The sequence below is a fragment of the Cydia amplana genome, chromosome 18 (genome assembly GCF_948474715.1).
Source record: "Cydia amplana chromosome 18, ilCydAmpl1.1, whole genome shotgun sequence".
Taxonomy (NCBI): Eukaryota; Metazoa; Arthropoda; class Insecta; order Lepidoptera; family Tortricidae; genus Cydia; species Cydia amplana.
The window spans coordinates 11,756,110-11,900,288 of record NC_086086.1 but is presented as its reverse complement, the minus strand read 5'-3'; the positions used below and the strand labels follow the sequence as shown (position 1 = coordinate 11,900,288).

At 36.5% G+C, this 144,179-nt stretch overlaps 2 protein-coding genes across 2 annotated transcripts in view; one reads left to right on the top strand and one right to left on the bottom strand.

Moving 5' to 3' along the window:
• Positions 1-28,547: 28,547 nt before the first annotated feature.
• LOC134656438 (limbic system-associated membrane protein-like) lies at positions 28,548-126,066 on the bottom strand. The gene is made up of 7 exons (XM_063511971.1): positions 125,755-126,066; positions 108,737-108,834; positions 67,832-68,010; positions 48,163-48,373; positions 45,820-45,919; positions 42,165-42,322; positions 28,548-28,996 (listed from the first exon to the last, which is right to left on the bottom strand). Exons 2-7 carry the CDS (start codon positions 108,777-108,779, stop codon positions 28,773-28,775), a joined length of 915 nt encoding a protein of 304 aa, XP_063368041.1. The 5' UTR covers positions 108,780-108,834; positions 125,755-126,066; the 3' UTR covers positions 28,548-28,772.
• A 6,442-nt stretch (positions 126,067-132,508) lies between these two features.
• Positions 132,509-144,179, top strand: part of LOC134656612 (odorant receptor 30a-like) — a 21,092-nt gene continuing 9,421 nt past the window's right edge. The window contains exons 1-5 of the mRNA XM_063512168.1: positions 132,509-132,770; positions 133,529-133,746; positions 134,087-134,202; positions 136,363-136,438; positions 137,015-137,159. Coding sequence (XP_063368238.1) covers positions 132,526-132,770; positions 133,529-133,746; positions 134,087-134,202; positions 136,363-136,438; positions 137,015-137,159 — 800 coding nt within the window. The 5' untranslated portion in view covers positions 132,509-132,525. The remainder of the gene's footprint in view (positions 132,771-133,528; positions 133,747-134,086; positions 134,203-136,362; positions 136,439-137,014; positions 137,160-144,179) is intronic.

The following is a 144,179-nucleotide window of genomic DNA, read 5'->3' as shown; positions in this document are numbered from 1 at the left end:
GCATTATAGTGTATGTGCACTCAGAACCGTAAACTCTCTCTGGACATACCTTAAAATGAACCTAGTAGCATTTTACTGTATTTCACTTACATCAAAATGTTTCCCAGAGGGTTATACACTTACAGTAAAATGCATTTGAAAAACTTCGAATTGGTAGTATTATCGATAAATATAGTTTTATGGATCGATGGAGCATCAGAAATTATGTACGATACTGTAAAAAACCGAAAATCACAAAAAATTGACTTACAGTGTTATGCCTCTCAGGTACGGATATTTTCATTTTTTATTTTCGCCTATATTTAGGAAACCGAAAATCTTAAACCATTTAATCTTTAGTTATAAATCCGGAGGAAATACATCCAAAAATCCCCTTAAAAACTGTTATCACGAAAACAGAAAGGATTGGGAAACCTTTTGAAGGGCAATTTTTCTCTCAGACAGTTTTTCACAAGTAACCTAGTTTTTGGCTGGAATCAATGTGCGTGATCATAAAAGTCCTCAGCACAGATATAATGCTCTGAGGTCCTCAGTCATTAATCGTAAAAGATGATCCTAAATCCAGTATGGGTTTGATAGGTCACTTACACACACGCAAACACACACACACCAATACACGCGCGCTAGAACGCACGCATTCAAACACACAAACACACGCACACACAAACACACACACACTTCGTACATGCTTATTTTTAGATATTGTTTTCAATTTGTGAAGCATAAACAATATAACAATATATCCAATTTTCATTCCACTATCTTGGTCTACCAATTCTCGGATGTTATTGTTATGATGATTTTTATTTTTACCATTTAACTCATATTTATTTACCAAGAATACAAAATAATTAACAGAATATTATTGTTTCAAACAGCAGCCAGCAGTTTACTCCATATGATTCTAAATAATAGCATCTGTCTGATGAAAAAGTGATCATTCATGCCTGCTAAATTGCTGGCTTATGTTAGGTTAGGTTTATTTATTACAAAATTAGTGCCTAGTTATTCTTCTGAATGAGATTGAAGATTTAAAATAGGTTTTGATTATTTTATTTATACAATTTGTTGTATTAAATTTCCCTTTATTTTTATTTCAAAAGGTTATTTTTGATCAAAGTAATACGGTTTTTAGAACTAGTTTAATACGCCCACGTTTAATACGATTTCTGCGTACTATAAATACGTACTACTTTAATAAGCACTGGTCCCAGTGGTCATTGTTACTTATTTTAGTTATTTTCATAAATTTATTTATGATTAATAACTTAAGCCTTCACGGAGCCATGAGGATTCAGATACAAATTATTACGGTCTTATTTTCTTAATCTTAGTTTGATATAACCTTGGTAATCGCTTACACTGATTGGTGCATGTGAAATAAAATAAAAGCCGTGCGTGATATACATTTCTGACATGCTCGCTGTATTTAATAAACATTTTTAATTTAAGTATTAATATATTTAGAAACAGTGTAATTAAATTATCACATACCTAGTTGAGTACATGATCTCACCTTCCCTTCGGGTGGCAGCACCTCCGGTTGAACGGTAGGAGAAATGGCGCGGCCATTTTTTAAAATATGCCTCTGCGTGGCAGAGGCCGCGACGCGGACACTCCCCTAATTGGCGGCGGTCGCAAGAAGGTTCGGTCATAACAAGCCCGTAATTGGCAGAGACCGTCTCGCGGCCTTTGTGCGACGCTGCATTTCGCGCCTAAAATAAAACCGTTGAAACTATGCCTAGCTTGCTCACTCTTGCAAGATACATTCTTCAATAAACAAGGATGGTATTCCCTAACGGTCGAATTCCCGCATAAAACAAAGTTTGTTAGAAATGGCGTGATGTTATCGCCCCACCTCGCCCACCTTACGCGCCGATTGTCGAGCCGCGAACATTCAAACGGAATACGCAGTGATAAAAAGTGAAATAAACTGTGTGAATCGTGTTAAATGTATTATTTAGTCATAAATACTGCTTTTTCTACAATCAATTGTTTTATTTCGTAATTATAAGTATTTTTATACATGAAAGTAGAAAAAAATTGGTAATATGAGATTAGAACAAGTCTAGCATAATTCACATAAATAGAATGGAATTCATTGGTATACAATCAAATTAGCCATTTTATGCTGAATTCAGTGATATATAGTTTATATATATCATTCATAATTTTTTTTTTGAAAATGGTCATATTTCTAACATGCGCCAAATTCGCGATGATCACCCGTTAAGGCCCCGCCACTTGACGTATATTTTTCCAAAATGGCGCCACTCAACTCATCGTTCAATCTGAGGTGCCGCCATTCAACGACTTGTTATAGTCTGTCCGTCTCGCGGCCACCGCCACGTAGCGTAGAGACCTCGAGGCGGACAATGCCACTCGAAGGGTTATAAGATTACAAATTAATTATTAACTAAATATTATAATTTCTAACGAATGTTGTGCTTGGTAGGTAATAATTATATCCTCCAGTCCCAGTGCATAGACTAGGAATCCTCTAGACGGAGTTTAGAGCAATTATTTCATGAATGAAAAATACTGGGGTGCGGGGGACGAGGTGAGCTAGTCCCCGTGCCGTGATTGGTCCGTTCAAAGACACTGACGTCACACAAAGACACTTTGACTCGAAGATGGAGTAAAAAAACATAAATTTGTGGCAGAGGGGGTAGTGCTACAATTAACTATGGAGGATGTCTTGTCTGTGCTCCAGTGGAATTGACCTATCCGCACCCGCCGTACCGGGCTAACTACTAATGGCAGAATTAAACTCACGCTCGGTTAGTGCTAATTGCATTGTTTGCTGAAGCTCATTTGGCTTGTATGGACATGGGAGACAAATACAGAGCAATTTATACATCGTTTCACCATAGATGGTGAAATGATTTATTATAAAATATTTCAAGATATGTTATAGGCGTTACAAAATTGAAGCGCTTACCTTGTGACAAATAAAACTGTACAAGTTAGTGGTTAGTGGGTATTAAGCGAGAAATGTGCACGTGCTAACGAGCTCTCGCTCACCGAAAGAGAAAGAGACAAGCTTATAATTACAACGAGTGTGACCAAGATGAAGGGAATGCGAAAATAAATAAAAAAATAGCAGACTTCTTCGAGGTACCTATAGAAAAAAATATAGAAGTATTTTTTGTGCTCCTTATGTATGAGTATAACCTATTTATAGTTATATAATATCATTGAGCTGGTGTAATAAAATTAAACGAGTAGGTAAATACCACGGTGGTACTTGATGAAATGCGTACAGGTAAACCTCCAAAGTTTTTTTAAAGAATATGGCGACAGTGTACGCTGAATGGGCAACATACCACTGAATTATTAAACAGAATGACCCTTCTTCTCAGAATGACTTCAGTTCGTGTCTGTTCTAGTTAGGTAATCTAGTGGTAATAGGTAACGAAAAGTTTTCTTTTAGTACCTGTTTACCTTGAAAGGTTGCATCCTTGATGGATGAATCCTGGTTTATTTATCAGGGAGCGGTTTTTTTAGTCATTTTCTTTAACACATTCACTGTCAGCAACTCGCCCCGCCCGGTGGGTTCTCTGTTTGAAGGCGCTGTTCCATAGGTACATACATATAGTTATTCAAACCAATTTGGCAGTAAATGGGAACCAAAAAAACTATACTCATCCTTCGTGCTAGTAGGTACTAGTGTAAGACATAGATGTTATGATTCTCTCTGTCTATGTTTGAAATGAGACAGTCCTTTGACAAACTGTAGGTACGGGTTTTCCCGTGTTATTGGCTACGCTCGTAGTGCGTAGCTCACGCTATTTCAAAAACAGTTTTTTAACGTCGGTCCCAAAAGGTTTTGGCTCCGTAAAGGTCCCAGGTTGAAATGATAGTAGGTATTACTTATTTATGGGCATTATTTGTGTTTTTATAATATATTTTTTTCTGAGGTTTTGATGTTTTATGTATTTAAGCATTTATTTTGTCTGTATGTATCAATCACAACACAAACTTTATTGGGCTTACTGTGGGACTTGGTTGATTTGTGTAACATTGCTCCATAATATTTATTATCATCTTTAAAATAATTATTTTACAGTCTGGCCGACGTACTGTATTCTGCGTTACCATTAATTCCAAAATTGGCGACTAAGCGTTACCAGTAGTTGCGGCAGAGCGTCGCTGATAATGATCACGAAGTCATTAGCGTTTAGTTCAAGGTTAATGAATCGGCGCTTCGCCGCTGGCTAGGTTTTATATGTATATTGTGCTAACTAAATGAGATAATGAAAGACAGATCTGCGAGTTCAAAACCTGAAGTCACGGCCCCTTAAAGGCTTGCCAAACTTATTATTTCCACATCTCAATTCTATATTAACCTAATAGCATGTTTTTAATTCTCTCTTGCATGTCTGTATTTTCTATTTAACAGATTTTTAAAGAAACCCGCATTACTTACTTAGGTACGTTGGCAACAAAAACGATGTCCTACAATAAATCGTATTAAAAAACTTTCCGCTGATAATTCAATAGAGGCTCGTTACATTTTCAGGGAAAAGTCACGGTTACATGGAATCTGCGGTCTTTGTGAGAGAATTCCCGGTAATTTTGCGGCTTTTCTAGGGCTGCCACACACTAAAGTAGTTTTCAAGTCTCGCGCCCGCGAGATTCCTGCAAATTGTTTTGAATTCGTGGCGTTGCTGTGTAGAATAAAAGGGGTGGTAATGGATTTTTAATATGTGTTGTCTGGGAGGCGGTCGGGGATGGATTTATCCGTCGGATTGAGGGCAGATGACAGCCCTAAAGTGGGCATAAACGGAGGGAAAGCGGCAAATCTCCGGCGCACCGCAATTCGTCCGCTCCACGTAGACCATTTCGCGGGCTCACGAGCAATTGTGTCTGGTTTTTATGATTCGAAGCTATTGTTCGTTAGAATTTTTCAAAACCCTGGTACGGAGCCAAATGTAGGTTTCAGCTGAATATAAAACGCATTAACACTGTTTGCGATTTAAATGTTAATCACTGGGAGCGTTAATGTGGCAATGTTTTCTGCATTTGCTAAAGCGACGATTAATGTTGTTGTTGTGTTACCTACGACAAAATTGTTCTAATTTGGTACGCAACGCTGTACAACTGTTCCACTGCTTTATATAAGTAAAAAATATTAGGGTAGGTCGCAGAGAACGCTGAAATTACCATTTGAAAACATTGTTCACAGCTGTACACTATTGTTATACGAGTATGTATAACAATTTCATTACTCTCATCACAAAGATGATGCCTGCCTATTGGTCTGCTAAAAGTTACTGTTTGTACGTTTTGCTATACTAAAAACCACAAGGTAAAAAGAAATAGGTACCTACGCAATATATTTTAGTGTGGGTATCTTTTTTATGTGTTAAATATCATTATTCCCATTCGTCAATTTTCCAAGAGCTTGTGGCGGAATATTTATTTTATTAACTTTTGCCAATACCTATTTACACTGGCATAACAGTTGTGGATATTGGAGGAAAATGCGGATGGTTTTTATGTATTTTGGATTTAAGATGGATAATTTTATTGATATTTACTGTTACCTGCCTTAAATAGAATGTAAACGTAGGTAGTGCCGACCACCGTGTAATTAATGATAAGCATGATTGAAAATACGACGATTATGAAGAAAAGAGAACCCACCAATGAAACAAAAAAAAGGCTGAGAAATAAGCAGGTAATTAAGTACTGTGACATACTTATTACTTACGTATTCTATGGCTGATACTATGTATAAACAAAAATCGTCTATCTACCGTAAAATGAGTGAGTCTGCTAAACTGATATTCAAACCTCGATAACATTTTATTTTTACATATGCAAACTGAATGGTGTATGTATATATTAAGTGTAGTGATTATATTCTCTTTGATAAGTGTTCCGGACGTTTGTACCTATTTTAGTTTTTATTTTATTTTGGGTAGTTCCATTTCATAATTTTGACGATATACAGGAAAACCCACCTCACCCCGTAGTCCCTCGTATTTGGGGTGAGTTGGGTTTTCATACAAAGGTGATTTTGGAAGATTGTTGGATCGATTTTTTTTTATTATGAGTATTACTATAGCTCCATTTTATTGGAATACATTATTTTTGTAGCAGTAGCCTTAAAATTCCATCTCACCCCCTTTCATCCCTTCTCTCCCCATTCATAACCCAACTCTCCCCGCGAACCCTACTCACCCCATTTTACGGTAAATTTTGAGGTAAAGGCGTAAAATAAATAACCCGAAATGCAAAAACCGTGTAAATTTTCGAATGTAAAATGTCAGTTTTTAAAATAACGGCAATGTCGTCGCATATTTATTACTCTTAATCTCGTTCGGAGATTTATGAGTATATTTACGTAAGCCTAAGGCACGCCATTCATCCATAAAGTTCAGGCAGATACATGAAGCTTATAAAAACGTTGGATTTTGTAAGAAATTCAAAAATATGATGCTATAGATAAAAATGCATCAAAGGAATGTTTAAAAATTGTAAATTTTTCATGGAATGTTCTCGCTATTTTTTCTGCATGTTTATTGCCAATCATTCTGACGGATAGTCAGGATTTGGATGACGTTAATGTCAGATGAAACATACATTAAGGGCTCGATTCTGATTTTGAACTAGATATCTATTAGACATCACCAAGATATGTCAGTGTCAAACAACTATCTAAAGTAACGTTTTTGTTTGAAGAAATGTCGCTTTTGACACTTGTTTGACAATGATATATCTTGATGATGTCTAATAGATATCTAATATTTGACGTATCTTAAAGTTCGAATATGGCTGTGAGTAATAGTACTACCGGTGAGTAAGGTTGTCAGAGCTCAAAGAGGGTGCGGGATGTTAGGGTCGGCAACGCGCATGTAACACCTCCGGAGTTGCAGGCGTCCATAAGCTGCGGTGACCGCTTACCATCAGGTGGGCCGTATGCTTGTTTGTTACCGACGTAGTTTTCAAAAAAATAACCCCTAATCTAAAAGAAAATTTTCTATGTGGAAACTTGCATAAAAACTTTCTCATGAAGGTTTCTAGGAATTTTCGGCAATTTCGAGAAGGAACTGCAACTTACACCGGAAATGTGATCTCGAATTTCAGAACGCACTTATACCCTTCTTCGGGATGATTCTTTTGAAGGTACCTCTATTCTAATGGCTAATTAATTGCTTGCTCGTTCATTTCAAAAGAATTAAATACCCTGAAGAAAGAGACCCACATTCACAAAAGCGGCATTTAACTTTAAAAAACGCCATCCAAAATTTGATAAATGTTGTTTTATTTTGCAAACAGTGACAGTCAACGTGACAACTGTCATCTCAATAAATTTTGTAAGATTTTGCGTTTTAAGGTTTTAAGGTATCTGGGAGACCGAGCTTTGCTCGGGAAACATATAAAAGCTCAAAAATGCGCGTTTTCCCAGAGATAAGACCTAACTAGATCGATTTATCGCCCCCGAAAACCCCCATATAGCAAATTTCATCGAAATCGTTAGAGTCGTTTCCGAGATCCCCGAAATATATATATATTAATAAATATACATATACATAAATAAACAAGAATTGCTCGTTTAAAGGTATTAGATTAGATAGATAGAATATAGATAGATTAGATAGATAAATTGTATGGAATTGGCATATATCACCGTACCCATGCTGTTTGAAAAATAGTATAATAACATCACTAGGATAATAACGCGCACTTCAGTATATTTTAAAAGGGATCAAATTGGCATGAATATATTACGTACGAGTAAGTTCGAATCATCCTCCCGTGCAACCTCCATTGTTCTTATAAGCTTCTTGGACCGTAACATGTTCAGTCGTAAAACGCGATGACGAGCCTGATAAATTTATTTTACGGAACTCTTCTTTTACGGATGGTGCGCACAATTTGTCTGCATCGGTTCGAGAACAAGGTTGGTGGAATAAAACCTGCGGGATTGTTGCGTGAGGGTTTGAGAATGAATCAAATCCTTGTTTCTAGTAGAGGGGAATTTAAATAAAAACTGTGCTCGATTGCCCGATGAATAATATATAAAAGTATTTTTGTGTGTTGTCATAATATATTTGTGTGCTAATGCCATATGTACAACAAGGGAACGCGGCCAGTGTCCTTGGAACAATTCCTGAAGCTAATTTAGGTTTTGACTTGTGATCTTTTGTTATTTAATATCTGTTTTACAATATTATTTTTCGTTTTTGATAGCTAATAATAACTTTTTACGACCGGTAGGTTACCTAATTGTATTAGAACTTCATTAAATCATAAGCTTGTAAATTTTCAGATGAAATGTACTCTGTTAACGATTACGCGTATTAAATCATATCGTAGGTAATGTAATGATATACCTGCCAGCCTATTATGGATAGCTTTATCCATCTTTATCCACGTGATAAAATAACTGTCACTGATTAACACCGTGGGAAAGAAAGTGACGGACACCGTTTTATCACGCTGTCACGTAGACAAGAACGACCATCATATCCGTACTGTTTTCCATGAAAATATTATTAGGTAAACGTTTATTTCTGTATAACCTTGGAACCACTTAAAACAGCCGACCCGTGAAGAACCCTCTACTTGTTGATCGAGAAAAGTGCCTCTATCGTCTTCTATGAAAAAATAGGCCGGGTTAATGGGAACTCATATAATATATGAACAATTTTATACCGCGTGTGGCCTGTAATAGGAGCAAAAAATTTAACTGTAGAATACATCCTCAACCTGACCAGCATTTGTCCAGCAACTTTTAAAAATAATTTGCGTTTTGATTTTTAGTGCACTTTAAAGTTCATTCTAAGACGCAATGTATTGCGAATTTTGTTATGTTTAAGGCGTGACAAGCAACATGAATCACGATGATAATGGCGTACAATGAAGGTAATATTGAATTTGTTTGAAATATATATTTATTTAAAGTCGCTGAATAAATGTTGGTCAGGTTGAGGAGTACAGCCCACAGTTTAATTTTTCGCTCATATTACAGGCCACACCTAAACAAAACAAACTAACAACCTTAGAAGTCTTGGAACAAACCAAACTATCAATGATCCATTAGGATACTAGTTCGCGTAACTAAATTAGAGCGGTAGTAGATAGATTATTTAACAGACTAGATAGTTACTTTGATAATATTATTACTTCAACGTAATTAGGAGAAAGTTTGCTTTCATGTGTGTTTAATATAATATTCCTTGTGTAATGGATTGTCGTCGACTGGACAGTAACGGCTGTGGACAGAGTAGGATGACGGTCTTTGGTATCGGAGGCCAAGATCCACTTCAGGCCATTGCGCCACAGCAGAAAGAAGGTAAGTAAGTAAAACAAAGTCCACCGTCTCGTGCTGTTTGTGTGTATGTATGTTCGCCATAAACTCATAAACTACTGAACGGATTTACACGCGGTGTTCACACGGTAATCAGTGATTCTTGAGGAAGGTTTAAGTTTATTTTGTTCTTTGTACTTAACCCGTGCGAAGCCGTGCGGGTTGCTAGTATAAAGCTAAAACTGCTCCACATTTCGAGTTTTTACTAACAAAAGCGCGCAATGAAGAATGTCTTATAAAGAATATCTTACAAAGGCAAGTACAAAACGTAACATTTAAGTAGAAATAATACGAATGAACGCAGTAAATTAGAAAAGGGGAAACAGTTCCCGTAGTCTTTCATTTTTCGTACCCATTAGAACACGGTAAATGTTCTGGAAGGGATTTTTTCAGAAATTACATTATATTTGATCGGCCCATTTTCTTTGAGTTTTCCCGCATTTGTTAAAAGTAAACCTTTATTTCCTTGTTTATACAGGGAGCGACCGTTATGGGGGTTATAACTTCCTGACTGATGATTCCTTGGAATATCTCAGCCTCTTTGTAATAATGGGATGAATGTGGGGACCATCAATGGGGTGTACAAATATAAGATACGATGCATACCTATAATGTATAAATGTCTCGTATTTTACTATCATTAACCTTCGATCAACACGGGCTTCCGACACGTCGGAAGGGATAGGCCCAAGCGATATCTTGACATTCAAATAATTCTGCCATTTTTCGCGGGGGGGAACGTGCACACAGTCGCACTTCTCACACACTTACATACAAAATCCAATCTGTAATGACGACACAAATACATAGAAAATGACACCCTACACAGACAAATCTTGCACACCTCGATCTGTTTTTGTGTACGGACGAATCACAAGTGTCACAACACGCACAGTAACACATTTTCGTCAAAGAATTTTATTGTTTTCTGAGAGATGAGAAGTCGGATTTGTCGCTCGACCGATCCGCAATTTGTATTGGGCGAGCAAAATCGATAAATCCAGCAATTACATGAGACTAAAATATAATAATTGTGTTTAAATGTAATTAAACGTATGACATGTAAAACAATATTACATGTGAAATGTAACACCTTCTTTTTGTAAATTTGATGTCCCCGACCTCTTTTTACAACAAAAAACCGAGCAATTAGGCATTTTTTCTGCTGCTGTGTTCACTCGCGCGTCTGGACTCGGTCTAGTTAAAACTCCGAGCGCAACTAGTTTTATTACCCGCGCTAGATCAGTTGATCTTGTACCTAGGCAGAGGGAAAATAGTGCGAATGCCGCATCCCTTCCGTGTTGATCGAAATCATTAACATCTTCCTCGGGTTATCAAAACTTTTTGTCACATGACTGATTGAAGTTTGACTCATGGAAGATAGGGTCCCAACTCGACTCGGCAACGAATCCCAAGAACTAGTGAAAGCTACTGCCATTTAGCCTTCCGGTTAGAAGGCTACATTACTAGCTGGTTGACAGAGAAAACTAATAGGACTTAAATTTTAGTAACAAATGTAATCTTGTTTACAACAATTATAACTTATGTGTTTGGATGGGTATTTACAGTCTGCAAGAACTGGTAACTACACCTACTTTGAAGTTCCAAAACTACGAATCACATTAAGAGGGTCAAAATTGCCTTCCAAGATTTGACCTAAACAAGCACACGAGGTAACTACACATTACGAAGTCAAACAAGAGTTTGTAATTAAATAAGAGACCTTGAACTGAACCTTAAAAAGATTTTCGTAGCGAATTCAGGACAATCGAAGAGGGGTTTATAAAGGTCACTTAGACGATTCGTCAGGATGTGACAGACCCCCAATTTATTCTGATCGACGGGCCGTATTTGACTTTCGTAACTTGGACGCGATTTTGAGTTAATATTTTAAATAAAGTAGGAATAATAATGGAACCTCGACAATAGGAAACATTTTGTTTGGTATTAACAAGTTTTCATCTTATTGAATTGTTTTTGATTTTATATTAAAGTTACTTCCAGGTACAAATTATTAAAATTTCTATAGGGAATAATGGTAAATTTAAATGTACACAGGTATTAGATAGTTATTGCACCAGTTTAATTATGTACCTACTAATTTTTTTGCAGAGGTATATGAGCAGAGGGCAAACATAATTATTTATTTATAAAAGTTATGAATGGATAAATGCTAAATAATAAAATAACGTACACAATTTATGATAGGTATTAGGTACATAAATATATCGTTCGTTTATTGAAATAATAAGGGCCCAAAGGGCCCGAAACATGTCGCCAATAGCGACTAAAAATTTAAGTGAGTGAAACCGTTGTCGTATAAACAGTTTAATATAAGATGATTTAGCGATTTACATAGGCGTGTATGATTAGACGCTCGAAATCAAAAATCACAATTCAAACCACGTCGGTAACAAACAAGCACACGGCCCACCTAATAGTAAGCATTTACTATAGCCTATGGACGCCTGCAACTCCGAGGTGTTACATGCGCGTTGCATACCCTTTAAAAACTTATACATTCCTTTTTTGAAGAACGGAGAATCCCATGCTAAAAAGAAGAGGAAAAAAAAGACAAAGAGCTAGAGGATAAAGAGAATTTCGTTTTATCGAGGTTCCACTAATATGAATGCCATCCATCATGCGATTTGAGCGGACTCCGACCCCTCGAGAGTGTTTCGCGAATCTCGAGAGTAACAACGATTTTCCGATAAATTTCTATTTTAACCGAACTCGCTACAGTGGCAGTGATGTTCGCGGCTGATTGGATTTAGTAGATAAATGTGATGGTTTCGAAAATCCATTTGTCAACTTAGTTATAGTAAAACCCAAATATGATCAACAATTTCATAACTATGATTCAAAACTAACTAGTATCTTGGTTCAAGAGCAATAGGTACATTACGATACAAGTGCGGAAAGTAATTCGCAACGAGTGGTGATAAATTAAAACACTCCCTTCGGTCGTATCGACACGAGTTGCGAATTACCTTATCACACGTGTATTGTACAACGTTTTACAGTACATAAATGGCCCTTTTATATTTTCGACATGCGCATGTATAGTGCTAATAGTTACCGCGCTAGGGCGGTAAACTAGTGCCATATGGACTGTAATAATTATTGCAACAAAATCAAAAAACGCGATTTAGACAGCTGATTTACTCGTAGATGAAGGCCCTAAGTCGGTTTACGTTTTGTCGTAACTCCACGGCTGCCATCATATTACTACGTACCTAGGTGCTTACCTATCTTAAATTCAAATTTAAAAAAGTGTAGAATAAAATTTCTACATGCTCATGTTACAATGTTTTCATTATCAAGATCCCGCGCGACTACATTTTTCATTGAAACGCTCCAAATATGGAGCATTGCTTAAACCGCCCGGCAAAGTTTCAAATCCAAGTGGCTGCAAAGAGCGACCATTTTTGGTATTTCATAAAAATTGCTCTCCACGATTGCCCGTTCAAATTCGCAAGTTCAAATGCGTTCTAAATAGTTCATACTATCCCTATCCTCTATAGAATAGAGTTCAAATTGTAAGCATTTACTTAATATGCAAGTTTAGTTCGAGTGAGCTCATGTTTACTCCGAGTTGGACAAGTGCAACGACTCCAAAACTATCGCACACACAAAAAAGGGAGTATCTGACTATGACAGCAGCAAATCATACGGCGCTAAGGTTCTGTTTAGCGTGGCAGAACAGCGTATTGCAAGTCGCAAGTCGCACGAGCGGGTCCAAAGCCGGTTCAAACAATTCTGAGCTGAAAGCACTTTGTGATATTTGCATTTACACTAGCTAAGACGCTGAAATGTCAGCGGTTATGAAATCAGTTTCTATTTTAGGTGTAGGTACATAGTTTCGTTGCGACGTTGCTTTGAGAACTATATAGAAACTAGGGGTGAACTGCTAAGGACATGATTAAAATTTTCACGATTACCATTTTAGTAGGTACTTACCTACCATTCAAGAAATAGGTACGTACAGTAAGTACGTATATTTATTTATCTTGCAAGAAAATGACAATTATCCTCCCTGGACATCACTATTCAAATTTCCTGGAGCAATGCAGCGCCGATAAGCTGCAAACTGAATTCCTGTGTAAACCCAAGATTACATTTTGCTGCGTTGCAGTGCTATTATTATTTCTTAAATATTTACTTGTATTTTTCATTATCACTACGAGTATTAACAATAACATCTACCCCTAGTGTAACTTTGATTCGATAGCGTGACGTTACGTATGCATTAATTGTGTTCAGTCTCATTATGTACCTATGGGACTTTGAGTTTCCAGAACGTCCCGATTGGCGCGCTGTTCAAAATCCCATACAAAATGAGACTTTACACTAAGGACGACTAAGTGTAAGGCCTGAGTGGACGCTCGAGTTGGGCGTGCAGCGGGGCGGGGCGTGCGGCGTGCATGTTAAACAAATGCAAACGTACAGGAGCGGCCTTAGTGCATGTTGCTCAAATCCCTTGGGAGCTCGACGCCACGCTGCACGCCCCTCCGAACGCTCCGCTTCGAGCGTCCACTCAGGTCTTACACTTATACGGACGGACACCAATGTACTGAGAAACGTAGGACGCATTGACTAGCTAGATGGGCTTATAGTGTCAAGGAACAGAATGTATAGGGTTTGGCTACGAGATAGTCCCAAATGTCCATTGCCCGTCTTGCCAACTAAAGCCAATCTTGCTTGTCTCGTTAAAATTTGCGGTGACGCAACGGTTAATTGAAAACTATAAATGCTCAATTCTAGTCTTCCATCAAAAACTATGTTTAATAATCTTTTGAATCGGAAATTTAGTTTTAACAAGCGTTCGTATATAAAAAAAATTTACTGAATTCATTTCATTTCATTTCATACACATATAGTCGATTTTGCCAATGTCCAAACAGAAAGCTACGTCAAGTGTAAAAATGATTATACTCAAAAATATGTCCCATAGCTCTTATGTCAGCGAATTAAGAATTATGGGACATATTTTTGAGGAAGTTATATGCACCCATATTTTTACACTTGACTGTAAGTACAACGAGTTTCAGCCATCATATAAAGGTAACGATTTTCGTATGTGATCATATTGTTTTCCTTTAGCCGTAACGTTTACTTAGCTGTATTATTAATAATTACAGTTACAAAGGAATTCCGCATTAACAGATTATTCATCATTGCTCATTGTATTGTTCACTGACTGTTAGCTTACATAATTTAGGATACCTCAGGGAAATACTGAAGACAACAATGCCGCATGAATCTGCAATATGCATGCAAATTGCATGCATGCGTTGTAGCCGTACGTAACGTGATTGAGGCATACGGCATGTTTCCTAATTGACTACGGACTAAATTAGCGGATCACAACTGCAATTGTTGTAAATCTTAGTAATGACAGAGGAATCTTGCGTTATGCCCCGTTCACGTCTATTCCAGTAGCATTCCAGTCCAGTAATCGACTCCAGGGTTTGAACTGAATCGCAAAGTGACGGAGCTATGCGACTTATATGTATAGCTCTGTCCTTTAGCGATTCAGATGCCCAGAAGCACTAACTAACAAACATTGGAACGATTCAATCCTGTTCAGTGCTGGGGCCTTACCATGATGTCGAATCGCAAAGTGACGGATCTATGCGACTTATATAGATCCGTCCTTTTGCGATTCACTTTAGGTCATAAACAGAACCGCAATAAGGACATCATGGTAAGGCCCCAGCACTGAACAAGATCGAATCGTTCCAATGTTAGTTAGTGCTAGAAACGGGCGTGGTGTTCAAAATTACCTTGACACTCTCTTATTCTCTTAAAAATAAATACAAGTAAAGATAATTTAGAACACCTCGCCCGCTTAGCAATTTCTGCTGCTGACTGTATCATCAAATAATTGATCATACTTCAACTCGAAATTTATTTAAGCGTATGGCGTAACATTGTAGCCTAGTGTCGGCCACTGGACATATGTATTTTTAATAAGGTTTTTTCTTTTAAATAAATATTATTCTTATTTCTTATTCTAATTATAACTAAAATAACTTATTATAAGTCTACATCCAGGCCACGCAACCAACTGATCGCGTCAGGTGTCAGATTAGATAAAGATAAAAGATAGTTTATTCAAGTAGGCATAATTACAATGCGCTTATGAACGTCAAATAAAGCTAGGTAGACCGGCTCCAACCCTACACCTCTGCCCCGAGAAGATTTAAATCCCCCCTCAATTGGAGGAGGGTATCCCAATATGGGACCGGCAACAAACTCGGCGGGACACATCTTTTCAATAATAATTACATCTTATAATTAACATGCATTACGAGAAAATAAGGAAAAAAAATAAAATTTAAATTACTATAGAATTCATGCAATTATACACATAAGGTGTAATAGAAATTTTATTTAGAAAATATACATATGTACATGGAATCATACAAATTCGTAGCTCTTTCAGAAAACATATCAAATTCTTACAAAAGGGAAAGAAAATAAAGTTATTAAAAGAAATGGGAAAACATATTATATAAATCTGATTGATTATTATGAATTACCAACATATAATATTTGATGTGCTTTCCTGCTTACCTGAGCTGTGTCACCTATAACTCTATAACATAATACAATGTTTTTAATTGCTACTACTTTTTATTAGTTTCTGGTTTGGACCATGCATGTTTGTCTGTCAGGTAGTCCTCGACTCTGTAATAAGCTTTTAACATCAATGACTTTTTAAGTAATTCTTAAGAGCTGGAAAGGTAGGTATAGAGGTCCTCCGGATCGCCTTGGAAACGTCTTGGGCATCTCAGCAACTCGAAATAATTTATATATAGAAAATCCAAATGATGATTGCGGGAATGAGGAAAAGTTGGAAAATTTCGGGAAACTCGTTAAGATCTAAATTGTAATGCTCGTTCAAGATGGATTTAATGAGTTTTACGAATATACTCGCTTTAAATTGTTCGAAAAGTAAATAATAATAAAATTGTTGTCTACACAATTTTCCTGGCTCCGTTATTTTTTGCTGGTGTTCAGTTAAATGCTTCCTTTATTAGGATTTCTATGCTTATAACTTTTGGCTTTATGAGATATCTTAAAAGCCTACCTCAAAATTACTTCATTTCGGAAATCAAGTTTCGAAGAATCATCACCGGCTGGTTATTGTCGAAAAGACGAATTTCTAGTAAAATTTTTATGTCGAATCTTGCTCAGCCAACCAAACCAAATATTTCCAGGCTTGAAATAGCAGTGATTCTCTACCAAACTAGGGAACAAATAAAAATTATTTTATAAAAAAAATATTATATATTTTTTATATAATTATTAAGTAGTCACACTACTATATTTAAATTATAAACTGAATGAAATAGCTTATTAGCCGCGTAAGCTGAAGACGCGGGTTCGATTCCCGCCTCGGCCACCAGTGTATTTCGTCTAATTTTCTCTACAAAAATTAAAATTTGCTAGAATAAAATTGAACCCCTTGAATGACCCTAACCCAAACCGGACTTATAAATACTTTCAAAGCGTTAAGTCGGCCTTAAAAAATGTTTATCGTGTTTAATCCTATTGTTTGAGCGCTCAGTAATCTTTACATATCCGGAACGATGGACGTAGGTAGATACATAATATAATATAGATAATATTATACCACTCAAAGAAAATTGTATGAATTGGAATTTTTACTACTTCTTTACGCCCACGAATTTAGACCACTTAAGGCAAATGAAATTTTGACTTGTAAGAGATTTATGCTATATGCAAAATGCAATGGAATGAAAGGCCGGAGGCCGGCTAGAAAAAAACCGGCCAAGTGCGAGTCGGACTCGCGCACGGAGGGTTCCGCCGCACCATCAACTAAAAATAGAGCAAAACAAGCAAAAAAACGGTCACCCATCCAAGTACTGACCCCGCCCGACGTTGCTTAACTTCGGTCAAAAATCACGTTTGTTGTATGGGAGCCCCACTTAAATCTTTATTTTATTCTGTTTTTAGTATTTGTTGTTATAGCGGCAACAGAAATACATCATCTGTGAAAATTTCAACTGTCTAGCTATCACGGTTCGTGAGATACAGCCTGGTGACAGACGGACGGACGGACGGACGGACAGCGGAGTCTTAGTAATAGGGTTCCGTTTTTAACCATTTGGGTACGGAACCCTAAAAAGAATAATTATGGGAGGAAAGAGCAAACAAAAATCATTGTTACATATTAACGGCCAAATAATGAAATGTATGGGTCAACCGCAATTTTATATTGTAGGACCCATTCCCGGTGACCAATTCTTAAACGTATTCTCTTCGAGATACTTAAGTTCGTACATGTATTTCCGCGAGACGCACGGGCGACTAATAAGAAAATAACATAATGTTTACATCAAAATGTACATTAGAATTTTCCTCCTAATCTGTTCCATTCTAAAGTGCTAAATCAGTACATAACTAACAGACAAATTCGAACGTAAACTGACATCAAAATGACATCTACATACAAGATGTCGTTCAGTTATCGTGCATTTCGACCGTAATTGATTGTAGATGTATTGGCGCGAGCGAGACGTAAGATAACTAAATGCCATCATTCAGATATAATTCTGATGTCAGTGTTCATTTCGAATTGGCCTATGTTACACACTACACAGTTCATTCATAATATTTCGATATCACGTTTTTCGACAGTCACGTTCTTGCTACGTAAATAATCTATGGCTCGGGTGGACCTATTTTTCGTTAAAAATGCTGCTTAAACAATTGTTTTTTCGAAATGCTCTAAGCTCAAAGCTTGAGATTTTACTCTTTTGTAGAAACTTTTAGTATTTCAATTTCTGAAATTTTATTAACTGTCAGAACTTTGCGTAATGATGTAAAGTTTTGCGCTGAAACTGTTTAAGTTCAGATTATTCATTTTGTATTCTTGGATTTTAATGGAATATACAAAGATTTTCTGATGTTTTCCTTCTTAAAATACGTAGGTACTGTAAAGATGGACGAACTAATAGGGAGGATGTAGAAGAATATTGAATGGGTTTAAGATGAACTTCGGTATATTCTTTTAATAGATTTTAGCTAATTTACATCAATAACATTCGACCATTCTGAATGCCTGTCTCTTTAGGAATGCCCATCAGCACGTGTACCCGTTCTAACTGACAGCGAGATCGATTCCAAATTTAAAAGTGGCTTAGTTGCCAGCCACTGACCAAAGGTTGCAAACCTTTACAGTACTAACCAGGGATGTTACGGAGCTCCGTTTCCGCTTCCGTTAAGGCGGAACTTCCGTTTGGTATTCTGGTTCCGTTTCTGTTCCGGTTCCGTTACTTTTGAAACGGAAGTATATCGGATGTCAATGCTTAGCGCGGCGGCGGGACATGAGCGGCGTACATCAAAAACAAACAGGTTTATACCAGTCATTCGCTCATCGCCCCGCTTGCCACGACGTGCTGCACTAATTTGTTTGTATTATTCGTGTTATTGAAATTAAAACTACCTATTCGTTTGTGTTGTGTAATGTATACCTACGGACAGTACACTACAGACTAGGGCTTCCAAATACCGGACTTCTCACAATACCGGTATTAATACCGAAACTGTCTTCATCAATACCGGGATCCCGGGATTCCGGTATTGGATATGAATCGCTTAAAAATATATAGTTTTATTAAAAAGGGGAATTAGAAAGGCTCACCAGATATGTCCTAAAAGCTATTACAACAATAAACAATCAAAGCCGCCATCTGCAATAATTTTATTTCACACTTCAGTTTGGCAATAATTTTATCCAATTTGTTGACTTCACCTCACCAGTCACATTTTGTAGTCCAACTAAACCAACCAGACAACATTTTTTTCAAATTTCCGTCAAAATTGGTTTGCCATTATTACAGTTATCCTTGGCTCTTTCGTTTTATTTTTTGATAAAATTATAAGAAATAATTATGTTAATGCTAATGTCACTATCATCATATTCATCACTCACATATCTTCAGGATTCATCCACCACCAACCACCAAATATTTATCTGACGCATTAGGCAACGATCTTGTTTCAATAATAAAATGCGGGCTAGAGACCAGCCCTAGTAGCACGGTCGCATTTTTATCGTTTATCACCATGTCTGTCACGTTCTAACAAGTATGTAAGTGCGAAAGTGATGGGCATAGTGATAGTCGATAAAAATGAAACCATGCTGAGCCCGCTGTTAGAGTTAGACCAAGTAAAGTCTGCAACGATTTTGATAGCATACGCAGTACGCAGTGCAAGTGTTATTTGTACGTCATAATTTACTCACTGCGCGTGCTATCAAAATCGTTGCAGACTTTTCTTGGCCTAACTCTAGATGCGTCTGACGTTTAGTAAGCTTTTTGATACAGCCGAATATAATGGATTTAAAGGGTTTATACTGCGCATTTCCCTCATTTTTTAAAATACCGGGATCCCGGTATTGCCTTTAAAAATACCGGTATTGAAAAATGCGTTTAAAAAGACGGGATCCCGGTATTGGAAGCCCTACTACAGACTACTAGACTGTGTGTGGTGAATGTTAGTGAGTAAAAAACGAACAATGAAATCAAAATCAAGTTCTATTTTGAATTTTGTTTTTAATAGACCTACCCTTAACATCTCGTCCACCTATCTATCACTCAGACACTGGTCCCATCAAGAACGATGAGCGAGAAGCGATTAGAGCTAGAAACTAGAAACGAGTTGGCGAGCAGCGAGAAGCGAGTGTAGTTCTGATAGATATGTCGCTCGGCTATAAAGCGAGTGTTCGAATGTGACGGGCGATTACTCGCCCTATGAGAGTTTGACGTTTTAAATCACCGTATTTAAGGTTAATAAGGACTACTCTCCTTAATATTTTGTATGATATTACAAGCAAATATCAGCCTTCGAGAATTAAGTATTGTAACCTTAATCACAGAAAAAAAGTACAGTGAAACCTCGATAGCACGAATCTCAAGGGAAACGCCAAAAACTTCGTGGTAACGTTAACGAGGTTTCGTCTTATAGAGGGCATCGACTTAGAGAGGTTCTTGTTGTAGAGCTCAAATTTTATTTTCCGAGTTATAGAGGTAAAAAATGTAGTGAATAGTCGTGAAGGGAATCGCTGGTTACTTCATCTTAGCAGGCGTGTCTCACTCACCGATTTCGTCGCTTTGCTACAGGTAGCTAAAAGTACATCCGTTCCGGCCCCAATTTTGGGGAAAGCCATAAGCCGCGCGTGGCGCTGTCGCCACCTAGCGGCTATATCTGTGCTGATCGTAACAGACGCGTTTTGTTAGAGAGTGAGTCTTCTGTACTTAGTACTATTATTTATTCTGTGATCTTAGTGTGGTTAAATATTTCGAGTTATGGAGGATTTTGGCTTTGAAGGTAAGGGAATGGCATTTTATTTCATTTCGTGTTAACGAGGATTTCGCCTTATTTAGATCGACGCAACTAGGAACCAAAAAAACTTTTGTTGCTCTGAAATCCACGCTGCATGTACTGTAGAACGATCGCTAGTTGCATGGTCTCTCCGACCGCCAAGCGAGTACCGCTGAGCGATTTTATCGTTGATAGTTTTTATCGCTGCGAGTAGAGTGTAAAGAGAGTCCTCGCCGGCAGTGTGAACAGCCAGGGGTCAACTATTAATATAGGTACCTCTCTCTTTTACCGACACGGAATCTCTATCTTTTGTTTGTTTCTTGAGCGAAAAAATAGTCGATAGCTTATCGCTTACTCGCCCTTGGTGGACTAGTGCCTCAGGTTCCGATTCAGGGGGCCTACCCTACCGCTAAAACCGAAATCCGCAAATTGCGGGGATCTTTCTCATTTACTCTCATTAAGACGTAATTAAAGTGACAGAGAAAAATGCCCGCAGTAGATGGACTTCGATTTTCACGGTTATAGCTCTGGTTCCGGTTCCGTTTTCGGTTCCGGTTCCGTTTTCGGTTCCGTTTCCGGTTCCGCTTCCGATTCCGTTAAACTAAATTGAAAACATCTGTTTCCGTTTTCGGTTCCGATAAAACCACATCCGTTACATCCCTGGTACTAACCTAAATTTTTCAAAATTATTTACATATTAAGGTGAATTTCAGATGTCAACTGAAGATAAATAAAAGAAGAAGAAAGAGAACTTCAATAAAAATGTGAACTTTGATATGAAAACTTTAAGGTGCATCCACACCGCAACGCATGCGTTAACACTGTTAACTACAATTAACAGTGTTAACGTGGTGTTAACACATTCACTGGCAGCGCGAGCTACGCGCTACGACCATAGCGGATAACATGGAAAAACCCGAACGTAGCGAATAGCGCCAGCTATGAACAGAGAACGCGCCTACCGAGTCACTGGCAGAGAATGAGAACTTTTGTGGAGCAACAATACAACACGGTAACATTAGGTAACTGACGTATTTACTTACTGATGTTGCTCTATAGTTGCTCCACAAAAGTTAACTGGGGTGTAGATACATTTTCACAGACATCAATGAGCTGAGGGTTTACTGCGAACACCGAAGTCGCGACATCTTTCTCTTTTACCCCAATTAAGGCGTAATTAAAGCGACAGAGAAAGATGCCCGCAATTTGCGAATTTCGGTTTTCGCGGTAAACCCTCAGCTAAGTGTGTCCACTTACTATATTATAATAATATATAATATAAATTTACCAAATCTCTAAGGTACTACTCGTACCATCGCAGACCTATTTATAACTTACCTACCAGTGCCTACTAGGCATATGTTCGACCCATACCCAAACTGATAGTAATTGATGAAAGGGCTGTAACCGAATCACTTGGGAATAGCCCTTTAGGTTACTGTTCAATGATGAAATTAGAACATTGCCTGATGTATTCAGTAATCAACTAATCAGGGTTGAAATGGGTCAAGAAGTATGAGTTAAGGTTCTGCGCCTTTCCTGTGAACATAATAAAATAAATGCACACTCTAAATAAATTAAATTAATTTCAATGGAAATATTTTAATCTGTGTTTTACAAGTAGACACACTATACTATTTATTTACTTTCCGAACATATAAAGGCATGTTGAAACTTTTTACTTCTTAAAACCTATATGATTTAAACCCCACCCATGGGTACATTTTGGTGGGGTTTAAATCTTATAAGTCTTAAATCACATAAGTAGTTAATTATTATATTGTCCACGGAAGAGACTCTAGTTTTTCCATACATTTTAGACAGGAGGAGCAAATAAATTTAAGTTTGGTAATTCCGTAAGCCAAAAAATTTAAGATTATTGTTGAAATACCTAAAGTAGGATTTTGTAGTGATTAGGACTAATCCGGTCCCCGCAGACTTTCTGAAATACTTACTAAAATTTGCCGCGCTGGATTTACTTCGGGGATGTCGACAGTAGAGATGCCACGAATATTCGGCAATTATTCGGTATTCGGCCACTTTGCCGAATATTCGGTATTCGGCCGAATGTTGCCTACTATTCGGCCGAATACCGAATATCTGTGGCCCCTACCTAAAAAGAAAAATTACACACACAATAAAAAACAAAAGTTAGGTATATTTCAAATTTAAAATGTATTATTGGAAAGTTGTTAAATAGGAAGACCCTTTTTTAAGCATTTGTTCATTATGAAATATTTTATTTTTATCATGGGTCTGATTTAATTGACTCTAACTACATTCATTAATTATGTTTTACAAAAAATATATCTTAGCAAACGTTGTGTTTTGTTCGCGAACAGCTTTATATAATAATGATGACTCACAATGTTCGCATCTCATGCCGAATATTCGGTCGCCGAGAGAGTGGCCGAATATTCGGTATTCAGCCAAAACCACTATTCTGGGCATCTCTAGTCGACAGCATTACCAACTTTGAAATGTTTTTTTTTCAACACATTTGCTCGTGTTGTGGAACTTATTCAACCACATTCAGGCTCATAATCCTAGGTAGCTTTTTTCAATATAATTAACGAACTTGTGCGGTAATGTTATAATTATTGAACTAGTGCGGTAATGTATGCTGCCAATTTTTTTTATTGTACTTTTACTAACTGTTATCGGCTGTCTCATTGCGCGCTCGCTTCCTGCTAGCGGGCGTAATAGCGTCTCCAATATAATGACCAATGTAGCTCACTTGTATTACTTTTATGTTTTTAGTATCTCGAGCAGTTTTTAAATGAACACATCGTGCTGTAACAATAATAAATCATCTTTATAATCATAACTCCTGCATCACATATACCTATATAAATATTGATACGTATTAGGTACTGTATTCCCTCTCGGTAGTCTCGGTACTGTTACTACTCAATTAATTTGAAAGGGTCTTTTATAACTTCTGTAGCTATTTATAGTCCATGAAATTTAGACGTTTGAAGCCTTAAAATTAGCTGAAATTTAATTTTAGCATATATCAGAAATATAATATTGTCAGGAAAGTCTAGAATTAATAGCGAAATATATATCAAAGGCCCTAAATCGGATTACTTAATTAAGCGATTGAATAATAAATTTTCTTTCTCAGTTTTAGATACTTACCATAAAAGAAAATCTGTACAAATACACTTTAACTTACCTGAGAGTTTGAAGTGTGGTCACTGAACTTTTAATGCAGACAGCCAACTCTTGTTCTCATCTAAAAATATATTTAAGGTCAACCGAGGTACCTAAATGTATGCTTTTCTTTCACTGAAATTCAGTCAAATTTCGGTTAAATATTCACCGTGGGGTGAAGTACTAGGTATTTCATTTCCGGGCGGGATGAAGCGTGGCCGATTAAGAGAATATTTTAATAGGGTTAGGAAACAACCTTAGATTAAGTTTTTCACAAATATTATTAAAACTAAGAAAATAGGCTGAAAACGAAACGCAAGTTTTTAGAGTACGTGCGGAGAGAGAAGAGTCGTGAAATGTATGGGATCCAATACATTCCACGACTCTTCTCTTTCCGCACAAACTCTAATTATTTTTACAGCAAAAAATCACTAGACGGTGGTGACTTCATATTTTGTGACATCATCTTCGTTTCTCATATCCACTTCAGGCGGTCTAGCATGAGTTGCGTTCTCGCGCGCGACTTCACACTTGAAGTCGCGCAAGATATATGGTGCCGCGCGAGAACCCAACTCATGCTAGACCGCCAGGTTTCGAGTTTAGCAGGATTTGATTGGCAGTACCTACGTACAAAACAAGCAACAACGGTTGCACTCCGGGAGTGCCGATTGAAGTGAAAACTCACCTCACTATGTTACCGACGCCCGGTAACACGATACATACGTTTAGCGGAGGTATATATTCTATTTATTTATTATATATTATTATCATTCTCAAATAAGATCACACTGTTTCATTGACATGTTTATTTACATACTGCCATGACAACGTCAAATTATTTGAAGAGTCTGAAAAGGAGTCCGCAACATAAATGTCAAATAACATTGAGTTTTTCTTTATTGATTTAAATGCCATTTAAATTATGAGTGGCCACCTTACGGGGCTTACGGTCACGTGATCGCCTTACGCTGTCTCGAGTTTATCATTTTTTCCCCACCTCAAAAAGTGCCCAGCGCCGCTAAAGAAGTTTTCACTTCAAAAATCGTTACCTACTCTTCGTTAAGATTATGTTATAGGTAGGTACAAACACCAAAACCCAAGTCTTAACACGTTCAAAGCCTCCACGTGCCTTAAAGTCCGGTATCGGCTAACCCTTGCCGTAATTTCATTAGACCAGTTTCCTTACTTTGATCCCGTCGTTGGCACGCAGGACGCGTCACGCACATTAACATTCATCACCTAACTGCGCCTTTGGGACGTCAAGTCGTGAATTTACGTCAAACGTTACGTCAATCGGTGACGTTGCGCGTTGATTGAGGATTTTGGGACAATAGATGTTTATTGCAAAATAGGCAGCATGACAAATGAAGGGTCCACGGAAAGAACATGTCTAGTCACATTTTTCGGAAAATGAGATTTTTATCTCAAAATGAAGAGCTCTTAATGAACTATTAGTTATATATTTTGCTACCACTGTATAATAAATGTAACACAACTTCATTTTTAGTTAAATAATACCTGGTCACGGAATTACCATACGTTTTGACATTGTTCCAAATTTTAAAATCGCGGTTACTCAAAATGAAACTAGTGTGACATAGACATGAGACATGTACGATGTAAAAGATTATGCACTACATCTGAACGAGGCTTCCCTTTCTTAGACATTATTTCTTTCATGTTATTTTAGATCTGTGGTTTAAATACAGATATGTTGTTTCTATACTCTGGCAAGCCTACTTGTCCGTGTCGGATAGCTTAAAGTGGTCATACTTGGTATCATGAATTGGACTAAATATGGGGTAAAGTTGTTGCGCCAAGGAAGGCCCGGTTTATAAGCTTACCTACCTATTTACTTCCAACTTTCACACTTTTATAAAAAATAAAAATATCGATTTGCCTTCTTTGACGCTGGTACCATACTCGTATATGACGAGTTAAATATTTTGACATGAACTGATGAGTTTCAAAAGTGACGTAATACGAAAAGCTGTATCCTGCTGTATTTAAGGAAAATGCTCCCCTAATCCGCAACCCACACCGCAATGCGTCCGCGAAGTGCCATTACTGTTGATGTGGCGTTATATTACGCAAACGGCGTTAACAATGATTTGTGCTGTGATGCGTGGTTTACGATTGCTTAGATTACAGGGCTGAATCACTACAGCCGATGACTTGTGTTGTTGCCATTTGTGTAATTTTGTGATCGATTGTCTTATTTTTAGCCGAATGGCAAGACGAGGATTTTCAGAGTTTTGTACCTAAACTATAGCTGTGAAATCTGCAGATCCAATTTGTAATCTGACATTTCCCGCATCATACTTAGCCTTCTCTATATCCAAATCACCCTGTTTTCAAATAATCCGACGCGTCGGTATTTAATATTAATGCGACATTTTCCAAACAACATCCTTGGCTCAACTCGTTATTAAAGTCGTACATACGCATCCAGGTTGGAAATTATTATGTTGTAATTCTAATTATATTCATGGCCTCGTATAATGCAATAAGGGCCACAGACAAAAGCGCAATCACAAAGGACGAGCAAAATAATGACGAAAATTTTTGGCACAATTTTAATTAAAGGCTAATTTGTGACATTTGCGAGCGAGAAAATTGCCCTTTCACGGTTTTTTCACTTCAAAGGCACATAATTATAGTGCGTCAAGCAAATCTTGTCAGTAGCAATGTACTGCAAATTAAAGTAGGGTAACACCATGTAACACTCAAAGAGCAGAATTGCGCTAAGAAAAGCAGCAATGTACATCGAACCAAAACGTGTTTATTTTTCCGCCCTTCAGACGTCAGTTCGAGTGATTTATCATAACCTCCAATTTTTGTAATGTTTACCGTCAACGAGCATGATTGTACATTGTAGGCACCTTAGCTTTGCTTGAGGTCATGCATAATCTTGGTATTTAATGGTGACAGCAGAAATTTCTCTTGAAATAGAAACGATTCAGAATGTTTTAATCGACAATGTTGAGATTCAGGTACGATCCCTGACCTGTAGAAAAGTAGGGCGTTTTACGGTAAATTCGTTTTCAAATGATCATGATTATAACATAAAACGCTGCGGGCCCAATGGAACCTGTGTTACTTAATAACGGAGACGACATAAAGCTTCATTTTTTAAAATTTGCCGTTGCCCTTTATCTTGTAAAAACAAAGTTGCATAATTTGTACAGTCACAATTATATTATCGAAGCGCGCACATATATTGAACCCAACGTATTAGTAGTGCCATAAAAGAGTACCACATATTTTTGCGTGCTATTATGTGCGAGACAACATGGTTGCAAGTGAAGTGACTTACATTTAATATCATTTGCCAACGAATAAGTATTGCACAAATATAAAGACAGAAAATATTCTCCATGTAGGACATAAACCTACATACAGAACATTTTCTGCTTTCAATATCATTTTATGGGAATTTATGGACACGTGACGGCTGCCATTTGCCTTATAAAAATCTTTATGACACATAAAACTGTTTTATTTACAAAATATTTACAACGGCACTTAACCAATACATAAAGAATTTTATTACATTTAATACAGATTAATGAACAGTCATTCCGTTTGTAAACATTCATTACGTATTTGATAAACAATTTAATTAACACTGATCTAGATTTATGTTATGAGAAACAACTTAAAAAAGTAATTTATTTACAAGTTACTTAGCTTATATTCTTTACAATTTGAGTGTTTAAGGAAAAAGCGTAGGGAAATTTCCGAATAATTCAGAATAATGTAAAATCATTTATTCTCCTTCGGCCATTGTTTGAATCTTACAGTCGTTCAAGATACTTCGTGGATAATTAAATGAGTTTTATTAAAACTTTTTCCTTTGAGCAAATAAATTTGTAAAAGTTATGAATTAACCATGGCGAAATTATAATGTGACAATGTGATGAGGAATTATTCAATCTGAAATAAATCCAATTTTTTGGTGAACTTATTCCACAAAATATATTGCTTATATTTTTGGACTATTTTTATTGTACTTGTTTAATCAATTGTACAACATTATCTTTATAGACTGTGTTCAAAATAAAATAGGTAAGAGAAAATATTCCTGGGCAGCTTTTATTTATTTAATTCAAACACAAATGAAAAGACCTGTACCTATGTAAGTTTAATGAAGCGAAATCATTTGATTTGATACAATAATGTGACTGATAGAAACGTTATTTTATTCATTCTTTTCACATCGAGAAATAAAAGCAATGACAGCCTACGTCGTTCAATATAATGTTGATTGTGTGATAATTGTCAGCTGTGTGAGTTACAATACATTGTACAGCCGACACCACAATGCTTTTGAAATTAACAATTTAGAAGCATAGATAAAATATAATTACACAAACGGGTCTACGGGTGTAATTAAATATGTGTACAAAACGCGAGAGTTTAAAGTGTTATAGATAAAACATAGGTATAATTAAGTCATTAGTCGAAGTGCTGTGTATTTATCTATGGGCCAATAGTTGCTTAAAAATAAAGATTTTCATTCATTCATTCATCATTCGATAAAAGAGTAAACAAAACATGGTATTTGTAAGCGAAACTATTTTGTTTTTAACTTTCTTGCTTCTATGCAATCGAAATTAAATCTAGGTACCTTCGGTTCATCAGGCTTGAGACGATCTTGCGCATTAGGGTATAAGGTCAAGTAACATTACCTAAGTATGTACCAATTCATTTTTGTGTCTTCGTAATTACGAAAACTAACCTACGAATTTAACCAGTTTTCTCTTATTAGATGTTGCGAAGGTATTTCTATTTTACGGTAACTCAGCTGTACATAGTAACAATACTATAAGTAATCTACTGAAACCTACTTGATACTTACAGTAATTCGTTTCTTTAATATCAGTTTCTCGTAATTCCTAGGATTTTAAAATGCTGAACGGTTCTAGATAGCTGGTCATCTTACAACGCATTTTCTAGGGAAATTGTATAGGAAAACTACTTTTAAGAATATAACAAATGTTTTTAGGTTATCGTATAGTGTTGTGATGGCAAAGGTGTTCGTGTTAAATGCGAATAATAGGAGAAAGATGGGATAGTGTGGGAGAAGCTTTGTGGCGTGACTTTGCATGGCCGCTGGACGTTCGCCGCTCACCACGTGGACCACCACTGAGGCTGAATCTGTTGACAAAAAAACTCGATTTAATAAGAAATAATAAAATGTATGTGTTCTAAGACACTAACTCCCACGGTATGAAAATATCGTAGAAATATGGTAAGATTACACTAAAGCTAGAGGTTCGGTAAGGCGCGTCTACCTAATGTTAAAGCGTTACCGGCTTGATTATTTTTCGAATATTACAAATTAAGTTCGCAAGAAAATAAAAAAATAAAATTTATAAGTAATTTTTAACAAACTTTTCTCTATTAATTTATCGGAAACTTTTATTAAGATCCTAACAAGCCATGTTACGTATATGTTATTTAAATACGATTACAAAAAATCCGTTTCATAGCAAATCGAACTGAAAATACCACAAATCTGCCTAGCCACATTTCGATCACAAAATAGTGGTTATTATTTTATTACCCATTAAGGATAACCTTGATATAGGATTAATAACGCAAAAACCTCCATTATCATGAATCTTTTGAGATCACAGGGTCTCGTGAAAGTAATACTGATGTTTCCAGTGATCAACAAAAGAGAATTGATCAGAGAAACCCGAACTTACGGCTCAAGTAATACAATAAAGTCGGTCGTGTGGAAAACCATCGCTTCCGCGGTAAGTTTTGGTACCTAGTTTCGGTAAAATAACGATTTAGTTCACAGATGTTTACAAGAATTATTAAACAAATAGTTCAGAGATCGCAGCTACTAAATCTCGTGCCATTAAAGGACGACTCACGCTGTAAAAGAAACCATCACGTGATCAACTGATCACCGATCACTCATTTAATAGAAACCGAAGTTTGTGACGCCTCAGTCTGGACCCGGATCGGTTCTAGCGTGTAATTTGTAGTAATTCGGTTCTATATTAGTCTCATTTAAATATGTTATATTACCTTTATTGTTTTTTAGATATTCAAAACTGTCAATCTCTCCTCCATAGGAGGACAGGCATTGCCTAGTGTGGAGGTCAGTAAAAACAGAGGGCCTACCGCGAACCACGTTCGACGTGTTGCCTCTCTGTCGCACGTGTAAATTCGTAAGTAAGTGTGACAGGGAGGCAGCATTTCGAACGTGGTTCGCGGTAGGCCCTCTGTACCCATGTGAATATTCATTTGAAATAAACATATTTCATTTTATTTTTTTATTTTTGGCTTTTTCATCATCTTCCTCGCGTTGTCCCGGCATTTTGCCACGGCTCATGGGAGCCTGGGGTCCGCTTGGCAACTAATCCCAGTAATTGGCGTGGGCACTAGTTTTTACGAAAGCGACTGCCATCTGACCTTCCAACCCAGAGGGTAAACTAGGCCCGTATTGGGATTAGTCCGGTTTCCTCACGATGTTTTCCTTCACCGAAAAGCGACTGGTAAATATCAAATGATATTTCGTACATAAGTTCCGAAAAACTCATTGGTACGAGCCGGGGTTCGAACCCGCGACCTCCGGATTGCAAGTCGCACGCTCTTACCGCTAGGCCACCAGCGCTTTTTTTATTTTTGGCTTTTTGATCTTAGAAAATCAGCATTGGCAGATTTTTGGGTTCAATCAATTTTAACAAGAAGATATAATTTCAGTTAAAAAACATTGTTTATTGATGACATAATTCTACAGATGAACTTACTTGTGCAAATGCTCCTTAGTTAATGCTCTGTTTTACCTGCATTTAAGATTTTACGAATTCATAGTTCAAATAAAACTTTAAAGCAATGATTTGGAACTGAATCCAACTGGCTAATTTATTTAAAAGATTTTTTTCTTATTTCATTATCGAAAAAACTAAGAATCAATCCTCAGGATAGTCCTATGAGAAACATCTCTATGTTATATGCTTATCAATAAACTACTACACGGTACAAAACATCTTTCTAAGCTTTACATCTGTGATTTAACTGATTTACTCGTACAAGTATAACAAATAGGTAATTCAAACATTTAGGGACCAAGAAGGGACTCGAGCGGGGTGCGAAAAAGACAAATGGTTTTCCCGCAATTATGGACAGAGATTAGTGAAGGGCTCAAAAGAAAAATAACTTGCAGCTGAAAAAGCGACCACTCTTTTATAAACAAATGAAATACGGCCGGTGTTTCTCACGAAATATGTACTATAGATGTAAGAGCAGTGACAGTAATTACTCGAGGGGCACAAAAACACAACAACCAACAACCTTTTTCGAGGCCTAGGCATTAGCGGCCCAGGGGGAAATACCAAAAACGCAAATGGTTGTAACATTCAAACTGGTATGAAATATTGCATAAACTACGGCATTTAGCGTACTCTTTAATGATAAGTATTATTAATAAAGAAAATTAAAACATGATTAGAAGTGTTGTTCTAATCATGTTTCTCCCCTCCCCCTCCCTCCCTCTTCTTTTCTGTATTCTTTGTATTGTTTTCTGTAATAAGGTGTGCAATAAAGAGTATTTGTATTCGATATTAAACTTTCGTGGGACATAATTATTTTAAACTGTTTATACGACAACGGTTTCACTCACTTGAATGTTTAGTCGCTATTGGCGACATGTTTCGGGCCCTTCCTCAGGGGGTCCTTCCTCAGGCTCGAGTGCGAGCGACGAGGCGGGCGGCGCGATCAGTGCACGAGTTGCAGTCGCCGCGAGCACTCGAGCCTGAGGAAGGACCCCCGAAGGGCACGAAACATGTCGCCAATAGCGACTAAACATTCAAGTGAGTGAAACCGTTGTCGTATAAACAGTATTTGTATTGTTGTTGCTTGTTATGTTCCGCATTGCTACTGTCGCGGTTGGCACGCTTAACAGCATGATTTTGTTTCCTTATACGTTCAATCGGTGATTTTGTTACAAAATAGAACACGTTTGTTGGTATACAGTTTTTCTTGTTATTAAAATCGATAACATGGTTCCTAAGAACAGATCTTCGTATGTCTTATAGTTTCAGACTTTCCCATACTGACCGATCTAAATGGGCCACCCTGTATACTATAATACTTATTATATAATGCCTCGTAAGATGTTTGACATAAATAATTTTATTTAGGCCAATCAAAATGTTTAGTGACCAATAACTTTTTTTAATAGCGGGGAATTTTGTAGGGTAATATTCAAAGCTAAAGCAGGGCATAGTTAACACAGGGAAGGGATAACTTAACTGTCAGTGATACGTGTCAGATAGTACCTAAGTTAGTAAATAGCAGTCACGTGGAAAGTTTTATGAAGTAAAAATGTAAGAGTTTCGTCTATGTATTTTTTTTTTTGAAAAGGTGTATCCCGCCGAGTTTGTTGCCGGTCCCATATTGGGATACCCTCCTCCAATTGAGGGGGGATTTAAATCTTCTCGGGGCAGAGGTGTAGGGTTGGAGCCGGTGTAGCTTTATTTGACGTTTATAAGCGCATTGTAATTATGCCTAATCGAATACACTATCTTTTATCTTTATCTTATATTTTTTCCGTCGCTGGCAAACGTTACCACTTGCGCTCCGCAACGTCCGTGTGTTTGCAACCTTAATCCTCTTTTAGGGAAAACTCACTGTCACCGTTTCATAGAATTCATATTATTTTGTATTTTTATTAGGGCACCCACGCGCGGTGGATTTGCCACTGCTTTTATTGGCTTAATTTCACTTGACCGGCTTAAGCTTTATACCGACAACATTTTGGGATTATTTTTCTTTGAAAATAGCTACCTAATAATATAGGCAGCTTCCTGTAAATAAACATTTTGAACAAGTACATAAATAAAAAACGTATTTTTCAAAAACAAGTTACTTAACTCATATTATTTCGTTTACTCTTCGATAAATCTATAAGATTTATGAGACATTACCTACGTAAATCTCATTGGAAGTCTAATAGTTCGTTGAAAAAGTCTTTGTCTCTAGTTAATACATAAAAACTAATTGTTGGCACCTCATCTATTTTAAATATAACGAACGATAAAAACATACGGAGATTACTAAAATGATGGAGGGCCAAACCAGACTAGGTCAATGTGAAAACCGTCACTTAGGCCAATAACTCACGTAGACAGTAAGAAATATAGTGCTTCTGCTTTACAGCCTGTCTCGAATCTGCAAGTGAGTACTTATGGGTATAAATTCAAGAGTTATAAGGGACCACAAGAGCTTGTAGATGGTCTTTTCCATATTAATATTTCTACAATTCTACATGTACCGTAACTTGGAATGATTCGGATACTAAGATGTATAATATATTATTATGAGCAGTATGTAAATCTTCTGTAATAAACGCATAACCAATTATTATTAACTTAGTGACCCGCCCCGGCTTCGCACGGGTTAACAAATTATACATAATCCTTCCTCTTGAATCATTCTATCTATAAAAAAACACGCATCAAAATCCGTTGCGTAGTTTTAAAGATCTAAGCATACATACAGACAGACAGACAGCGGGAAGCGACTTTGTTTTATCTACTAATATGTAGTGATTATTATGATAATATACTTAAATATAGTTATCTGGGGGCACGCCTGTTCCCCCGCCAAGTCGAGCAAATTAAAGAGGCACGGCCGTACCATCCTTTTCTCGAAGCGATTCAGGCCATTTTCGACGTCCTGTAATTTTGTGCTGGCTGAAGCTAGAACCCTGAATTTTCAGTGACATATAGGGCTTAAAATGCTTTAGATATATTCTCAAAAACATTAAATCTGAACTTGTAGTTTAACAATTATTGTACGTCAAAGTTCCTTAGTTTCGACACTGACACACTCATTCACTCATTCACTCACCTACGATCATCATAATTCTAAGGCACTTCTAGCATACCCACAAGCTTCAAATGTTAAACAAAAGTAGTTTTCAGCTTATCAAGCCATAGAAAACCTAAAAATATTGCAATATCAGTCACGTTTTAAAGATCTAAGAACTGCATAAGTCAGTTTGTAATCCCATACTAATAATACTACTAATATACTATTACAAAGTTACTGTTGCAGTTCCTACAAATAGTAGGTAAAGTAAAGGTATACTACGATGTACGATGTGAGTATGAATAAAGATGTGTTTAGTTATGATATGATTGTGTATACATAGTATGGGTATGGGTACCCGAAACAAAGGACTGTCTACAAAAAGAGATGAGATCCCATCAAAAACATTACATGTAAAAAGATGCAAGTAGTACTAGATCTTAGATCCCGTTTTCTAAGGGGACCTTGCATTTTGGAGACAAAGCAAACCGCTTGGAACAGTTGTTCCTGGGGGTGATCTGAGCTAATTTCGCCCGGTTGCCGAGAGGTCCCCCCCAGCAGGTGGGCAGGGGAGGGGGGGGAAAAGTGCCTCCGGCGCGCCTCACTCTAAATTTTATATCTGCATACATCTAGCAACTATATCAAGTTTGGTGTCTTTTTCGTATAATTTGAGGATGGAGAATTCATTTCTATGACTAAACTTTCACTCACCCATACAAAAAAATCGAGAAATTCAAAATTAAAAAAAAATCTTTACACTTTTTTTTTTTAAATCCTCTACAAAATTAAAACTATGAGGATCTGCTCTAAAAAAAAATACATGTGAATAGCCCAGTTATTCTACTATATAGAATAATAAACTTATCAACCATTTTTGACTAATAATTGTATTTAAAAAAATGTTTTGTGTCGCACGGCGGACCGTGCTGAAGTAGGCATACCTACACGCATTTAGTTTAGACACGCATTCACTTCAAAACATTATTCAGCATAACGCAGGTAGGTACAGAAAGTAAATATTTAAAACAATAAAGGAATTTACAATAAGTACGATATAACTGAATATTGGATTATCCTATGCAGAATGAGTTGTCTACCTACTGGATAGTTTCACGACAGATCAATTTTTTATTTAGTTATTGTGACCTTATATCTTCTACGTCTTTTGAGATACTTATCTATGTATACATAAAAATTATACTAAATTTGCGTGTAGTGTAGGTATCTAAACGGAGGTGAATGCGGTGCAGTGCAGCGGCGCTCGCGCTCAGGGACCGTTGGTATTAGTTCCCAACATCTCTATTTAACTTCCGTTAACTTGAATCTTTTCCGCCGTCTCACTATCTGAAGGTTGTCTGGAAGAGATCGCTATTTAGCGATAAGTCCGCCTGTTGTTACCTACATTTTTGTACCTGTTCATACTTTTGTAACATTTCTTTTGTAGTGTGCAATAAAGCATTTTATTATTATTCACTTTATTTATCTTTCATCTTAAGTTAGGTTTTTTTATAATATGAATATAAAAGTAAAATATAAAAACACTGACAAAACAATAAAAAATACATATAAACACATTATAAAAAACCTAACCTAGGGTGCCGCCAGCAGCGGGGCAAGGCCCAAGCTCTCGGTGGTCAGGGCCGCAGAGAGAGGAACTGGCGGACTATCCGCGCCGTTTCCAAGATCACCGCCTTCTGCATCTGGCGCCTTCTGGCCCTTGATCCAACCACCTAGCGAGAGTCTCTCAAGATGTTGGTCGAGACTCTTCGCTATTAGACCGTTCACTGAAACGACTATCGGGACAATGATCGTCGAATCAACATCCCACATGGCGGTTATCTCGTGAGCCAAGTACTTACTGGACTTGTCCTTCTCGGCCTTCACGAGATTATCATCATGGGGGATGGTGATGTCAACGAGCACGGCCTGACGTTGCGATCGATCTATTATCACAATGTCAGGCTTATTGGCTACAATAGTCCTGTCAGTGATGATAGATCGATCCCAATAGAGCGTGGCACGACCATTCTCCAGAACAGGCGCAGGTAAATACTTGTAGTACGGTACTTCGCGGTCCACAAGACAGAAGCTGTTTATATGTATAGAAGAGCAAGTTGCTGATGAATAATCCTGGCTACGAGATTATGTCTGTGCAAGTACTCGCCGTTAGCAAGATGAGAACAACCGGAAATGATATGCCTGAGTGACTCTCCGGGACGGCGGCATGCCCCACAAATGTAGACCGTACCGTCCTTCAGGATATATTTCCGATAGTTGTTCGTCATCATTACTTCGTCCGCAATTGCACAGGCAAAACTCTCGGTTTCTCCGAAGAGGTCCCCGAATCGTAACCAGTTCACCGACCCGAGCAGGTCCACATCGGGTCCCGTGAGGGCCTTGTAGAACCGCCCGTGCAGCACCTTACTCTCCCATGCCGCCTTGCGATCCGCAGTACTTAGTACCACAGGTTTGGGCCAGTTCTCGTTTGCCAAGGAGAGCGGCGTGAGGTTCCTGTCTACTGCCACCACATCACAATGCATCCCACACTCGTTGTTAAGGAAATAATTCCTGAGATTGTACACCTGGCGGTTGTGGAGATCCTTAGCGTTTAGGAAGCCTCGGCCTCCACACTTCCGTGAGATGTACAATCTCATAACTGACGAGCGTGGGTGTAGCATGCGATGCATGGTGAGCAGTGATCGGACCCTCCGATCTAGGGCGTCCAGTTCGGTCTGAGTCCACCTTAGTATGCCAAAGGAGTATGTGAGTAGGGGCATTACCCAGGCGTTGAAGGCACGCACTTTGTTGCCTCCTGACAAAAGACTGTTAAGGACTTTTGTGAGCCGACTGAAAAAGCGCTCCTTCACCGACCGTCTAATACCCTCGTCCTCAATACCCAGCGACTGTGACATACCAAGGTATTTATAGGTTTCTGATTCAGAGATAGATCTGAAAGCCATTGTCTCAGAGAGTTGTAAATTTGTTGAATTTACAACCCTCCCCCGCTCTACATGTATAACCGCACTTTTATCGACACCAAACTCCATGTTGATGGCACTACTGAAGACTTCGGTAGTTTTCAGTAGGTCCAACAAGTCTTGGCTATTTTGTGCATATAATTTGAGGTCATCCATGTACAAAAGGTGAGAAATGACTTCACCCTCTCTCCGAAGCCGGCAACCTAGTCCCAAATCTTTCAGCAGGGTGAGGTTCATGAGGGGATTCAGAGCTAGGCAGAACCACAGGGGACTCAGACTGTCACCCTGAAAGATTCCTCGCTCAATCCTTATAAAATCCTGCGGGCCAGAGCGGTCATCCCCGTTTCCTGGTTGACGAAGGACTGTGGTACACGCGCTTAGGAAGGCTCTCAAAGCTGCATCATCTTTATACAGCTCTAAGTCCCTCCCCAGCCATGAATGAGGCACTGAATCATAGGCCTTCTTATAGTCAATCCAAGCGGCTGAGAGGGCCCCCTTGTTCCGCCGGATTTGTTGGCATATGGTCATGTCTATGAGGAGGAGCTCTTTAGTACCACGGGACCCAACCCTACATCCATTTTGAGCGGAAGCCAAAATATTGTTTGCGACAATGTGCGCATTGATTTTTGCTCTCAAAATGGATGTAAGGAGCTTGTAGAGTGTAGGCAAGCATGTGATGGGTCTGTAGTTTTTTGCTTCCGTGGTACTACCGGACTTGAAGAGCAGGAAGGTGACACCAGTTGTTAAGGAAGGTGGGAGATAACCAAGCTCGAGGGCTTGTTGGAATTGTGCTGCCACTTATTATTATTATTTATATATTTCATTTATATTTGCATATATATCACGTCCAGAAGTAATATATTAATGTAATCTACAAAAAGAAGCATAATAACTTATAAGAAACCATCAAAACATACTTAAAAATCCTAAAAGCTGCATACTGCTCTTACAATGCAGGTACGCCGCGCGACATAAATAATTTTTTTTACAGAGTTATAAAAGAAAAATGATTGAGAAGTTTACTATTCTATATATAAGGATAACTAGGCTATTGACAGGTATTTTTTTTGTAGAGAAAATCCTCGTAGTTTTAGTTTTGTAGAGGATTTTCGAAAAAAAAAGTGTAAAGATTTTTTTGGAATTTTGAATTTCTCGATTTTTTTGTATGGGTGAGTGAAAGTTTAGTCACAGAAATGAATTCTCCATCCTCGAATTATACGAAAAAGACACCAAACTTGATATAGTTGCTAGATGTATGCAGATATAAAATTTAGAGTGAGGCGCGCCGGAGGCACTTTTCCCCCCCCTCCCCTGCCCACCTGCTGGGAGGGACCTCTCGGCAACCGGGCTAAATCAGCTCAGATCATCCCCAGGAACACCTGTTCCAAGCAGTTTGCTTTGTCTCCAAAATGCAAGGTGGTGAACCTTAGATCTCTTGCTAAAGTTTCGCAACGCTTCTACTACAAAAAAGTTTTGAGATGTAATGTGAAACAAGTCGGTTATTTTAATCAGTGCCAGGGGGTGTTAAAACCGTATAATATCTTTAATTTGTAATTGCTTGGCTTGGCAATTAGCGCTATACTAGCGTTATGTTCAATTAGAATTATTTTTAATAGGTGACGATGATCCTTATGTCATTATGCAGCCGTGCGATGGCCAAGTCATTTTACGTATTACAAATTAAATATATCTTATTGATACGGTTTTAACACCCCCTGGCACTGATTAAAATAACCGACTTGGTTTCAGATTACATCTCAAAACTTTTTTGTAGTAGAAGCGTTGCGAGACTTGCACCTTTTTATTTTACATGTAATGTTTTTGATGGGTACCTATTTCCTTAGACGCACCATGTGTAATATTCAAATAGTTGATACCTAACATCCCATTCCTCTACGAATATAACATTCAATTTCCGTTATCGTAGGATCGCATTATGTCGTTACCATGTCGTACGATAAGTTAAGTAATTAAGCAACTTTCTCTTTCCCTCCGTGAATAGCTGACCTTTCCCATTCATACTTTATTACCACTATTTGGCGTTTCAGATGTTTTATAACCCCGTCCAAATTAGGTATATGACGCACGACTACGGCAGAAATGACTCGGCTTATCTTAGAGTAGGTCTGGTACGCGTCCATTCTTTATAAGAAGTAATATTTATTAGGTCGCGCTCTAGTTTATAAATATTTGGGTTGTATTACGTTGAAGCCTGAAAACAATTTTCTATTTCTGTACATTAGGTTTGATTTGTTATGTGTACATATCTTTTTAAAAGGGACAACATCAGGGTTCAGCGCTTATATTCTTGTAGTTTTGTTGAAATAACCTACAGCTATAACTGTGCTATGGCAGGCGTGGCTCACTCCGCGATTTCGTCGCTTTGCTACAGGTAGCTAAAACACCGTTCCGCCCCAATTTTGGGAAAAGCCATAAGCCGCGCGTGGCGCTGTCGCCGCCTAGCGGCCATATCTGTGCTGATCGTAACAGACGCGTTTTGTTAGAGAGTGAGTCTTCTGTACTTAGTACTATTATTTATTCTGTGGCTATGGTAATAAATGCAAAGCTGAAAGCCCAGAGGGGAGATTAACGCAAAAAGTTAACGCTTCGCATTCAAATTGTTACAGAAAAAAGCTGACTCGCAGTACCCGGAAATCTCGAAATCCGGGACAAATTACGACCAGTGCAGGCCGTATGTTCCCTTTTTCTCGCCGAGCTTGGGCGAATCGAGCCTTCGGGACAACCAGTATAAACTAAAATAAAAGAAACTAGGACGTTGGCTTGCGATACCAGAGAATACCACTTTTCTGTTTTGCCACTTCAAGCCAAGTTTTAGGCAGGGCTCGGAACCGGTTTTTTTGTAAAACCCAAAATAGCCCAGTATTTTTAATTATTTTACGCTCTTTACGTAGGCAGGAATCATGTATGTATTTAGGTAACACCTTCGTATTATTAGATTGTCCCATTAAAAATGAAATAATAAACCAATGAACGAAAAAGAACGAAATAATACCGGTATTTTTTGTATGAAGAAAAAACCGGTTCCGAGCCTTGGTTTTAGGAAAGTTTTGTTCAGTAGAAAATTAACGTCTGCATGGTCGTCCTAGTTTTACCCAGCGTAGTAATGTAGTCATTGTATGTAACTATGACGTCTATTCACAAAGTAATTTCTTATATATCTAAATACGATCTATCAGTAGTCAACTATGAAATACAAATATGAAAAATATGTCACTGTTGACTACTGATAGATGGTATTTGTCAAGGAAGTCTATTCAGTATAATGAATAGACTTCCTTGACAATTTCTGAAATAAAGAAAAAATTTTAAAAATCATACTCAGGTTTTTTAGGGTGCCGTACCCAAAGGGTAAAAACGGGACCCTATTACGTACTAAGACTCCGCTGTCCGTCCATCCGTCCGTCTGTCACCAGGCTGTATCTCACGAACCGTGATAGCTAGACAGTTGAAATTTTCACAGATGATGTATTTCTGTTGCCGCTATGACAACAAATACTAAAAACAGAATAAAATAAAGATTTAAGTGGGGCTCCCATACAACAAACATGATTTTTGACCGAAGTTAAGCAACGTCGGGCGGGGTCAGTACTTGGATAGGTGACCGTTTTTTTGCTTGTTTTTTTTTGCTTGTTTTGATCTATTTTTTGTTGATGGTGCGGAACCCTCCGTGCGCGAGTCCGACTCGCACTTGGCCGGTTTTTTCTATTATGTTTCATTTTGAAACTTGTAGTAGCTTTAGAAGATAACTCTGCTGATGAGAGTACAAAAATCAAGAAGTAAATTCAGTGTACTATGACCACAAAGAAAATAACAATGGATCATTTAAGAACGTTCTTATACTGGAAAACCTAAAATATTTGCATAAGTTAAGCAATTGAAATAACACTCAAGAAAGTCAATGAAAATGTTTTATAATTCCTGGGTTAATTTTACGATTATAAGGTACCTAACAATTCCGTTCCGCCTTGATAAAGATTCCGTTTCATCTTTATTAACTGCTATTACAACAGTCCAGCTACTTTTGAAGTATTTAACAATTATTAATAATGATTTTAAGTACTAGGGAGGAAAGGAAATGTTTTACTTAGGCAATCGAATTTGTGTTAACGTTGAAACGATATTTTAATTTGAGCAAAAGGTCGTGAAGTCCTGAACGCCCGAATATAAAAGGCATATTGAAATTTATTTTTAAGCTTTTCAAAAATATCGAACATAAGGCTTAAATTCTAACGAGATTTTAAGGTATTATAAAACTGAAAGGCTGTTAGCAAAATGGTTGGAGATAAAATAAAATAAAATTTTGAATGTTTAAGCAATAGGCATTCAAACCCTTATAATATATAAGCGAATTAGTTTTAGGACTAGGTCTTAAAGTTAATTTGCCAGTTCTCGAGCAAGAGATGGGGGTTTTAGGGGTAGATGGGAGGAGGTGACAGAAACTGCTTGGGAACGTGGCTATTGGAATCAGATATTTTTTAATAAAGGGGGCAAAGTTGTTGTTTAACCCTTGTGCTGGTATAGATAACACGAGCGTAGCAAGCGGTTCGAAAAGTGGAATCTTGATTGTTGCAAAGATTGAAACCTGTCAGGCACTTTTTTATTATTATTTGACATTATTAATTAATGTCCCATAGCGAAACCAATGCCACTCTTGCAAACAAAAGTAACACAATGGCTACATAGCTATCCGACAACGCATAAATATTACAGAAATCGAGAAGAAACGTTTCACTGGTTTCTGAAAGAATTCTATTTGCCCGCACGCACTTAGCTTATTAGAATTACACGGCTGCCTTTACAACTCGTTTGACCTCATTTAAGGAAAGTTATGTATTCTTGTCGGTGACCTTGAGCTTTAAAAAGTGGCTTGGCGCGTTACCCATGCCTCGTATCGTAAAATTGGTTTACCTTTTTTATCCACACAATCACATATTTCACCATTTTCACCCAACAAACAGCTCAGCTTTGATATACCTATTCGTATCGCCCTTGCCAAAGAAGTCTTAAACGTATGAGTGGTACAATTTTCTGTCTTTTTAATTCATAGGTGATTTTCTTCACAGTTAAGCGATTCATTGATGGGTAGTTGTTTAGATGATTTGATTAGTTGATAAGAGATCATATAGTCGATCGATTGATTGGGTGTAGGTTGGTCGGTCACACCAGTAAATGGGTAGCTTAGTCTGTTTATGTGTGACTTGGTTAGATAGTTGACTAAAATAAGTCTGCAATAATGCGCCATCAGCAGCCTGCTGGTGCGCGTTAGGTGTTCAGCGCTGATGCCATTGGTGAAAGTCGCTAGAAAGGTCGCTAGGTAGGCATAAAATAACTAACCAGAACTGCTTGGAGCGCAAATGTAGTTCCCGGAGTCTCTATTATAGGTGCAGCGCGCGCGATCACCAGCCTGCTGGTGCGCATTTGTTGTTCAGTCTTGACGTTTATGCCCTTGGTGAAAGTCGCTAGAAAGGTCGCTACGCAGGCATGAAAGTACTAACCAGAGCTGCTCGGAGCGCAAGTGTAGTTCCCGGAGTCTCTAGGTGCGGCGCGCGCAATTAGCAGCCTGCTGGTGCGCGTGCGTTGTTCAGTCTCGACGCTAATACCGCCGCGCTGCGCGTAGTTCACCACATGTGGGCCGCGGTACCAGTAGATGAAGCTGGAAGAAAAGCAGTATATAAGTAGGCAGTACTTGAGGATGGCTCTTTAAAGTTTATTCAAATAAGGCGTGTGAGGTCTTGAGAGATGTCACGTGGTATGAGGATGATATTTTACGATGCGCTCTATTAAAAAACAAAAATATTGTTTTGCTAATTAAACTTGACACGTGTTTTCTTGAGGCATCATCAGGAGATGCTGGAGCTGCCTGGTGTCCGGCAACGGAATGAGCTGACCTAACTAGTCGGCCATATATTTGCAGGAAATGTCAAATTCAATATGAACTTCTTGATAAAAATTACCTTTTTGACTTTTCCTGCAGTAATGCACTCGGCGGCATGACTGCCGTAGTATTTGCAAGGTGACATTACGTACTGTCGACTGCATTGCTACTGAAAATGTCAAAATCAACGTCGCTGCCACGAATTTTGATTTTTGACATAATGATGTGTGATGTGATGTCATGAGGTTGGCAATGGCCAACCTGAATCCGAATCTGAACATTTGCTTTTTGCAATACTTTTAAACCCGAAAAAACACAATTAGGTACTTCAACTAAAATGATTACCAGTCATCCTCAGTTTTTACTTTAAAATTTAACCAAGTTTTTAAGCTTATTATGTACTTATAACTTCAAAATAGACCCAAACTCTTAATTTTAATTAGTAGTGACTACGAAATTAATTATATTTGCGAAGCTATTTTGAAACTTGTTAGATGAATGACGAGTTATAATTAATCTATATTAAGTAATAATTCCATTTATATAGATGGTACCTACTAAATTAGTTTTGACAGGCAAGCCAAATGTACAGTATTCGAAGTTATTTAGGTGGTGTCGGTACGATTACACTACCACCAGTTTAGCACTGACATAAACGTCATCGAGAACGTAATTTACTTTCTAAGTTTCTATGCGTCTCGCTCGTACTCGCATATTAGTACAAGCGAGATGCATAGAAAGTAAATTACGTTCTCGAAAGCGTTTATGTCAGTTTTGACACTGTCAATGACTCGGGTACGGGCTTAGTGTAGATTAGTTTCAGAATTTTGAATTTGAAGGATCCTTGTAGCTTTCAACTTCGGCCGTGCTTAATATTGCTAGTGGTGGTGGTTCTCCGAGACCACGGGGACAACGCCGTCCTTGAAGCGTCGGAGGTAAATTTTAAAACCTAGATACGCGATTAAGTCCCGTTGTACAATTTAATAATGTGTAAAAATCGTGAAAGTTTATCAGTGTTAAATAAAATGTAAATCTGTTCTATTACTACCTATCCTACAAGTTTAGTTTTTTTCCATAGATCTACAATGTAAAGATGTTGTGCATAATTATTTAGTTCAGTGGTCATTTTGATATTTGTATTTGTTAGAAAGAGACAAAACTTAACAAAGGTTTTATAAGTTTTATGAAAAACGAGATGAGTAACTGTTCCCCAAACGCATAATTCTCATGGTTGGAAGGGAACTGTCGATATTTTATATATATAAAATTGGCCCTAATTGCCAGAAGAGTTGCACTCCTACCTGAAAACTTGATATCAATAATATGAACAGTCGCCATCAGATACATCGGAGCGGCCAAGGTGTTCATAATATCTGAACAAGCACTCTAACGCCTCGACAATAGAGGCGTGCTCAGATATTTGTGAGCACCTTGGCCGCTCCGATGTATTTGATGGCGACTGAACTACGAATAAACCATTTGTAGTTGTATTTAACACATTTATTGTCTTTATCTCTCTACCATTTCCTACTTCCGTATCATAAGTTAAGTCAATACTGCTGACTAAAAGCAAACGTCATGGAAACGTGTGAATTCCGTACATGTTCCCCCTTTTTCTTTGGGGGACGTTAATGGAGCGAACTACCTCATCTTTTCCAATTACGGGCGAGCTCAACTCGGCAAAAAGCCATACTCCAATGGACAAGGAGAAAACACAGGTGTAAGAAAAAAAACAAATAGTTACTAACAGGCAAATTCGTGGGTAGACTGATAGCAGAATTATATCTAACTGATGTCGTTGAGTTATCCTGTACTTGTCCGTACATGTATTGGCGCGGGCGAGAAGCACGTTAAATTATAAAATGTATAAATAACATGATTCAAATATTATTCTGATGTCAGTGTACGTTGGCATAGCCCTGTCAGGCGTTTGAAATGTAAATATGTACATATGTAAATCCCTAAAAAAAACTGAAAATATTTTAAGCTTTTGTTTATCTTAATTTATCTGATAATCTACATAATTTGTCACACACAATTTAGATCTTGTAGTTTTATCGGTGAAGTCGACAAGTAAGGCTATTGATTGATAGTATTGGAGTTTGGCTTTAATTTTAATAATTAGGTAACAAACACAGACGTTTATTAATTACTCTGTACCCGTCAGTAACATAATTTTATTAAAATTCTGTAAAATAGTTAAGTGCCAATATATTTTAGTTTTTTTTTTCGGGTCGGGTTTTACCCATTTAGTCAACATTTAGTCTTAGTCTTAGTTTAGTTTATTCAGTCAACACGGAATTTACATACAAGCAAAAAAAACACATCAACAATTATAAAATACCATAGGTAGTAAGTACCATTATAGTACCATAGGTCTAGTAGTCGTTGATTGGGCTACCGCACCATTACCTCTGCCCGGGACTTGGCTCACGATGCACGTCAAGTTAATACCGAGCCGGCACGTATGAGCAACCCCCAGAGTATCCCCTTCGACACTGCATAGTCCTGGTGACTGATATCTAGTAGATTGTACTACATACATTACCCGTAGCGGAGTTTCATCTACGAGGCTAGAATCTGCGAGAGCTAGGTAGAAGTTTTCAGAAAAAAAAAGTTTTTAATACAAAAATATTATTTATATTTTTTTTTTTGCCAAAACTATATGTACCTATTGTTAAATAAAAAATGATAATGTCCTCAACATATTAATAGTTATCCGAGCATTGAGGACAGGACACCTTTATTTATTTATTTATTTAGACTTTATTGCACAAAATATAAACAACAATGTACAAATGGCGGACTTAATGCCAAATGGCATTCTCTACCAGTCAACCATAGGGCCAAACAGAGATACCTTCAATTGGTGGCTTTATCATCAACATCAGTGTTCATGTTTCTAGTTTTAAGTTTATAAAATGTATATCTATGTTAGTCTATAAGGTGTTTATTTTTTAATATAGGCGGTGTTGTCTGTTAAAAATAAATAAATAAGGATACCCCAAAAAAAAATATGATAATATAGTAACTTCAACTCCGACAATATCTTTCTGTGTGTCATTCATTGGGCTGTAACATCAATAAAGTGATTGTTTATACAGCGTCCATAAGAGTGCGTCACTTCCGCAAATGACTAGTAAGTCCAATGCTAGAGCGGCAGCCGCGACCGCATAGCTGGCAGGAGAATGCCGTGCCCGGTGACGAAGGTGAGAAAAGTGTAATGTGTATCTGTGTGTAATGTGTGCAAAAATAACCTGAAAATATTTATTTACCTGGGCGGATCCGGCGCATGCCTCGCAATGCACGTGAGGTTGATATCGGATCCGGCCCGCACGAACAGCTCCGGCCCCGAGAGGATCTCCGCCTTCGACACTGCAACAATGTGCACCAATTTAAAAGTCCGAGAAAATTACTATCACGTTCTAATGGACGTTCGTTTTACACTTCCGATACCAGATATTGATATTCTTCTATAATACTTATGCGAAGATAGTAAGTTATAGGTGGTTATAGCAGGCGTGTCTCACTCCGCGATTTCGTTGCTTTGCTACAGGTAGCTAAAAGTACATCCGTTCCGGCCCCAATTTTAGGGAATGCCATAAGCCGCGCGTGGCGCTGTCGCCACCTAACGGCCATATCTGTGCTGATCGTGACAGACGCGTTTTGTTAGAGAGTGAGTCTTCTGTACTTAGTACTATTATTTATTCTGTGGTTATAGGTACCTTCTTTACTTTGTTATAAACAGTCGTTTTTTTAAGAACTTTATCTATATATTTCTTACCGTTTATCTTCACTGCCTCTTTAGGACCAGACCAGCTATCATGGTCGCATTTTTATCACCTGTCATGCTATGCGTCACTTTCGCACTTACATATTTGTTAGAACGTGACAGCCATGGTGACAAATGATAAGGAGTCGGCCATCTTAGCCACTTAAACAAGGTGATTAGTCCAAATCTTAGATCAAGAGTGACTTTCTATACATTTTAGTCGAGTTATTTGTCTTAGAATCGCACGTATGCTTCGATCAACACGGAAGGGATGCGGCATTCGCACTATTTCCCCTCTGCCTAGGTACAAGATCAACTGATCTGATCTAGCGCGGGTAATAAAACTAGTTGCGCTCGGATTTTAAACTAGACCGAGTCCAGACGCGCGAGTGAACACAGCAGCTGAAAAAATGCCTAATTGCTCGGTTTTTTGTTGTAAAAAGAGGTCGGGGAAATCAAATTTACAAAAAGAAGGTGTTACACTTCACATGTAATATTTTTTTTACATGTCATACGTTTAATTACATTTAAAAACAATTATTATATTTTAGTCTCATGTAATTGCTGGATTTATCGATTTTGCTCGCCCAGTACAAATTTCGGATCGGTCGAGCGACAAATCCGACTTCTCATCTCTCAGAAAACAATAAAATTCTTTGACGAAAATGTGCTAGTGTGCGTGTTGTGACACTTGTGATTCGTCCGTACACAAAAATAGATCGAGGTGTGCAAGATTTGTCTGTGTAGGGTGTCATTTTCTGTGTATTTGTGTCGTCATTACAGATTGGATTTTGTATGTAAAAATGTAAGAAATGCGACTGTGTGCACGTTCCCCACCGCGAAAAATGGCAGAATGATTTGAATGTCAAGATATCGCTTGGGCCTATCCCTTCCGATGTGTCGGAAGCCCGTGTTGATCGAAGCACGTATGTAATAAAAATGTAGTTGTTACAATAATTGCAAGCAATTTATGCAGTTGCGGGCACGTATTTATACAAATACGTGCCATTGTTACACCCCAGGTTTCTGTTTGGTTGTTATTTTATTAGTGTTGGTGGGATATTGGATTCCTTTTGTAAGTATTTTTCCGTGAACATTTTTCAGTGGAAATGCGAGTTTTAATATAACATTTTCCAGCGAATACAAATAATGAAAACATAATATAACATTGCTACACTCGATATTTAAAACGAGTAATATGAAAATGCTGTTACATTTTTCATTAATAAGATATATATTTTTTATATTTATAGTTTAAGGCCGTATCGGATCTTTACAGGCAGGCGGACGGACGGACGTTAGGACAACACAAGGGTTCCGTTTTTTTTTTTCATTTTGAGGTACGAACCCAAGAAAAGAAGAAAGGAGATTGTGTCAAAAGGAAGAAGGGAATAAAACAAAGTCGCTTCCCGCTGTCTATCTGTCCCTATGTATGCTTAGATCTTTAACGTATTTTAATGCGGTTATTTTAATAGATATAGTTCGTTTTTTTAGCATTAGAAAGAATTTGCAAGAACGTAAGCGATCTTGACATGTCTTTTAATTGAAAAACGCTTTTTAAAAATCAAAAACAATTATGAAAGCAGAAGAACATAAATGATTGTATTAGATTCATAATTGTTACATATTTGCCGTAACTTATTTTTAAATTGTTAACCTTATTTCTATAATTTTTAACCCGCGCGAAGCCGGGGCGAGTCGCTAGTAAATAATAAAGAGGAAATAATTTCCCTTAACAAATCCCTTAAAAAATAAGAGAGGAATTTTCCTTAAAAAATAAGAGAGGTTGAAAGAAATCAACTAGCAAGATGAAGGAAGAAAGAAAGGAAAGAATGAAAGAACTTACCAACAACGGTGAGCCTGAAGGACAGGCTGATCTTGGGCTCCGTGGAGACCTGGCACTCGTAGCCGCCTGAGTCACGAGGCTGCGCAGGCGCCACGCGCAGCGTCCACTCGTCCGTGCCGTCGGTGTGCAGCGCGGCAAACCGCGCGTCGCTGCTGTATGTGTGGACGCCCACGGTGAGGATGTGGAGGTCGCGTTTGCGGATCCAGGATACCTGATGGCAAAGAAACATCATTTTAGACATGGCTGGTTATTCAGAAACCACAATGGCGGTTGAAAATGCTGGACCCTACGTATAGATGTTTCTTAAAACATCTGTCAATAATGTAAAAGGAGGGGTCCCGTTGTGTGACATAAAGTTTTAAGTCATAATGTATTGTTTGTCATATTATCATTAGTCCTAAAATTGAAACCGTTAATTTTTCATGATTTTCGTAAGGTTATCCTGTAGATAGGTTAGGTTAGGTTAGATTAGGTTTGTTTTATGGCAACTCTGAAAAGTTACGCGTTTCTGAATCAAACAAATTATGACTAACGAAAATGCGGACAAACATACATTATGACTTAAAACTTTTTGGGAAACAATAGAGATCCGTAAATGACGATGAGTACATGGCATAGACGGCCTAATTTGGGCGACCAGCCTTTGCCGCTCGGCTCTCTCTTAAATTCGGCGGGTACCTACCGTACCTACCGTACGCAATTTGCGTCCCCTGTAACCTCCGGCATTGCAAAAACACTCTAGAAGCTTGCCAACGAGAGGAAGTGTTTTTGTAAAGCCGTAAGATACACAAGACCACACAGGCAGGGAAGTTGTTATGGTTTATATAAGTCATTCCTTCCACAATATTAAATTAAGTAATATACACATCAGCTTTGTATGTATGGTTTTATTAAATCACCACACATAGATGCACTTCACTAGATAGTATAAAACAAAGTCCCTTCCCGCTGTCTGCCTGTCCCTATGTATGCTTAGATCTTCAAAACTACGCAACGGATTTTGATGCGGTTTTTTAGATACATAAAGTGATTGAAAAGGAAGGTTTATGTATAATTTGTTAACCCGTGCGAAGCCGGGGCGGGTCGCTAGTTGACTAATAAAAACAACTTCGCAGTTAGTCATTCCTCAGTTTTATTGCCTCTTGTGTACTAACTTCAGCCATCTTAGAAGTTAGTGATGAATGAAGACGTGAAAGAAACCAGCTAAAAACTTGTCAAGCACGCATAATGAGAGGGTCCAATAATTAAAACCCATACTAGCAGAAGGGCGAAACCTTCGCAGCAATTACGTCTTTTTAATTTAAATAAAGTGTCGTTTTCAAGAAAAAACCGGACAAGTGCGAGTCGGACTCGCCCACCGAGGGTTCCGTACAAATATAACATATTTTTTATTTACTTTTAAAATAAATTATAGTTTAGAGATTTTTCCGCCGAGAAATTGTTCTTAATATTTAACATAACATCAAAAGTAAGTTTACATTAGTCTGGCCATTGGTCATTGGTCTGGCCTAGTGGATAGCGACCCTGCCTGTGAAGCAGCGGTCCTGGGTTCGAATCCCAGTAAGGGCATTTATTTGTGTGATGAGCACAGATATTTCTTCCTGAGTCATGGTTGTTTTCTATGTATTTAAGTATTTTTAGGTATATTATATCTATCGTTGTCTGAGTACCCACAACACAAGCCTTCTTGAGCTTACCGTGGGGCTTAGTCAATTTGTGTAAAAATGTCCATTAATATTTATTTATTATTTATTTATTTATTATAAAATAAGTAGATTTTATAAAGTAAAAGAGCTGTCAGATTAATTTGTAAGATTGAAATATACTCGACAAAAAGCTGTAGGTACTTTGTGCTTCAAGAATGGAATAATTATTACTTCGCCAGCATTTAATCATAATAAATGGTTGTTAAAATATATTTTCCAATATTTCGTGGAATAAGAATAGGTATTCTGACACGAGTTTCAATCAACGTACATCGTATTATTTTTAATTATATTCAAAATGGTGAATAAAAAAGTACTTACCCATTATAAAATGCTTTAAGTTAACAATTTCAAACAAACCTTGGTGATGGGTAATATTTAGAGGCATACTTTAATTAACAAAATAGTCTACCTACTAGTTAGGTACATCCCTTATATAAATTCATAATATGAAAATAAAAGTCAAAGAAATTAATAGTAACGGAAATTATACAAATTGCTGTCCAAGAGCAATTATGGAGTTGGAAACACTATTAACGATTTATTTACGGCACAAAGACGTATTTCCATAAAATGTTTCATTTCAATACTTAATTACCTCCTCGATGTTTTATCCCTCATTAAAACTTCCATTGGCCCACAAAGCCGAAAAAAGAGTGTGTGAATAAAAAAGTTTTTTTATAAAACGCTGTCACGCACGGCCCAAAGGAATATTTTTAAAACCGACTCGACTTTCATTGTTTTAACATGGAGATAAGCAAAATCGCCGTTGATAAGCTTACGTGCGTAAGTGCGATAGTCCAACATAGTAATGTAACTGGGAAATCCGGGAAATCTCATATTCCCGGGAATGTTGAAAAGATATTATCAGAATAAAAAAAGATATTTATTTTTACTGCTAATCTGTATAAACGCGGCCAAGTGCGAGTCGGACTCGCCCATGAAGGGTTCCGTATTTAGGCGATTTATGACGTATTAAAAAAAAACTACTTACTAGATCTCGCTCAAACCAATTTTCGGTGGAAGTTTGCATGGTAATGTACATCATATATTTTTTTTAGTTTTATCATTCTCTTATTTTAGAAGTTACAGGGGGGGGGGACACACACATTTTACCACTTTCGAAGTGTCTCTCGCGCAAACTATTCAGTTTAGAAAAAAATGATATTAGAAACCTCAATATCATTTTTGAAGACCTATCCATAGATACCCCACACGTATGGGTTTGATGAAAAATTTTTTTTTTGAGTTTCAGTTCTAAGTATGGGGAACCCCCAAAATTTGTTGTTTTTTTCTATTTTTGTGTGAAATTCTTAATGCGGTTCACAGAATACATCTACATACCAAGTTTCAACAGTATAGTTCTTATAGTTTCGGAGAAAAGTGGCTGTGACATACGGACGGACAGACAGACAGACGTGACATGACAGACATGACGAATCTATCAGGGTTCCGTTTTTTGCCATTTGCCATTTTTTGCTATTTTGTTAATAAAAATATACAATGACAGAAGTTTGTTTACTTTTTACAAGACAGGTGTCAAGTGCATTGTAAAGTTGATGCGATTCAAGTTTTTTGCGAAACCTTAAGGTCTTAAATTTCAAGAAGTTTTAGCTCTGCCCTCTATAGGTACATAGTTACTTCAGTTATACTTACAGTTGAATCGGTAACATTAGTGTGAATATCAGAACTTCGTCATTACTGGTTTTCTCGTAAACCTCTAACTTGATAAATTTATATCACTGATCAATAAATCGTTGCTGCATTGGTGTTGCGATTAGGACTTTTAATCCGTCAATCATTTACGAGTAGTAACGTTGAAACAGTAATGTCTGCTGTAGTCGTCATCCGCATGTCATCTTAAGAAACATCCAATCATACATACTCGTATTATATATTTGCAATATTAGCAGGATTACCAGAAAACTACGAATATCCTATAGTCCCTCTTAAAAGGCAACAGGAGTGGTCATTTCTCCATACAAACGTACTCGACTGTTTCCTCCGTGGGTTTTAAAGCTAGAGGACTGAATGATTTTTTCAACACAGATTAATATTGTCAAGGAGCCGCTTCCGTTAGGGAGACGGGTATATTTACCTAAAATATTTAAATCTCAGCTCCTGTTTCGTCTTAATCTTAATTTTTAGGCACTCGCAAACATGTCGCGCGAGTCACTAACACGTGAGTTAAACCGTAAAATTAGCTTTGTCCCTTCAGTATTACAATATTTCCGCGTAGCAACATCACCATCACTCATACAGTATCAGTACAGTCCCATCAGTCCCTACACGACTTACGCTTTCAAATCCGGGTCTAGCGATAGAAACACGTGTAAGCTCTTTTTCCCACTGTCTGGACCTTGAATTATTTCAGAAATACGTCGACTGAACTGAGATTAGATTAGGTCCAAATTGAGTAGGCTTGCTGGCGGACTTATTGAACTCAGGACAGACATGTCAAGCCCAATATAAAGAGATGTATCTTCAATTACAGATCTTCGTTAATAATTGAAACTTTGACATTATAATTTGACCAAAACGTACACACGTATACATCATGTACCTAAGAACAAGCTAGCAAATTGGACTTACGTGAATGCTTCTTTAATAGCGTATACCATAGCATTTAGAATATTTACTAGTGATGTACCGACTATGGTTTTGGCCGACTAGCCGACTAGCCGACTAATCGGCGCTCGGATGGCCGATTAGTCGGCCGACTAGTCGGCTAGTCGGCCAAATTCTTATGAATTCTCACTACTACAGTTGCCATGCGAATGTAATCTTTATCGGGAAGTAACGATTATTCGTTACTTCCCGATAAAGATTACATTCGCATGGCAACTGTAGTAGATTTATTCAAGTTCGGGTGCATTAGAAAAACATTTTTTTGCTCCTTGCGTCGTCGCGCTTACAATAATAATATCAACATTATCAACTGAAAGATGTTAATCTGTGCTACTGCGACAATACACCCACATACTTACCTATACATGAGTTTAATATGAACACAAGCTCATTGTGTACCCTAAATACGTATTTGAGTAAAATGGGCATGTAACATTTGATTAATTATTGGCTTTTTATTTTATTTATGTCTTGCTTTCTGTAATTAATAATAGGCCAACTAATCGGCCTTTTTTGCCGACTAATCGCCGACTAATCGCCGACTACAAATGTGGCCGGATAGTCGGCTTTCCCGACTAGTCGGTACATCCCTAATATTTACATTATAATCCTTTAGGCGTCTTAAGCATTTTAAGGAATTTTTAGGAATTAAAAAAAATGGAGTGGCGCAGTTTCGACCAGTGCTGCATACATATAACGACTATCGACCCTACTGTAGCGCATTTGAAACTCACAAACTCACAGTCGCATTTTTGAGTTACGACGAAACGAGACGAGGGAGGGGGTAAAAAATGTTGAGGTTTCACGTAGTAATAGACATATTCCCTTATCAGAGTGGTAATCAAGTACCTATCAACTTTTCTTATGAACAAATAGCCAGCAGGTCACGACTCTTCATTCTTATGAGTCGAATAGGCCAATAATAACGATGCCTGAGAGTGGACTCAGTTAATATTTGTATAGGATTAGATTACATTTTTGGTGCTGAACAAAACTAACATTGCCTGTTTCTACAGACTTACTGAAATACGTAGTTAAACATGGTATTAGCTTGTTGAGTAATCCTTCTCATCTTATTCAGTGACTTGTTTTATTCTAAGTCATAGTTATTATGGTATAAATGCGCACTAATTAATGAATTTCCTTTCAATTGACATATATAGCTACCATTCGTAAAAATCTGTGCCAGTCCTAAAACGTACTCTCGAGTTTGACGGCTGAATATGGCGTTATGTACTTAATTTTTTTTTTATGGTAAGTAAATGCATTTAATAAACTGAGTTACCACATTATGTACGGAGCCGTAACGGCGGCATCTACATGAGAATTTACACATCTAGTACCTAAAATCAACGAATCTTTACTATCACAAACACCAAGAGATGTAAAATTCGTACTCGTAAAATTAACGCCCATGTAATCTTATTTTAACGTTCCAAGTTTGTTTCATTGTTGGAACTTGTTTTGTTGTACTCTACTAATCTGTCTCAATTATTTACAATCCTTCTCAAATGAAAATATACCTAAATATAAAAGTTTGTAAGCATGTTTGGATTACAGTAAAATTACCTAGCTGAAAATCTTTTTTGGGTGAAATTATAACATGAAAGATTCAGAAAGCTTATATTAAGTATTATAAAATACTTTTAACCCGAATTAATATGTAAAATAATTTTATCCTAAGAATAACTTAAAAGATTGATATTGTGAGTGTAAAGGGTTGCAAGAGGAAGCTAAGGAAGAAAAATAGTCTTTAAATGTATACAGAGACGAAACAAAGAAAAACTTTGGAAACAAAAAGTTAATATTTTGATTTCGTTCTAATTGAAACAACGTAGAAACTGTAACTAAATACGAAACGATGATAAAAATATTAGACAGCCTATTGTCATTTGTCTATTATGAACTAATGGTTAGGGTTAAATAGTATTTTATACAATCGTGATATAATGGAGAGCTTTTCAGTCGAGTACCGTGTTTAGGCAACGAAACTTGCTGAGTTGCCTAAGTAAAGGTACGAGATTGAAAAGCTTGATTATATCACTATTGTATACTGAATATTATAGTTGACTAAACGGTATCGAAATGAATATTATAGTTGACTAAACTGTATCGAAATAAATATTATAGTTGAGTTGGGGTCCCATAGTGAAAAAAGTATGCGATTTCACTTTGGTATACGAAGTCTTAATTCAAGCATTGCAGTGGACGAGTAGAAAAACACTTTTGTGGGCGTGTATTTAATAAGATTACCGCGTTACGGTATCGATCTATTTTCATAGTTCTACACCTCATAAATACATATATGGATAGGTATCATAAAATACTTTTATCAAGCGTCTGTCAGTTTACACTTTCATATTCAGAATAATAATATGTTCTGTCAATTTACATCCGCAATACGATCATTTAAGTCGGATTACAATTGTAAGGAATCCTCTAATGATATTTATTCTTACCATAAACGCTGACAGAGCGTATAGGTACAACTCCAATGAGATTGATATAAGTAATTTACCTCATGCGATATTCAAAATTCACATCCCGTTTCAAATTAGAGAAACGTTCCCGTGTTTGCTTTCAGAATTCCATTTATTTATCTTGTTAAGCGTTACTGCGTAAGGAACAGTGAAATTTCACCTCATAAATTTACCATTTCCGAATTTTCTTTAACTGTTTTCTTGGGATTTCTTGCTTATAAAACATTTTAGAAAAGCAGATAGAATATTAGAGTGAAAAACTTACGTGGTGTTTATATTTGTACTTTTGTACCCACAGTACATTTTTACTTGATGTATCTTAGATGTATTCCGTTTCTATAAAATATCACCTCAAGAAACAACATTTTCAATGAAACAGAACTGATGTCTTTAGCCTCAAATGGAACAACGCCATCATTAACCAGAAAGCAGCGTCAGGCAATATTTAAGTTATAAAATAAAACAAAATCGCCGCGACCAGAGCTGGCTTTGTTCCAAAATGTACGAGCCTCGACCCAATTCTCTTTGCTTTATTCCCAGCACAGATGCCATCTATTAGATGGAGCAAAAGAGATTTGTGACAACTGCTCTTATTTTGTAACAGGACCAGAGTGCCTCTAACGAATGCTAGTCTTGGAGGTAATTAATACCTACTAGAAACCGATTCTTTAAATTTAAAAGAAAAGTGTTCATAATCTACACTATGGGAGAATGCACTATAGCAAACCAACGAATGACTTTAATTTCACCAGATATAAAGTGACGACATAGCCTAGGATGAGGCTTAACTAGTACAAATATCCTTTACGTTCAAAGTTTACACGTGAGCTGTTAATATAAAATGTTGTTGAAGAGGTTAAGTTATAAGAAAAAAAGCGCTTATGTGGTGACCGTGAGTCTATTTATATTTTAACTGTAAAATTCCAGAGAGACATATATTCCAATTATTTTAAACGGGCGTACTCATGTATTAATAATACGTGATAACACGTATACTCGACTCAATACTATGTCAGTAGCCCGTTTAAAAAAAAATCTTTTATATGCTTAAAATGCCGTGTCTTTGGGAGGTAATCTACGCTTTATCCCTGAGCTCGGTACTCGGCTCACGCGACATTTCCTTCAGTACTTAGACTCGTTCGGAAAATCAAATGCTATATACGGAGCTAAGCGGCATTGCCAATAAACGGCACAGAGGATCGTATGACCGTTTGACTGACTTTCAGCTGAATTAGCAGTTCATACGACGGATTTACTAGCCAATTTTTAGGTTCCATTTCGGTATAAAAAGCTTTAAAGCTTTGGGACAGTGAAGCCCATTCTGATTTAACAATTTGATATGGTTTTGATCTTATTTTATATTATCAGGAATTATATAATTAAATATTCTCGCTTAAGAAATTTAAATAAGCCTTATTAGACCTGGTTGTTATTTTTATTTGAAGCATTTTATTTAAGCTGATTAAAGGTAGGTACCTACATACTTTTCTCGTTACTGTAAAGAAACTTGAAGTGAAATAGGTACCGTACCGTAATAATTTTACAGCCTTTAGCGCACAGTTGATAAAAAAATTAAAAACATAGCTACCTATATTTTAAAGTAACAATATACCTATGTAGTATTTCCAGCTAAATATTTTCTATTGTTTGACCTATTTTTCATAGGTACATTACATTTAAATGTCGACCTCACGAGATGTATTGCCATTCGCCACAATGTATGCGTTTGTCGTATGTTTAACGTTGCGTGATTCCAACAAATAGACTTCCAATGCGTATTTTCTAAACTCTGTTATAAAAAGAGTGATATGAATTCTATTCCGTTTGAATAAGGTCATTTATTCACTGATATAACTTGAGATACGAGGTTGAAAAGTTAAGCACGGTTATGCTGCGTATACACATTTTTACGGGTGGTCTGGAAATTATGTATCATCCAACTTTTATACAAATTGTTTTTAAAACAGCAATTTAAAATACTATTTCCACTCCACTACTGTAAACACCTCCAAAAATAAAATTGTTAATGAATCGTAAACAGTGGCAGTTCATTTTTACCCGACCAAGGGAAGATGTTGTAAGTGTGGGAAATAAATAAATAAAATGTTCGTGTAGACAAATATGTATGTATACACCGTGTTTTTTTTATTTCCGTTAATTTCAAGGGTGCATTCCTGAGCTTAAATTAAGTAACTTTCTCAAAGACACCGATATTCTAATGAACTCCATTTCGCAGATAATCAATAATTTATTTTTTTCCTATAAGGCCTCTACAAGCGTGTACACTTGCCTTAGGGCCGGTTTACATATTGATTAGTGTTTAGAATGAGTTCATACATTTGCTACTAAACTTAAGTACAATCTCGGTCGATCGATGTTCGAAATGACATTGATATGTCACAGATTTCAATTGTTTGGTTGAAGTAAATGTAATGCCCGTGTTACAACAACGCTATATGCTACATTACTTTACATTACTTTTTAACTTTTTTTTTGTAAAAAAAAGCAAAAAATATATTTTTTTTTTCAAAATTAACTATGCCATTTAGTTCTCTTAAACGTACTTAACCATACCCCGAAGTTAATGGAATTCAATAAAAACACGGTGTAGATGTGTGGGCAGGTTAGGTTAGGTTAGGTTTGTGTGGTGTGTTCCACCGTGTCATAAAAACTATTTATTAGCCGATTTAGATAAATAAGAGAATATACGGATCCGTAAAGAAACTCGCAGTCTCTTAACAAATTTCTAATGCATAATAGAATAGGACTTATTTTTTATAAAATTTACCCTTTTATTATTGTGTAGGTAACATAAATCGTTTTGCTTTTCTGATTATCAGACTTGTATTACGATTTGTTATGACAGCCAAGCAATAAATTTAATACAAATATGTTTCCCGAAGAAGGAGGCCGTTGGTGACATTTTATTACTTTTCTTTCATTTCCATTAATACTTTTATGCCTCACTGGCTCTTAATTGTGTATTTACTCACAGTATTATGATGACATTAAAGACGTAGCTTTAGTGTTAGTTAAGACTTGAGTTTTTTGACTCATCCGTTTTAAAACTCACCTCAGTTTTTCAGATTCTTATAATTAAGTTGAAAACGGAGTTCTTTTCAACATGTTAGAAACCCGTCTTATAGAGGATTGAGGGACTCTCTTTTTTACAAATAAATCCAAATGTATCCTGTGTGTGTGTGTGTGTGTATGTAATTGATTTGTATTGCCTTCATGTAAAATTGGTTAGGTACACCCTAAAATTGACTAATAATGAAAATACAAAAATCACAATGTGTAGGTATGCCACAATTCCACATGGATCCCATAAACAAAACCAGAATTAAACCATAACTAGGTTTGATCAACATCGTTTGCCGTCGTCTAGTGACCAAATCGAACACACTGATTTATAGGAACTTCAGTCGTGATTGATTTAAAACATCGTCAACGCGGAAATCCAAAGGATTAAGAGCTATATTTTCCAAATCCCGAAATAAATGAAACTCAACGCATTTGCTGTTACACAGGGTGATTCATGAGACGTGAGCAGGACTAAGCCTACACAATCAGTAAATGTAAAAGAATCGTTCACCATAACATTTAAGTAAAACAATCACGCTTTTTTTCTGTTGTTATATTTCTTGGTAAGAACAAATTTAATTATCTACAATCATGGATACCCTACAACATTAACATTAGATAAAACCTTTTTAACCGTTATGATAGCACTTTGAGTATGAAGAAAATAAAATGTCACACTTGAGTGAGATACGATTTCTCAAAAGTAACCAGACTCCGATGACATTCAATTTGGCACTTGTTGTGGATAAAACAAAGCGGGTGACCATAAATGTCGTAAATAAATATTTTTTTAAACAGTATAAAATAAATTAAAGTTAATCTCACTAATACTGGTACGAAACAGTTGTGTATAACTTACTGTATGCGTAGGCTTGATCCTGCTCACGTCTCCCGAATCAGCCTGTATATGCAATAATGAAGTCGCACCAGTGTTTTAGCATGAAAGCCTAAAGCCCCGTGAAGCCCGACCAAACTCGGTTGAATACACACGATACGTGCAAATACGAACAGATTACCGCAAAATTAACTCTGCATTTACATAGTAAGCCCTTAAACTCCTCGGAATCAGAATCTGTAAGCGCTTAAAATACTGCGTTTGAAAATGTTTGTAATACGTTCTTATAAATAATATGAAGGATGTGGTTGATATTATCCTGTCTTAGGGTCGTGATTATATTGTAAGAAGTTGTTATTTCTTGCCGATACCAGATTTTTTTCCAGATTTGTTTTTAATGATCCGCCAGCTGTCAAAAGATGACATTTGTTGTTAATTAAAGAAATGTCAATATACGGTCAGTTGAATGTTATTATGAGTAGATAGAAGGACACAAGGATATGCACAGATTTATATTCTAAAATATTTTGTTGTGTAAGTGCATAAAGGTAAAGATCGTTGTGGAGATAAACATCGAAAAATGTTGTACAGCCCTTTAACTGCGTCGTGAGATCACATAAGTCACAAACAGAATGCTCCATTATCCTTAACTTTCACGAATAAAGGGGTAAACAACCTAGGTATATGTACCTATGTGATATTTAAAACGGTATCTGACTCCTACATTGACATGCAAATTCTTATTACCGCAAACAAAATACGAGGGTTTAAAGTTGGCCAAGCGAACACACTGGTACGACCGTGTTACGATTAGATGGCCGATTGTGTATAGCTGTCGCGTAGCTACTACGATGTCTGCACGTCATAAAGTACAGATGAAATAAGTAAAACTGACATAATTTTAATTTTTGGTACATATATGGTTTTACCGAAGAACATACTTTTCTGCGAAGCTACGTAGGCTTGCTGAAGAAAGTTTAACTGGTGTACGTCCTAGTGCTAATACTGCTAATGCCCAATAGTTGACACCCTCCTGTCACATCTATAGATTATGAGTAATGATTTAAGAGTAATGATGAGTAATGATGGTTTGACGACCGGTCTGGCCTAGTGGGTAGTGACCCTGCCTGTGAAGCCGCGGTCCTGGGTTCGAATCCCAGTAAGGACATTTATTTGTGCGATGAGCACAGATATTTGTTCCTGAGTCATGGTTGTTTTCTATGTATTTAAGTATTTGTATATTATATATATCGTTTTCTGAGTACCCACAACACAAGCCTAGAGCTTACCGTGGGGCTTAGTCAATTTGTGTAAAATGTCCTCTAATATTTATTTATTTATTTTATTTATTTATTTATTTAATGATGATAAAATGACCACACAAACGTGTACCTCAGAAATTTCTTTGACATGCAAATTCTTATGACTGTAAAGCATGGGGGCTTAAAGTTGTCCAAGCTAACACACTTGTACCAGCCGAGTTTCACTGACCGCCGTTGCGTATAATTGGAGGCTCGAAACGGTCCGCATAGCTACTCCGATTCCACGTCATATGGAAATATACACAGTAAAATTGTTATTGGTGTAACCCCAGCAAACATTTTTGGGTAATTTTCCGATAAAGGCACCTAGTTAAGTTAGTTTTTTTTTAAATGTGTAACAAGTACTTGTAATTAAAAACTAGTTTTTTCGTTAGGTATAGGTATATATTAGTACATTTCAACTACGCGGCACGTCGTGAAGACGTCGAACCGACGTCGAAAACATGACCTAGTATTGACCTAACGGTTGTAATGACTAAATTACCGTCAAATAATACGTCGCCGGCACGTGTTTTTTTTCCCACTTATGTCGATTCGACGTCGAGTCGACGTCGATACGTCCGCGTAGTTGAAATGTACTAATTTGGTAATCTTTATTACCTTTAAATGTGATACCACACCTACCTTTTCCGCATATTTAATATAACCAAACTGATTTTTGCGACATTTTAAAACAGTTATTTGTATCCCATCAAAAACATTAATGTAAAAAGGCGCAAGTCTCGCAACGCTTTTACTACAAAAAAGTTTTGAGATGTAATGTGAAACCAAGTCGGTTATTTTAATCAGTGCCAGGGGGTGTCAAAACCGTATCAATAAGATCATCAAGTCATTATATGTATTACAAATTAGAGATATCTTATTGATACGGTTTTAATACCCCCTGGCACTGATTAAAATAACCGACTTGGTTTCACATTACATCTCAAAACTTTTTTGTAGTAAAAGCGTTACGAGACTTGCGCCTTTTTACATTAATGTTTTTGATGGGATCTCATCTCTTTTTGTAGGCAGTCCTTCTTTTCGGGTACTCATACCCATACTATGTATACACATATCATAACTAAACATATCTTCATTCGTACTCACATCGTACATCGTAGTGTACCTTTACTTTACCTACTATTTGTAGGAACTGCAACAGTAACTTTGTAATATCATATATTTATATGGGATTACAAACTTACTTATGCAGTTCTTAGATCTTTAAAACGTGACTGATATTGCAATATTTTTAGGTTTCCCCTTTATGTGGCCATTAAACCCTAACTCTGTACCAAATTTCAGCTCTCTGAGTTTATGGAAAGTACTAGTTCTATTCTGATGATCATGAGTGAGTGAGGGCGAAACTTTGCTTTGCTTTCGCTTAACTTCGGAACTAAATGACCTACAGACTTGAAATTTTGGATTTTAAGTATGTGATTATAGCTTACTGGATGACGAAAATTTCTGCGTTCTGGTCTTATCCAGAGGTTCTCAAATAGGGGCCTGAAAATGCGGCGAAATGGTTCCAGTAAAGGATGGTACAGCAGTGTTTGCTTCGCGCTCGACTTGGCGGGGGCACTGCCGTGCCCCCAGATTACAATTGCTAAGTACGAAAAGTCAGCAATCTACTGGATTCTATTAATAAATTAAAAATAGATGATAAGTACCTACGCGATATTATGATTATGACTACCTACATAGTATTAAAACAAAGTCGCTTCCCGCTATATGTCCCTATGTATGCTTAGATCTTTAAAACTACGCAACGGATTTTGATGCGGTTTTTTTTTAATAGATAGAGTGATTCAAGACGAAGGTTTATGTATAATTTGTTAAGCCGTGCGAAGCCGGGGCGGGTCGCTATTTATTTTTAATTTAGTAATTGTATTTTCACACCCTTAAAATCAAATGCCCCTTGGGGCTGTTCATAAATTACGTCATCTATTTTTGACGATTATTGAGCCCCCCCCCCCACCCCTAACATCATCCAAAAAAAACATGCTTCGAATGACCCCGTTTCCTCCAACGTCATGCTACCATCATCTGATGTGCAGACCCCCCCCCCCCCCAATTTTAAATGACGTAATTTATGAATAGCCCCGTTCTGCAACGATATTAATTTAATGGCCGATCTACTACGTAGCCCCATCCATGTGAACTTTGGCAACCGTAAACAGCATGCCGAAATGAAACCAGCAGAGCGTGTGAAAACTGTGAAACAAGTGGCACTTTCAGTAACTTTACGACACTTTGAATCACGCTGCACTGAATTCCATACACATTCCATGAATTAATAGTCCGAGCGATGAATACTTTAAACGCATACCGGATGTTGGTCACTATCCAGTACTCGTACATTTTATGTCAAAATAAGTCAGTCAAGAGGTGACATTAGGTGTCAACATTTGGGTATTAGCATGTCGAGCACTGGGACGTCTACCTTGTAACACATGATTGTAACATTAGTGATAAACTACTTAACGTACCTACTTACGGCGCCCATGGTAAACGGATATTGAAGCCTATGAGCACTTTGAACTTGTCAGGTTGTCACATGCATGTTCTGTCTTTGATAAATCAGGAACTCTGTATTGATACCGAAAAATTCGATTCGACTAGCCAAGGGATTTCAATTCTTAGCTTTATGTCGATCACAACCTCGATAGCGGTAATTTAGGTAACGTATTTACCTCATAATCAATAGCTATTACTGTGACGGCATGCTATTAAGACCAAGACTCCTTAACATTGGGACTCCCATTTGCGGGCCCGGACCCGGAATACTGAAGTCAGTTACTCTATACCAGTGCAGCTCGCCTTTAATAAGTACATGGAAGTAACATTTACACACATAGGTACACAATGATAATAGGTGGATGGCCGTAGTTGTTTATAAAGATATTTATTTAGAATAATATATGAACAGAACTTTTAAATACCAAATCTTACAATCGTCATTTTGTTTATTTTGAATAACAATACCTATTTAACTTCCAATAGTACCACCATGAACCTATAATATTACGGACAGAGTTTCGCTTACCACACAACTGTGATTCCAACATCCACCAGTTTCTAAGTATTTACGCGTGACACACACACATTGACAGCCCACATCCACCAGTTTGCCGTCAGACGAATCGAAACGTCATTGAAGTAAACATGTCGAAGAAAAATATAAAATATGCCGGCATGCGTAGGTAAATCCTGCTAGAATTGTACCGATCGAAAGAAAAAAAGTCACGGAATAACTTTTCATACTTAAGTTTATCAATTAGTGCGTAAAATCAAGATAATTTGTTGTTTATAAATTATCAAACTGCAAAACAGGAGTGTGACCAGTAACATGAATAGGGTAATTTCCCGAAAGTAGGGTAATTGATACCCTTCTTATTAAATCATTATGTATTAAGAGATCATTTAGGTAAATGGTTAAATTATTGATGGTGCATATCAAACTAGGTCGGTATGGTAATTTCCCGATACTAAGGAGCGATACTTAACGTTTGTTTGTTATGTATTATAATTTTTTTGTTGAAAACTAGATATGTTTCAAGTTAAATGTATAAATTAAAAAAACATGACGAACTGATTTCATTTCGATGCTAAATATCATTAGGTATTGAAAATAATGATTGCACAAAGTAATTGTGCAATATTGCGCATTTTCAAGACCTATAAAATCAGATACGTACACACCTTTTTTATTGTGTAACGTAAAACTGTCCTAATTTTTTTATTTGAAAACAAGGACGATATTAAAAATAATTGTTTAGGGGAGAATTTGTGTTACATGGTAACACTCGTCTACACGCACACATTCAAACCGTCCGCCATTGCAGTGTCACAGTTTGTCTTAGGTGACAGTCCGTCCGTAATATTCTAGGTCCAAGTACCACAATTGAAATTAAATCAGTTTTCTACTGAACTATTATAATTACTCGTATCTTCGAATTTAAATCGTCGTGAGACATACTAATTAATAATTAACACAATCATTGCCATCCAGCCAAACAAGACATCCGCGCCAGGCCGCAAAAATTTCGTCATCCCGACTATCGGGTCGTCCGGCCTGGGAACGAAATCATAAAATACCCGATAGTCGGGTTTTCGGCACTGAATGTGTTAAGCTAATTTTACGGGTATATATAATTATCTCCTTTAATTTTCACTCATTTCAAGTATATACGACAATGATTTGAATATCGCTCTAAAATGTTTACTTTTTACACAACATGAATTGATGGTTATCATTTGTTTCTCGTTTTCAACAAACAAGGAAAACCTAAGTTCGTCTCACACTATATTGGCGACCGGGTATTTTATGGCGCGAATCATTTTAAAGCCAATAAAAATATTATAACGCAGATTGTGACGGCTGGTGCCAATTTTCGAATCTGGGTCACGAATTTTAACAGAAAACGTACAAATACAACAATAGGCTGCATCCAAATATTTTGTCATACCAATTTTACATTGAATTGTTTTGTATATAATAGAAATATTTATCGTCTGAAAACGAATTACCCTCTGTACAGTTGCCATCAGATATGTCTGACTTGTCGGAGCGGCCGAGGTGCTCAAAAATATCTGAACACTAATGCTTTGACAATATAGGCGTGTTCACATATTTGTGAGCTCCGATATATCTTATAATCAGGCTTGGTAAGACACTGCTAGCCGAAAAAATACAGCATTTAGTAATGGCGCTCTTACTCTTTGTCACCCTTCCATGCAGAATAAGTACCTGAGGTCAATGCGGTCAAATAAGTTTGCGGGGAATGATATACACGAGCGTATTTTTCTTATTTTATTCAACAGCAGGCAATAAAACACACTTATATTTTACTTCTGAAAGTAAAAGCTGCTTTGTCGATGAAGATAACAAATTGTGTACCTATTATTGTTTAAAAAAAGCGCTATTGTACGAAACAAGAAAAATTCTGACACGAATTGTTGTCAGTCAATGGTAGAGAATAGAAACCAAACTTTCAAGACTTAACCAGGCGTGTCTTACTCCATATTTTACCCTACTAACTTATGTACTTACTCACTGAGTTTAAGGCAGGTAAGCCTTCTTTACTTCAGTAGGTACTATTACTTGTTCTGTGACTTAGGTTCGTTAACAAGTTCGTTGTTCGGAACCAAACGTACCTATTGATTAATCCAGAGAAACGTGCCCGGGAGTCCTGTCACTTTGAAGATTTATAGTGAACTCCCCTTGCGAACATCTATTTAGATTGGATAAAGAATAGATTCACCTAACTATAGTTTATATATGTAAATGCTATGGACGTGATAGCTAGCTAAGGCCTTGTATTAAAAGCATTTGTAGAACACAAAACGGTGGGTACCTATTGCGCTCCGCCGCCAAACTCAATAGAAACTTTTGTACATGTCCCGATGGCAACTGCTGCGATAATTCCTCTTAATAGTAGTATTAAATAAAGGTACCTTAAATAAAGGTAATAATTTTGTATAAAGGTACCTTTGCAAATTTGAGAGTTCTGGGTTTGGTGTAGACCAAACCCAGAACTCTCAAATTTGCATCCTGTAGGTGCATTTTCTGATGGAAGTCAGACCATTTTTTTTTGTTTTACATATACAATATCTTTGCCTGTGAAACCAGATATTCATTCCGATTGAATTTACAAAAAAAAACTTCTGCATTTTTTCTGTAAATCCTCAAGAGACATAAATCGAAGACCGGCATAATTATAAGAAAGATCGACAAAAAGTGTGTGAAAAACTCGATCCTTCATCACCAGCAACGGTACCGTATTTCATAATAATAAATAGCTTTTGTTATCTTAACACTTCGTATAAAGTTTCTTCATACGGGATTTTTCGGACACTTTCTTGGAAAAAAGTAAGAGTGATTGACTAATTATGGTTGGTAGAAGTTTTTGTTAAGTAATGACTTGATATTCTTAGTTTCTTTCTTACTATATATATGAAGAAGTTTAAGAGAATGTTGTGATTTTGTTATTTGCAACACAGTGAGCAAAAATACTTACTCTGCTAGAATATTGAAATACAAATCCTCTTTATTTCACAACCTCAGAATAACGGTACATGGAAACACATATATATAATACATGAAGACAGAGGTAAACAACAGGCGACCTTATCGCTAAAGAGCGATTTCTTCCAGACAACCAAAATGCATTTAAAAAATCATTTCTGTCGTTAGTTACTATGATAGCCTAACTGATATTGTATTTAAATGTGAACATTTATATACCTAGGTAGTTAGATTTTTTGGATGTTTCTCTCTGAATTTGGCACACATAAAAAGACAGAATAGGTACGTTATGTTCTGGAATTCATACAAATACTAAGGGGGTTCAATAGGGGTCGCAATTTACTACGAATATATTAAGGATGAGGGGGTGAGGAGCTGTTAAACCACATATCCTTCTCGGTACTTATCTCTATAGGTATCTACCAAGTTTCATCTCAATAGATTTAGAACTTAAGCGTGAACAGTGAGAAACTGAATAGATATTACATTTTAGATTCATTAGAACGGATTTCTCAATCGTATACAGCGTAGTTTTACATTTCTCGATCATAGTATCTATTTTACATTTATTCGTCGGCGACCGCTCTTAAGCTTCACCCAAACAATTTACATATCAAAATTACGAATACAGTAATCCTAACCACTACTGTGTTAAACCCGTGCAAAGTATCTTATCCTTTTGGTGTGTGATACTATGATCAAGTTCTTACGCAGAAAACGGCATTAAATAAAATTACAGCTAAAATAATAGTATCTAGGTTCAGTTTAAGGCGACTAGCATCCTCAACGATGTCGTTCAATGTTTCTTCAAGTAAGTACAGTAGGTAATATAGTAATAGTACATTTCATTAAGTGTCAGTAGCAATTCCACGCAGCAGAAAATAAAGGTACCTTCTCTTGTGAAGCGATAATCTGTTCGTGAGAAATAAAATACTCTCTTCCCTATACTTTGTAGCGACAAGTTTGTTTGATGCGAATAAAATTTATTACTTGCTGCTTTGCAGTTAAGATTGACGATCTTTAAAAGTGTTTTTGTAATATTTTTTGAACGGAAAAATACCAAAATGTATTGTTAAAGAATAATTTTAGTAAGGTCAAATAGGTACCATCTACAAGCCCTTTCGTCGTTTTTAATTCTTGCGTTTGTATACATACTCCACTTAAAGAAGGAATGAAACTCTTCCTTTATGAATGAGTGTGAGCGACGTAGGTAGGTAGTATAGGTACTTATTACGAGGGTTCTTGCCTTATGATGAACTTCCCTGCAATAAACATAATACCCCCTCGTCTTCCCCACTTTTTTTTATATTATAGGACACGCAGATTGACTAGGTCCCACAGTAAGCTCAAGAAGGCTTGTATTGTGGGTACTCAGATAATGATATATATATATATATATATATATATATATATATATATATATATATATATATATATAGACGACGATACAACTATAGTCAATCGTCTAGTCTTGGTCGTTTTCTATACAACGATATATATATAAATAGATGTATAGAAAACGACCAAGACTCAGACTACAAATAAAATTGCATAATATTAACAACATTGAGACCTTGCGTAGGTGGTTAAGGGTTAATTCTTACCGCTCTGTCACCTAAACTCTTGACGCGGCAGTGCAGATAGGCCGCCTGGCCGACAGCCGCGGTGTAGTCGCGCTTCGTCGCATTGTCGAAATGCGGCTCCACGCCTTCTGTCACGTTGTAGCTGGTCGTCGTGTTGAATAGGTCCAGGTCGCTGACGCCGCCGCCGCCGGACGACATGCCTGGCAACAATAGCATTTTTTACAAGGGGGCCAAGTTGTTGTTGTTTATGTTGCACGAGGGTTAAAAAAAATTGCCAGAGAATGAAACACAAAATTGATAACCACACGAACGAAAATACTAACTGTAATAGGTACTTACATCAAACAAAATTAAACCAAATCGAATCCAAATGAGTTACTTTCTCATTTATAATAATTGTAGGCATGAAAGTGCATAGGTATCGAATTGACCTCAATTTGCTGGGTCTATAATGGCAATGGGAAAATACACTTTCGGAATTTACATCGCACGGTTTCTGAGTACTTCTATTATTATTAAAAACTTATCCCCTCATAATTTTATTAATATTTCCATATTAAACATCATATATTTAGGTTAAAACATCGAAAAATGTACAGAGCAATATTTAATTATTTGACGTCCCTCTTTATTACAGCATTTAGCAAAGGCTAAATGTTGAAAGTAAATTAAAAACACCGGCAAGACAATTGGAAGCACCACAAGTACCTACACCACCACTATCCCTCAAATGCTGCTCCAAAAAAGTACCTATTATCATTTCGCGTATTAGCAAAGTAACTGATGTTTTTGTTTTAATGAAGAAAGGCACTGTAACTCCTTAGAAATAGTTCGGCGCCCTGTAATATTCATTGGTTTTGCGAAATACCGAAACGAAACAGCAAATCGTTATCCTCACGAAGCCTTGGAAGATTTTTGCCGCACTTATTCATACACGTTCACGTTTAAGTACCTACCACAAACACGGACCGATAAGCTGCAAACAAAGGCTTCCGGTTGATACCCTCCCCCCTTTAACACCCCTTCGATACCATAGATTAAGTAACACTAGAACAGACACTTATTTAAACTTTGTTTTTTACACGTAACTAATAATCGACCTTCGGTAAACGTAAACGAATATCGCCGATTGAATAACCAGGGGCCTAGCTAAGATGACAAACGCTAATAGAAACACAATAAATGGAAATAGTCATATGACTTTTGGTAGCATATGTCACCCCAATACATTTGGCGTTTGTCTCGGCTCCCAGATACCTTGAATACTTGTGTGCTGACCAATGATATACATACATAAGACGTTCAAGTGTATAAACAAGAGCAAGTTCTGAACAGTTCAAAAAACACGCGCAGCTAGAATAATTTGATATCAACTCTAGTAAGTGTTTTATTTAGCCCACGAACACAGTGTCATTTTCAAAACTTCGGAGTAGTACCTCCGTTGTAGTAACTCTAGCTTATTTATAAGTGTAATGAATTAATTCTTGATTTACTACTTAAATAGCTAAATAAAAAATAATGGTTTAGTTATCGTTTCAATAATTATATTCCTTTGTAATAATTTAAATTATCTACAAGAATCTATCTGATCTATTAACTTATGAGACGTTTTTATACAGTATCTGCTTTATCATATTGACTTCTGTGGCAATGCCTATACTATACTCGTTACCTCTTGACACAGTACGACACCTCACAAAGTGTACACTCAGATCAAAGAAGACCGTGGCCCATTGTTCATGTCTCAGAGTTATGCGCCTTTTATTTGAATTCTTTGATATATTTATGAGATTTCTCACACTGTCAATTTTTATACAACTTCGTCTTATACGAATATTCGTCTTCGTCTTATCTTATACGTGGAATTTAAAAAAAATAAATATTGTGATGGCTATTAGGTACTTAATACTCATAAATTTCTTCAGGATTTGACAATCTAGTTACAGAAATGAATTTGATATTATTCCATTTTTAAGTACCTACGGACTAACTAAATGACTGTACGTCGTTCAGCCATGTAGTTAAACATTGCGCTTAATGAATTGGCTGGCTCTTCAGCCATTTAATTAGATGCCGGCGTTGCTGGCTAATTTAACCAATCGGCTGCGACATACAAAAAGGCCGGCAATGCTTTTATTGAGATCTCTGAAATCAAATATCTATTAAGCTACGTTCACTAACGAACGTATCGAAACCACTGCCAAATAGGTTGGTTTTAGAAAAAAATATGTAATTTAACCCTGTAGGTATATTAATAATAAACCATGCTACATTAATTAATAATTTCAAACTGAATAAAAAATCCTGTCTCCTGTATAATAAAGCTAATTATTAATTCCACCGAAGATAAAAATGGTATAAAAACGACGCCTACACAAGCTGTTGAACATGAAATAATTAAAAAATATTTCGCACATTTTCACCTAAAAATATACCTACTTGTTTTAGAAATGTCAGATTTTAGGTATTTTAGAGCTTATACAGAATGATTCATAAGTCGTGATCAGAAACATATTGTCTTTCTTACTCTGCACGTTTAGTGTAAACACTTGTACATAAGAATAAATTTAAGTACCTACAAATTTTAGTCTTTAATTTCTTTAAATTCTGGACAGTAGGTATTTAATGCACTCATATTTTCACAATGTGGACACGGGCGAGATCATCACTGTCAAACTTCTTGATAAAATTAATAACTAATTAAACGTTCTAACACCACAAAAGCACAATACCATAACAATAACTTAATAAAATTACTGCAGTTAGGACCTAAATATGACTTTTACTATACCCCGTTTTTTCAGATTAGAAATTTTATAACTTCAAAAGTATATCATATGTTAGCATTTCGGAAGAAAAAAATAATTACGACTACTTTTTGAGGATATAAACATTATAATCTTAAAAAATGGGGTATACCAATGCTTTCACGCTGTAAACGCCCTTCGTATCTACTTATATTGGATTTGCAAGGCGATATGATCGCTAGAGTCATGAATAATGTTCAGTAAACCTTTTGTAGACTTCCACGTCCTTACCAAATAATGTTGCCCGTCATTGGGCTCGATTCGGATTTTGAACTAGACATCTATTAGATGTCTATTAGACATCACCAAGATACGACAACGATATTTTTAAGATCTAGCCTGTGAAATTTGACATTTCTGCGATTCTGGAGATACCTACTCTTGAACGATTTCCACAATGTCTAAAACGTCTCGTAATGTAGTTTTAGACGTAAACGTGATATTGGTTGTCCGAATTGAGCTGCAAAAGATATCTAGTTGAAATCGAAACTACCAGGTATCTAGTACATAATAAATATCGTATCGTTCTCTTCTCTAGAATGGATCTTGTTTTCCGAATACCGCGGATTCTCTCTCAAAATAGCTTCAATAATACTAGATGCGTACGTGCCCCTACGTCATGATTGATCTATATATATAAATGCAAGTGTCCTGACTGACTGACTGATTCATCAACGCAGAGCCGAAACTACAAAAGCTAGCAAGTTGAAATTTGCTCACTAGGTTGAATTTATAAAGTGTACAAGAGATAAGAAACGATTTTGAAAAATTCAACCCCTAAGGGGGTTAAAAAGGGGATGAAAGGTTGTATGGGGTGCAAGTTTTATTTTAAGGTAGGAATTTGAAACTTTGTAAAAATGTACTATATTAAAAAACAAGAAAACTAATTTCTGCGTTTTCGAAAATTCATCCCTCCAGGTGTTGAAAAAGGGGTTGAAAGTTTGTATGGAGATCAAAATATTTTTGTGAGTGTTGAACTTGAAACTTTGTATATGTGGATATTATTATAAGACGGGAAAAGTAATTTCAGCGTTTATGAAAATTCATCCCCTAACAGGGTTAAAAAGGGGTTGAAAGTTTGAATCTATTACAAATGCTTTGAAACTTCCTAGAAAGGCATAATAGCCGATGACAAAAAAATTAATTGCGACCTTTTAGGTAATTCAACCCCTAAGGGGGTAAAAATGGGGATGAAACATTGTCCTGGGGTGCAAATTTTATTTTAAGCTAGGACCTTGTAACTTCGTAAAAAGGTATTAAATTAAGATACAAGAAAACTAATTTCAGCGTTTTTAAAAATTCATCCCCCGAGGTGGTAAAAAAGGGGTTGAAAGTTTGTACGGAGATCAAATATTTTTGAGAGTGCGGGACTTGAATCTTTGTATTCGGGGATATTATTAGAAGACAGGAAAAGTTATTTCAGCGTTTTGTAAAATTCATCCCCTAACAGGGTTAAAAAGGGGTTGAATGTTTAATCATTTAGTAATTTATTCATTTGCAAGAATGTAGTACACAAAACAAGTTCTTACAATATAAAAATGTCCAATACATTCTGCTTAATAAAGCATGCAAAGAAGGTTTGCTTAAACTAAACTTATCTAAATTTATCTAAATCACAAATATTTTAAAGTAAGGAGATACAAAATTATGTCAATTATCAGAATTCCAGAAACAAGAAAAAATAAAGTAAGTATTGCAAAATAAAGTCATTAGGTACATAAGTCATTTATTAGAATGTAAAATGTAAAATTTAAATCACATATAATATAAGTAATAGGAATATTCATTCAATAATTAAATGGCATTATAATGGTGCATTATAATTGGTGCTTTATAATGGTGCATAATGGCGTTTGTATGAAGTTCAAATTTTATTTTAAGTTAGGAACTTGAAACTTCGTAAAAATATATGTTATTAAAATACAAGAAAACTAATTTCAGTGTTTTTGAATATTCATCCCCTAAGGTGGTGAAAAAGGGGTTGAAAGTTTGTATGGATATCAAACATTTTATCGAACGCGGGACTTGAATCTTTGTATTTCGGTATATTATTAAAATACAGGAAAAGTAATTTCAGCGTTTTGTAATATTCATCCCCCAACAGGGTTAAAAAGGGGTTGAAAGTTTGAATCCATTACAAATGCTTTGAAACTTCTTAGAAAGGCATAATAGCCGATTACAAAAAACAGTAAAAGCAACGTTTTTGGAAATTCAACCCCTAAGGGGGTTAAAAAGGGGATGAAAGTTCGTCTTAGGGTGCAAATTTTATTTTAAGCTAGGAACTTGAAACTTTGCAAATTAAGATACAAGAAAACTAATTTCAGCGTTTTTGAAAATTCATCCCCTAATTGGTGAAAAAGGGGTTGGAAGTTTGTATGGATATCAAACATTTTTTCGAACGCGCGACTTGAATCTTTCTATTTGGGGATATTATTAGAAGACAGGAAAACTTATTTCAGCGTTTTGTAAAATTCATCCCCTAACAGGGTTAAAAAGGGGTTGAAAGTTTGTATGGGGGTTATAATTTTATTTTAATCTTGGAACTTGAAACTTCGTAAAAAGGTATTATTTTAAACGGGCAATAAACTAAATTCAGCGTTTTTGAAAATTCATATCTCAATGTGGTGAAAAAGGGGTTGAAAGTTTGTATGGAGATCAAACATTTTTGTGAGTGCGGGGCTTGAATCTTTGTGCAGAGGCATATTATTAGAATACTAGAAATGTTATTTCAGCGTATGGGGTTCAAATTTTATTTTAAGCTAGGAACTCGAGACTTCGTAAAAAAGGTATTTTATTAAAAGACAAGAAAACTCATTTAATGTTTTTGAAAATTCATCTCTTAAGGTGGTGAAAAAGGGTTAAAATTTTGTATGGAGATCAAACATTTTTGTGAGTGCGGGGCTTGAATCTTTGTAAAATGGTATATTATTAAAATACGAAAAAGTAATTTCAGCGTTTATAAAAATTCATCTCTTAAAGGGTCGAAAGGGGGTTGAAAGTTTGTATAGGGTTCAAATTTTATTTAAAGCTACAAACTTGAAACTTCGTAAAAATGTATTTTATCAAAAAAGAAGAAAACTAATTTCAGAGATTTTGATAATTCATCCCCCGAGGTGGTGAAAAAGGGGTTGAAAATTTGTATGGAGGCCAAACATTTTTTTGAGTGCGGGACTTGAATCTTTGTATAAAGGCATATATAAAGGCATATTATTAGAATACAAGAAAAATAATTTCAGCTTTTAAACAATTCATCCCCTAAAATGGTTAAAAAGGGGTTGAAAGTTTGTATAGGGTTCAAATTTTATTTAAAGCTAGGAACTTCAAACTTCGTAAATAGGTAGTTAGGTAGTAGGTTTTATTAAATAGAGGACATGAAAATCTTCTAAGGGGGTTTAGAGGGATTATATCGAGGACAATTTTATTCAGTTAGGGGCTTGAAACTTCGTAGGTTGTGAAAGACAAGTCTCATGCGTTGTATAATATTAATAATTAACAAATGATTAACCGTCCTACCGCAATCTCTTGCTGCATAATGTTCTAAGCTAATGTAGAATATATAACCACCAATATACAAATCCACGCGTACGAAGTCGCGGGCAACAGCTAGTGTCATAATAATCTTAACAACTTTGGACATCGTTGTATGAAGTAAATACTTATATACCAAAACAAAATAACTAAATAAATTGTCTTGCCAAAGAAGTTACGCTGATCCGATTAGGATTATCATAGATGCTTAGAGAAACATAAAAGCTATTCAAAGTATAATAAAATTAATTGAGTTAGAATTTAGAGAGGATCAGGGACTATTTGAAAAAAAAAATTGTGGCAAAGAAATCTTTTAATTTCGTTTTAAATCAGCATTCAAAAGTAATAAAATTACATTATGCTAGGCTAGCCATATAAAAGAACATATTTTGATTCGTTTTTTAAAGACCGGAAAAATATGAGGTAAAAATGTTCTTTCCACAAACTACTTTTAAACTGCTATTATAGAACACTTAGTACTTAATAAAAGTATGTATAAGCCTTCAAACTGTGGCACGGCTTATGAAGGGTTAGGGGTAGATTTCATTTGCAAGTAAAATTTTAATTACATTTGAAAAAGATTGATACACAGTTAAGTAGGTACCTATCTTTTTTTTTCAAATAATTCACCAAAACAATCTATTCCCGGAACCTTTCAAACATTTTCATCCCCGACCAACTTAAATGAATAAAGTTCAGTTCAATAAACGAGATTTAGGCACCCAGTCATCGTCTTAAAATTTCCAACGTGAGAAAAGGTTACTGTTATTGGCAGCCGTCAAAATGATGGACGACGTCTTCGTTCTTTGAACGGCCGTTGCGTAATCCCTAACCTTTTATTCTCTTCGCATACCTATCATAGGCAAGTGAGACGCTTATTCAAGCCAGTGTAACAAAGGCCTCCCCATCTATAACAACTCTGCGTTACCCGAAAGCAGTTCTACGCTGGTCTCCTTGGGCGGTGGGATCGCCAGGGTTTTATAGGCGATTAGAATGGTATTTCTGGGCTCGACAAACCTATTGGGGCTGGAAAAAAGCTTTCAACGGACGACAAATTGCCTTCTGTCAGGCGGCCGGCAACATGTCGATTACTACACTCTGTTAACGTTTAATTGTAGGAAGCACGCGTGTTGAAAAAGTAGCTTTTTTATGTCAAAGGTTGCGTGGTTTATAATTGCTGGGTCTTTTTAGGGCGTAGCGATCCTATGATTAAGTAATCGTAGTGCTGTAGTACTACAAACAGCTTTCATTGTTGGAAAAAACCTGTCTAAGTATATCTCATCTGATTTTGTATCTCATATGATGATGACATGATTTATCATTAGCTATTGTTTGTAATTTTGACGCCGCAAGTAGGTATATAATATAATATATAGGTATATATTTTTTGACATTTGATAATTGATACATATACATAAGTTTATCGCATGTAAATTTTGTTCTTAATGTGCACACATATTTAGGGTTAGAGTCCAGTTCAGAACGATGTTTGCCTCTATATGCATGTAAACGCAATGACTATAACCTGTTTTGTGAGCCTAAATAAATAATAATAATAATAATATGATTGTCTGTTTCTTATACTGTATGTAAGTTTCTGTATGTATTGTGGCAAAAAAAATAAGTATATATCTATCTATTTATTTTAGGTACCATGTATCAATGTAGGTACATATTTTGCGTACGATTTGTTAGTCGTACCAAAAGTCGCAAAAGTATGTTTACTTTTACAAGGATGGTTGCTTGCTTGTCGTGTAGCTTATCTGCTTTAGTTTAATTTAGTTTAGCATTAGTACAAATTAACTATCCAATTCAGGTCAGACTAAATAAGTGTGCAACGTTACCACAGCTTTTCGTGTTTTCTTACTTAAAACTTGTACCCGCTGCGAAAAATAAATTCGTCCGCCAAGACTTGGCAATGTACTTACTGTCAGTCTTCACTAAGTCTTGGCTGACGGCCAAGTTAAGCTTTCTTAGGCTTAAGAGTACACCTGAACGTGTACCTACTGTGTAAATTTAGTCAAGTCAGGTCTAGTTTTCAAACATAATATTATCTCAATTAAAAAACTTTAAAGTAGGTACCTAGGTATATAATGTACATAACATTATAATTTCACTCGATAAACGAGATCGTGCCTTGGTATCGGCTAATGTGCCGTGCGTTTTGGAGCCACCGGGATTGAGTCGCACGGGTAAGAGGCCTGATGAACTGACCTTGATTCCGTGGCAGAGGGGGCGGGGCGCTGCTTTTTGTGAGATGCAACATGTGTACACGTACGCTGCATCCCATTTGAGGCAGACCACAAGTTGTGGTGGCTCAGCAGCGGAGTCCGCGGCAAAGTCTAAGCACGCAAAGTCCGCGTCGGAATCCGCTTATGACTTTGTGCCGGTGGCTATTGAGACGGCGGGACTTTGGGGTTCAGAGGCTCGGTGCTTTTGCTCGCCGGATTTTAACCGGCATCTTTAGCTATCCGGGCTAATGGCTCCTCTACACGATGGGTCAGCGCCGGCCATTCCAAGGGACGCAGCCATGCGGTAGAATGAGATAGCAATATCACTTACTCCCTCTAACGCATAAATGCGTCCCTTGGAGTGGCCGGCGCTGGCCCATCGTGTAGAGGAGCCATAACGCGATGAACTAGGCCACCTCGCTATGGCGGAACCGGTACCAATTTCTCGACTATTATGCCATCTTATAGTACCTAATTATATAAAACTAATAAATTGAATATTTGATAAATTAATTTGATTTGTTCCCAAAGTTGTGTAAGTAGGTACCTACTTATTACTCTATAGATAATTACGAGGACCATAGAACCCTAATAAATACAAATTGTTGTCTAATTTTACGGGCGAACAATATCCCAATTACACCCGCGAAACAGGTAATTGAATGTTTACCAAACGCATACCGCTTATTACCCGGATCACAGTGTAAAAAGTAACAGTGGAGCGATGCCTTTGATGTTTGCGTAAAGCCGACACCGCACAAGAACACAGTAGGGTTGCCACAGACATTTACACAACTGCGCAAAATAATATGTGACAGTTATTACGACACACTAGCCCTGTAATTAGTACCGAGCTACTAACAATGGCGATGTATGCAGCTCGGGTGCACTCCACCCACCCTCGCACCCCGCACGATTGCCCTGCCTTGACGGCTTCGTCGAATAACTATATTGTTTTATAGACTGTGCCCGAATATTGCAGTACGTGGTTTGAAAATCTATCTCGAAAATGGCTTTTACATGCCCAAAACATCCATCGCGTCCTTTAAAATATTTAAAAGCAATTTTGAACCTTGTTGTCACCGGCATCAGAAAGAAAATCAATTTCATGTTGTAAGCCGATGGACCGTCCAAAATCGGCTTTCGGCTTGAAAGGGATTGGCCTTGTTTGTAGGCAGGTGTAAACATGAAAAAGGAAGACGGAAGGCAATAAATCCCGTGGTTGGTGGATTATTTTTTTGTCGCTTCCCGTGTTCCGCTATTCATAAAAATGTCACCTGCAATACAGAGAGATGTGAGCTTTGGGCGTTATTCTTAATAGAAGTTCCCTGGTAGAATTATATTGTTTTGTGTAGGTTACGTTTTAAAGTATTTTTAATACAGGTATCTAATGTACTTCGATGAGATAAAAATAAATAAATAAATATTATAGGGACATTCTTACACAAATTGAGTCTTACACAAAGTCCCACGGTAACCTCAAAAAGGCTTGTGTTGTGGACTTGTGGGTACCCAAACAATATACTCAGATATAATAATGTAAATATATAAATACTTAAATACATTTAAAATATCCATGACTCAGAAACAAATATCTGTGCTCATCACACAAATAAATGCCCTTACCGGGATTTGCACCCAGGACCGGCAGGACCATTGGCTTCACAGACAGGGTTACCCACTATAGACCAGATTGGTCGTCGAAACTTAGTTAATAAAATACATTATGTCATATTTATGTGCATTTATACTCGCCGGCCATATTTTGAGCATGAGATTTTTTACAGTTCGAATTGGGCTCCTACTAGGTATGTATAATTTCATAATGACGTTTTCAATTAACTAAGTACCAAACAAGTTTAGTCAGCACCTACTATAGCACTCTAGCGCTAGCTCCATTTCATGACTACGTAATAAGTCAATACGGACTCTATCGAACTTCGTACTCACGGGCCAATTCGAACGAGAACCTTATGGCACCTCTACACGAATGGGCCATCATACTGGCCCACTAAGTTGGGCCAGCGTGTAGAGGGTAGTGGTGTCGGACGGCTTATAGTGCAGCGGGAAGGCGATGGGATGGCCACGTTGTCGGTTTTTCGTCCGCACATCAAAGGGTGGGCCAGCGATGGTGCGTACGCATCTACACGTGGCCCATTTAGTGCGTGCTCTCAACCATCGTATGGCCATCTCGCTGGTCCAAAGCTGGGCCATCGTGTAGAGGAGTCATAACCATCACATGGCCATCTCGCTGGTCTAGCGCTATTGGAATCAATCAGTTAGGTAGCAGTCATTCGCGCGTTCATTTCGCTCTGACTTGTCCGTACATGTATTAGTGCGGACGGTTGACTGATATGATTCAAATATCAGTTTGATATCAGGTGCACGTTCAAATTGGCCTGTATGTCTAATCTGTTCTACCCTCATTACTAATTGACTTAAGTGCGTTTCTCACTACGCTAATCACATTACGCTAATCTGGATTACGAAATCTACTTCCGTGCTTACTGAAATTAGGTGAGATTATAGGTATTTCGGGTCTAAGTAATAGGTATTTGATTTTGTGACATCAATATCGATGCAAAATAGCATATTTAAACTCATGGACAAATGTAGAGGAATGCAAAAAAAGGTTTATTTACTGGATTACAGCACCTACGTAAAGTAATTTCAATTTATTTTTGCGTTCCTGTAAATTTGTGTAGATATATAGGATAATAAGTTGCAGAATATACAAAGCCTTTATGGAAACTTTCATGAAAAAATTCTTCAATTCGTTTAGATTAGGGATTATTACCTACTAAGGGCCCGATTCGGATTTTGAAATAGACATCTATTAGATATCTTTAGACATCACCAAGACATTGCGCGATTCTGGAGATACTATTGAACGATTTCCACAATATATGACTTAGAGATACAATTCACATCTAATAGATATCTAGAACTCTATCTAACATAAAAGTGACATTGGTTGCCCGAATTGCGCTGCAAAAGAGAACTTGTTGATATCTATATAAACTATAACGTATCTAGAATGGATCTTCGAAGAAGTTCGAATACAGCAGTCAATGTTCTTAACTGTTGATGAATCACTCATTGGCGTCTATTTCAAGTGTCATAAAAATCGAAAATAACTGTCAGAAGGTTTGGCAATAAACGTGCAGAATCAAATACCGAGAACATTTCATGGGACCTTCGAATTTTTTAAAAATTTCGACTCTTTGGCACATAAAGGCAGATGACAGGAATTTTCCTGACATGTCAGAAATTTTGGCCTTTTGTCAGGAACAGGAAAATATCAGGATTTTTTTTTGAATTGATAGACTGCTTTGTGCCCATCGCTACCGGCTAGACACCCCCCCCCCCCCCCCCGTCGTCGTCGTCGTCAAAAATATGAATGTCAAGAAAAATATTTGAAAATCAGGAATTTTGTCAGGAAATTCTACATTGGGTAGGTAAGTACAAGCCTTCTCCCATACACACGATCACATCATACCTAAACGATCGTTACATTTAGTTAGGTACATTTAGCTTACTTTGGTAAGCTAGTAATATCAGTGAAAAAAAAAGAAATATTTACTTACCCCTTATATCAAAACTTTTTATAAAACAATCAGATTGTTTAAAGAAGCACAGTACAAACAGAGCTTGAATAAAAAGTCGCCAAAACGTGGCTTTCAAACATTAAGTCCGGCCCAACGCTTAACTTCGTATCCTTTGAAATAGGGATTAACTAATTTAGGCTTTTTTAGGGCAGAAAAGGATAAACTTTTTTGTGAGCGTGTCCCTAGCCATTGGACAAAGCCGAAATGTACATATGCATTAGGGTATTTAGAACCAGTATACAAAATAATTACGATTTTTTTACTTTGTAGCAACCTGTATGTGTTAAGCCCTTGCTACACGGTCACCGACAAGCCTTCAGACCGCGTGGCCTTGGTCCGTCCCGGACCGTGTAGACAGTTGTTTCCAACAAAATTTGACCAAAACTGACCAAGGTCAGACCAAGGTCAGACGGTTAGAAGGCTTGTCGGCGACCGTGTAGCAAGGGCCTTAGTAGCTCCTGAGCGAATAAATAGTATGAAACCTTCTTTGACCTTTTTGATTATCTTTTTTATTTTATGTCACCAATAGGATTCTGACTTGCCGCACATTTTCGAACAAATTGGCAAAAGTACTGCCAATGTAATTAATACAGTATGTTTCTTTTTGTTGTCAATTATTGGAAATAACTTTTGTTTGAATTTTTTTTTAACTTTTGTCTAATTAAAAAAAAATTAACGTTAGATTAGAGCATTACTGAGAAGTAACCCTACGTGGGATTTCACGGTTTGTCCAATGGCTAAGGCCAGCCTGTATATCTGTGGCCCTAGTGAATAAAGGCACAAATCTCGGGCAGCACAGGTGTAAAAGGGTGTAGGTTCCACGTAACTCTTATGCTCTTTTACATCTTAGCTGCGCGACACTTGTATCCTTTTTCACTAGGTATAGGATAGGGCCAGATATGGGGCATTATCTATGAAAAGGGACCTTATTGTCGATGGCGCTTACGCCGCACAGCGTCGCGTGGCATTGTAATTATATCGGAGTATCGTTAATAATGGCGTAAGCGCCATCGACAATAAGATCCCTTTTCATAGATAACGAGAGACTGGAGCTCTTTATGTTCGCATCGCCCAGGTTTAGTGATTTGTTTGAGTTCCAAATATTGATTTTGTACGAATTTTGCGCAACTTTAGCAATTTCTTTTATACATCAAAGAACGAGCAAGTCTATCAGTTCATCATGTCTAATAAACGTTCAGTTTTTCACAATAAAATAAATATTATAGTGCGCTTTAATATTTAAGCATATAAAAATATGTTTGTAAATAAGATCGTCGACTAATAATCTATGAAAAGAATATAAATGTATTTTTTATATTAACATTCGAGTATAGTACCTATCTCAAATAACTGCAAGTCTTATTAAAAACTAAAGCACGCTAGAACCATTTCAAGCTTCATTTATTACAAATGATAACTAAGATGTTGGAAAACTCCCACTCCGAGTAAGTCTAAAGACCAATTTGTATCATTACAAGAATACAAACGTATCAAAGGGGAATAAAACCATTGGAACAAACTGATGCTATTAACTACCACGCCGGCAAAATGATTGGTTGCTATATTATTTAATGCACTGTTATATCTCCTACAGTTTATCCTAATGGACTACCACGTTGGTGGTAAACAAGCATACGGTCCGCCGGTAAGCGATAACCGTAGCCTATGGATGCCAGCAACTGCAGGGGCGTAACGTGCGCCGACCGACCCTTTGAACACCTGTACTTACACTCTTTTTTTGTAGTCCTTCGAGGATGTCTTGACAGGGAGCAATATAGCTTTAGCATTCGCGGGCGGGGTATATTAAAAGAGATTATAATAAATGAGGAATATAAATTGAATACCAATTTATATTATTACAAGCGTTATAAAGGAGGAGTAAAACCATTGAAACAAACTGATGCTATTAACCTCCCACGCCTGCAAAATGAACGGGTTTGACTGGCAGCTAACAATAACAGAACTGTTATTTTCTGCTACAGTTAGTACTAATGGAATGAAACATGCTATACCTAGAGGTCGTAGCTTATCGATGTATTAGAGCTAGTTGTTTACTCGCTCGATTGTAAATAATAAAACGCACTGGGGGCCGATTTTTGAATTTCGATCACTCGATTTCGTCACTCGAAAATCGATGGAAAACGGCGAAATGCAGATTTTTGAAATACGCGCGATAGACATTGGGAATCTAGTGGTATTGACCACTCGTTTTCAATTCTATTAGTAGAATTTACATGACTAGTAGTGGAGATATTACTGAACGAAATACGCGAAATCGAGCGGTCGAATTTCAAAAATCGGCCCCCTGGCTGAATAAAATCTCATTTGGCACAGCACACCGCCTATAGAAACCTAATATTGGCCATTTTGTTCCCGACGCAAATCACCAAACTATGAGGTGCGGGAGGGGTGCTCAAGGCGTTGCGATTGGTCGTTGCAAACATGGCGCGCTAACACGTGTACGCGTAGGGATGGGACATGTTCATTACAGGTAGTGGGTACTGCTACCAGTACCCACCGAAATTTATTGTGGTAAAATTTAATGCCAATTTAATATACTTAGGGTAAACTTACTTAATAATTATATTGATTAATTTAATATTTCATTAAGTAATTTAACAATGTACCTGAAATTTTTACTTAACATATTAGGGCATTTCTGTTTAAAGTACTCAGAACTTGAATTTTAAAGTTTAGAATTTTTATATTATTTCCACTCAGAATCGCAATCTCTTTCGATACGAGAAAAAAGTGTCGCCAAAATCTCATAGGTACAATTATTTTCTTTTGTCCGTTTTATTAAGGTCATAGAAGGTTGTATTGAAAACATATTCAAATGGACCAATAACATATGCCTATTACAAATGAACTCTGAGTTTTCTCGCACTTCTTTGAAGTTCATCATCAGGTCCATCTCGTGACATGAGACCTAACTGCTCACCTAGAGCGTTCTAAAAAACCCATACAACATATGTCTATCACAAACCAACACCGAGTTCCCTCGCACTTCTTGAAGTTCATCATCAGGTCCGTCTCGTGACATGAGACCCTAACTGCTCACCTAGAGGATTCTAAAAAACTCATACCTCGCGCTTCTTTGAAGTTCATCATCAGGTCCATCTCGTGACATGAGACCTAACTGCTCACCTAGAGGATTCTAAAAAACCCATACAACATATGTCTATCACAAACCAACACCGCGTTTCCTCGCACTTCTTTGAAGTTCATCATCAGGTCCATCTCGTGACATGCGGCCTAACTGCTCCGCTGGCCTAGAGGATTCTAAAAAAACTTACACAACATATTACCTATATATTGTCCAAAATGGTACAATACGGTATGACGAAGCACGAAGTTTCCGCAACTGACGAAACCATCGTCGTCACATCACTAGTCGAAAGGGAAAGGGATAGCGCATTGCATTTTCAAGTTGACGAAAAGGGACGGACATACTTCGCCTCTGCTTACTGACCAGTATAAAATGAACCCCGCGGACAAGAAACATTATTCAATGAAATAATGAATTTGACTTTCCTGTGGGATTTTATTCCATCTGTTTCGTAAGTAGAAGTTTTAGATGACTTGCCACACCATTTTACGCTGCAATATCCCATGATTTCCCAATGAATTCAATAGTTTACGATTTATTTTCTTAGACTCGTGCAGGCTGCTAACAGGTCGTAACCTTGGGCGCAACTGATCGGAGCGGTGCGCGAACAATCTTATATTTGACCTATACACCATACGGGCGGTGACCGCGAGTCGTCCTATAAGGTCGGTCTATAGGGGTTGGTCTGTGCTCATTTGGTTTTAGATGTAATTTATTTATGATTTCTGAGATAAAGGTACATACCGCATTCCGACTTCATCGAACAGGAAAATAGTATGTTTACACAACTCGGACAGTAAATAGGAACTCTTTATTTTCCTGTTTATAATATATAATATCTGGGTGACCGAGCTTCGCTCGGAAAACATAAAAAAACTCGAAAATGCGCGTTTTCCCAGAGATAAGACCTAGCTAGATCGATTTCGATCGATCGCCCCCAAAAACCCCCATATAGCAAATTTCATCGAAATCGTTAGAGCCGTTTCCGAGATCCCCGAAATATATATATATATATATAAACAAGAATTGCTCGTTTAAAGGTATTAGATATATATATATTGCACCTGTATTCTTTTTGTAATGGTTTGTACATGATACTCATGAAGAAAATAAAAAGAGTATTTCGTAATTTTTATTTGCAATATTAATTAATAACTAGAATTTTGATACATAGCGACTTCAATTTGGTTTTGTTTATTCGCACCCACGTTATGTGGGTACCTAACATAAGTACTATTCCAGTTCAATTCTTATTCCATCTTAGTTCGATATCAGTAGAATAGCAGATTAGTTGGTTGTTAATTGTCTGTCTAATTGAAATGACGTCCAGTAATGGATAGTCAGTCTACTAAAACCTTGTTAACTGCACACGTGAGCACTTGAACTATGTGCGCTTTCAAAGCACAGATCACTCACCCACTAGACAGTGTATATCATGACGTCCTAGCGCACGCCTTGCGTCACGGGTTACGTGATAAAAAAGTAAACAAGATGAGCAATTACTACGTTTGCAATCACATTTGCCCGAGGAACGTCGATGGCTCTATTTTTTTTAAAGCCTGTTTTGTGTGCTGGGTATTATATAGGCCTCCCCTTTCTTACGCCACTCAACACGGTCACGGTTCATTAAACCACAGTGCTTCAGCCAGTCGCTGCAAAAAAGAGCTCTAAATTTAACATTTTAAAATTCCATACTCAATTATAGCAGCCCCATCTGGAGAGATTAAAACCTATGGTCAGTAATCACATATCCTTTTCGGAAAGCCGCGACTAAATTGGTAGTTGGAATTTTTTCGGATCAGTTGCGCCTAACAGTCTGTCACAATTATTAAGAAAGTGTTCGCTAAATAATTTTTGCATGGAAAGTTTCATAGTTCACTGCTGGATGACGTTGATCAGTCCGTCAATTGTGGTCGGAACTACGGAACCTGTCTCCGTTCCGTCGCATTTAAATTATTTTAGTACCATTTAAGTTTTCAGGGTTTTATGTGTGCAAAATAAACATAAGTTTTAGGGAAAAAACATTGGTTGCTGATTGTGAGGCACAGTTGGTATTCATAGCTACTTCATAATGCAGAATCTATAGAGACGAAATCTATTTGCCAAGGCTTTGCTCGAGACGTAGGGATGGACCAATTAAACCCTGGCTGTGTAGCGGTAAATGTTAATTAAGTCTCCGTTTGATGTAGGTAAGTGAAATTGATAAGGAAAGTTTGGCACTTTCCGAATAATTTATATATAAGTCAGGTATTAGAAGAATAAAGTTATTCAAAAGCCTACATGCTTAAATTATAGGTAATGTTCAAGCTCCCGCCTACGACATTGTTCACATGAAACTCGTTTAAATTTCAATTCCCTTTTTATTTGTTTGAGGGGGTAAAGTTGTTGTTTAACCCCTTGTGCTATTAATAGGTACCTCAAGCAAGTAAACGATTTCAATTTGAACCACGAGCATTACGAGGGTTCAACAAATTTTGCCACCGTGTGAAACAATCTTTCACCACAATAAAGCGAAGAAAATACTAATTGTAAAAAAAAGAAATCCTACGTTATCAAATATTTATCCCAACATGAGGAAACAACTCAAAAATTGCACGAAATCACTTTGCTTGTGAATAAAATACAACTTTATAATTAGTATTTAAATAATAATGCTGGTTTGGTTGAATAAAGCTCTGCAAATTTTTAAAATATGAGTTTTATATATCAAGAAATTACAATTAACGTTATTTGTCAAATAAAATTATTATATAGGACTTGTATTTTATTAATATGACAAGAAAATTTACATATTTGTTAAACAGCTAAGAAAACATTATATATAATATGAGCAGCTCATTTTTATCAAAGAAAGTCTATCATGCATAATATAAAGTCTATCATGTCATATATTTAATGCAAATAAATTAGGTATCATTTATACATTTTAAAGAAAATAATAACTGGCCCGCTTCTTGAGTCCCAATTTTAGGTATGAATAATAAATACAGCTGACTTGAACACCAATTAACTAAAACGAAAACGGATTACACAAAATGAAAATGTTAAAATAACAAATTGAGATTGCTTCCTCTTTCTGGCGTGGCGTGTATTTGGCAAGTCACCATTTATTTTGTGCTATAGAAAGCACTTAATTTTCGTTCGCAAAGTGACGGAAGCGGTATTATAGCGCAATTTCGGAAATTAAAAGCAGAGCAATAGGTATTGAAACGTGAAAGAAGGTATATAACAAGAGCCGTGTTTCGGATGTAGGTAATAATATAGGTGTATGCGCGAAATTTCTAAATTGAAAATGTTCGGTACCTACCTAACTATGTACTATACAAAAATATGGGTATCGAAATTTTACGTTTCCAAAATAAAAGTTTGAAACTGTCAGTGAGGTCTGTTCAGGCGGCGTAGCATGGTCGCGTTTTTATCGCTTATCACCATGCCTGTCACGTTCTAACAAGTATGTAAGTGCGAAAGGGACGCGCATAGTGATATGCGATAAAAATGGAACCGTGCTGCGCCCGCAGATAGTAAGTAATTTCTTGTTGGAGAAATTATGTCACTTTTAACAGGTGATATATTGCATTCAGTAAGAAATTATAACAAGAAATTACTATTATATTATACTATTATTATATATATAATTATATATATTATATATATACTATTATATATATACCTCAGTGTCATTTCAAAATTAAAGTTCTCATTTCCATACTGTTTTACCTTTTTGTATGTGATTCTATTGAATCCGAACGGTGGCAGTGCGAATTCTGGAGGTCGTCCGTTCGAACCTTGTACTTTCTAAAAAAAGGGCAAGTGCGAGTCGGACTCCTACCTAGGGTTCCGTACTTTTTATTATTTATTTTTTGTTACAGCAGCAACAGAAATACATCATCTGTGAAAATTTCAACTGTCTAAGCTATCACGGTTCATGAGATATCTCTCTTTTACTCCAATGAAGGCGTAATTAGATTGACAGAGAAAAATGCCCGCAACTTGTGAACTTCGATTTTCGCGGTTATAGCCATGCCATGAAGCCAGGTTTTTAGAAAAACTTATAAGTCATGTAACAAAACTCGTGTAGGAAATACGAAACGATTTTGAAACTGGATATGCCCTACCTATTTTTTTTATTCTTTATTTCCATTAGGTAATAGGTATTTGTTTCAGTACCTTAATAAATAAATATACGTGGGCGAATTTGCCCATTATTTATCTAATCTGAAAAAGGTGTCGTTTATATAACAGAGTATCCTCTCTCGAGGTATCACAATATCGCCATCTGTCTAATAAATATAAATTAGCCACTCATTTCGCTAGGTGCTTAATGGCGGTTTTGTGTAGGCCATAAATATTGTGTTAGATACATAGATCTCACTTCTAGATGGAGCAATAAGTCGGCTTGTCATTTTCAAGAAAATTATGTGTAATGGCGTAACTGCTCATTTTCGTTCCGTTATTGTTTAATAATGTAAGCAATTAAGTAACCATGCAATTTTGTAGTTCTCTGTTCAATGATATTTAATGTCCATACGATGAATAAATAGACGTTTTCTTCTTGTAATCATTTAAAATACCGCCTTTAGTTAAATGAAAGTTTGTGAGGTACCTAGTTCCGAGTATAGTTTTTAATATAGTGTAGTTTATGTTTCTAGACATAGTCTACTTTATAAGAACATTTTTACTTGCTGAACATAAAACCGAAGTTGATTGAACAAGAATTGTTGATTGAAGTTGATTGGGTGAAGACACGTGAAAAAATGCATTCGTAAGTGCCATTGATGAGTTTGTTAATACAAGTAATGTTCATATATATGGATTGAAAGAATTGAAAAGTCGGATAGTATATAGTCGCGTAATTGAAAGGTCAGGTAGTTAGTCTCTTTCATTAAATAGCTGTCCGCAGGCGCAGGCTAACTTTCGGTATGAGATTGCCAAAAGTGGATTATGTCAAAATACAATCGGGAAAACGCTATAATGAGGAGGAGGAGGAATGCAGAGTCTGTTGGAGAAAGTCTGTGGATAGATATTACTGCCGGCCGACGTGCTTGTGTGTGATAAAGCGAAGCAATAATTGCCCGACCAGCCGGAAGTGTTCACGGTCTATATTCCAAACGCTTAGCTTAATTTAGATAAAAATCATAATTTTAATAACAAAACTGCTGTGAAACATAGACATATTATAGTAGTTTATGTGACTGCTACATAATTAGAGGCATTAAAATACGAGTGTGGGTTTAAGAAACGAACGTCAGTGAGTTTCTTAATAGGATCACACGAGTGTTTTAATGCCTCTAATTATGTAGCAGTCACCCAAAAAACCCATCATTTTACAATAATGCCGTAAACGAGGGTAGTTGCTCGCCCACCGCCGGTGGCGGCAGGCCACCAGCGCCCGCGGGGCGCGGAGGGCTGCGGCCCGCAGTCTGCGCCGGTCCGTCACCGTTAACGCAAGCTCCTGATGACACTCCTCAGTACGGAGTGAAAGACGTGCATTTTCGACTTAAAATACGTGAGTGACCCGTTTTTAATATATTTAAAAATCATAATTTCTGCATTTTGTGATTTCTTCTTGAATACTTACGGAATTCTATTTTATAATACTTTCTCGTTCTTCAAGTACTTACCCCCTTGCCAAACGGGCCAATTCGATCATACACTGACATCAGAATGATATTTGAAGCATGTTATTTAGTTATCGTGCATTTCGCTCGTCCGTGCAAGTACTTCTTGGCGCGGGTAAGACACGAATGCTCCAGATCGCAGGTGTTTGTGCGGTCTATAATATGCGATCTGGGGCTTTACGAATTACCGCCCGTGGTTTGTCTAAAGTTTTATGTCTTGCCTTGGCCAGGAAGGACTTACGGGCCTAGGGTGACGTAAACTGTATAACATGATTCAAATATCATTCTGATGTCAGTGTACGTTCGAATTGGCCTGTAAGGCTGTATATCGTCAAGGCCATTATATAGATCCGGCAACCCCACATGTAACTAAACAACCCGCGTCTATTACAGTGTAAGTCAACATGCATTATTCATCGCCTTATAGGGGAACGATGTTGCGGTCTCGATTCGGAAATTACATTATATTTCGGGAAACTACGTATGTGTATAAATAACACATACGATGACACGATATCACATTGGATCGAAGCTACTTCGAACGAACAAGACGAAACAGGAGCTGAGATTTAAATATTTTAGGTAAATATACTCGTCTCGCTAACGGAAGCGGCTCCTAAAACTAGTGCGATAAGAACAAGGCGAAAAATCCTGCGTAAAAATCTCAAAAATCGAGGTTTCGTACTCGACTGTTTCCTCCTCCAAAACTTAACTAATCGTAACCAAATATGGAAATCTAAATGATTATGAAATTATCCGTGTTGGACCGTTTTGCTTTTTTTGGCTAATTGATATCAGTTTTGAATACCACGCCTCTCATTGCGGCATAGTCAATTAGGCTATTTTGGCCATTTTCGAAGGGCTGTAGCGCCTTAAAAAACAAAAATATCAAAAAAAGCAAAACGGTCCGACACAGATATTGACAATATTAATCTGTGTTAAAAAAAACATTGCTCTAGCTTCAAAACCCACGGAGGAAACAGTCGAGTACGTTTGTATGGAGAAATAATGTCTCCACTCCACTCGCTTCGCGTCGCGTCCACTCGCGTAAGGACTTACTTTATCCGCGACCAAAACCAGTGTAACCTGCGTCGGAACGTCAGAAATAAACGTAAACAAAATAAATTGTGACGTTATCTATGAAAAGGGACCTTGTTGTCTATGGCGCTTACGCCATTATTAACGATGCTCCGATATAAATGCAATGCCGCGCGACGCTGTGCGGCGTAAGCGCCATCGACAATAAGGTCCCTTTTCATAGATAATGCCCCAATTAGCAATAGACCCACTAAAATTATGATTTGATACCTCTGTGGCTGCCACCAGTTTGGCACTGACATAAACGCTATCGAGAACGTAACTTACTTTCTATGCATCTCGCTCGTACTCGCAAATTAGTGCGAGCGAGAACGAGATGAATACAGAAAGTAAATTCCGTATACGTTATTGGCAAGGTGCGCAGTCGGTGGAGGGGGAAGTGGCGCTGATCGTCACAAACACAGGTAATCAGGTAATCTTATGGAATGTCTGACATTAGTACTTAGTACTAGCGGCAGCCGCTTGAACTAATTTTATTCCATAAGATTTAACGTAGAAAGTCTGCCAAAATGAGGACAGCACCAGTCGTGCACCTAGCGAATAGCGTATATGTCAGTTTTGACACTGTCAACCGCGAAAACCGAATTTCGGAAATTGCGGGGATCTTTCTCTTTTACTCTCATTAAGATGCAATTGATGAACTTCGATTTTCGTGGTTATAGCCCAGTTTCCAATCTATTTTCGATACGTTCACACGTTCAATAATAATTATATTCGAGAGTAGACTAGCGTACCTACATATTGAAGATTGAACTAAGTTTAAACTGCAGGTATATGAAAACTTAGACGTCAGGTTCAAGCAATTTAAACGCAATTTGACTAGAACTAGATATTAGGATTTAAGCGTTCAAGTTTGTGGTACCTAGGTAATATTCTATATGTGTGCTGAGTATCGAATCGAGCAAAAAGATCTAACACGTACCTAATGTCAGAAAACCTGCGTTTTATTGAGAAGAAATATCTAAAACAAAATTATTAAAATGGCTGATATAACTTATCCATATCAGCGGTCGTAGCACGGTCGCATTTTTATCACCTGTCACCATGCCTGTCACGTTCTAACAAGTATATGTAAGAACGAAAGTGACAGGCGATAAAAATGGAACCATGCTGCCACCACTGAAGATGAGCCGAAATGTCTAGGATTACAATGTTTTTCTTCGTTGTTTCGAGGGTGATCTCGTGGTGAAATAATGTACCTATACCTAACTATATGAACGCACATTCGGCTAAAGCTTTGGATTCCTCCGAAAGCGGTGCCGTCATATACCTAGCGGCCGCTATATAGCGGTGGATGACGTCACTAGAACGTTGTCTATGTAAACAAGATGGCGCGATTTCCTAGACGGCGTTGATTGTCAACGTAACGTAAAAAAGCGGTGCCGGAATTTGTATGAGGGCCGTCATGACGGTGTCGATAGTTTCGTGAACGTTTTATTAGATAGCGGTGAAGCCATTTTGAATAAATGACACGAGATTTGAATAAATGATCTTCCGTACTACGATTATTTTCCTCTTCTAATGATATTTCATCCTCCAAGTAAATTATAGATGGTCAAGCAAATCTTGTCAGTAGAAAAAGGCGCGAAATTCAAATTTTCTATGGGACGATATCCCTTCGCGTCTACATTTTTAAAATTTGCCGCTTTGACCTTGGTGGCTGACGGTGTGTTATGACGCCGTGGCACTTTCCACATGTCGTCACCGTAAAGACGGCCGTCTTTTGCTGCCGCTATATGACGGCACCGCTTTCGGAGGAATCCAAAACTTTAGGGTCTAAAAAATTCCTTGTATAGCCCAATCCCTATGTTTACGAGAATTGGTGTGTGAGGCACCGCCCTAGTGGGTGTCAGGCATATTACTTAATTTGACATTTGGCATATGTAATACATATATGAATTAGGTATTAGGTATATAATAGCCAAATTATTAATGTATTTAAATTCAAGTTTTTCTTGCACTCAACTCTTAGATACAAATTTTATATAAGCTTGTGTACATATTGCAGGAGATTTTAGATATAGGCATATTTTGCATGCTGCAGAATGTGTGATACTTTTCAACGCAAATAAAGCTTACTTGCTTGCTTGCTTGAACTATGAAGATATTAATAAAGATGTCGTCCCTTGAAAGTTCATATTTTCATCACGTCATGCGTTAGCGTCGTATTACCCCCACCAGTCCCACCACCAACTTCGCACATAGCCAATAGGCCAGTGGTTCCTAACCTTTTCAGTCCGGTCACCCCTATGACTAACTAGGGAACCTGATTTTACCCCTCCTCCCGATGGTAATAAAAAATAAAACGTGAACGTTTGTTGTATATTGTTATATTAGGTTACCTTATTTACCCCCGTAAAATACCAGTTTTACCCCCACGGGGGTAATTACCCCCAGGTTAGGAACCACTGCAATAGGCTGATGATAAGCTTCTTGCATAAATTAAGCACACCATTTATTTTGACCATTATGTAAACTGCTACAAGGAATCACCAGGAAAACAGCAAGCGGCACCAACTTGAGGTATAACTTATACAAGACAGAGCCTCATGGTTGATTCGCCTGGAAACTCGACCAAGCTACATTATAATTCAACAGGCGATCGATATCAGTGCTCCATTACTATCAAATCGCAATGAAAATTATCGATCGACGTTTATTGAGGCTTGTCATGAGACTCATGACGCACAAATCGATGTAATGTTAACGACTCCATAAACTACGTAAGAGATGCTGACATGGCTGGCTTAGTAGGTATGGTATGTCGTATCGTATGTGATTGTACCAGTGATATTTCACTCAATTGTTCGACCACGCTAGGCTCCCGACTGTTCCGAGCATTATTCAAAAGTATGATCTTGTGGACGAAAAGAGAACGTGTCTTTGTCGCCTTCTGGCTGGAATAGACAACATGTTTCGTGACCTAGCTGTCCCTGTCAAACAGTGAGAATTACCCAACTTTCACGTGACAAAGTGTGACATAGAAATTTGGCATTCAAAGGTACAAAGTGAGCTTGGTCCAAATCTATTATTTTATTCTGTAGTATTAGTAGGTTAGTATTAGTAGGCTATGTGGTAAACAAATATACAATCTCCAATGCGCTAAACAATAATTTATGTTTATGTGTGAACATAAATCTACAGAATATGCTATCACGTTTTATACAAATGAACTCAATTGCTTGCAACGATACATTTAGAGCGTTCAAACGTTATTTATTTTAAGGTAGGAAAGCATAATCAAAAAACCGGACAAGTGTGTCAACTCGCCCACTGAGGGTTCCGTACTTTTAGTATTTGTTGTTATAGAGGCAACAGAAATACATCATCTGTGAATTCGTCTATTCGTCTTTTGGCCTTTTTAAATTTCCTACAAAGCTATCAATCACAATCATGACAATGAAACATAATATATATTAAAGGGGGTTAGTAGGTACTTGGTATTTAAGCACTTACCCTAAGTATTAATAAATATAGCTGTTCAACCAAATCTTTTCAGTAAAAAAAGGCGCGAAATTCAAATTTTCTATGGGACGATATCCCTTCGCGCCTAAATTTTTCAAATTTGCCGCCTTTTTCTACCGACAAGATCTGCTTGACCAGCTTTACTTTTTAAATCCGAAATCCCAGCGCAGACTGAGCTACATTCAAATCGAGTACCACTCGTGCAGAAGCAAAATCGTAAAATCTAATTCACTAATGTCATTACATTTCATTTTCGAAAGTGCTTCCTTAGTGGCTATGTTCCGTATTTTCCGTGAAAGATTTTTTCCGTTGTTAATTTAATTATTTGGCTGGATGAGCCTCGCATTCGTCATAAATAGTGAAGTGAAGTTGCCCATATTGTTCCGGGGAATATTTCTACTTACGGGATTATGGTTTAATTTCGTGTGTAGGTATATATGACACCGTAAGATTGTGAACCCGTTAGTTTATAATCTAACGTAGGTTAGGTTAGGTTAGATTATAATCTCCCTACCGTCAGTTTATAATGTAACTAGCGAGATTATAATATGACCAGTGTTTACAATTTTACGGTGACATATACACATGAAATTAAACAATAATCCCAGTATGTTATGTTGTGTTTTGAAAAATTAAACCTCCAAAAAAGGAAGAGTGTACTCCCATCTCAAAGGCGGGCAACGCACTTACAACCCCTCTGGTATTTTGATTAGGCGACGGTGATTAATTACCATCGCGCGATTCGTTTAAGACCAGAGTTTTACCGGTGTAACAGGGACTGATGGGCAATTATTTTCAAATAGAGTTTTAAAACCATATAGGCAAGGGTTGTTTCTTGAATATGCCGATTCCCTTTGATCAATTCAACGAGGTTTTGACTTGTTTTGAATTAGATTGAAATCAAACTGCTGGCATATTTTATAACTAAATATTGTAGACAAATCCGCAATGTTTCCGTCAACTATCGGTACATCACTATCCTCGCGTTATAAAACGAGATGTCGATGGAGATAAAACCTACATCAATTAACGTTACGGTAACGTAGGATAACGTTATAATTTTTTTGTTTGCTGGTAAGGCCTATTATATGATTGGTGTAGGTTTTTATTTAACGTTATAATTATTCGAATGCAATTTTTTTTTATAACGAAAGGTTTTTGCGTAATAATATAATACGCCTATATTTACCTAAACGAGAATTTAAATGAATTGAAAGTAAATTAGCGAAAAAAGTAATACGCGGACGGCATATTTGTTCATTTCTATCAAAAATAATACCCTCAAATTAGAGTAGGACCACGCCAGGCGTGGCTCACTCCGCGATTTCGTCGCTTTGCTACAGGTAGCTAAAAGTACATCCGTTCCTCATCAATTTTGGTGGCTAGCCATAAGCCGCGCGTGGCGCTGTCGCCACCTAGCGGCCATATCTGTGCTGATCGTAACAGACGCGTTTTGTTAGAGAGTGAGTCTTCTGTACCTAGTACTATTATTTATTCTGTGACCACGCTAAGTTTTCATCATGCACAATCAGTATAAGGCGACAACCATAGGTTGGAGCGAGACACAGCGATCGGAACTTTCGTTCCCACCTATGGTTTTTGCCTTAGCTGAAGCCAGTCGCGCAATGTCGTGGCCAGGCCGTTAGCGTGTCCGGTCCGGAGTCCAATAACATTATATAGTACACGTTTGTCAGTTAGTGCGATATTTCAATTGTACATATCGACACATTTCCTCGATTGCGTATCTTAAATAGTTATCCAAGTTTTCCTGTCTAACCAAAACTGATTATAATATAAGCATCGATTTTGCACTTTGCAAACAAAGATTTTTGACACCAGGTTTTTAATTCTAAGTTATTTCTAATTGTTACGCGTCGTGGGTCAATTCGAAGGCTATATGGCGTCATATGGCGTATAACCTTAGTCAATTGAGGTTAGCTACCTACTTGTTGCACGAGGGTAAACATTAAGACAGCAACTTTTCACTATTAACTTGTGTAGTTTATTTAAAGACTGACCTAAAACTTAGTTCAAGTCTATTTACTCTATTTAAACCGTTCAGTCCTGCCAGGAAATAATATAATTGAGGAGAACATCTTTACCCAAGCTACCCCATTTAACGGTACTCGAAAAAATAGGCATCGTTGCCAGCTCGCTCTTCGAGCCCGCATGAAAATTTGTCAAAGCCCGAATCCAATCAGTCTTGACTTGCGTTAACGCATTTATTTTCCTATGGCAGTGGCATTCCGTAATGAATCACCTGACGCTCAGAACTCACAGGCAGGCCCACTGGATAGCAATTATTTATAACTCAAGATAGGTTATATGCGTTCCAAAATTGAAGCACATACCTTGTTACAAATTGGACAAGTTGCTTTAGTCGCGGCTGGGCAAGCGAGAAATGTGCACGCGCTAACGAGCTCCCTCCCGCACACCGAAAGAGATGAGCTTAACAACGAGTGTGACAAAGATGGATGGAATGAGAAAATTAATCAAAAATAACAGATTTCTTCGTAGGCACAGAAATAAATTTGGAAGTATTTCTTGTGCTCCTCAAGTATGAGTATAACCTATCTGTAGTTATATAATATCATTGCTGGATATAGCATGCATGTAGCATGTAGGTGCTTTCAGACATTGGGTAGCATGATGAGCATTCCTGTATGATTTATAATGTGGAATCTATGTGAAGATATCTATGCCAACGCTGATTCCACAGAATCGTGAAATCATGGAATAGGATTATACTGGCTTTGATGGGGCATAAAGGAACCTTGTTGAGCTGAAACTGTCTGTCTGTCACATCACAACCCTCCTGTAAAGGGAGAAATGCCCTGGATTAACTCGTTGGTGAAATTCTGTGATGTTGTGTATTGTACTTTACTGTCGTGAATAAATTAAGATTGCACGCCGGTTTGAGACGGGTATTTCCCTGTGAAGTTAATGTCTGTCACTTTCATTTTTTCGGTGAAATGTGTAAGAAGCATTAATGAGTCATATTAAAAAAATCAGGTGTGAGTTTATCTTATAATATGGTGTATTCTTTGTGTATTTTTGCATTTCCGTAACATTAAATCATAAATAGGTGCATATACAGTCTTAATAAGAACACGCATAATCAGTTGTCATAAAAACAGTAAAGGTTAACCATATCCCGTCGCAGTTTTTAAGAAATTTTATACTACTTGGTGCTATTCATATATTATAGTAAGCGGTAGTGAAAAATATAAGGTACAGAAAAATTAAGCTCCTAAAACAATTGCTGCCAAAGAAGATGCGAAAATACTGGTTTACAGAAACAATAATAACATGTTCTAATTAACTCCATTTAAACGCTTATGCTATTTTTACATGTATATTTGATTAGGTTTTATTATGTTACCTTTAAAACACTTTGAAGTCTCAAGGGTACCTATTTGCAATTAAATTTGTATAAAATTACCACGGCTGATATTCATAAAAGCTATGTTTACACAACGTAACGTGAGTCACATTTAGGAAAAAATACATAAGTATTAAATTAATTTCCCAAGAAAAGTGGCCGTCCCTTCTTGGGCGCCATTTTTTAACAAAGTTTTCTAGTAAGAGGCACCAAGGCTATTACTGTTGTTACCCTAAAATGGCAACTTATTTCACGGTAATACAGACTCCAAGCGCTTTTAGTTACGAAAATATTGAAGGAATTACGAAGTCACTCACCATAAAAATGTATCTTGTAAACACGTTACGAAACTCGTATTTGCAAAGTAACAAAAAATTGAACGATGCTCGAGAGTTTAAAATTCCTATGTGATATACGATAACAAGTATTTTCTTTACATTTTGTATTAGACGTGCAAAAAATTTCTTCCTGGCAAGCATTTAGACGTACTACAGGCAAACCTAAGTGACTAGCACTAGTATTGGCAGTAGTAGTAGGTATGCACTTTTATAAGGGATCTCTTTCAGTTAATCTTAGGTAATAAGTTTTAGATTCGGTTTTGTAATATGACTATATTTACCATAATAATATATAACAACATTAGAAAACTATTTGCCCCACGTTGGGTGCCACTTTATGAAAAAATTTCTACTACATTGTGTAAGCCTGCTTATACTCATTATAAAATTACTCTACGATACTTGAAAGATACAAAGCTCCTTAATTACTTACGGTATTAGTATTTATAAGTTAAGATAATAAAATTAATTGTGTAAGCCTGCTTACTCATCATATAATGACTCTACGATACTTGAGATACAAAGCTTCTTAATTTCTTAAGGTATTAATATTTCTAAGTTAAGATAATAAAATCAATTGTATAAATATATGAGCAGACAATATCAAAGTACCAAATTCTTATCGTATAATAAAACTTCGTGAATGTTTTACGACTCAGCTGCAGCGCGAAAGTTTAAATATTTTACTGGCAATTTACATAGATTTTATGAATGGTAAACTTTAAACATAAGTTAGTCTCAGCTCTTTTGGATGGCGAAATGCATAAATTGTATGTTAGTATGAATAAATTAGTTTCCTTGTTATTCAGTTATTTCTTTGATACCTACTAAGTTCTGAACAACAGAAACATTCTACATGGGAGTCATAAGCAACAAGCGTGTTGGTTACTGACTAGTTGAAAACATGAGCAGTGATGACGTCATCAGTGTCATCACCGTTAGCAGTATTCGCATTTATTACCTACTAGGTATTTGTTTCTGAGGCATGGGTATTTTCTTTGAATTTAAGTATTTATATTTGAAATCATATATCGTTGAGCTTATTTACTGTGGGACTAATTGAATTTGTGTTATAAGGTCCTATAATATTTATTTTCTATTAATAACAAAGTTGAAACTGTATAAACAGTGCCGAACAGTTGAAATAAATACGATGACAAATTGCCGTTCCTGAAGTTATTTACTGTATTTCTGCTCCAATTCGTAGACATGCCATAAATTGTGTGAGCTCAGTCTTAATGACACAGATTAAATTTATGAGGCTCCGATACATTTCTCATGACTTGGGTATAGTGGTGTGCCACGGGAAATTTCCTTTATAATAATAAGACGTTACATGGGTCGCACACATAACACATTACTAAAAGAACTATTGTAAAACAGAAAAGTAATGAACAGTGAATACATTTTTCACCTTACGCCCATGTGACGGTAGCGAAACGGCCAAGCCTCATATTTTGAGTATGGTGTAGTATGTGAATAAAGGGCGCGTAGAAGATTTAGAAGCTTGGCTCTACATGAGATCTGATAACTTTTGGACAGGGAGAGCCATATGGTCTCATCTTGGCAACATTTTATATGAAAATGTTTTCGGTAAGTTTTTTTTTCTAAGTAGGTCATTTATAAAACTCTAATTTAAAAAAAAATGTAGGTTGTATATATTTTTGGATGTGTGCTTGTTCAAACTGTTAACATTTCGGCATTTACAAAACCACACAATATTCCATTCAGTTCGTAATTAATTGTATCGGAGACAAAGAATATTACAGGATTACGAAAAATCACCTGAATCACATTTGAATAATTTCAGACTCTAAGCAACTTGAGAGCTGTGTGTAGAAATGCTTAGTTATTCAGAAATGTTGAACGATATTAATTAGAATTTACTCTGAGCACGAGCAGCCATGAATTAACTGATATATTATTTCATAAATCAGGCAGTAATTATCGAATTATTTCAAGTATTCTTCAGGATATTACAGTAATGGCCTTTTATGTTTGGAAATGTACATTGTTCTTACTGACTTACTCGTATAAGTATTTACATACACACATAGCATAGGTACATAGCTATTTGTTTTTAATTAAAAATAAAAATCATAATTTATTCTACTTTATTTAGCTAGTAAGTTTATTGTGCTAAACAGAGAAATTTAAAAACTATAACTTTTCCTTACAATGGGAAAAATACCTAAAACTAAACCGATTCAATAAAATACTTTTTTTTTTAAATATCATGTCCATCGTCGCAAAGTAAAGGCCCATTGACACGATACAAGATTCTTGAACATTCAATACAATAACATTGAGGCAACAAAAAACTTGCACTATCTAAACATACGTGACATTCTTGTATTCAAGTAGCAACTTGAATTCAATACTGGCATACGTGTAAACGGTAGTCTAGTGCAGTTAATTGAATACAAGAAGTGCCAATCTATATTTTATTTTCGGCATGAATTCCGTACGCGAAGGTGTTCCTTATCGCTGCTATAGTAGCAACTGTGTTACGAGAAAAACGTAACAAAAGAAGCGTTAAAAATGCGTCCATCAAATTGTACCACACAAGTTATTAATATGGCTTATAAACATCAGCACTGCTAATAGATCCAGTTCCCATTGAATCCTTCACTTTCTCCTTTTCAGCTTGATATTGCGTTCTTATGCCCTTAAGTTTCTTCGTTATTTCTTTGGGACCAAAACCTTCTACCCCAAATTCTTTAGAAAAGCTGCAAGGGCAGCCCCGCGAGCCTCGCGGTTTTTAAATTTTTTATTCTCTGTGTCCCACAAACATTGATGTCTATAAATTTCTATGAATTTAATTAAGTATCTCCGAACTACCTAATTTAAAATTATTTTTGCTCATTTTATCAGTTTTACCACCCACAAAGATCGTTCAATATTGAATGAAAATCTGCCAATGCAAATCGGTTCAATTCTTGCTTCAATATGGCTTCAATACATCATACTTGATTCAACTTGAAGTTTAGACCTGTCAAGACTTGCATGCAATTATTGCCGTTCAATAAATGTCTTTGGTGTAAACGAAATACGGTCAAGAATATTGCCTATCAAGAATTGTATGCAATAATTGCATTCAAGATTTTGGTTATTGCTCATGTGTAAACACTTTGATTCAATTCTTGAATTCAATTATTGAACGGCAAAACTTGCATACAATTATTGCCGATTCTTGTTCAAGAATCTTGTATCGTGTAAATGGGCCTTTAATTAATGCACGTCACTGATCATTAACTTTCAATGTCAAATGACTGTCACTCAAGCATCACTCAAGGAGAGGCTTAAAAATTGTGGCTTTCCGATACATAAGTAATTCGGTTTTCCTCGATTAGTATACTTTAGTTTCCTTTACTTTTCTGGTTCGAGCTCATATCTATTTATTTATGATATATATTGAGTATTTATTTATTTGGGGGTGCCCCGTGAGTCGAACCGGAGATCCGGCAGACCTCGTCGGCGATGGCGGGATAACTTAGACTCCTTTTTGAGCGACTGGCCAGATGTAGCTCAAAATCGGGAGGAGTGGAAGAAGAGGGGGGAGGCCTTTGCCCAGCAGTGGGACACAATAGGCTCGCAATAATAATAATAATAATAATTTATTTATTTATTTTATTTAGGTTATATTTATATATGTAGGTACGCTTTATTTTTGTTTATTTAAGTATTTCCATTTATGTTTATATATATTATTTGTAGCAATGTATAATCAAAACTTGCATTTCATTAATTTTAGTGATTGTAAACTATTGTTTTTGTTTGTCATTCATCGTTACTTCTGTTTTGTTTTATTCGTTTCCTCAAAGGTTAACTGTAAGAGATCCCATACAGGGATAAGTTCGCCTTTGTTGTATTTAATTTACTCTGTAACTATGTTTCTCGTGTTTTTATTTCCATGTGCAATAAAGTATATACATACATACATACTGTCCATCACTAAGGAAAACACGCCAATCAGATTCATAATAGTGACAAAATATACTGTTAAACATAACAATCCGATATTGTTCCAAAGAATTAGCTGTGTAATCCATCCTTCCCACAGATTTCCTTTCAATAGATGCTGCAATAAGTATTAACTAGTCTTAATTAAAAATTTCATTAAATTGGTAAAAATTTCATTAACTCCGCTGCATAATTTATAAGATTTTTCTGTTCTAAGTGCGGGGATCGTCAATCAAAAAAATTCGATCGGTCAGTAAATAAGAAAACCTCAGATCACATGAAATTATCAGTCGCGGCGATGCCAAACTCATGCATACTCTCCACTCGCTGGCCCAAATCTGGTTCGGAACTTCACATACATTTTTGAATTTCTCTCTTCACAGATTTTTAAAAAAATATTCTAATCTAAGTCACAATGCAATAAATTGATTAGCCTTAACCTCCTACTCTACTCGAATCTTTAAGTTGAACTACATACCACATACAAAGGGCTGTTCTATATCCTTTGGGTAGGTCAAATGTAGGCACAAAGTAAAACTCCATCTAGTAGTACGCATCAGGTGATCTGTGACTCCGTCCCGTGTCTATATCGAAACTAATTGGAATCGTTCCGTAAATTATGGGGGCCATGGCGCGTTAATAGCAATCCGATCGGCTAAATAATCCCTGAATAACTTTACCCCCATATCCTTATTCATATGTCTCTATATGCTTTTGGAGAACTGGTGCTGTATTTGAACTTTATTAAAAAAAATTAAGTTTTAGTACAATCCAGATTAAAAAATTATTAAATTTTTCTCCTACTTTCAACGCATTAAGGTGACAGTCCATTTCCAACCGCAGCTGCACTGCTGTCAATTTTAGTATGGAAATTGACAGTAACAGCGGCGCGTTCAGTACCAGTAGTGCAGCTGCGGTCAGAAATGGACTGTCACCTTAATGCGTTGAAACCTTAGGGTAACATTCCATTTCTTCCACTCCATTTTGGAAATGGACTGTCACCTTTACTGTGAAAAATGTATATATCAAGGGTGATGACGTTTTTTTGTTACACTTATAATAAGATAAGATATTATTTATGGTATTTATACGTTAGATAAAAACAGGGTGCCATTTGAATCGTGATCAGTAATATGTTTTTCTAACTCCATAAACAACGAGCAATTTAATGCCCCTACTCTTACTAAAATCAGACAAGATTTTTTTTATTTTTTGTTTATTTTTTGTCATTTATTTTACTTCTATAAGTGGATTTAGGATATTACAACGGCTTATTAAGTTATTTAAATTAGTAAATTAAATCGCCTCTTTGAATCGGAACTGTCATTGACATCAATTTTGTCATTTGTCCCAGTTAGAAATAAAATGTACTTAATTTTTTATTTGAAATATCTTACAAAGCTGTTTAAATACCACATTGCCACTTGTAAAAAAAACAAAAATGACAAAGAATAAAAAAAAATAAAAAAAATCTTGTCTGATTTTAGTAAGACATATATACATAGACATAAAACATAATACCGTGGAATGGGGTTACTTTGATCAATTTCAAAATTAATATTTATTTATCTCCCCGAATATGGACTCTAAAAATAAATTAAAAAAATGACAATATCGGTTTTTGCTCCTCTACCGATTCCACCAATAATACTTTTTGAAATACTAATGTGTCCTTTGAAAAAAAATTCTAAAGTGGTGATCAACTTTAAACTTAATTTGGGGTCACTTTGATACCCCCCCTTTTTTTCGACGGAATTCGATAGTACCCCTATAGGGACTAAAACTTCAAAACATTACAAAAAAATCCGTTCGCAGGTTTAGGATTTATAAGGATTTTATTGCCTTTGGGGTTACCTTGACAAAGAGAAAAAAGGTTAGCTCAGAAAAAAACAACTTTATTGCAAAATAGTCTCATATATTTTACTTATTTAAGGTAAGAAGCATAATTGAACAATAAAAACCTATCAAAATTTATTAACAATATGTAATAACAATACGATGATGTATGGATGCTTGGCGTATCGACGGCCTGCCTTCGACCACTTCTGTCACAGCCCGGTTTAAAACTTTTTCAGAGTAGTTCCTATATGCTCAGGCATTATTCTAAAACAATAATACAAAAATCAGTTTAAAAACCTTCAACATCTAAATAATCTAAAAAAACTATATGTCGTCAAAGTAAACCCTTATAGGCGATCAATGACACCCCATGCCACAAAAACCGAGATACTAAAATGGCCGCCATGATTATGATTTGCAACAAGAGTCCATGTTATAGGCCGATACATGCCTGATTCAATGGATTACATCAAATTTATGTATTTGCTATATAGAACATTGTACATTAGAAGTTATACAGGCTATTAAAAGTACACAAAACTGATACTTGCATATTTTAATTTTTTTCCCATCGATCGACATGCTTGATCCCACGGACACAAATCACTAACTGACAGTGACGTTCAATCTTACCAACCGTAAAAAAACAATCCACAGGGTGCGTTCAAAAAGCGTAATATTCGAGTTTGAACATGAAGTAAAGTTTTATCAAAGTAAACCCAGGATTCAAAGTAACCCCCATTCCACGGTATATTACTGATCACGACTCAAATGGCACCCTGAATAAACGCAAAACCAATGCAAAGGCCGACCTAAATTAACACGTTGCCTGTGTACCTAGGACCCAGAAATTGAGTTCTCAAGTGCAACGTGTTTTTTGTCAAAAGGTTCATAGCCAGTATGTGCATGCAAATAAAAAAAACCTAGCTCACACGTGTAAATTTTGGCAATGCTCTAAGTTTATATGGGGTCGTGCATCATTAGTGGTGCATGCACGTATCATATGTACCCTAAAATGCTACACATATGATGCATGCACAGGAAACGTCTTAAAAATATCACATATAAAACAGCTTCATAAATATTTCCAGGAAAAAAAAACTAACTAAGTAAACGTATATTCTCTGTTGTTATGATTTAACTTTGACTGATATGAAGCAGAGTTTTTAGTTTTATCCAGCGAATAATTTAATGAAAATACCTGCTTCTGCGTAACAATAACAAACATACTGCTGGAATTTCAATTTTCTTTATTCTCTATGTGGATTGTGGATGATAATTTAATAAAATTGAATTAAAAGCTATTCGCTTTTTACTCCACCAGTTTAATGATTCTTAATTTAAATATTTGCATCGAAAAAAGCGAAATATAAACAACAAGCATTTAACAATATAGGTATTTTGAGTAAAAACATGGCAGACTAGTTTAAAGGATTAGTCTACTACTACTACTTTGGTACCTAAATATTAATAAAATCCCTACGTATTCATGTGCTTTTTAATGACATGTCTCAATGAGGTCGATAAGAAGTACCTACCTGCCCAGCAAAACGGACTTCAGAATTACGGTCCGAATAAATGAGGTAATTGCACTATTGCTTGAACAAAGTGGGATAATGTGTGGAACAAAGTGCGATAATGTGTGGAACAAAAGGTGGCTCCGATCCAGTAGTTTCGGTTTCGTTTCATTCAGCCGTGAACACATTTTATTACGGTCGGGGATGAAATAAATTAGCCGGTCCCTTTATGTTTCCCGATTTAAAACAGTGAGGCGATTTCTAATACATGTTCAAAACAGTAATCAAAAATACCGGTATTAATTTAATACAAATTAACAGGTATTTCATTTCGGTACTTCGGTTTTTAATAGTAGTTTATGCAACAGTGATATAATAAGGGTTCTTAAAATTCAAGGGTCGAAGTTACAAAACGAGACGTAGTCGAGTTTTGTAAAAAAAGACCCGAGAATTTTAAGAACCAATTATGAGCTGTTGCATACATTACTTTTTCTATGACAGCTGCAGCAAAAAAAAAAAAAAAAAAAAAAAAAAAAAAAAAAAAAAAAAAAAAAGTTATTATTAAAAAAAAAGAGATTATTAAAAAAAAAGTTATTATTAAAAAAAAGAGTTATTATTTAAAAAAAATTTAGTTATTATTAAAAAAAAAAAGAGTTATTATTTAAAAAAAAAAGAGTTATTATTGTAAATGAAAACATACCTCTTTCAATCAAGATGATCGGAACTTGTATCTTTAAAAAAAATAAAGCAGTTGTATTATACTCATAAGATGACTGCTAGCAGTCATCTTATGAGCCTATAGACAAAGCATTCAAATGACATTGCTTTAGATATCACTGTCAGTCATTTAATTGACACATTTAAGTGCTGGAGTAGAAAAAGTGTATTTTTACCTTTAATAACACGCTGATACGTACGAACCGGATCACGTACTAAACGAACTGATAATTTTAATATTGTTTTATATTAAATTAATCACATTATGATGTATATTGTATTTAATAATATTTATGTGATCATGAAGGTATTTTTTTTTATCTAAATATTTTTTAGTGGCACATCATAACCACAACACAATCAACGCTCGTCGTAGTTGTAACCGTACAATTTTGTGTGAAATTCCGGCTTTAAAAGCGGTCGGTCTTTAAAAGCGGAGTCGTAATAACATTCTTAAAATTTCCGATTTTTTTTTTTTACTTTTCTACGAAATTCCTTTTAAAAATTTATGAAATTCCCTTCCAGAATGGGGATTATTACTCAGCCAATGTTCTAATTGTTGACTACCTACTGGTTCATTAATATTTACGTCAATTGTGCGTCTATTTCAAGTGTCATATAAATATTAACTAGCTTTAAGAAGGTTTAAAAATAAACATGCTGAACATACGACTGGTCTGGCCTAGTGGGTAGTGACCCTGCCTGTTAAGCCGCGGTCCTGGGTTCGAATCCTGGTAAGGGCATTTATTTGTGTGATTAACACAGATATTTGTTCCTGAGTCTTGGGTGTTTTCTATGTATTTATGTATTTGTATATTATATATATCGTTGTCTGAGTACCCACAACACAAGCCTTCTTGAGCTTACTGTGGGACTTAGTCAATCTGTGTAAAAAAGTCCTATAATATTTATATTCATGAAAATTTGGCAATTTTTGAAAATTCTCTTCTGCACATTGCTAGAATAAAAGCACCCACGCTCTAAGCTGATGAAGACCTAAGGATGACCCACGATAGACCGGGCCGTGCCCGGGCCGTGGCGTCCGACATGTAATTTTTTATGACGGCTAATCGGTGATCGCATTCCATAGAAAACGAAACGCCGGAAGCTCCGGCCCGGCCCGGGCCCGGTCTAGCGCGTCATCCTTTAATCAAATTAAGATCGTATTTTAAATTATAATACATCTGAAGACCTTTGTAAGTATAATTAACGTAACAATGGATCATTTATTTCCTTTGATGGATCGTAAAATTTAATATAACCATGCCAAACAAAATCATTAATCAAACAATTGAGTATCGAACTGTTAATTGAGAAAATTTAATACGGAAGTGTAAAATTTCAACTCAAACAAGAATATTAAAGTTCGAAATGGGGTTCGATGATGTAACATTTAGGATAAAATTTATTATAAAACAATATAAATTTAAATAATATCAAAGGAAATTTAAATACTGTATCATTAAGCAAATAGGGATGTTGATAACAAAATCTAGTAAAATAGATAGCAAACGAGCAATTTATCACAATAATGTGGATAATAAAATAAAATATTGAAAAATTACAAAAATACAGAACCTGAAAGTTTCAAAATTTAAGTTTTTTTTAACTTCCAAAAACGATAAAAGTAAGGGTACCATTCGATTCCTTACATTTCACCAAAAAAAAATATTGTATAGCAACTATATACATAAACGCAATATTTCACCGACAAAAACGCAATTTTCTTGTTTTGTCCATACTACAACGTGGGCGATGACGTCACGGCCTCTGGCCGTTTTGTATAGGGCGTTTCGCGAGTGAAGTGCGACTGTCGGACTTTGACTACAATTTCTGACTTTTGTGTTACTTTAATGCAATGGGTCCCATATTATAGACATTTGATCCTAATAACAAACCCGATCTATTGATACCATAAAAAAAAATTAGTCATGTAGCCTATTGTACGATTCAATTCACGTGTTTTTTAGTTACTCGTGCGACATTTTAAGTAATTGTTAGTATGTCTCACGACAGTTCAATTCAATTCAAACTATCGTTGACTCGTCGCTATAGTAAATTAGATAGCTCCGAGGACGCTCAGTAAGTGTGCTAGGGCGGGTCGTGTTGTCCTTCGTTTGAACCTACAATACCTTCTATCTTATAAATACTTTTTATTAAAACAGTCGACAGTCGCATCCTGACCGTCAACAGCGCCTTAACGTAAACATGGTTGTTGGCGACTGGCTGGCGTGCGACCTCTTTTATACCTTTATTTTTTTATACCTTAACGATTCTTGTTCTATGTCAGTTAGTCTGCCTGTCACCGCAATACCAATATATGTATCTTGTGCTGTATTTTATTTAATTAAAATAAGTAATTTACAATACCTACGTGTTTCCATCATCTCATTCTTATACAGTCCACCCATTAGCTATCAATTGTGAAGTTCTATAAGGGTTCATAGTTGACTACGGAACACTAAAAACGTTGACGATAAAAAAATTACAATGACATTCAAAACATTTTTTTGCGTTTTTTTTTGTCACTTTTACGCAGTCTAAGTCACACACACACGTCCTTTCAATGACAACGTGTCTTTGTGACACGTCGCCGCGTTACGTACAGCCGGCGTAGCCAATCTGGCAATCGCTATCGCTTCGACAACGAAACGCTTTGTGTCTCTCTATCACTCTTCCATATTAGTGCGACAGTGACAGTTGCGTTTCGATCGCTACGGAGCGTAAGCGATTGGCACTTTGGCTACGCGGCCTGCCGGCCTAGCCAAGCTGACAATCGCTATCGCTACGACAACGAAACGCTTTGTGTCTCTCTATCACTCTTCCATATTAGTGCGACAGTGACAGTTGCGTTTCGATCGCTACGGAGCGTAAGCGATTGGCACTTTGGCTACGCGGCCTGATCTGCGGTCAGGCGACGTGTCGTCTGACGCACAGCGACGCGTCGCTGACTTCGAATGGTATTTCATAGAAAAACATAGAAACCAGTCGTGTCGCAGCGACGTGTCGTCTGCAGTCGCGACACGTCTCCGGGTTACAACTTGTACCTTTATTTCTCAGCTGCATAAGAAAACAGTAGCGTAGTATTATGTACCTACGAATAACTTAGTAAAGTAATGAAATAATCTTTTTTCCGTTTAAAATTTTAAGTAGATTCGTAGTCCGTATAATGCGATGCAAATGCTTGAATATTTAAACTGAAAATACTCTACAAGTCTGGTGAAGTGGAAGCAGAATGGCGTGTTCCCATTTTATTTAAAAAAAAGTTTCTTAGGTACTTGTTTAAAGAATGGAGATATAAAAATACTTGTAGTTTCATATTGTTACAAAGAACGTGTTTGGCGTGTTTTTATAAATTTACATTACAAAATGTAGAGAAATATAAAAATAGTTAGACGTAGACAATTTTCCACTACACGTTATAGTTCGATTATTGATTTTAATGAAGAGATAGCAAATAATATGTTTTAGCATTAGGAAGAAGATAAACGATATTGACACGTCTTTTTATTGGTAAACACTTTTGAAAAATAAGTTGTAGCTAATATGTAACAATTACTCGTATATACAAGTAGCATATTATATTATATTCATTTACATTTTATTGTCGTTTCAATAAGTAATAGTTACTATTTTAGCGTTTTTCAATAAAAAGACGCAAAAAATGTTTACTCTTTTTCTAGTAATTAAATTAGAAAGAACTTACCTAAATATCCAAATAAGCACAGCAGCGCAGCAACCCTCATCATGATTGCTCTTATATTTTCACATTATCAACCCGAATCACTTCCGAAGTCTCCGACACTGCAAACAACAAATAATATTATCCTTCCGTCCAATAAAAACAGCAATTACGCACAAATAACAGAACATACTAAACAAATATCACTCGAGAACGGAAACAAGAACTTATAACAATACGTAAACATATTTGAGTAGTAAATAAATTAGTAATAATATTTAGTTGAAGAGGAAACTAGGAAAGATTTGATGGCAGCTCCTTAATTCATCGTTAGTAGTTCCACTAACTTTTGTTATCACTGACTGGCAAAGAAATAAGAAAGTTATATCAGAACCAATTATGTGGGTAATATTGTATTTTTTATTATGAGTAAAACTATGATGTGTTATAGGTGCCTAATAAGAATTCGCAATAGAAACATAATTATAGGTATGTAACTAATTATATCATTAATCGCTAAAACACAACTTCTCTCATTTTGGTCATTTGGACGTTTGATATCTATCTTGTATTAATAAAGGCTAAATCGGTAATAATCTCAATAAAGGAAATTAAACTATGGACTCCTGCTCGAAACATGTTTGTACTCAGGCATTCGGAAGTTAGATGTAATATTTTGGTATTTTAAGGTGTACCTAAATTCACGAAAAATGTCTGACGATAAGTACATGAATTTATGATTTTCATTTATTAATGGCATAATCTTCAATAAAATTATTTTTATGGCACTAAAACATTATCTATGTAGAACAAACTAGAGTGAAATAAATTTGTAGGTACTTAAGTATTGACTTGCACAGGTATATTTTAGATAAAGGATCGAATAATATACTTCAGTTACACGCTCCTCTCAATCCGATTGGGTACACTATAAATCAATCCAGTTGAGACCTCACCCCTTTCCGCGGCTCGATCGAACGGGGAAAAGCGAATCTTCACTGGAAATCAGAGCGGAGAGAGTTATAATAGAGCCCTACACTCAGGAGGAAATTCTCACACCGGTGATTCTATATTAAATTTGTCAATTTTGACACCCCTACTTTCACGACGTTTTTGTATGTACAGTCACCTGCAATAATATATTAGTCTTAGAAGGCCGCAAAAATATGTGACACCCCCTTATGGCTCTACAAATAAAATCGCGTCAAATATTTTTGTGGCCTTCGTTGTGTAACATATTATTGCAGTACGGATATGATGGTCGTTCTTGTCTACGTGACAGCGTGATAAAACGGTGTCCGTCACTTTCTTTCCCACGGTGTTAAACAGTGACAGTTATTTTATCACGTGGATAAAGATGGATAAAGCTATCCATAATAGGCTGGCAGGTGACTGTGCATATAAACTCTTTATAGGGTTGTTGACACGTGTTGAATTTTATAACTTAATCTAGTGAAATAGATAGAAAATGAGCAATTTATCACAATACATCGGGAATATTAAAAAAATACAAGACCTTAAAGTAAAAAAAAAAAAAATTACTTCCAAATAAAAAAAAATGTCAAATACCCTGTTGTACATAACACAGATAAATTGTTTAATATTGTACAGTCAGCATCAAGCGGAGCAGACTACGCGTGAAAAATATCTACCATTCTTTAACAAAGTGAGATAAATCTTTAAAATCTTAATATTTCATATCAAGATAGGCATTTAACTCACATTTCTAGACGGGTCTATCGCGGAATTAATTTTATTACCTTTATTTACCGACGCTTCAACACAGGTTTCACTGGTCGTGGTCGCGGCTAACTGATGTCCCAGCAAATTGTCAAAACAGAGATTTGTGCAACCACCCGACGATTGTGAATGTGAATGTGCGTGTGTGTGTGTGTGTGTGTGTGTGTGTGTGTGTGTGTGTGTGTGTGTGTGTGTGTGTGTGTGTGTGTGTGTGAGAGAGAGTTAATAGGTATGTGTCAAAACGCGAAAGCTTTAAATATTGTAAAGATATAGACATGTCTACATCAGGGATGTTGCGGATGCCGATTTTTTGACATCCGCGGATGCGGATGCGGATGCGGATGCGGATGTCAAGATAAATACATAAAAAACGTCAAATATTATATTTTAGTAATTTTTATTAAAAAAAAACCGGCCAATTGCGAGTCGGACTCGCGTTCCAAGGGTTCCGTACATTAAGTCCCACTCACGCTTGACTGTGACTAAATTAGCTAGGAGTCTAGCACTTACGCCAATGCTAAGACGTTCCTGTACCGCCCTGTTCCACATGCGCATCCGCATTAACTCCGCATCGATTTTATGCGGATGCGGATGCAGATGCGGATGTTGAAAATAATGCGGAAGTTCCGCGGTTGCGGATGCGGATGCGGATATTCGCAATATCCCTGGTGGTCTAGCATGAGTTGCGTTCTCGCGCGCGAGTCCATACTTGAAGTCGCGCCAGATGTATGGAGTCGCGCGCGAGAACGCAACTCATGCTAGACCGCCTGGTCTACATTTAGAACAAATATAGTAGATTGTAAGTAAAGTATTCCAGTGTGGCAGATACTTTTGTCGTGTTGTTAATCCGCTACTAATGATGCCGGCTATGCCTTTTTTTTCGCGCGAGCCTTAAGAATTAATCCATGAACTTACGGGTATCGCGTCATTAAGCGAATATTGTCTTTGATAGCTCTTAGAGAAAGTTCTTGCCAGCAGTATTTAGAGTCAGCAATCAACGATTAATATAGGTAGGTATTATACAGTTTATACTCACGAGATCTACACAAACAGGCAATGATATTGTATAACTATAGATAGGTTATACTCATACTTAAGGAGCACAAAAAATATTTCCATATTTATTTCTGTGCCTGAGTTATAAATCATTGCAAACAGGTCGAAAAACAAATAGTTTTAGTGGATAAGATTTTCAAAGGGATGAAGGATAGAAAACGATGGTGGTGGCATGTGTAACTATGCAGACCAGCTGACCGGATGAAAGTATTTTATGAATGAGGTGACAGCACTTTTGTTTGAACATGATATGGGTTATATCACGACTATCGGTTTTGACGACTGGTCTGGCCTAGTGGGTAGTGACCCTGCCTTTTAAGCCGCGGTCCTGGGTTCGAATCCTAGTAAGGGCATTTATTTGTGTGATTAACACAGATATTTGTTCCTGTGTCTTGGGTGTTTTCTATGTATTTATGTATTTGTATATTATATATATATCGTTGTCTGAGTAGGTACCCACAACACAAGCCTTCTTGAGCTTGTCTTGAGCTTACTGTGGGATTTAGTCAATCAGTGTAAGAATGTCCTATAATATTTATTATTTATTTATTTATACCATAAACTAGAACAAGAAAATAAATCATCAATTATGAATGGGCCATATTAAAGTGTAAATTTTAATGTAGAAGTTGAATAGTAAAGAGCCTATTTAAACTGTAATTGCACATTTTATAAGCGAAACTATAAACAACATTATGCATAACTAAAGCTACACATAAACCTGCAGCATTTCGTGCAGTATTGTCATGACACATGTCATGTCACAATCAAAACTCAGAAGCCGGGTCGCATATTCCAAACCACCTAGGCTACCTAGGGTGTGGTCTGTACCTACTGCTTTAGGGCATGGGTAGCGCAAAAAGCGCGGGTGTTCTATCAATGAAGAAAAGGGGACATAAAAATGCCTTTTTGTAAAAGAGATTAGAAAAGTGAAATCAATCAAATCAAAATGTAGAACAGTCTCGGTATGAAACGGTCTGTACTATTATTAAATTTAGAGATAAGAATGTTTTAAAATTTCCTTGAAATCCATCCAGCTAGATACAAATTATATTTGCGAGCAGATTTTAAGGTATCTTCGTAAAAACAGGAAAAAAATGTTATTGCTCAAGAAAGCTATCTGTTTCACATACCTAAGTGAGTACACGTATACCTAAGTCACTAAAATTTGTATGTATGTATGACCGTATGTAAACACTTTATTGTACCAACATTAGACATATTATAAACATAATAAAAACACAAAGCAGAACAACACGTGTACCTACACGTGTTGTAAATTTTAAAGAGACTACCTCTCACCCTCTGTCCTTCTTGAGTTCCGTGTCACAAGATCCTTAAGTAATAAAATATAAGAAGTACTTAATGCGATTCGTTTGAAACATTAATATAAAAGAACAATTAAAACAAAAATGGATACAAGCTTCTATTTTATATTCGCAAAAAGCAAAATAATCAAAGACTACATAATTATGTCTTTGATGTCTCATTTGAAGAAGTTCAATTGAGTTCATTGACTTACGACATAGATAAATATTGTAAGACAAGAGTGCTCACTCCATACATCAGTTTAGATACCAAAAAGTCTATTAGCATCTAGCATCGAGTAGCGGAACTATCAGTACTGGTACTTGACAATAGATGTAGCACCGACCGGAAAGTCTTATTTTGTTGAGCTTACTTTCCGGTCGGTGCTACATCTATTGTCAAGTAGCAGTACTGATAGTTCCGCTACTCGATGCTAGATGTAGACACTGAAATTAATAGACTTTTTGGTATCAAAACTGATGTATGGAGTGAGCAATCTATGTATTTTTTTCTCTATGCTTACGATAGGTAATGACACAAATATGAGCCGAATAGCCGATACTCGAATGTGAAAATATTCACGCGCCTCCAAAACTCTTTGATCAAAGGAGGTCTTTGAGAGCCTGCTACATACGCGTTTGTGCAATCATTGCTTGTGAGATTCTGTATCCTGAGCTCTCCTGAGCCGCTTTGAGACCGTAGATTACCTATCAACTAGATGGTGCTTATCAAAGGAGGCCAATTCAAACAGAACTTACATTGTGGCATCAAAAAAGCAGGACGCCAATTAAAACTTACATTGTAACATCAAAATGTTATCTAAACTATACATTTCGCTCGTACTTGTCCGTACATGTATTAAAGCAAGCGAGATGCATGGATGACTGAAATCATTTACATATCATTTTGATGTAGCAATGTAAGTTGGAATTGGCTTCCAGGTCATACACAAACATTCTAATTTAGTATACATACACTACGTGAGCGACAGTCAAGTGGCAGCCGGAAAACATTCCTTTTTTGGAATTTTATAGATAAGTAAAGGAATTACACTAGAATGAGTTAAATAGTAATGGATGGACCCTTAGTAGTAAAAAGCTCTAAGAAACTTCGTCACAAATCACGAGGTTCACACCTTAATTGACATACATTTTGTCTCGGGATTTTAAAAAATAAAACGGGAAAAATTGATGGACGGCAGGAAGCAGCTGCACAGTCCGCTGTCGCCCGTCTTTCAAAATGCGACGTCTATTTGAAGTAATCTATGCTTCAGTCTGTCGAACGCTGGAGCATCTCTTTTGCACAGAAAAATATTCAAAGCTCTTGGTAAATTCTGAGTCTGAAAGCAAACATTCAATTTAGGGCGGCATACGGTTGCGGCGAGAAGTCAATTGGGAAAGGGATGGTATACAATATCGCAATCAATATTTATATGCTTATTTTATAATCCAGATTACAGGTTTTAATTAATTACTTTTCTAATATAATAATTTACTTTGCTCAAAGTTTGACAGAAAGAGATCCCTTAGGGATAAGTTCTGCTTTGTACATTGTATATACCTATTTTGTTTTTATTGTGTTTGTAATCTGTCTAATATACAATAAACTGTTTACATACAGTCATACATACAACCATAATACATAATAATATGTACCTACAAGTTCAGTAATGTGCTGCGTATTAGATCTAATATTTATCGTGTATTTATTTCGACCAAAAATCATAAATTTACGTAAATTTTAAAGAAAAATCGACCCTAGGTCAACTATAACTAAACTCAAATGAATTCGAACCAATGTTCGACCCAAAGTTGAGCTCAAAACCTATCTTCGGCACTATTTATTACGAGTACCTACTTACTACCTACTCAAATACCGTTGAATTTCGGTTCTTATTTATATTTGATAAAACCTAGGCACGTCCAATAACATTAAGAACTACTATCGATAATCATTATTACTAATTCTCAATTCAAAAGTGTTCATCCACGATGAATAATCCATTAAATTACCATCTGGGCTTAGTCAATATAAAGCCATAAATTTAAAACGACTCAAGTTGACCCCATTTAATTAAAAGTGAAATTAAACCTTAATACAAACTCCGAGCCTCATTTCAAGGCTTGTTAAATCGCTATAGAGTTCATTCGCTACTTTAGATATCGGAGCTGCGAACGTTTTTGTAAAAATAGTCGATAGTCGAGAGTAAAAATTTCACGCTTTGGAGGTCGATTCTGTTTTAAAAATAATATTAGATCAATCAGATTAGATTTTTTCGGAGAATTACTTTCAAGATAAAATCGTTTTCGATACATTAATGTGGTCCTAAATGCGTGTAATCCGAGTTTGCGCAATCCTAGTGTAGGTATTATTTTTTTATTTTCTTATTCAGTTTTTTGCTTGTAGCTCGAAGTCGGTACGACCGACGGAACACAATGTAATTCCATGCAGTATTAAGTAAACAGGGTTAAATTCTGCGAATGAGCATCTAAAATTGTAAATTGATAACATTTAAAAAGTGGTGCAGCCGAAACAAAAGTTAGAAACCAGATTACACGCATTTAGGACCAAATGAAGGTATTAAGAGCCAACAGGAGCTAAGATTTAAATATTTTAGGTAATTATACCCGTCTCGCTAACGGAAGCGGCTTCTAAAACTAGTGCGATAAGGACAAGGCGAAAAACCCTGCGTAAAAATCTCAAAAGTCGAGGTTTCGTACTCGACTGTTTCCTCCTCCAAAACTTAACCAATCGTAACCAAATTTGGAAATATAAATGATTATGACATTATCTGTGTCGGACCGTTTTGCTTTTTTGACTAATTGATATCAGTTTTGAATAGCACGCCTCTCATTGCGGCATAGTCAATTAGGCCATTTTGGCCATTTTTGAAGGGCTCTAGCGCCTTAAAAAACAAAAATATCAAAAAAAGCAAAACGGTCCGACACAGATATTGACAATATTAATCTGTGTTGAAAAAATCATTGCTCTAGCTTCAAAACCCACGGAGGAAACAGTCGAGTACGTTTGTATGGAGAAATGACCACTCCTGTTGGCTCTTAAATCGATTTCCAGCTTCCCGGAAATTAATTCCTCGAAAAGCTTTTTATGGATCTAATTTGACTGGCCAGTGTGCTGGTTTTTTCTCATTTTGATATGAACTCTAGTCGTGTATCAGGCATAAGTATTATGCGCACAGAAAAGTGGAAGTGATTTAGATTATGAGACGACTTTTGCGACGAACGAATCCTGGGACAGCCAAAATTACAATCGTTTATCGTCAAACGTCAAACGAATAAAAAAATGTACCGGGATGACAGATGCTACGAAAAGTCATGTGACCATTTCCATATAAAATTTAAGTTTCCATTGGCGTTATAAATCAACGTTAGTCATCTTGGCTTTGCATTTGTCAAGTTCGTGTCAAAACAAGATGAAGACCATATCAAATTGTTAAAACAGAAACTGTCCCTTTGAAAAAAGCGCCTCGGCAATCAGAACGGATTGAGCTGGATTCTGAGCTAAGCTTCTCTAAGCAGCGTTGGCACTGGCGTATTTCGCTACGACAGAATCCTATTATTGATTTACAAAAACCGGGAAAATGCGCGGTAGGCCGATAATGGTAGAATAAATTTAAGGTTTTATTGGTAAACGTTTTGGGAGTCGGAGTGTTTATTTATACCTACTACAAAGGAGGCCAGTAGGTAACTTTCGTTTTAAATATATAAGTAGGTACCAGTGTAAGGCCTGAGTGGACGCTCGAGTTGGGCGTGCAGCGGGGCGGGGCGTGCGGCTTGCATGTTAAACAAATGCAAGCGTATAGGAGCGGCCTTAGTGCACGCTGCTCAAATTACTTGTGAGCCGGACGTCACGCTGCACGCCCCGCCGAACGCTCCGCTTCGAGCGTCCACTCAGGCCTTACACTTACAAATTGATACAAACTTACCAAGTAACGATTTTTCTATAAGTAATTTGCATATTTTAACTCTCCTGAAAAGTAAGTATTTGTCCCTTAAGACATTTGAAATTTCCACTGTCGAATCTTTAGAATATGCACCTCCTGAGGTTAAATGTCGATTTACGAAAATTGGCGTGGATTTTTTTAACACTTAATACATGCTATATTCACCTAATGGTATTGCAATTAAAATTAAACGGCAGGCAAACATATTAGTATTAAATGTATTACTTTAGGCACGTATAAACTGCATATTATCAGTAGGCTGAAATAGGTTAAAAATAGACAGAATATCTTTAGCACACATCAGCTTCCAAGCAAGTTTAGTCTACACCGTGGCGCGGACATATGTAGCCTCGGGCAAAGTTCAGCCAGTATCTAGGCTACCTATTTTAGCCTAGATAGATGGTCAGCATAGTTTTACTTTATAAAGAGCCTTCGATCTGCAGTGTTAGCAGAAACTATTATCTTGGATTGAACCATGATTGGAAGCTGAATTACCTCTCATATTTGCAGTGAACGTATAAACTACTTTTGTCTTCGTTTTTCTTTTATTAATGTTGCAAAGTGAGTGAGTTTATGAGGTTGAGCATTAAACTTACTTTCTATGAGCTAGTTTTACCGATATTATGAGCTAAGAAACATATAGTAAGCAATGTTTTCTTTAAAAAAATTCAAGACTGTTTATGGATTTGTGAATTAAAAGTATATACACAATATCGAATCGAAATTCAATGTAAAAAGTTTCTTGATTACACCTATTAAATTTTTACTTACATATGAAAAAAAATCGTAATTCAATTACAAATGTTAGACAACAAATACTCGTATTTTAAATGGAGCTAGTGAACAATCTTATTACTAACAGAGACAGAAAACGTAAATTCTATGTGTAATATAATTTCTCTTGCTCGTTGGGTACAATTTATAGCACCCAGATCCATTCATTTCAATTTCCAACCCTATGCCGTAAAATGCGTTAATATGCGTCATAAAAAACCAAAAGCTTTACTATTTATACCTACCAAAACAAAACACATTAAATAATAAGAGTTAGAACACGAAACACCAGTTAAAATTTATATTCTACACGATTTATTACACTAAGCTGATTAATTTTGACCGTTGGTGCAGGTCGCTTCAAAACAATTAATAATTTAATTATGGATTTAGTACGAGAAACGTAGGTAAATAATATTTTTGTAACTATCACTTATTTCAATAAAAAGGCTTATTTGAGTGGGAACGCAGACAGGTTAAATATAATCTGAATTAACATAATGGCTCCTCTATACGATGGGCCAGCGCCGGCCACTCCAAGGGACGCAGCCTTGCGGTAGAATGAGATAGCATCTAACCATAGAGAAAAAAATACATAGAGTGCTCACTCCATACATCAGTTCAGACTATTAATTTCAATGTCTACATCTAGCATCGAGTAGCGGATCTATCAGTACTGCTACATCTATTGTCAACTAGCAGTACTGATAGTTCCGCTACTCGATGCTAGATGCTAATAGTCTTTTTGGTACTAAAACTGATGTATGGAGTGAGCACTCTATGTATTTCTTTATCTATGATCTAACGCATAAACGCGCGTCCCTTGGAGTGGCCGGCGCTGGCCCATCGTGTAGAGGAGCCATAAAAGATGTCCATAAACAGACCATCAAGACAGATCTATGTATGAACAGAGGTCGGTTAGAAATGGGGGCAAAATAGATATTAGTATCAACTGGGGTGAATAGGGACGGGTGGGGTGAATAGGGACACACCTTAAAATGGGATTTACCTGACAATTTCTTAATATCTACCCACACAAATTGTATTATACCAAATCTACTGTTATTTTCAATCAAGTGATTTCAATTTGTGTGAGTAGATATTCACCCCAGCCGTCCCTAATATTCACCCCGGTTGACGGTATACACAACAGTTATAATTTTTATTTTGAAATCTGTGTAAGCTATGATTAGTACAGACAAATTGAATATTCCAAAATGTATCTACACAATTCACAACCTCAATGGTATTTTGGCTACGAGTCTAATTGCCGTATTGCCTTTTATCAAAACCAACAGGCATCTCTGAATCGGATATTCAACTCAATAACATTCCACCAATAGGAAAACCGGATTGAATTACCAAAACTTCAGAGGCTCGAATAACCATAATTTAAATGGTGTCAATGCGGCGAATATTGATACTGGGATTGCTAAACTTGGAGGATTTACACAAGTTGGATTATTAACAGAGCCCGTACCATGAGTCACTGACAGTGTCAAAACTGACATTTACGCTATCGAGAACGTAATTTACTTTCTATACACCTCGTTTGCACTTATATGCGAGTACGAGCGAGATGTATAGAAAGTAAATTACGTTACGTAGCCGTACAGATGTATGACTTGACTGCTGAAATAGTGAGTTGAATATAAATATGTTGTTTTTAAATATCGGATATACATAGAAAACATCCATTAAGGAAGACTCACGTAAGACCGGACCGTGTCCGGGCCGGAGGTTCCGGAGCTTCGTTTTCTATGGAAAGCATCATGTGGTCACCTGTCATCTGTCATAGAAAAGTAAGCGCCGGAAGCTCCGGCCCGGACATGGGCCGGTCTAACGTGAGTCATCCTTTACTCAGCAATAAATATTTGTGATAAACACACAAATAAATGCCCTTACCAGGACTCGAACTCTGAACCTCCTAATTCGTAGGCAGGGTCACCGACCAGTTCCCGATTTCCCTTCTAGGGATGTTGCGAACATCCGCATCCGCAACCGCGGAACGTCCGCATTATTTTCAACATCCGCATCTGCATCCGCATCCGCATAAAATCGATGCGGAGCTTATGCGAATGCGGATGTCGAACAAGTCGGTACAGGAACGTCTTAGCGGCGGCGTAAGTGCTAGGTAATTTCGTCATTACCTATAACGAAATCGTCTAGATCCAGAAAAGTCGACCAAGTTATTGTTTATTAAATATAACGCACCTATATTCTTGCTCAAATACCAAACCATTCGTTTTTTTTTTATTAAAAACATACTAAAAATTTAATATTTGACGTTTTCTAAGCACCTAATCTTGACATCCGCATCCGCATCCGCATCCGCGGATGTCAAAAAATCTGCATCCGCAACTTCTCTGTTCCCTTCACTGTACTGATTACGCAATGTTTTCGTGGATTAAACAAGTGGTTTACATTTACAAGGTTAATCACACCTGACATTATTATTTATACCACACCTGACCTTTAAGAAAATATTTTAGGAAGTAGGTAATAAGTACGTTCCTTGCAAAACACGTTTACTGAATTATTTACAAACCTATCACCTACACGATTCATATTCAGGTAAAGCAGATTCTAATTTAACAATTTAATTTAGTTTTTAGGTTCCGTACTCAAAATGGGACCCTATTACTTTGTAAGACTCCACTCTCCATCTGTTCACACCAGGCTGCATCTCATGAACCATAATCTACAGTTGAAATTTTCACCGATGATGTATTATTGTTGCCTTTATAACAACAAATACTAAAAACAGAATAAAATATATACTTAAGTAAGCTCGCTGTAATAATGTAATTTAATTGGTATGTGTATACCTAATTTCAAATTTGTATACATGTCGGCGAAACATAGCGTTCTCAAATACTTTTTGTACCGTAAAATGGGGTGAGTAGGGTCAAAACTGAAATTCAAACCTCGATAACATTTTATTTTTACATATGAAAACTGAATGGTGTATATAATAAGTGTTCCGGACGTTTGTATTTTAGTTTTTATTTTATTTTGGGTAGTTCCATTTCATAACTTTGACGATAAAGAGGAAAACCCACCTCACCCCGTAGTGCCTCGTATTTGGGGTGAGAGGGGTTTTCATACAAAGGTGATTTTGGAAGATTGTTTGATCGATTTTTTTTATTATGTGTATTTACTATAGCTCCATTTTAAATTGGAATACATTATTGTTGTAGCAGTAGCCTTAAAATCCCTTCTCACCCCCCTCTCACACCTTCTCTCCCCATTCATAACCCACCTCTCCCCGTGAAACCTACTCACCCCGTTTTACGGTACCTATCCAACACTGTTACCTATGTTTACAAATAAATAATGTCTTGTCTTGTCTCCCATACAATAAACGTGTTTTTTTGCCGTTTTTTTGCGTAACGGTACGGAGCCCTTCGTGCGCGAGTCCAACTTGCACTTGGCCGTTTTTCATCTTGTTTTGATACAACCTTGACCTGCACCAATCAGCGCTAGCGGCTCACGGTCATTTATGCTCACAAAATGTAATCAGAGGGCCTACCGCGAATACCGAAATTACGGGGACCTTTCTCATTTACTCCAATGAAGACGTAATTAGAGTGACAGAGAAATAATTATGCCCGCAATTTGCGAACTTCGTGGTCTGATAAAGCATTTCGTTAGCACTTATTGATGCCCGTGATAAAACAAAAAAAAATTCAAGGTCGTATCAAAATTATATAATAACCATATCAATTTGTCAGAACAGGATCAGCCTCAAGTTTGCAAAACCATAGAGAAAAAAAAATACATAGAGTGCTCACTCCATACATCAGTTTTAGTACCAAAAAGACTATTAGCATCTAGTATCGAGTAGCGGAACTATCAGTACTGCTACTTGACAATAGATGTAGCACCGACCGGAAAGTCTTATGCTGTTGAGATAAGACTTTCCGGTCGGTGCGACATCTATTGTCAAGTAGCAGTACTGATAGTTCCGCTACTCGATGCTAGATGTAGACACTGAAATTAATAGTCTGAACTGATGTATGGAGTGAGCACTCTTGTCTTACTTATTTCTCTATGGCAAAACCCACATCATATAATTATTTACAATTTGTTCCCATGTATTGTTGGTAGACCTACCAGGAGGTAGGAGGAGGTAAACAACAGGTTTAACATGTACACCTATCAAATACTTATGTGGTGGCCTTTGTTCTATAAGGCAATGAAAAGGGCAGTCCCTTTTCGAAATTATCTGACGGTTTTCGTAAGTAGGTACCCAAATACACCATACTTAATTTTAATGGGTGATTTTCAATATATTAAAATATCCCATTTTAAGATATTGAAAATCAATATTGGGTGGAATTATTCGGCATATGAAATTACCCAAATATATACTAGATTAGGTATTAGGTACAATTTTAATGTTTTTTTTTTTATGTAGCTTAACACAACTACGTTTAATCCCAGTCTATTGTTAGTAAATCTTCTATAACTCATATAATCCTATAAAACAAAGCGTGCAAATATAGCACTTTAAAATTCTTAGCTGTAAAATACCAAGTATTTACACAACGCATTTCAATATTACATTCAATTCCAAAATGAAATTGCAAAATATCTGCCTACTGAGACTTGTACATATTTATAATTCAAACGTTCAGAAACCGTTCTATTTTCAAAATAAACATTTATCTGTATTACTTCCTGAGAGGATCAAACCAATTTAAGTGGATGAACGAGTTTAAGACAGTTATTGTTTTTAGTTGTTCATTTGAGCAAAAGGGAATATTTGATCATCAACAAAATTTAGCTGTTATCCGATAAATTATTAATTGGGTTTGAAACGAAGTTCAACGATTTGCGACAATACTTGAAACGATTACAGACAAAGTAAATATAGGTACCTATCTCGTCTTTTTTTAAATTAGAAAAATGACAAACAATCTTGACATGGTCTTTTTAATGAAAAACGCTTTAAAAAAATACAGCTTAATCAAATATGCAGATGTTGTCGTTGAAGAGGAGGGGATTCGATAGCTTTTAGGAAAGGTGGAAAATTAATAGAAAACTCAAGCAGTTGACTTGTTGGTATGGGATTTTAATGCGCACTGACGTATAAAAACATAAAATAGTCAAATGTACTTCATAATTTAAACATGGAATCCTAAAAGAAGAACTTAAAACTAGGCATAGACAATAATGTAAAGAGTATCAAAACTATATACAAATACACCCTTAACATGATTGACCATATTTTACAAAACCCAATATAGTGAAAATATTCTCTACAAAATCTACCAGCGAACACCACCCTTAAAAAACTATTTACTAGCATAAAACACACTACCAAAGTTTTGAAATATTACATAAAACCTGAAAGCGACCGCGCCATCCAACACTTCCTTGATGAAGGTATCATCGCAAGAATTTGGCATAGACTGATGATTCTACCCCAGTAGCGTTATTGAACGAAAAGGTTCGAGATCCATTGGGAAAACTAACGTGAAATATTTTGGGAAACGTCGGCAACAGAGGGTAGATAAGTTTATAATTTTAAAGGCTGGGTGTATAAGCTAATACTTAGGTATTTAAGTTCATACATGTAAAACAGTTCCGTTACTTAAATATTGATAAAGAAGTGTAAACGGTTGAAGTTAGGACCTAAATTTGAAATATTTACTATTTAACAAGAGGTGTGATTCGGGGTTTAAAAGTTTTATATTCTAGTAGGCTATCTATAATAATATATTTATGTTTGAAAATGTGTTAATTAAAGGTATTCACAAAAAAGGGACGATTAGAATCAATAACTGAAGACATTTCAATGATTTAAGTAAGTAGTTTGCTACACATAAGCGCTTGAATGAATTTTCCTTTCATTAGGCAACGAAATTGTTAAAGTTATTCAAGTTTGGGCCCAGTCTGTATACCTCAAGCTTATATATTTAACGTACAGTCAGCATGAACAGTAGAGAATGAAACAACGCACCAAAAGTAATGTATCTGCTACCCTAGCTGGTACAATATATTACGAACAGAGATATTAAAAGTATCTGTCGCAGTCTAATTGTTTTAGATACATAAAAAATACGTGAAAGGTATTGCGAATTAATGTGGAGGGAAGTAACGGGAAAGGAAAACCGAGAAAAAGGTGGATGGACTGTGCGAGAGATGATATGAAACGAACGCAAGTGAATGATGAGATGACGGTAAAAGAGGTATGGAAGAAAAAGACATGCTGCGCCGACCCCAAATGAATGGGATAAGGGCAAGCAATGATGAGGTTCTAGATATAGAACATATCTGGTTTTGTTATTAGAGAAAGGTAGAACTTTTGACGCGTAGTCTGATCCATTATTATTGATGGTGCCTGTACATAAGTTTATGTCTGTCTGTCAAGTAATTATTTTAGTTTGCCAGTCAATCTTAGTTAGTCTGGATAAATGTACAGCCGAGAGTTCAAAGTACAAAAGTAATTGTTTGAACTTTGGAGACTCTTTGTTACAAATACGAGTGCAACTCTACGAAAGTTTATCTACAGTAAAGTGAGTATTGAGTCAGTACCTACCTCTATTAAAGGCACTTACAGATGTAGTGCATAATGGTTTTCCATCGTATTTTCTCGGAAACGTTTGTATTTTTCATGCTACTTCAGTCTAAATAGGGCGCTTACATATTGTCACGCAGCAAATTTACTGTACTTTTTGTGTCATTTTTAGGGTTCCGTACCCAAAGGGTAAAAACGGGACCCTATTACTAAGACTCCGCTGTCCGTCCGTCCGTCCGTCCGTCTGTCACCAGGCTGTATCTCACGAACCGTGATAGCTAGACAGTTGAAATTTTCACAGATGATGTATTTCTGTTGCCGCTATAACAACAAATACTAAAAACAGAATAAAATAAAGATTTAAGTGGGGCTCCCATACAACAAACGTGATTTTTGACCGAAGTTAAGCAACGTCGGGCGGGGTCAGTACTTGGATGGGTGACCGTTTTTTTGCTTGTTTTGCTCTATTTTTTGTTGATGGTGCGGAACCCTCCGTGCGCGAGTCCGACTCGCACTTGGCCGGTTTTTGATAAGTGCAAAGATACTGAATATTTACTGAATCTAACGGATGTGCTTATAATAGCACAGGGTGTGGTAATGGAACACCATATGTACCTACTGTAAATAAATAAACATTTTAACTCAAACAACATAATTCCTATTACACCTAATACACGGAAAATTACATTTTATTTTTCTTTGTAGGTTTCGCCAAAAACACAGCGTAAAATATTCATTAAACGGAAGCCATCCGACATGCAAATTGACTTTGGTAAGTATTATTCTTTTAATTTAGAACACGGGAATATTTTTTAGGGTTCCATACCCAAGTCTTATGTTACATCCACCTGCAGCTATAATATAAAATATCTTTTAGGCGATAATATAATACTTAATATAAATTTTAAGACTAGATAATTTATAAATAGTCCAGGCCTAGTTAAGAAAAAATGATTGATTTGAATGAAACTAAAAAAAATCTCAATCTTAAATGTGCTTCATAGAATGGTTAATTGTTTGAACAGTATTGTTGTAAGTTCGAGTCTTGCCCAAGGCAGTGGATATTCAATTTGCTCTTGGATAAACACAATAGATAACTCTTGTCAGATGGTAAATAATAATAATTTAGGTTACCTATATGTAAAAGGTTAAAACTATATTCATTAAGGTACAGTCAAAGAATTTAATTTCCGTCTCATTTCGTACCTTGTCACAGTGACAATCAATATGGAAGTCGCTTTCTAGAGACCTTATAGTATTGTCACTGTGACAAAGTATGGAATGGGTAGGAAATTAAATTCTTCACTACTTAATATTTTCATGGAATATTCATGGTTTCCGTTAAACAATTGAAAAGATTCGGCTTCGTCGTTACTCATCCTAAACATTTAGCTATACATATTTAAGACTCGCACTTCACCGATTTTTTTATAAAGAATTAATTATAATTAACAATACATTACCTAACTACCTAATAACCATTACCTAACTGTAACTAAATTGAAAATTTACACGTTAATTCAATTATTTAATAGGAATAGATTTAAGCACTTTTAAATTCATATGAGACTGTGTGATATTTACATAGGAGCTGGCATCAAAATGCGTAGGTTAGTAAACAAAAAAATATCAGAAATCTAAATATAAATAAGTTTTATAATAAACGAAACTAACCTTATATTTTCTTTTAAACTTCCTACGTTAACCGAATAACATTATATTTCATACCACAAAAGTTCACAACACTTCAAAACACTGTCAAAAACTGACCGTCCAATGTGCACGCACGTGTTCTTATTTTAAATTTTTAAACGCCGCGCTCGAACGGTCGAGTTTCGAAGGAGGCACACACAGAGACCCGTTCGGTAATCGCGAGGCGACTGACTGGGGCCCCGCTAGCCGAAGCCCCCAGTGCGCATGACACGACCTTTTATTTTATATTTTGACATACCCTGCCCGTGACATTCCGCGGTAAATCCCACTCGTAAATTATTCAATTTTATTTACTTATTTGCACCCCACGGCTTATGACACCCTAGTGTGATTCTTCATATTTATTATATGTAGGTAACTACTTATAATATATTATTTACAGCAAGAAATAACTAAGTTACGACAATGCTTGTTGTTTAATGGAATAACTTTGTCCAAAAAATATTTGTCTTAGATACGGCCCGAGTGAAATAAACGTTAGTTAACAGTTCCTATGTAATTATGAAAAATATAACAATAAGACGTTTAAATGAAATAAACAATTATTTATAATTACCAATAGAGAAACACATGAAATAAATAAATAGGTACTTAAAATAGCCATATCTTCGGTCATTTGGAAGAGATATATCTCCTGTACACATTGATATAGTATAAAGAACTGGATACCCAATCAGCCGCCAAAAATGGCCCCACAAAAGTGATGTCAAAACAGATCATGCATTACTTTTTCGTTTAGTCTTGTTTGAAACGCTCAAATGTGAAGTTGTCAACAATTACGAAATGTGCCGTTAAAATATGTAAAAATAACAATGATAAAGCAAGGAAAAAGGATGGAATGTATTTCTTTCGGTTAGTTCTTTGGATAGCATTACATAATTTATGTAATCTGGTGGTAATTTTATGGTTTTGAATAAATTAATTTGTTAGTACCAAAGAAGGGATGTCAAGGAACAAAATTCTAATGAGTCGATGTGAGGTCAATATTTTTTTTTATTTTTATATGGAATTCATAAGAAATAATATTATGTTTAAATTGAAGATTTCCAAGAAAACCTATGCGACGTGCAAAGTGGACTGCTATTTAATTATAGCAAGAGATAGGGGTGATGCAGTTTTAAACAAGGCAAAACGGCACTTGTGTGTTCGGCCCATTTCCCTGTTTCCGACATATACACCACCAATAAGGGCTTATATCGACTAACTGTAAATGCTAAACCTGTCGGAACACAGTGACAACCACAGGATTTTTTTTATAAAGTATAGGTAGACTTTATAAAAAAAATCCAATCAGTATCTAAATTTCCCCGTGCACCCGTGCTATGAGTAAATGTAGATCTTAAATACACAGTTATTTAATAAGTAGAATTTATTTCAAGGAAATTAGTATTTAAAGACGTATACTTACGAATTAAAAATTTAATTTGTTTGAATTTGAACCACGAATTAATTTTATTTGAGCTCCCGATTAAATTAAATTTGTTTTATTTATTACTTCAATTGGTTTTCCTGTACAGTAATGCATATTAAAGTGCACCAAAGTGACTCCATTCGTTCATTATTCTCGTTTGACGTTGTTTGACGTAAATACGTTACGTTTAGTGCCATCGGACTAAATTTTTTAACAGTGTTGGTACTTATGTTTGCAAATTTGACACTTAATGCTTACGACATTAAGCTCTTTTCTGTACGAAACATTTATCTTGACTCAAAATTTACGTAAGCGTTTTTATCATCAATGCAAATGGTGCGAAACGTCATTGGGATCCACATTTCTTGACGTTTTTGTTCTGCTTTGTGTGTCTATTTCTTTTATATTAAGTCAGTGCCTGTACATAAATCCTGAAAAATAAACCAACAAATATTACCTTAAAGAACTTTTAGAAGACACTTTAAATAGCAGAAAGGAGTCATCAAGATGCGAACATAATTAAGCTATTCATTTTGGACTAGTAAACTGCTGTGACCCACCATAGAACGTTTTTAAATTCAAAGTAAATGTCTAAATTTTACTTTTTAAATCAAAATTAAATGCCAATGACATAGTAATTGTGAAAAGGTAGCATTGCACTTTCATCGAAATGTAGTACCTATAGTATTTATAAAAAAAAAACCTAAGTAGACGTGTGAGAAAATTTTCGGCGATAAGCTGATAGAAAATCACCCGGCTGGAATAGAATCGGGTCGTTGGCAACACGCCCGCCCCCGGCTTATGTCGTCGAACCTGTGTAGGTACCGGACTTGTTTAAAAAGTGGAACCTAAGTACCCAATGTGGCTTTATCTGAAACTGCCTTGAAAAAGTTTATGCGGGTAAAAATTCCTCTTAGGTAGTTCAGTTCGGTTTTATAAAGAGTGGTTTCATTTAATGTCAAGAGAAGACATTTTTTTTAATTGAATGAAAATTGAAAAATGACTGTGGCGCCCAACGTGGGGCCACTATACCTACAGTTCTCGGTACTTCATAAATCTGGTGACATGGCCGCGATATTTTATATATGTGTTGTATAATACTAGCATTTTATTTACTCAACCATTCACTCGGATCGCACTCCGTACACCAGCGTGCTCCAGTTGTGTAGTTCGTGTAACCGTTGTGGTCTAAATATTTTAAAATATGTCTCACGAAACTTTAATTTCGATTTCTTTACTCGTTAACATTAGGGATTTTGTAAAAGCAATTTACAATTCAAATCATTTTAATAAGAAAAAACGCAGACTGCTTTGTAAAATTATAGATAGAACTCTTCTAGATTCCGAACGATGAAACAGAGACAGAAGGTCCTTAACTACCTGAATCATGAAAAGTCAGAAGGATTTTCTTAGGCAAAAAACCACATTTTTTTTATAAATAGTAGATTCTGGAGAAGCTACATCTTGGAAAGAGTCCGGCTTTGGAAACCTAATAACAAAAATGTACGCTGTCACTTATTTTTACGAAAATTAATGCCATCAGTTATTTTAACCCGGACGGAACTGGGCCTAACCTAATACTAGCCAAAACAATCTAACTAATCTAATAGTTATTCTTATAAGCGTTCAAACCCGAAAAAAATCTCTAACTATTGAATCCACTGTGTATGGTGTATACCTACTCTTTCCGGTGTCAATTACGTCAAGAAAAGGGACAAAATTTGGGTTAGACGTATATTTCCGCGATGTCCCAGTGACACATTTATGCAAAATAGTCTTACTAGAAATCCAATAGGCCTTCAAGAAAATTCGGAATGTGTTAAATGAAACTGTTGCAATAATGCTACCAAAGTGTTGTACGAACTAAAGTAATACGAGGCAACGCAACTGGGAGAATACAACTGCAACTAACCTTACAGCAACAGCAATTAAGTAGTTTTGATTTGAGCAATCAAAACTACCGCAGTCACTTTTTATTTCTAAAGTAATATTTCTTCGCTAATGTTACCTAGGTTTGCTCACGATGTTTGCTTTTGCGGTTATCAGGCGGTCTAGCATGAGTTGCGTTCTCGCGCGTGACTCCATACATCTGGCGCGACTTCATGTATGGAGTTGCGCGCGAGAACGCAACTCATGCTAGACCGCCTGGTATAAAATGATATTTCGTACGTCATTTTCGAGAAACTCATTGCTACGGTCTGGAATACGAACTAACGACATTAGCCATAAAGGATGACTCACGCTAGACCGGGCCAGGACCGGGCCGGAACTTCCGGCGCTTCGTTTTCTATGGAGCACCGAGCACCACATCACCGATCAGCCGTCATAGAAAATTACGTGTCTGACGCCTCGGCTCGGGCTCGGGCCGGTCTACCGTGTCATCCTTAATACCGTTTGGCAACTAGAGTTAAATTGTAAACTTAATTGTATTTAACATATTAATAATAATCATTACATTCATAATACATAGGCAAAGCGGCAGATAATACATAGGTAGGGTAGAAAAGGGGTTTCAATCGATGTGTGACAGGGCGGCACCGTCGTCGAACCCAAGCCACCTGGCAGTGGACTTAAACCGATAGCGTATGCCTCGGATGCACAGACTGGTGGCGCGTATTTCCGATACTGATCCTGCATCTCAGCCAGCCCAGTATGGTGGACGGTTCCACCGTTGAGATATAGTTTCTGCCATATGTTTTATAAAGGAGGACATTTAAATTGACATTTAGAGTTAAATTGTTGTACGTATCACAATGACATGGCAATGGCGTGAGCATATGGAGTGGGAGATCATAAAGCATAATTCCTCTTTATGGTATTAGAACATAATATATCTTTTTAATGCATCTCCCACTTTCTACACTCATTTATTGGTAACTCCGATTACGATACTAACACTACACATCAATATAAATTCAAAATAGTTATTTTCGATACAAGTGCGGAAAAGAGGAAATTCGAAACGAGTGGCGATAAATTAAAACACGACCGAAGGGAGTGTTTTAAATCGACACGAGTTGCGAATTACCTATTCGCACGTGTATCGAACAACGTTTTACAGTACATATAGCACTTTAAAGTTTCGACATACGCACGAAAAGTGCTATTTTACGCGCTAGTGCGGAAAAGTAGCCCCATATGTACTGTAAAGATATTTTTAAAGTTTAAATGTCATTTCTTAACGACTAATCCATCCATCCATCCTTTGTACACCTGTTAAGTCCGAAAAATATCTTCACTAAAAAGAATTCACATTTCATTTTACTAAAGCAAAAGAAATGCAGACGCTCTAAAGCAACCTTTCTCATCCCATTTGTTTCACGTATATCGGACCGATAAATTATTATAAAACTTCGTCTTTATTACCTTGGAACTGGTAAAGATTTAAATTATTCGTAAAAGTTTTAGATAAAAGATTTCCACGAAAGTATTTTCGGTGTGTTCCGTCCACAACCGTAACTAATGTAATTTTTCAAGGGAATCTAGGTTTAGGACTTACCTACTTTTTATGGATCTAAAACATAAAAGTCCCAAGAAACTAGACGCATACAATGGAAGTTACGCTGTCGTTTCGAAACATTCTGAAATAACATAAAATTTGACAAGAACATTCAAGTAGGCAGAAACGAGAAGTAAGACTACAAGAACATAAACAATAACACCACTTTCTCTGGTACAACATTTGAAAATTTCTATAAGACTATCTCGTTTCGTCACCTCCCCCTTAATACCTCTATAGTATCGTTCCTCTGAGCTCATAGCAAACATTGTAAGATTTTTAATCAAGCTGCCTCAATGCAATGCAAAATTGCACCACTCAGCCAAATCAATGAAATAAAGCAGACAATTTAATCTCAAATATATTCTTGTGTACTCCAAATTTCATAGCACCTTGCCTTTAACAGATTAGTTTTAAACGTAAATTGTATTATTAACATTTTTAATTACAAAGCTGAAATACCGGACTCACTAATTCATATTCTGTCTCGAAAAAATATTATAATTAGTTTCAAATACGCTTTTAAACAATTAACTTGTTAAGATAATTTGTTCTAATTCAAACAATTAGAGTTCCTTTGGAACTCTTCCCTAATTTAAAACTTTTCTTTTCACAATTGGTCTTAACCAATCGTCAAGATGACACGAGGCTAAACTCAACAAGGGGCCGATTCTAATTTAACAAATTGTTATAGTTTTGATCTTACGAGGTTTGGTCTGAAAGTTGTTAGCTGCTCCGGGTCTACTCATGCGATTTGAATATTAATTATGCTAAATAATCCCGAAACACTTTATTAAAACGGGACGCGACGCCACCCGACGCGGCAGCGTGTTAACTCGATCAAATTGTATTATTTTCTATGACCAGAATCACACTATGTATGCAAGCGAAATGCCGGGACCAATCGGCAGATATCGCTAACGGACACAGATATTTTTTGCTGAGTCTTAGGCTTTTTCTATGTATTTATAAATGTTTTACTTAGAATAGTCATTAGGTATATATTACACACATACACACAGTACACACACACACACACACAGTACACACAGTACTGACAGTAGTGACAGTGTATTTTTATTTGTACTATATTTTTAATTTTGTTGATATTTAATTTTACAAAACAAGCTTAATTAGGTTAAGTTAGAAATATATTACACTAAGATTTGCATGTTGCATAGTCAGTTAAGAAAGATGGAAGTTGAAAATGTATATTTTAAAGAAAGAACTTGTATATAACCTTTGATAACTACTGGGGTGGACTGTAATATGGAGATGATGGAAACTCGTAGATTGATATATGATTAAGTATTTTAATAAATAAAACCAAACACAAGATGATATCAGTATCATGGTGACAGGTAGACTGAACTGACAATTATGGATTCGAATTAGGATACAAAATAAAAAGGTATAAAAGAGGTCGCACGCCAGCAAGTCGCCAACAACCTTTTTTAACGCAAATAAATGATTAAATGATGATAAATGATAATGATTACATTATTTATTTATTTAGCGTACAGTCGTAGCATATAACAGATTGTTTAAAGAATTTTAATCAAGTTTAAATATCCTTTATGATTACAAGTTCCCTAGATATGTTGGTTTCGCGGAACCCTCCTAAACTTAACAATATTAACAACATTGTAATTTACACATACCACATACTACTATCTACGTATCTACATACTATCCATATATGGCTATCTACTTCAAACCACTTTCATATTTACAATATAATCAATTATTTACAAACAACATATATACAGTGGTATTACTAAAAGAAATTAAAAAACTTCATATTAATTCCTTCTCCCTTAAAATGAAGTCGTCATCCAAACCGATAGACTTTCACCAGCATGTAAATTTACATGTAAAAACTTTAAAGTTAAATGGATTATGGTTCTACATACCATACCCTAAGACATCAATCTGGTTTTGGCTGCATATTTTAAATCGGGTGTTGTATGCCATCTTCGTTTTTATTATACCACCAATAGGTCAGATGGCTTATGTCGTGAAATTATTGGGTGCGGAAAATCGTGAGATTCAGCTTATCGCTTCCAGGTACAGTACATTACGTTTCAATTAGGACATTATAGTATTTTTTTGCAGTAAGTTGTTAATGCATAATGTTGGTTGGGATGAGACACCTACTGGCTCGACAGACACAAAATGGTAGCCCAACAATAAAACATGGCGATAATCCTAGTAATTTCTATAAAGTTCCAGGCAATCTGATCAAAATGGAATGGAAAAACCAGTCTTAAGTAGTACATTTTACATTGAACGGCCATTGTAAAACTTTTATCACATGTGATAATCACATGAACGTAAGATGCTAGACGATTTTTCCTTTTTTTATGATAGAGGTAAGTTTGAAGGTCGTATCGGTCGGGAAATACCGCATGCAGTTCATTCCACAGTTTAGCTGTGCAAGGCAGGAAGTGTCTGGAGAAACGCACAGTTGAGGACTGCCAACCAACCATTTTATCTAGTATGAGTAGGATGGACGAAATAAATCTTATTTTCGGCAATACAACTACAAGACAATTTCATTAAAAAGTAAACAATTTCTATATGACGACTGGTCTGGCCTAGTGGGTAGTGACCCTGCCTGTGAAGCCGCGGTCCTAGGTTCGAATCCTGGTGAGGGCATTTATTTGTGTGATGAACACAGATATAATTATGTTCCTGAGCCTTGTTTTCTGTGTATTTGTATATATATATCGTTGTCTGAGTACCCCCAATACAGGCCTTCTTGAGCTTACTGTGGGACTTAGTCAATCTGCAAGAATGTCCTATAATATTTATTTATTTGACAGCCTCAACCTGGTCTTAACCGAGCTTTACGTTTCCGTGAAGCTGTTCGACATGTTCTGCCACCGAGACTTGCTTATCAACTTGTTTGACCAGCTCAACAACGTCGATTTCCATCGGTCTACCCACCCTGGTACCCACAGGGAGGTTCTGAATCGCGCTATCAAGATATCGAAGAATCTGTATTGGTTGCTCCTAATGGGCTCGGCCACGGATGTATTTAGTAAGTTTGTATTTTTTTCTAGACACAGTATAACCCCATGATGCGTTTCATCATCATCTTCATAACTTAAGAGCTTTGCTCTTGTCGGTGGAGTAATCGCCAATCATGATGCGTTTACAAATCGCAAATTACGGAAAGCGTAAAAGAAAGTCGACGCTTTCCGGCCAGAGGGCAGAAAAACTATTTATTTACTTACTGGCACTATACATTTTGTCACTGCAAAATCGGTGCAGATTTAGCTTTGACGGACTCTAAGTATTATTTTATTAAAAATATTGATTTTACGTTTTCGAATAGGATCCTAGAAGAAAAAATCAGTTGACTAGTTTGTAACTTTCAGTTCACGTAGTGGTGGTGCCAAGTTTGAACAGATTCCAAACTTTGCCGGTGATGATGGACTTAATTTTTGTGGACGCTAATGAGCCACCATATTTGTACTACGCTTGTTTTTACCAGGTACGTGTTGATAATCATATTATTCCCTTTTTAGAAAGGAAATACTTTTGTAACAAAGTGGTTGGTGGTGATTTAGTTTCTGAACATGACCTCACTAAAGTATAAGTACTTGTTCTCTGTTAGCTGTTTAAGAAGTGTAAACACTCTTACTGTATATGTTGCTAGGGTGCCTCCCTAAACAGGCCCATATGGTGGAAATATTTGCTGCACATGGATGAAGTCTTGGTAGCTCAGATGGCAGTGCACTTGGCTAGTGATCCAGTGGTCGTGAGTTCAAGTCTCACCCAAGCCAGTAAAGTTTTCCACTGTTAAATGTATTTTAAGCTTAATATCATCGTACGCAGACGTTTCTGCTTGATACAAAATGTATTTAAAATATTCTTAGTTAAGTAAAACCTGCAATTTAACAGTAGCGTAATGTTCAGATCCCATATTTATTTTCCGGTATTGAAAAATACATGTCAAATGTCATATATACCTTGTTAGTTAACCGGGTAAAAATATAATTATTAACAAAGTTGTTGGTTACAAGTTGTGAAGAAGTTCTAGATAATCTTAGCCCGACGACAACCTGAATGCTCGACAACATTTTTGCTTTCGTTTGCAAGATTTTATCTTTTTATGAAGGCAGGCTTTGATGTTATATTTACGTAGCTAGGGATATAGGTACGTGATGTGTCCGTCGGTTTAGGCGGAGTATGTCACTTTCTTAGGAGGTCACGTTCTGGGGACGTCACTTTCTGAGTACGTCACTTTTTTAGCATGCACGTGCAACGTGCGCCTGCACGAACAATGGATACCAACTATCATATTAGCTGTACGGCATACGGCAGCTTTTATGTATGACATACAGGGTGTTTTTTTCAGTGGCCATTGAAGGGAAATACGAATCTATAGACGATAACGGGAAACTGTCATTGACGTTCGGATTCAGACTGTAAAGGAATACTGCAAATATAAAAAAAACATCTTGTATGTCATACATAAAAGCGGCTGTATGCCGTACAGCTAATATGATTGCTGGTATCCATTGTTCGTGAAGGCGCACGTTGCACGTGCATGCTAAAAAATTGACGTACTCCGAATGTGACGTCCTCAGAAAGTGGCGTTCTCAGAAAGTGATGTACCTACTCAGAATGTGACGACCTCTGAAAGTGACAAACTCAGAATGTGGCGTCCTCAGAACGTGACCTAACTCGAAAGTGACGTCCTAAGAAAGTGACATACTCCGCCTAAACCGTCAGATCTATCTGGCAGATGTGTGGTGATATGGCTAAGTATTACAGGAATCTTTGCGTAATTCCAGCAGTGTGTAATACATAGACGGATTCGAAGCCGGATTTATTCGCAAAATACAATAATTTTCAGACAGAACTCGAAGGACACATTTGTACATATGTATATTTTCCTTAGTTATACTAAATTACAACGTAATAATTATACATTTCTACACATTAAACATACACACAGATACACATACATTTACACACTTACTTTTATTTACATTTTATACATTTAACAAATTATGCATGTCTGAGAACTAACTGCTGTCAGTAATTCTGAATAATTAAATATTTATGCATCAGTCTGTTCGCAATCAGTAGACCGATTGATAGGCATCAATTAAAACCGGTTTATGCTCGTAGGTACTGAGGAATGAATGGAAAACCAATTTCAAATTAAACCGTTTTGTGAATGTCCAATCGTAAATTACAAAGAATCAGATTGAACAGAATGATGCTTTATGCCTGATAATCAAATTAAGCTTTTGGGGACGATTACATCAAACCTTCATTAAAAGATTCCAATGGCACTGCCCCAAAACGCAAAACAATCGTAATCTGTATGCACTTGAAAATTCATTCAATTGTTTAGGTTCCATAACATGTATTTTTTTACGTACATACACCATCATGAAATTGAAACATAAGTGCGTGAAAAATAATCACCTAGTTTTTTTTTTTAGTAAAGGAACCACAGAATTGTGACGTAAACCTCAAACTTTGTAGCCAACTAGTTTACCCTCTTTCTGCCTCTACCCTTATAGAAAGTAAGTTACGTTCTCGATAGCGTTTATCTCAGTGTCCGACTGGTGGTAGCCACACTTGTTGCCATTCGCAAGTAAGTTAAATTCATCTAATAATACATTTAAATTTCCAGATAGTGTACAAACCACCCCTTGTAATATTAATGATTGTCGTACAAACATTACCGTGGTCTCTTTTATTATTTGTCAGTAAGTATGTAAATTCAACATCAGGTACAAAATTGGTAATTTGCACTTAATTTAGATTTTAGTTTGTACCTTAATGTTTGTTCTTAAGGGCTGACTTAGACGACGCACGAACTCGCAAGCGATTTTAGTTACATTGCGGACTGTTGGTTACGTCCAATTCAACCGACCGATCAAAACCCGCAATGTAATAAAACTCGCATGCGAGTTCTCGCATCGTCTAAATGAGCCCTAACTTAGCCTACTTAGTCGGTAGCGAACAATGCTCGTTGGGCCCGTGAAGTCTCGGCGCATTGAGTTTATTTTTAAAACCAATCAGAGTTGTTAAATATAGTGTCAAGTATATAATGTAATGATAAATATCGTTCTAGCATATCAAGGAAAAAATGCTGCCAGCATCTTTAGTACAGTCAGCAAAAGTAGCGTACGGCACAGTAGAGCTAAGTTCCGAGCTCGCTGCGGATGCTTAAATTAGTTTTCTTCTTAGATTACGAGTATTTCGACTCTGCTTTGTATTATATTCTATATGTATTATGTTAATGCCTAAAAAATTTTACAAATTGTTTTTTTTTTATTTAGTTGCCCAATTGGATGTTCTAATTGACAACTTCAAGAACATGGAGACGCTCGTGAAAACTACCATGGTTGAGGGGAAGTGCGGCAAAGATGATGCCTTCAGAGTTCTGTTTAACCGTTTTATACTACACCACCGCGCTATTATAAGGCGAGTAAACGTATTTGATGTTCTTGTCTATTTGCAGAATAATAGTAGATTGTGTCACACGGGAGCAAAATGACATATTTACGGCGAGGACGTAGGTATATTACATCAGTTACAGTACAGTGCGTCCAGTGAGGGATTCAAGTGTTAACGCCCAAGGCGGAAATTATTTTGCTACCTATTGCTATTCACATCACCTGTGCGGAAATAATGTTTCAAAATATTATTTAAATTAAAAAAAATGAATTCTAGAAGTGCCACTTTGATTCCTCCTAGCAGGGAAGAAAAAGCCCTTTTACATATAGGTGATGTAAAAATTTGTTAAGTACATTTATTTCGGATCTGCAATTTTTTTAATCAAAATCATAAAACTATAAATACACCTGCATGTAAGCATTTAAAAAACAATCAAATTTTATGGGGACAGACGAAAAAACAAAAACAAAAAAATAGGGCTCCGTATATAAGGCAAATCAACAAATAAAATTGAACAGCTATCCTTAAGTTATTTCATTTCTTAAATGTAACCTGCATCGGTATTTTTGAATACACATGTAAATGTATAAAAGCAATGAGTGAAATGGTGTATTTACGTAATGGAACTGAAATTAAAGTTGTTTTAAACCGTTTGGGGCTTCGCTCGGCTGAAAGCAATTTGGACAGCTGTAATGAATTTAAATAAAAATATATTCAACAAGATACAATAGGTTTATTTAACTACGATTTTTCTCTCAATATATTATTCTATGCCTAAAAATATAATTGATTATATTTTATGAAATCAGAATGGATAGGTACGAATAAAATATGCTGCGATTTGAGAACATTTGCTCGGTTTGATACTACTCGTATTTTGAATAAGTTTTTGGCAAAAATTTCATTTTTGGTACAAGCTTTCATCGCTGACTGTACTTATCTTACGACAGACAACTAATACTCATCGAGACAATTCTAAAAACCCCTAACACAATTAGGTTGCGTTGTTTCATCACAGAATTCCTATGGCCACCTCGTGTCTCCATCATCAGATCAGTTCGACAGTACCATATTATTGTATTGTCACCAGAACTACATACAGCTGCCAATTTTCATGACGCTACGATCCTTGGAAGATGGTTAAATTAGTTACCTTAGATTCCATTACATAGTTAGTTACATACAGGTCGACCTAATAAAAGCTTGTTAAAAAAATACACAAAATAGTTCTTTACCTATAGATGACAGGAAAACCTATTATAAATGTGCAGTCAAGCGTGAGTCGCACTTAATTACTTAGTTTTTGATCCGACCCCTACGGGGTGTTTTTGCAATAACGATTTTTTCTGCCCCAACCAAGATTTGAACTCAGAATTTTTGACCACCACACAAGTCTAAGAAAGATTAATGACATTAATTCCTTAAATGATATGTACAATTCTATATCAATGCTTTGTGTCGTGCATGCACCGTAGAATGCAGATTGAAGCGGTTAAGGTTTAAATTAAAGTCCCAAACGCTTTATAACAAATAAATTTATTAAAAAATAACCCGAGCGGTGGTCGTGGTAGTGGTCCGTTAGATTTTAAATTAGCCTGTCTGATTTCACTGACGTAGGTGGGTACTCCCCTGACGTGGCAAGGTGGTCGTGCGAGCCCTGTGTTCGGACGCCGGGAAGTCTCGGGGAGCGCCGAGGTCAGCTGGTGCGTGAAGCCGGGAAGCCTCTGGAGGGCCTCCTACTCTGCGGTCGGATCAGCAGGTCCCCCCTGCCGCCGTAGTTTTAAGCCGTCTAATTGCACCCTGGAATGTACATCGTCCAGCTTTATGTCCACGTATTAATTGGCCGCTCGGTATGAACCCCAACGATGACGCTAAGCAAGCAAGGGAGTAGCAAAAAGTAGATGGTGGGTGTTCATAACCAGAACGGAGTTACAGCGGTTATGTGATATGGCAAGTAGGTACCTAAGGCAGAGTGCAAGATTAGAAAATTAAATTACAATAATGGGGATCAACTAAAATGATAAAAATGCTATAAGCTAAGCTTGTGAGCTAAGGCTATTAATAATCTGAAGTTAAATAACACGCTGGGCAAAATGTATGAGACGCCATGTTATAACGGTACTTTTACCGTTACGCCGCGACGCGGCGGCTAACAACACTTACTAGAGAGGAATTATTTTAAAATACATGACACAGGCAAGGCACAATTAACACTAGGTACTGAAAATAAGCGTTTTAGCACAATAGAATTTAGCACACTAGATTCTTAAAACTAAGTAACGTTCAACACTTACCCAAACGGGGTGCAGGACGGGTAGTAACTAACTAGTACTTAAAATCATTTGCTTATAGCAAATTAAAAGATTTAGCTACACTTGGCTAGCATTGCCGATTTAAGAAAATATTATTTTAGACTTGCGCCGGCGCGCGAGAGGACACGGCACACGGCCGTGAACGCGACCGGCAGCGTCTATCCCTAATGACGATCGAGCGCAGAGTGGGCCGCGGAGTGATGGCCGGTGGTATAAGTAGGGTAAAACTGCTGACATCGCCGTTCGGCGGAAAGTACAGTCGCGCACAGAAATGTTACGTTAATTTCTTAATTTCACATTATTTTAAATAATACTTTTGATTTAGATGCCTATAGTAACGTGCATCGTTACATTACCCCGCGCGAAACCGAAGGATTTTATTAATCTAAATTAATAAAATCCGCACTAATTCTGAGTACCTATGTATTCGCATTATCCTTCCAAAAAAAATCTCTCATTCTTCACGCATTCAACTAAGCGAAAATGATCTTATACCATTATTAACGCAACCTGCCATTGGTAAGGTACCTGTCTATTTATCAGACCAGAGACCCAAACGAATACTAAGCACAACAGATCACAGAGGAAAGAAAAGAAACAAACAAAAAAAAACAAAAGGTTTATTCTTAGTGTATCCCAACTGCGAAGATCGTTAAAACGAAAGTTGTGAGACCTATAATTATAGACCTATCTCCTTAAGACATGTATCCCAACTGAGAGGATCGTTAAAAAACGAAAGTTGAGAGACATATTACCTTACGACATGTATCCCAACTGCGAGGATCGTTAAAAACGAAAGTTGAGAGACATATACTACCTTACGACATGTATCCCAACTGCGAGGATCGTTAAAAAACGAAAGTTGAGAGACATAATTATCCTCCTACTACGAGAACAACATTATAAGATTCATGAGTAAACCCGGAAAGCCATTCTAATAATAATAATAAAAAAATCTTTATAATAATATTCCGCGAAAGAAAATATATTATTCAACCGTGTAGGGTAAATGTTGAGCGCTAAACTTATAACTACTCCGTTCTGTTACAAAAATAAACTGATGATAACGTTATGGTTGATAAAATGTATAGATATTAATGACTGGCTAGGAAAACAGTAAAACAACGCCACCCAAAGAGAAGAAGAAAGCGGCGCAACAGAAAGCAAAAAATAAAATAAATGCAACTAGTGTGTACTGTCACAATAATAAAATTCCATAAAATAATAATAATAATAAAATCGCTTGCGTGACTCAACTGAGCTAGAGTTCTACAGCTAAAATAAATTAAAATTCAATAAAATAAAACAATTAGTAAAAGTAAAATATCACAGTATAAAATCCGTAACACTTGTGGTGACTATTGTACGTCAGATGCAAAACAACACAGAGTAACAAAGAACACAGAGCAAAACTTGGAATGCGATTCAATGTGAAAAAAACCTAGTCGTTATGATAAAATAATTAATTATTGATTGAAATTAAAGTACTAAAATCGCGTTAATAATTTAAAATTGAAAACTGTATTAAATAATTCCACCATAAAATCATTAAAATTGCGTAAAAATTCTTAAAACTACCGTAAAAAAATCATAAAATTCATCAAAATTTGTAAAAAAAACACTACAATAATTAACAATAAAAACTCGTACACACTAGTTGCTGCAACCAAAAAAAACACAAAGCAAACGTTTCACAAAAAAAAACAACACAAACACCAACTACTTCTACGCAGTGAAACCAGACTTTGACCACGTTAAAGGGCGCCAATGGAGCGGTTAGGGTTGGGAGGTTTAAATTAAAGTCCCAAACGCTTTATAACAAATAAATTTATTAAAAAATAACCCGAGCGGTGGTCGTGGTAGTGGTCCGTTAGATTTTAAATTAGCCTGTCTGATTTCACTGACGTAGGTGGGTACTCCCCTGACGTGGCAAGGTGGTCGTGCGAGCCCTGTGTTCGGACGCCGGGAAGTCTCGGGGAGCGCCGAGGTCAGCTGGTGCGTGAAGCCGGGAAGCCTCTGGAGGGCCTCCTACTCTGCGGTCGGATCAGCAGGTCCCCCCTGCCGCCGTAGTTTTAAGCCGTCTAATTGCACCCTGGAATGTACATCGTCCAGCTTTATGTCCACGTATTAATTGGCCGCTCGGTATGAACCCCAACGATGACGCTAAGCAAGCAAGGGAGTAGCAAAAAGTAGATGGTGGGTGTTCATAACCAGAACGGAGTTACAGCGGTTATGTGATATGGCAAGTAGGTACCTAAGGCAGAGTGCAAGATTAGAAAATTAAATTACAATAATGGGGATCAACTAAAATGATAAAAATGCTATAAGCTAAGCTTGTGAGCTAAGGCTATTAATAATCTGAAGTTAAATAACACGCTGGGCAAAATGTATGAGACGCCATGTTATAACGGTACTTTTACCGTTACGCCGCGACGCGGCGGCTAACAACACTTACTAGAGAGGAATTATTTTAAAATACATGACACAGGCAAGGCACAATTAACACTAGGTACTGAAAATAAGCGTTTTAGCACAATAGAATTTAGCACACTAGATTCTTAAAACTAAGTAACGTTCAACACTTACCCAAACGGGGTGCAGGACGGGTAGTAACTAACTAGTACTTAAAATCATTTGCTTATAGCAAATTAAAAGATTTAGCTACACTTGGCTAGCATTGCCGATTTAAGAAAATATTATTTTAGACTTGCGCCGGCGCGCGAGAGGACACGGCACACGGCCGTGAACGCGACCGGCAGCGTCTATCCCTAATGACGATCGAGCGCAGAGTGGGCCGCGGAGTGATGGCCGGTGGTATAAGTAGGGTAAAACTGCTGACATCGCCGTTCGGCGGAAAGTACAGTCGCGCACAGAAATGTTACGTTAATTTCTTAATTTCACATTATTTTAAATAATACTTTTGATTTAGATGCCTATAGTAACGTGCATCGTTACAAGATGCCATTTGAGTTAATTATGTAGCTACTAGGTCTGCTTACTGAATTAATGCTAACATGATAATTAGTTCACAAGCTTAATAGTAATGCCTGTGACAAGTTTTGGTTGCAAGTGGTTGGTATTTAAATATCAAACTAAAAGGAAATTAGATGGCATATTTCTCCATACACATTCATTCCTCATTTTCCTTTTTAAATATTGGCATTTTGGAAAATATTCATACACAATCTGATGTAGTATATTATTAACTGGAGATTTGGTTGTTAATTTTTTGCAAAAAAGTTGCGAAATATTTTTAGCAGCTCTTAACTTATAACTTTTCAGTACACCTAGCAATATAATTATTATGAAATAAAAATAGTAAGTTTAGGATTATCTAAACAGTTTTTAAACTCAAAAAAATCGTTTCATGTCTCATTTTCTCAGGTAAAGCAGTCACAGTGTATACGAGCAGTTTGGATAAAATCCTAAAACTTCTCTCGACTAATTACAAATGAATATTATATTGCAGTATTGCTAATATACATATATTTCGCCCGCAATGCAACCGCCATGAGCGACGTCTAGGCACTAAAGTCATTAATAGTCGTGCTCCTAATATGCAACTCAAACTGCTATTATGAATAGGTACGTTCCAAACCGCAATTACTCTAGAGAGTTCCAAGATTTAGTACATACAGGTAATAAATAAAGTTTTCCGACTAGGATTGGGAAGTATAGGTACCACGTTTATCAAGAGCTTGCATAGTCAGCGTTTAGAATGTCATTAAGTTGTCTAGCTCTTTGTACGTGAACACGTAGTTCAAATCCATTTTATGAACGATGTTACACTTGTGTCATGTCTGACACGGATTAGTCCGGCCCTGTCAACAATTGTTCATATAGTAGGTACCTACCTACCTATATTTTTCTCATACGACTGAGTTGCGGTAGAATTTTAGAGACTATATATACATTTGATAATGCAGCAAAATATTTCACTACCACTTAAGCTGTGGCCGGCCACAGCCTTAGTTCGAAATAGCAAGTCATTCTTCCTCAGTTTGATAAAGACTGCGTATCGTTTACACTTTCTCAATTTATGGCATGAACTCTATGCCTAGCTTATAATAAACTCATTTTAAAAGGGCTGTATTCTCTTTATGTGAGAGTGAGATAGAGAATGAGTGCCCTGATTTCATAAGCGCCGCACCTGTACTTGAACTTGAATTAGTCATGTTTAAAAATCCATCTCGGCCACCAGTTGCCTGCATAGCTGCTAAATTATCCTGAATATTTCCCAAAGTTACATTAATTTTGTGTTTTAAAACACTTTGTAGCGAAAAGAAATTTGGTTGTATATATTTTATCCGGCTTTATTGTTATTCTTAGATATAACATAAAGATATTCCTTATTAATCTGAAGATTACAGTTTTCTGGATATTATCAGCAATATTATTTATTCGGATTGAGAAAGCAATTGTGAACCTATAAATATACTGAATTAAACTTGTAATATCATCTTTTATAGATTTATTTAGGTAAAAACATAATAATAAAGGGAAACATATTTTGCTTGACAAATACAGGAAAAACAAGAAGAACGATATTTGAATTCGAAAACCAAAGACAAGAATAAACGCAAATAGGATTGTTGCCAATGTAAATGTACATTATATTATTAACACGCCTCCTTACATTTACACGTATGGCAACAAAACGACTAGGAACATAACTATTTAAATTATACCACTTTGAGAAAGCACAATACAAATATTATAATTAATAAGTTGTATA

Excerpts from the sequence above, each read along its gene's own strand:
- LOC134656438 (XM_063511971.1), bottom strand. The coding sequence starts at position 108,779 with ATGATGAGGGTTGCTGCGCTGCTGTGCTTATTTGGATATTTAG. Across the intron at positions 45,920-48,162 it reads CTTCAGGCTCACCGTTGTTG|TGTCGAAGGCGGAGATCCTC; the intron begins GTAAGTTCTTTC and ends ACATTGTTGCAG. Across the intron at positions 42,323-45,819 it reads CATGCGCCGGATCCGCCCAG|CTTCATCTACTGGTACCGCG; the intron begins GTAAATAAATAT and ends CTTTTCTTCCAG.